At 39.9% G+C, this 144,179-nt stretch overlaps 6 protein-coding genes across 13 annotated transcripts in view; 5 read left to right on the forward strand and 1 right to left on the reverse strand.

Moving 5' to 3' along the window:
- Positions 1 to 3,711: 3,711 nt before the first annotated feature.
- cplane1 (ciliogenesis and planar polarity effector 1) lies at positions 3,712 to 22,025 on the forward strand. The gene is made up of 49 exons (XM_068335589.1): positions 3,712 to 3,801; positions 4,125 to 4,438; positions 4,526 to 4,661; positions 4,744 to 4,878; positions 5,131 to 5,363; positions 5,493 to 5,596; positions 5,691 to 5,832; positions 5,950 to 6,053; positions 6,414 to 6,596; positions 6,856 to 7,105; positions 7,223 to 7,423; positions 7,645 to 8,432; positions 8,555 to 8,745; positions 8,940 to 9,020; positions 9,097 to 9,258; positions 9,800 to 9,967; positions 10,047 to 10,415; positions 10,500 to 10,717; positions 10,806 to 10,961; positions 11,271 to 11,418; positions 11,510 to 11,619; positions 11,735 to 11,884; positions 11,996 to 12,107; positions 12,435 to 12,747; positions 12,847 to 13,956; positions 14,106 to 14,242; positions 14,326 to 14,411; positions 14,485 to 14,549; positions 14,735 to 15,005; positions 15,103 to 15,477; positions 15,575 to 16,090; positions 16,184 to 16,359; positions 16,437 to 16,524; positions 16,614 to 16,692; positions 17,032 to 17,172; positions 17,377 to 17,439; positions 17,532 to 17,605; positions 17,710 to 17,944; positions 18,029 to 18,276; positions 19,093 to 19,198; positions 19,343 to 19,528; positions 19,743 to 19,785; positions 19,901 to 20,032; positions 20,124 to 20,301; positions 20,378 to 20,433; positions 20,523 to 20,684; positions 20,791 to 20,927; positions 21,026 to 21,273; positions 21,523 to 22,025. Exons 2-49 carry the CDS (start codon positions 4,358 to 4,360, stop codon positions 21,676 to 21,678), a joined length of 9,603 nt encoding a protein of 3,200 aa, XP_068191690.1. The 5' UTR covers positions 3,712 to 3,801; positions 4,125 to 4,357; the 3' UTR covers positions 21,679 to 22,025.
- Positions 22,026 to 23,364: 1,339 nt separating this feature from the next.
- On the forward strand, positions 23,365 to 57,140 carry LOC137608722 (WD repeat-containing protein 70). 2 transcript variants are annotated; one of them, XM_068335269.1, is made up of 18 exons: positions 23,365 to 23,439; positions 24,685 to 24,744; positions 24,848 to 24,931; positions 25,009 to 25,114; positions 25,296 to 25,497; positions 26,371 to 26,430; positions 26,923 to 27,056; positions 28,362 to 28,515; positions 31,727 to 31,803; positions 37,886 to 38,060; positions 45,055 to 45,154; positions 45,627 to 45,711; positions 45,827 to 45,965; positions 50,578 to 50,678; positions 50,764 to 50,843; positions 52,197 to 52,313; positions 55,423 to 55,585; positions 56,262 to 57,140. In XM_068335269.1, the coding sequence occupies exons 1-18, from the start codon at positions 23,415 to 23,417 to the stop codon at positions 56,347 to 56,349; spliced, it is 1,950 nt and encodes a 649-aa protein (XP_068191370.1). In that variant the 5' UTR covers positions 23,365 to 23,414; the 3' UTR covers positions 56,350 to 57,140. The 2 variants fall into 2 exon arrangements, with proteins under 2 accessions (XP_068191370.1, XP_068191369.1); XM_068335268.1 differs by having other exon boundaries at positions 25,293 to 25,497; positions 56,262 to 57,139.
- Positions 57,141 to 60,626: 3,486 nt separating this feature from the next.
- Positions 60,627 to 65,894, reverse strand: gdnfa (glial cell derived neurotrophic factor a). Its single transcript, XM_068335266.1, has 3 exons — positions 65,258 to 65,894; positions 64,132 to 64,362; positions 60,627 to 61,499 (listed from the first exon to the last, which is right to left on the reverse strand). Exons 2-3 carry the CDS (start codon positions 64,334 to 64,336, stop codon positions 60,958 to 60,960), a joined length of 747 nt encoding a protein of 248 aa, XP_068191367.1. The 5' UTR covers positions 64,337 to 64,362; positions 65,258 to 65,894; the 3' UTR covers positions 60,627 to 60,957.
- A 16,140-nt stretch (positions 65,895 to 82,034) lies between these two features.
- Positions 82,035 to 95,942, forward strand: opn4xa (opsin 4xa). The gene is made up of 10 exons (XM_068334437.1): positions 82,035 to 82,229; positions 87,946 to 88,081; positions 91,393 to 91,526; positions 91,651 to 91,854; positions 91,961 to 92,132; positions 92,618 to 92,779; positions 93,140 to 93,247; positions 93,331 to 93,505; positions 93,687 to 93,803; positions 93,945 to 95,942. Exons 2-10 carry the CDS (start codon positions 87,948 to 87,950, stop codon positions 94,032 to 94,034), a joined length of 1,296 nt encoding a protein of 431 aa, XP_068190538.1. The 5' UTR covers positions 82,035 to 82,229; positions 87,946 to 87,947; the 3' UTR covers positions 94,035 to 95,942.
- Positions 95,943 to 102,839: 6,897 nt separating this feature from the next.
- Positions 102,840 to 133,200, forward strand: pdlim5b (PDZ and LIM domain 5b). 7 transcript variants are annotated; one of them, XM_068334914.1, is made up of 14 exons: positions 102,840 to 103,164; positions 103,586 to 103,745; positions 106,879 to 106,984; positions 115,711 to 115,862; positions 123,079 to 123,112; positions 123,451 to 123,974; positions 126,141 to 126,295; positions 127,060 to 127,087; positions 129,214 to 129,377; positions 131,022 to 131,193; positions 131,317 to 131,497; positions 131,839 to 131,959; positions 132,047 to 132,162; positions 132,258 to 133,200. In XM_068334914.1, the coding sequence occupies exons 3-14, from the start codon at positions 106,886 to 106,888 to the stop codon at positions 132,345 to 132,347; spliced, it is 1,836 nt and encodes a 611-aa protein (XP_068191015.1). In that variant the 5' UTR covers positions 102,840 to 103,164; positions 103,586 to 103,745; positions 106,879 to 106,885; the 3' UTR covers positions 132,348 to 133,200. The 7 variants fall into 7 exon arrangements, with proteins under 7 accessions (XP_068191015.1, XP_068191018.1, XP_068191014.1 ...); XM_068334917.1 differs by lacking the exons at positions 103,586 to 103,745; positions 123,451 to 123,974 and adding exons at positions 124,845 to 124,864; positions 125,923 to 125,949; XM_068334913.1 differs by lacking the exon at positions 103,586 to 103,745 and having other exon boundaries at positions 102,840 to 103,218.
- An 808-nt stretch (positions 133,201 to 134,008) lies between these two features.
- bmpr1bb (bone morphogenetic protein receptor, type IBb) overlaps positions 134,009 to 144,179 on the forward strand; it is a 45,871-nt gene continuing 35,700 nt past the window's right edge. Inside the window, exons 1-3 of the mRNA XM_068334920.1 lie at positions 134,009 to 134,141; positions 137,314 to 137,383; positions 139,665 to 139,810. The gene's annotated coding sequence lies outside the window, so the exon portion shown is untranslated. The remainder of the gene's footprint in view (positions 134,142 to 137,313; positions 137,384 to 139,664; positions 139,811 to 144,179) is intronic.

Below are 144,179 nucleotides of genomic sequence, written 5' to 3' on the forward strand. Positions count from 1 at the left end.
TAGATATTCTCAATTAGCTTTTGTCGTTGTTCATTTGAGGAATACACCTGAAATATTATACATTATCCAACACAACGATAGCACAAAATGTCTTCGAAGAAATTGCTATGACGTGAATCAGTACCTAGTTATAATGAAAACAACAAAGATCAAGGATGACTTATGTTGCGTTGTCACTGTGCTCTCTACAGATATGTCAGGAGCTGAAACAGCCCTTGACATGTATGACTGGCATTATAGCGTGAATCCTGTCCCTCAGGTTTGAAAGTGATCAGGTTAATTACCTGTCACTGTATTTCATTTTCATGACAGTGTTATTATTAGTAACACCTGGGCTTCCCCTACAAGTCGAAATATTTTTGGTGAAATAGATCACAATTCTACTACGAGTACTATTTGTTTAATGATTTATGCATCTGAATTCACCTCTATGGGAATAAGTAGGAATTTAGAGAATCATGGCTTAGTAAAAAAGTAAATAGACTCATAATGTGCACAACAAGTTCTTGGTTAGGACAGTTTTATTGCCTGTAGTCTTGTCATCAGGGTTGTTAAGACTCCAGGCAGTCATTATGCCCAGATTAGAAATATTCTGAGAAATAACTCTCTGAAACTACAATTTATCATTTTACTCATGACAAATTACCGCTGGAAAGACAGAGACTGATCTGTTTGGCCCCGTTTCCAATTTTTAGGCAAAGCTAATCAAACATAAAGATAATTATTTATACATGTTTTTGATGAACTGCAACTAATCACTAATATAATGTAAAGTTATTGCTCCTTTTTGTCTATTATCTTATCCTATTCCAGATTTTTAGTACCTCTGTATTTCTTTGTGTGTTCTGCATGAAGCTGACTTCAAAAATGACAGATTGAATAGGACTATTGATCTTCTAATTAAGCCCTGAACAGGATAGAAAACAAGGTCACTTCTGCAAATATTTTTTTAGAGCCTGTTGTCTGAAGTAAACCTGGAATCTATAATCTCAGATTGTTGGCACGCAACAGAGGGGAAATATGCCAACCAAAAAAATTCAGCTTTTTCAACAATTTTCATCCCACAACGTTACACTCAGCACTCTCCATGGCAAACGTGATGATGAAAACCAGCAAACGTAGTGATGCACTGTTGCTGTGAGACAGATTATTGAATTGTTTCTTTACAGCTTCCTGGGTGTCACTTTTCAGAATGAATGAGGTCTACAGATGGCAAATGAGGTTGCCATGCCAACTAATATCCTACATTGAACACTGAATATGTAGATGTGTTATATTCCTTTAGTTAATCACATGTCGATGTCACTGCTGTACCGTTAAATAGAAATCAAAAGACTAATATTAGCTTGTGCTGCAGGATCATTATGCAAACATCATATGAAACTTCCCTCATCAAAGACAGTCTCTGGACTCACATGTAATGATTGTTCAGTTTGCATGTGGGTTATGCAGACATCCCATCCTAACCACTCTTTGTGTGCAGGCATGCTATTAAGAGAGGAAGCAACATTTAAATATGTACTAATTATAGACTAATTACAGAGTAGGCCTCCCATCCATTTTTTTTTTTTTTGCGTTTTGATGCAGAGACAGTGTTGAGTGACATCTCTCATAATGAACATGTTTGTGTGTTATGATCAGTCATGAAAAATCTAAATTTAAATTAAAATATTTTTGGTAAAGGTTTATGATCATTTAATTGATTTTTAATTCGATAATGGGGAGAGACACAACTTGATGTATTGATTTGGTTTCAAGATGTAAAAATAAATAAAGTGTTCTTTTTTATTGTCATCGGCTTTTGCTTTGGATCCTCATGGAATATATTCCTGTTATGCCATCTTTGACTCTAGAAATTATTTAAGAAATTATTCAAACGTGAAAATGATTATTTCTCCGACAATAATAGTATTGTGTATTTAACCTTTTGAAAAAAGCAAATGAGTTACAGTTGAATGGGTAATCTGAATTTTTGAATGTTCTGTACAAGAATCCAACTAAATCCATCCAGAATGTTGTCCTGTCACGATCATGTCATTATATCCTTATGTGATGTCAAGTACTCCTTCTTTATACTCTTCTCATCAGATAGGAATGAACCTTGAAGTGACAGTAATAAAGAGCTCCATCTGCTCATGGCAGGCACAGCCGAATGTACAAATTAAGGGTTGGCAAAATTGACCATAGGAGTGAGTTGTGTGTGAATGATTGTTTGTTTCTATGTGGCTCCGCGGTACACTGGCGTCATGCCCGGAGTGTCCCCCGCCTCACGCCCTGAGACTGCCAGGATAGGCACTGGCTACCCCGCGACCTGCGTCAGCGGATTAAGCGGGTTGGAAGATGAATGAATGAAAAAAAATTCTCCTCTTTTACCTATTGGCAATGGCTGCTGTCATCTCCTTTATGATGAAAAGGAAAATGTTCAAGGGTAATTAAATACCAGGTACCAGGGGCAAACCTAACAAGAAAGTCAGTCACTGCAACATCATGCGACTTACGCTGACCTACTTTCAGGGTAGGTCAGGATACCCTGAAAGTAGTACCTGACTAGTGCATAGACTAGTGCATTTGGAGAAGGCCTGTGTGAGTTAGACCATAGATCAAAGCTAGTTCACAGGTAGATCAAAGCAATACCTTTGATCTATGGTCTTCCTCACACTGGCCTTCTTCCTCGTCTTCCTATTCTATCCGGTTCGTGAGTGTACAAAAGTTGAAATTTGACCTTGACCTAGTTTTCTCAAGGTCAAGGTCATCCTCTCACTTTCATCCCCTCTGCTGCCCGAGTAATGTGCTTTTTGTTTCATCTTTCTATCTGCAACGGTTGGTGGACAAACGAACGAATGAACGAACGAACAGACAACACTGACAATCGCAATCCATTACTGCTTTGAATTTGGATGTCATAACTCTCTGTAACAAGCCAATAAGAGACCATATTGCCAAAGAGTTCAAACGCCCCCGAGCATGTTAATTGTGAAGAAGGCCTCTTAGTGAACTCGAACATTCAGATAATTCACAGGACGTTCACGCTCCTCAGACAAAACTGACCTTGTAGAAAGATATCTGCAATAACCCACAGACAAAGTACAGAAAGCCTATTATGTCATCGTTTATCAGCCACAGTGATCTCTTCTTTTCTAGTAAGATCTGGCTTCCACATGAACTCAGAATCACTTAGCAGTGATGGTCATGCATTCTCAGTGGCATGTTGTAGTCTGTCATTGCCACCTGCTGGAAAAGTATGTCTCTGCAGAAATGTACGGGGGGAAAATGAAAGGAGAGGCTGAAATCTTACAATTGCACCATATGTATATCAGAGGTTGAAATCTCTTCATAAGACCACAAGCATCTACGTTCTTCTCAAGAAGATAAAGATTTTGATTTTTACAAAGACACTCGGCTATTAAGTTAAATTTTAGATAACAGGAAATCGCCAAAGTTTTTCAAGTACAAAAATAATAATTAAAAATAAATAAAATTTAAAAAGATTTATCGGTGCATTACATCAGAGAATTTGCAGATGTAAGTGGATCTTCAACTAAATATTTTTGTAGCACTAGATGTTTTTTAAAACTGTTTAGATCTTTTGTTATTTTAGAAAAAACAAAGTCTACTTTCGGACGTCTGACGAAGAAGACGAAGAAGGAGAGAAAAAAGACGAAGAAGAAAGAATCTACGCGTTCCTACGGCAACGCTTTGAAGCTTCCCCAAGAGGATCATGGGAAACAAATTTGGATTTTTGAAACGGGGGGCTTTTCGAAACTCAGAGTTTAGCGCAGCGTAACTAACACCTCTCTGCGGGTATGTGAGTATAAGATTTCACTTCGAGCAATATAACCCGACTGATAATTTTAGGCTTTATTTGGTGTGAACGTTTCGATCAGTATGCTTCCAGAGATATGAGCTAGGTGGCTAATGCTACCTAACGGTATTGTCATTTGTCAGAGACACGTTTTATAGTTGATATTGGATTCAGCCATTAAAGCGGTCCCTTTCCGCTGTCGGTGTGTGACTTTTTAAAAAAAATATGATATCATGATTTCTTTGCATTTCTGATGTGACATCATGATTTCTTTGTATTTCTGACCAGCCGTGTAGCTAATGGCATTGTTTACATTATCCAGCTCACCCACACTCTTGTCATCTTACTTGTTTGGATCCTGCGATCTCGATGAACTCTACAAAAGCGGAAAAACCCACCCATCCATCCATTTTCTCTACCCGCTCTTTCGGCTGTCGTGGGTCGCGGGGTGCTGGAGCCTATCCCAGCTGATTGGGGTCGTGAAGCAGGGTACAGTCCGGGTGCGACGCCATGCACCGTAGAGCAACATAGAGACAAACAACCACACATGCACTCATGGAACTGAATTTGGAGGTTGTTTTGTCATCCAGCATCAAACGAAAGAAACCATGGCCTCGGTTCTGTTGGCTTGGGAAGGTGAAGACCATCTAGTGTCAAGATAAAAACAACAGTAAATCTTTATGTCATAGTATGATTGTGAATCCATGTCGTGTCACCCTTCAGGAGAAAGAATCTGTGTTCCTGCTGGATGACAAACGAATCAGTGAGATCAACATGGTGTCTGGTCGCACCAAGAAGAGGACTCCTAAACTCCATCCTTTGCTCAACAGTGTGGTGACAATGACTTCATCTAACAATGGTGAGTTGACTTGGAAACGTAACGAACAATACTTGTTATTTGTCATTTCTGTGGATTCATATAGTCTCTTGCTATTTTTCAGGTATGTGGCTTTGTGGGCTGCTGTTGTCAGGAGAGCTGTTCCTGTGGAACAGGGATAAAGACCTGCTGAAGACTGCTGCAGCAGCCCCAGAAGTGGCTCGTGTGATTATAGCTGGTCAAGACAATCACAGTTCAGGTGTATATTTATCATGGAGTGGGAAGCGACCTAACTTAAAATATTTGAATATATTGTGAACTTCCCAATTTGGGATCATTAAAGTAGGTGATTGAGGGCGGGTGTTTCACAGGTTTTTTTTTCACTCTGTATATTTAAATGAATTCACACATTGTGTGTCCTATTTCTACTTGTTACATTTAAGTGAAACGTTAATTCTTTAATCCATGGGTATATGCACTTAAATGTTTGCATATATTTGTGTTTTCAAAGGGAATAACGGGCGACTCTCACTCCAAGTTTCTGGGGATGGGATGCGTGTTCTACTGGTGGCCATAACAGGTCAAGTGTTCCTGTGGGAGTGTATGGATTCCAGAGATTTGATGAGCATACGAAATGGCACAGTCAAGGGACAATGGGTGCACATACAGCCCCTTGAGAACTCCATTCTGCCATCACCGGAAGACAAAGAAGCATCCCAACATACAATCTTTGTCAAGACAGAGGTATCTCTTATCAATATAATGCAAATATGACTGATTGTATTATGTTTTAATGAAATAACAAACTTGTGCTCAATATCATATCTTCTCTGGACCTCATATCATCTTCTATGTTTGTTCAAAATCCCTTAGGTTCTGGGCGATGCCTGCTTGTCAGCCTTTGTTTTCACATCCAGGAAGAAGTTAATTGTCACTTGCCTTAAAATACAGTGGGAGGAAGATATTGTCGGAACAGAGTGAGTAAGAGAGTTCATGTAAGAGAAACATCTGTCAGTGGATATTGTAGTTGTTTAAAGTGTACATTCTTTTTTTCACTTGTGTGAACTACAGAATAAAGTGGGCCACCAAGACATATCCTATGTCTAATCTCACCCTACCCTGCCAACCAGTAAAGTCCAGAGGGGCCTTGGTGCCAGCGTTTTCCCCAGATGGCAGATTGCTAGCTATTGTCCTGAACCAGAGACAGCCGAAGGTGAGCATTTGTTCTCAGTTTCTTTTACTTTTTCCACAGCTTCTTTGATTTTGCTTGGTCAATCAATTTGCATAAATATAAAAAAATAGACTTGTATTTCCTTTTTATTGGTTGCAGGCTACACAAGTCCTCTTTCTGAGCACACAAAATTTTATTTCAGTATCAAGGGGCCTTGGAGGATGTGGAAGCAAAAAACTGGAAATTCCTCCTAAGTACATAAGGTACCATATGCTTAGATGAAGATGGGAAACAGGAGACCAACATTGTTTAGTAGTCAAGCCTTTGAGGGACTTAAACTTTATCAACATCTGTTTGATCAGACTGTCTAAATATTGCTGGTGAATGTCTATAACTGAATCTTTGCTCCTTTAAATAAATATAGTAGTATTGATACTGGGAGTGAGTTCAACATGTATAAACGTACCAGAGGAGAATGATCACCTCCCAAAAACGATTGTATAAACAAACATATTAAAAATCATTGGAAATCATTGTTACTGAAGGGTGTGATGCACCCCTTAAATACAGTTACTTCATTCTTTAAAATTTTTGTTGTACAGATGATGTATCTTCTCTTTTAGATCATACTGGGTGGCCAGTGTGAGCTGGTCACCAGGAGGTCTTTTCCTGGCCTGTGTTCTGAAAAGAGGCTCCCTTCTTATGGTTTCTCGTCTTGGAGGACTCCTTAGTCTAACAAGCTGTGGTTGTAGTGTAGAATTTGGTCCTGCACACTTCCTGCCTCTTCACCCTCTCGTTACTTACCGGTAGGAACCTAAGGCATTTTGTTCTTCTTCACCGTTTGCTCTTGTTGCAAGTTATTGATTTGTTTTGGCTGATGATCTTAATCCTCATTTATCCCTGTCATCTGTTATCAGTTTTTCTATAGATGGTTTGAGTTTCCATTGCCTGCCTACTTTCTGTCGTCTGCTGACTCACTGATGTATTATTCCACTAATCATTTCAACACCGATGTGAAGTTTATTGTAACATTTTTTGTTTTTACCTACACTTTTTTCCCTGCAGACTGGCTACATCTGCAGGAAAAATGGAGGCTTCTCTGTCCAGCTCTAGCTTGTCTGTGAGGGATGTACTTAGGCAGCGTTATTCTGTGACCTGGCATCCACGCCTGTTGTATCTCATTGTCTCTGATGGTTACATGGCCACAGTGATGAGGGTACTACACGGGCCTTCCCCTGCAATGTTGCTGACAGTACTTCTAAAAGACATACGTAAAGATCTAGAGAAGGCCAGTCAGAAACTGGATCATTCACAGGTGATAAAGGACCTCAAGAAGTTTGGAGAGGGCCATTTCCCCACTTGAGATTTTTTTTTGGTATGATCTGTAGTGCTATTCTTCACAATGACTTTTCCTTGTATTCATAATTTTCAGGTTGATGTGAGGACATGGCTGGAGTCTGTATCTTGTCTGAATCTCGACAGCAGCTTTGAAGTGTGTAACCCTGTTGGTGCACATGAGCCCAAAACAACAGACTCTGTTCTATCTGCAAACACAGACATATCTGCTTTACCGGTTTTCCTTCAGGACCAGGAGACATTGGGTGGTACCAAGGACCTTCTTGAAAAAGTGCAGGTTGGTAAAATAGCATCAGAGTCTGAGTTGCTTTTATTACATCACATTTATATAGAGGTAAAAGGCAAATAAAATGACCTCATATCTGGTTACTTACAGTGAAAAATATCTACTGACCATAGGCGATGCACTTATACTGATTAAGATGCCTTACCTATTCAATTTATTGCTTGATTCATTAATGTGAGTAGTTTTTAACCTGCTGTTTTGTGGTTTCCTAGAGTTTCTTTGAGGATGAGTCAGACTTTGATGGAGCTCCTTCTGGTCCTCATTTGGAGGATAATGGTCGACTGGAGTTTGCTTCAATGTTCGACACACTTCACGCTCAGGACACACAGACTGACAGTGGACTTGTTACCAGCCCAGATATTGAAATGGACTTTGATGAAACAGAGAGGAAGACTTCTTCTCTTCGTCATCATGAACTTGCAAAAATCCGGAGGAAACTTTTATCTGCCTGGGCTTTTGGCATGTCTTTAGGGAATGTTGTGGAAAATAGAACTGTCCTCCTGAGGCATACCCTGTCTTGTGTAGTGCGACTTGTTGCTTTACTCCACTTCATCCCCAGCTCCACAATCCACACAAGGAAAAAGACAATCCCTGTATCTTCTAGCCTCCTCCACCTCCTCAAAGCCGTCCTCTCTTTTCTTCCTTGGGATGGTTCTCACTCGGATGGACAACGCTGCCTGGGGCTGGTGGTAGACTTCAGTAAACGACTGATTAGTCTCCTTTTGACCCCTCATCCTCAGTCCCAACAGACTGGTCAATGTTGGGTATCTTCTCACAATCTGTCTACAGCCCTGCATATCCTGCAGCTGATCTCTGATTCTCTCGATCACACCTATACTCTGCAGCAGAAAAACATCTGGGCCTCCTCAGAGAAGGAATCCCAGCCACCACAAGTCTGGCTCTCAGATGGACACCATGTGCCGTTGTTACAAGAAGAAAAAGAAGTGAAATTGAATTTTTTATCCCAGGCAAGACCTGATCCCCAGCGACCATCGAGCAGGTGCTGAATATCCCTCTCTTTTTATGTCTATCTATAGTAGTTGTCCATTAAATGCCGTTAGTTAGTAATATTTAAAGCTCAAGTTTAAAGGTTAAACAGGCATTGGTGATTTTTTTTGACAGATTGCTGGGTGTGTGGCAGTGGATTTACAAGATTACTCAGCAGTGTATGGAGGAACTGAAAAACTTTAAAGACAGTGATTCCTGGGAGGAGGAACAGCAACAGCTGTCTGACATCATGTTCCAGATCCAAACAGCTCTGCAGGCTACAGGAGAAAGGCTAGAGGAGGGTCCTGCACTATTGAATTACACAGGTCTGTAAGGAAATGGGCCCTTCATCTAGCCAGTTACAGGAAATAAACAGAAATGTTTTAATCTTAACAAACCAAAAACATAAATAAATAAACCATGGTTTTCATTAAAGAAAGCCCTGAGACTTACATCTGGATATGTCTTAATACTATACAATAATAAATTGTTATTAATAAATTCAGCCCTCTACCCTCAGGTGAACATCTTTTCCTGTGTGGCTCTTACCCAAAAAGTGCTGATACGTGGCGATCTCAAATTTGTGAGGAGAGTAACAAAAGTGAGAACCTCTGCTTGTGATTTTAAGTCTGACTGCATGATCATGGTAAAATGGTAATCACCTCTCTTTCCGTTAGGCTGTGATCGCAGCGTCTTCAAGCAAACACAGCTTTGTCTTGCGCTGCTATACAGTCTTTTGTCGCAATACCGTCTGAGAGAAGCCCAAGAGATGGGGGACCATATGGCCTGTCTGATTCTAGACAGAGCTGGACACCAGAAGAATACTATCTCCATAACAGGTCTGCTATGGTCAATACCTTCTCTGTACTCCTATGGCTTTTAGAAACAAACCAGTATAAGAAATAAAGCTGTACCTTATATTCGTATTGGAATAGAGCAGATCTGTCCACACCTCACAACTCATTATTCTAGTATATATTCATTTATTTATTTATTCATAACATGAATAATGCACATTAATTAACATCACTGATTTTCAACAGTTAGATTAATCATCAGCGTAGAAATAAAATTGCACAGAAAATTGTTTCAGCAAAATAGTGATGCATCCATGTGTGATTGGCTGAGAATGTGAGACTTATAAAGTACAACACGTACAATGCAAGCAGTTAGTACAGAACTTTGTTAGAGAACAATTAACATATTCTGTTAGACATTGGCATCGTAACGCTAATCACATTAAATTGCAGATGATAAATTAACTGACAAACATAGAGTGAAATCCAAACAAAGTCTAAGCTGATCACAATGATCATACAACTGTTTACCTCATTCTGAATGTAAGGTGATAATTCTTAGCTGTGTCTTCATGTTCTGCAGCAGACGCTCTTCCATGCCCATGGCTACCACTGGACCTTCACAGTGACGCAGCTTTTGCAGTGGTTCAAACTCTGGGGAGATTCATGGCCTCATATTTCACCAATCAACCCCTGTTCATCCTGCCTGCTCACCATGTAGCCATTCTACCTCCACTCCATCTACCTCAGGGTGCGTTTACATAATTGGCACACATCATTAAAAAAATGTCTTCATTTATTTTGCCATTTGGTAAAACATGTTTTTTCAGCCTGTAGTGTTGGGCGCTTGGTTCCACTGAGCCAGGAGGAAGTTTCGAGAGCAGTGCGGCAGCAGCAGCTGTCAGAAGTTTGGACAGTCGACTACGCCCAGGACCTCCTCCTGCTGGGGGGTTTGCTTCCAGAGACAGCGTGGCTGGCCTACCATCTTGGGGCTTGGAAAACAGCAGCCTCGCTGAGCCTGGCCTATATGAACTACTGCTCTTACTATTTTAACTTCTCTTCTCTCAGGAGGAAAGAATTTCACCTCCCAAAAGCTTTAGAACCAGAGAGCATCTTTCAGGTTGAGTTGGAGCGTCTTTTTAGCAGCAAGTCTGACTCTCAGGAATGCAGGGATAAACATGGTGGCTTGAGTTTTACAGGTAGGTGACAACTGACCTCTGCAGTATGTCTGTACAGAACCCTTGAATTTTAATCCATACTTGTCATTAAATCCTTTGCACCAGAGCCTCTGGAAGGAGATGACTGCAGCATTTTGCAGGTTTCCATACAGGAGATCTTAAAGGCTGCAGTTATGGCTGGAGTGGATGTTATTTCTTCACCGTTGTCCTCCTTGTTGGAAACTGCCAAACAGCTGTGTTCTGGCCTGACTACCTTGGTACCCAATGGCGTGTATCTTCCTTCCCCACCTCTTTATTGCCCTCAGCCCTCCCCTAACACACAGGTACATACCATAGTTAATCTGTCTCTCCATACACTATGTACAGTGCACATGCAAATTTGATTTGTTGTTGTGTGGTTTCCTCGTGTAGGACCCAGTGGAGCAGTTTGGAGAAGTTTCATCACGTCACAAAGTGTCTGGAGTTCTACAAAGTTTACTCTTACTACTGAGAGCTGCTTGTTGTAGTCGTCCTGCTGCCCAGTGGTACATAAACCGCCTGCGCCGTGCCAGACACATTCTATACAAGGTACTTTTTTTAGAATTGAAGGGTTTAACATTTTTGAGGGAGTAAATCTTTTGTTGTTTACAATTTTATGCATTATAAAAACAAGAGTATGTGGCAAAGAAACACAATGACAACCATGTTATTTTGAAGAATTACTTAATTTTTTTACATTTAACTACACCTTCATTGGGCTGTCATGCACGTTGGCATTTAAAGATGAAATTGTCGATGGAATGATAATTGTGTACCCTATGTGGTGTGGAATGAGAACGGTTTCATATGAAGTGCCATGGTAGGCTAGCTAGAGTAAATATATGGTTTTGTTTTCAGATCAAGAAGACGTACCCTTACCCATCCGCTCAGACAGAAGAAAAGGCTTTCCCAGAGGGTCTGATCAAGTTCATTTCGTGCAGTGGATTCTTCAAACAGGGGCCCAATAAAGATGGCCGCCTTGATCCGGACACTATTCAAACCATTAGTAATATGCTACTCACAATAAAATACAAATTCCATATTTTATAATATATTGGGTATCATTACATTTAATATTATTTATATTTTCTAACAAGTCTGTTTCAGAGAGCTGTGTGGTTTGTGCTGGATGCTTCATGTGAGAGACCAGCTCTCCATTTCCTGCAGGAAATATCAGGCAGCCAAACAACGCAGCAGAAATGAGCAGGTAATCCCTTTGTGTTTGACTGATATCATGATTCAGTATAACTATCCTTATACCCTAAAATATACCTTTATACCCAGATACCTTACAAATGTTTGTGTGTATTTGTGTTCCTCAGACCGCTGCTGATCCAAAGGTGATATCTGCCTGTGTTGAGGCTCTCTGTTGGGTCCGTCGTTGCCTGCCTTTCTCTCACTTCCTCAATGCTGAGGAGATCCTTCAGGACATTCTGCTCAGCCTCGTCTGTGAACTCCCTCCTTTCACTCTGGTGAGTTTTTATTTCATTGTCTTACAAAGAATTATTCTGTAACAAAAGTTCCTTGAGTGATGGCTTTTCTTATTCTTATTTCTTATGCTTTTTCTCTTCTTTTCATCTTAGGTGGCAGATTTGTTGGTGCAAGCTTTCCCAGAGGAGGAGGAAACTGTAAGAGTTCCTCTGAGAGAAAAGTATAACTCATTGCTGCAGAGACTGAGGCAATGCAATGCCATTGGTATGGACACCTCAACACCGAACCTCAATTTCTTATATTTGCTTTAGACTTTTTGGTACATTTAATTCGGAATACATTATTTATATTACTTGTAAAATTGGATTTTTTTTCCCAAAAAGTCAAATGTGATAGCAAGATAACATTTGTTGTTGTTTTTGTTTAGGACTGCTTACATCATAGATTCACTGTATGCACTGATTCTACTTCATCAGAAATTTTGTTCGATTTTTTTTTAGGTGAATACATAAACATTGATCATTGAGAGGAAATATTTTACTTATCAACCCTCACTTAAAAAAACTCCTCCATGATCTGTCTTTTTTTCAGAGGTGGGAAAAGAGGGAAAAAATGAGCTGATGATGATTGTAATCCAAGATAAACGGCGTCAGAGAAGAAAACATCTTGGACGTTTGCAGAGACATTTGGCCCCACCTGAGCTCCATCTGTGGGAGACTGAGGAGAAAGAGGAGGACAGAGGAAGCAAACACGGAACAGCCGTTTTAAGGAAACTTTCACTGGATACAAGTCACAGCAGCAGCAACTCAACTGACTGTGGGTTCCCCCCAATCTGCAGCGAAGGAGATGCAGCCGATACAACTGAGACTATGTCTCCTGAAAAACATAGCAGAGCTAAGGCCAGGTAACCAACATGAGATAGCAGTGCAACCATTACATTTAGATGTCCTGTATTAATATCGTAGCTTAATCTGTGATCTGTGATCTTTGATTTTCCTTAAAGGGGCAAGAAAACAAAAATGTTAAAAGAGCATGGAAAGAAGTCTGCTGTTAAGACTGACAGCATCAATCATAATGAAAGTCAGTCAGGAAACGCCAAGGGGCCCTGCCTACCTGTTGTTGGCACCTGGGAGTTTGAGCTGGACGATGACGAGTATCTAAATTTCTTGGAGCTTTTTCTCAGCTATGTGTTGGAAAAAGATGCTGCACATGGCAGAGATTCAGGATTTGAACTCCCTCTCTTGAAGAACTTCTCCTCCAAGTTAAAGAAGAGAGAGTTGCAATCCCTCAGCTTTGATGTGCTCACCACTATTCATCGCAGACAAAGAGATGCAAACTATCCTGTGAGAAAACACTTGGGAAAAGATCCTCCAGTGTTCAAAGCTGGCTGCTGCTTCAAGCCCATGAAACTAGTTGTGACACCAGAGCCGCAAGCTTCGTCTGTCTGGAGTGAAGCCCTCGGATCAAGGACTAGTCATTCTGTCTCTTCACTTCCAGGACTGAGGATTGGAAAGCAGAAGGGCTTGTTTGGCCTCCGACAGCAGAGCATTGTGTCTTCAGGCCAAAGAATAAATGGAGACCACTTTGATTCTGAAAGCCGTCTTATTCTTAATGCCTCTTCCATGGGGCAGTTATCAGAGAGCTTGAAGTTTGGTTCCTCAACTTCTGTGCAAGCTACACTTGAACGGCAGCAGGGTCTGGATCCTACGTTTGAGGCTCAGTTTCCAAAGCTGGGCAGGCTACTGGAGTGGATGGTGCGCTGGGCTGATCGGAAGGTGCTGTTAGGGCATCACGGCAAAAAGAAGAAAGACACAGGAGGAGTATTTGAAGGAACAGCCACTGAAGGAGTAGTGATTCGGGTCAAAGCCTTTACGCCAACCATCCTTACTTCGCTCACTTTGCTGCAGAACAGGTACAATGCTCTGCTTGAGACTGATCACCACAGAGACCACATCCAATTTCCAGCAATACAATATATTGTAGCCCCTGTGCTACAATCTGAGGTCGATCAAAAGCTGGAAAATGAGAGCAGTGTATCTTCAAGCAACTCTGGATCAGCCAACGAACCCAATGCTGGTCTCGATCTCAATCTACAGCAAGAAGAGGTGTCCTTGTGAGTGCCCCATGTTTGTATTTATAATATACTAGTAATTAATTAGTAATTAATAATATATAGTAATTAATTATATGTATGGACAATGATATGAACAGTTATAGCAACGATAAAGCTCTCCTCTGTATTTACATATTGTTTCTCTGCAGTAGTTCTTTTACAGAAGAACCAGAGGAAGAGAGAGTTCTTCCCAATGAACAGAATCAGCAAAGTTTTGATGCTCAGCAAACACATATTTCCCAACGACCATCTGTTGCTGACTTCATTATTGCACTTGAAAAAGAAGGTATAATGTATTTATTAGATTACCAAAGTTGCTTTATATTATGCACTTGTGGCAGAATATTTATTGATATATTTGATTTTTAGACAAAAACAGTGTCACTGACGACTCAGAAGTCTCGTCCTTGGTTTCGAATGAGAATTACTCTGAGAAAATCTGCACACCTGAAACGGTAACTATTACCTCCGATTACTTTTACATATCAGCATTTTCGGAATTCAAAATATCATTTATGTCATTTGCAGAGTTTAAAAGTTGAAGACCTGGACATCTCAGAAAATGCAGAAGACATATCCAACTCCACCTTAATGTGAGTCCTTAATGAAGTATTGTGTCATGGGATGTTAGCCATAGTTGATTTTAGACATATAAACATCGATAAAAATATTGTGATTTATTTCTGTATGGTCATGAAACCTCAATATCAGATTAAATTGCCTGTTTTTTATTTTTTAAAATGTTTTATCTATATATATATTTTTTTTTTCATGAAAGCGACATTCATACTCAAAGCCCACAAGCACCCCCACTCCAGGAACCCCGAGGTGTACCTGCTGTCCAGGAAGAGGCAGAGGTCCATGCAGAGCTTTCTGGTTCAGTAGGATTACATCACCCAAACACTCCCATGGACTCTTCCAGCCTTCAGCCACAAAATTCTGAGGTTGATGCACCTGCTGCAAATTTCACTGCCCCCCATCAGCCGTTACCCAATTTGACTCCCCCAATGAGACAGCGTCTAGGAGAAGACTTGTACAGACTGGTTCAGGTAGGAAGAGACTGACCAAGTGAAGAGGTTTGGACTCAAACAAATTAAATTTGTAGTATAAATTGACTTTGAACTAAGTGTTTTTGCATTTTTACAGAATATCAACTATATGAGCCTGATGGAGGTTTTGGGAGCTTCATTTTCTAACCTGCACCTTGCTCAGCAAAGCTCTTCTTTGGCCCAGTCTAACATTAATTACTCACAACCAAATGTGCCATCATCATCCGCTTCCAATTCCACCCCTCAACCACATGTCTTACCTGTGCAAACTAATATTTCCGTGACACCTCAGAATCAAGCATGCGTGCCAGGTTTAGAACCCACCAATGCTCAGTCCATTCCGGTCCCTGCAGCTGCGTTTACAGACCAGCCTTCCAGACAAAGCCCAGAGAGATCCCCTCCAACTAACAACCAACGTCACATCACAAGAACTCCGTCCTGTAATGTTAACAGTGCAAGTGTAAATTATCAGGTATGAAGTGTTCTGCTAAAGCATTGTTTTCCATCAATGCAAACAATGCTTAAATCACAGTGAAACTAATCTGAACATTGTCTCTTTTATTGTTCAGAAAATGCAGCCACTCTCTGTCCAAGCGGTGTCATCAGAAGGCCAGATTAGGGGGAGCGGGAGCTTAATCCCACCCTCACAGGGGCTTCTGGCTACCACTGACGCCATTAACAATGCTGCTGTGATATTACCTCATGATAATACACATAGAGATCCTGCTTCCCTACCCTTTGGCTTGAAGTTGCTTCGCTGTCCCCCATCGGCCCACCACACCTCAACCCCGCGTTATCCTACAGTCCACAAGAGCAAAACAGATGATGAGTCCGTCTTCTCAAAGAAGGTTCAACCCAAAACTCAGACTTCAGGAGGATTTAGGGGACAAGAGTTACCACTGCTTCCTTCTGTCTCATCAATTCAAGGCCTCCGTCAGCAGCACTTTCAGCCTGCACCACAAACACACATCACTTTCCCCAAGTTACCCTTACCATCTTCCTCCAGGCCTCCTATGTTCATTGCAGCTCCGAGGGGAGAAGTTCAATATTTGAAGCTCCTACATATAAAATCAGGACCAAAAATGGCAAGAAATGCTTCCTTAATTTCAGATTTTATAGAGTAGCTATTGTTAAAACTCGCATTGAGACTTATGTGCATATACCCATCTTTGGCACAGATATTGCCCACAGCAGTTCCTTCAGCTCAGACAACTAATCTCATCTCCATGGAGGGGTTGACAAGTTCAGTGAGGCAGAATGCTGAGGAGGCTCAGGTGCAGTTGCTTGGATTAGCTTCACCTATTGAAAGAACCAGGAAAGCCATTGGCTCACCCAGCTCTCACTCCAGCAGGAGGTAATCACATATTACCGGGTGTCTTTTATTAAAGCTGATCATTTTACTCATGATACTCTATAATTTGTTCTTTGCAGGGAGAAACAGAAGGAGAAGAAGGCAGAGAAAGAAAGGAAAACAGAGGTCACATTCAGGCCAGATGACTCTATCATCTTTGCAAAAACGGTAAAATGATTGCTGATGAGACATTTTTGTGTTACTGTCAGGTTTAATTGTAATTCCACTCTTAATTTGCAATTTCAATTCACCTGCAGCCATCAAATGAGAATGTGTACGAGGAGGCCTTAGCTGCAGATGAAAACAGTTCTGGCCAGGATGCTGCTGTTCCATTTGGTTAGTGTCAAAAACATGTTCAATTACACCTGCCTGTTTAATCACTAAACTGCTGTAATCTCACTGGAATATGAAGGTTTTCAAACAGCCTCTCATTGAGGGCTATGGTTAATTAATGTAAACTGGTGAGGAAAGAATAGAAGAACTGCCAGGTGTCGATGTTGTCTGCTAAAGTTCTTTACATCATGTTTTTATAAGGTATGGAGGTGTGCAGTTTATACTACTACTTCCTTAAATTAGAATTTAGAAAAGCTTAACAGAAAAGTTTCCCAAATTTTCCCATACTGAAAACATTTGAATTCCATTGATTTGTTATTCTTTTTTCTAAATGACTTATAGTTCCAGAATCCTTCGACTCTTTGCTGACTGGTCAGAGATTATTGGACAAGGCCATGTCCACTTCAGCTGAGCTCCATGCTTTTGCTTCCACAAATAAAAGACCCCCAGAATGCAATGATGCTTTCACCAACACAGACCCTGGTGAGGTTGGATAGAATTTATACAATAGTAATAATGTGACAGATGTGCATATTTACATTTTTTAGCTTGTGTTTCTAATTGCTTGAAAAAAATTTTTTAACAATTTTTTTAACGTGAGTCCATTTTATGGGATTCACTGCAGTTTCTTGCGCATGGTTTCATGATGGCTAAAAAATGATCTCATGTTGATTACTTTTGTTACAGTTTCTCCTCGTCCACTTGTTGATAAAGCAGTTTCTACCTCTGTGACCATCAGCATCCCAAAATGTAAGGTAGTTTTAATTGTTTTGTTTTTTTAATTTGTTGTGGATCTAATGAGGAGTTTAACAATCTCTGTTTTTGTATGTTTTTTTATGCAGCACAAGGAAACCTGCAATTTTCACTGGAGGTCCCTGTAAAAGATACACAGACACAGAGGTCAGAGAAGAATCTGGTAAGAGGCCAGAGTTTAGTTGGAACCAGCTTGCAATTATTTTAATTATGTGATGCTTTAATTAACAAATTCAAAATAAAAATTCACTTATCAATGCCTGTCAGGATCTGGATTGCCGCCAGTTCATAAGTGTCTTGGATCTGGAAGATAAAAACTACCATCAGGATTTGCCAGTTTGTCTCAGCCCAAGAGCACCAGACATTCCTTTAAGCCAATCTTCTGCGCCAACGTCTGCAGAGCTTCATGTTCTCGCAACTTCTGTCATTTGTGCCGCTGCTGCTGATGTGAAACCCATCAACTTGATTCCAGAAGATCCTGTGCAACCCACCACTCATGCAGGTGATTATATGTCTGCATAGATCAACAATACTGATCAACTGTGATGTGAATATCTGTTAACTTTTGCTGTAAATATCCTCGAAGAGTTATCGTCACTCAACCACACCGAGCCCAGCCTGGATCCAGACCGAACCTCTACACAAGACACAGAGAACCTGTTTGATCCTAAAGTCCGTGGTGCCATAAAGACACAGAGCTTTGGACGTCACCATGCCTCATCCACACCTCCCACAGTCTGGTTCTCCACTCGTCTGTCAGAGCTGGATGTTCAACTGGCTTCTCTTCAGAACATAGCAGATTTTCTTGAGACAGACCTTTGCGACTCCAGGATGGTATGAAAACATGCTATTTTTATGCCTTCATACAGTCAATAATCATGACTAGACGCATTGTGTTATTGATTGTCTAGCCATACTTCCATTCTTGCAACTTCCATTGTTGCATTGTCATGTGATTGTTATAGCTCAGAAAGGTCTGAGTGGAGTTTCTTGAAATTTGGAAAAAATGTCCAATTTAGCTCAAGAATGAACAAATTTATTTCTTGTGGTCGCAGGCAAGATTCTTGTGACATGACAAAACATGACTGAAAAATTCAAATGTTAGTTATTACAAAGTTTGACACAAATATCTAATAGGCTGAAGGTTCAAAAGGTCTAATGAGCAAAAGGTGCAATGTCATCTTTACAGTTGCATCATAATGTTACACCATAACTTTTATAATCCCCTTGGTGAAATAGTTTTTCCACCCCAGCCTATTTTTACCCACATATGTATATGGCACAGGCCCTGAAACACACACTCACACGCAAGGGGCCTGTAGGCATTTTAAAAAATGGTGAGAAGTAGAACATAAAGGTTCAGCTCGAGCACTGCCGAGGTTCCTTTGATCAAGGCACCGTGTCCCTACAGGGACAGTATTTCACATTTGGTCAGATACTGAACTAGTAACACAACCTGTCATGACCTTGAGATGTCATTGTCATTGTAGCTCTATCGGTCACAGCATTTATTATATGGAGGTAAACCGCAACTTGTGAATGGAGGCATAGAACTGGCAGCACCTCTAGTTGTATGTATCATGATTATATTATTAATAGTCTCAAATACTGAGAGATATGTAACATGTCATCCCTTCCTTGTCTCTGTAGCTGGTGAACACCATTGAAAAGCTGACACCAGTTTCGGCAGCAGATGTTAAGACATGCAGTAACCATGCAGAAAAAAGAACTGTCAGACTATCTGTTCCTAAGGAAGGCAAGGCATAAATTGTCAATACTTTAATACCATTCATTACAGTGTATGTCCTTGAACCAGAAATAATAAAGCAAATATGCAGGTTTAAGACAATAACATCTAAAAATTGTCAAAACAACCTTTTGCATTCTCTGCCTCTGACAGCATGGACGCCACGCCTGGACATTTCATCTGAACCAATTCCCTTTGAGACAGATGAAGAAAAGCAGGAAGAAGCAGCAGCAGCAGTTCATGATGGGCCCATAATCACTCCAGAATGGAACCCGTTTATTCTTTCTTCCACCTCTCACTGTCACAAAGCTGGTCCTTCCTACATTCACATCCCTACAAGTAAATGAGCAAGTCATATAGTTAAATTATTATAGTTAAACTATATTAGAGTCTAATTGATTTTTTATGGGACAAAAAATTCATTTTTAGTAAATGAACAGGCATTAGGCTAGGACAATGCAGGTTTGCACATTTTCTAGGTGTCCTACAGTTAAGACACCATAGAAGTCAAATGAGCTGATGTCCTCTTCTAATGTTTATATTTCTCCCACAGAAACAAGAGATCAACTGGCTGAAACATCTGAAACATCTTTTGTGTAAGAAATGAAACAAGTTCCAATAAGTCTTTCAACCATGTTATGTGCTTCTTTCAGAGGGCTTACGGAATTATTTCTTTCTTTCACACTCTTCTCTCTATCTGTCCGTCTGAAGAATGCCAGATGAGAACCCGAGTCAGACTGAGCTATCTGATACAGCAGAACTCTTAGATGAGTTAGCGCAGGAAGGGTATTTATGCCAAGCTGACCTGGATTTGTCCAATTCACAAACAGCACATTGTAGCAGGTATGGTACTCCCTAAAATTCTGTGCTGTTTGAATGATGATTCAAACATTGCATTTATTTTTGAGCTGAAAAATAATTCTACTCCCTGCAGGATAGACCAACAGGAAAGTAGCTGGACGTCGGGGAGACGACCTCGTACAGAGGAAGAGAGGAGAGAGCTGAGGATCTGGATGAGAAGAAAACAGAGGGAAAGTCTGGCAGTTTATCAGAAGCACCGAGGGAGCCTGAGGGAAAGGGAGCACAAACCTTATTCTCCCTGTCAAACAGCAGTAAGAAATGTTTCCAGGAATGACTGCTGTGTGTGTTTAATTATTACATTCACATTATGTACCTCTGCTCCTCCAGAAACCAACAATGAAGAATACAACAACCATTTGGAGAACTAGACAAGACAAAGAAAAGTTTGTACCTCTTTACATTGTATGTGGGCATGAGACGTTCATGTCTGCAACTGGTAACTTCTTTTTTCCTTTTTATTCTGATTTACTAGGCTCAGACTTCTGGAGCAATACAGTCAAAGGGTCCATGATGCCTGTTCTTTAGCTATTGACCTTCCCACCGATCCTGCATCTACAACTTTTTCACAACCTGGATCACCAGTGTTGTCACCTGCACAATCCATCTCTTCTCCACAACCCGGTGCCACTCACAGGTATCTCCTCATCTGACCAGGACCATATTTTATTAAAGAATATTTTTACTTAAATTTAGAGTGTATATAAGTTTTGTTTTTAAATTTTATTATTTTTTCTTTTCAGGGCTCACAGTCTTTCTACCATTGATAAAAGAAATCCTAAATCAGGACAAGACCTTCTCCACCTTTATCCAAGGACTCCTGAGAAGCACATGGAGCTTTCAGAGGCCCACGACAGGAGGCTGGGTCTACATAGACCAGGTATCAGAATGATATTAAACTACACTGATGCAGATTTTTTGTCACGCTATTGTAAAAGACATTCATAAAACTTGTGTCAATATGTGAATGTGTATCAGCGACCTCTCTGCCAAGGGACCGTCTGTCTCAGCTCACCAGACGTGGAATGCTCACTTACACGAAGAGCGACAGTAATCAGAGAGTGGAGCAGCATGCAGGATCCCAAAGAAAGATTGGGTCAAAGAAAGTACCTTCTGGATTGACTGCTGCAAGGAAAGGGATCCTAAGGGAGCACACCAGGATTGAAAATGTTTTGGAGCCCCCCTCAAGACTAAACCGGTTGCTAGGCCCAGAAGACTCCACCAGGGTAAAAAATTATAGTTTTGACTATATCTTAGCCTATATTTGAGAGGAATATTGCTCCCATAGATGAAAAGTGATTTCTGTCAAGTTATTTGACAGAAGTTAAACAACTTGACAGAAGTTATTTAACTTTCATTCATTTCTGTCAAGTTAAATAATTCTGCTTGAATTTAATCTTTTCATGTCATTCTTAAATAAAGATATGGTTTGATAGATTCTGGATTTTTATATCATTTATTTCCTGTGCATTCAGTTTATAGTTGGGCTATTGAATGAAGCAGATGATGGTGCCGGAGCTGATGTGTCAGACTTTGACTGGCTGGATAACCTTTCTGAGGCTGGCAGCAGCACCCTCAGCAACATAGACTGGGATGCCATCGAGAGGATGGCGGACGAAGAAGAACCTTGAGTTAAAGTGTCGAAAGAAGAAGTTAAAAAAAACTGTCATACTGACACAATGGTATTTTGCTGGAGAACAGTGTCCAAGATTTGTTCTTTGTTCTACTTCAATTCTGAACGGTTGTCACAAAGTTTCATTATTCATTTATGGGACTACATAATATTTTTCAACTAATCAACTACACTCTGAGAGAAAATGTCATTTACATATGTCTACATTCTTAATAGATTTGACCTACAATAAATTGTGATACATTCAATTTTATTTGTGATTTATATCTACAGTGATGCTTTTCTTCTTTTAATCTTGTTTTTTGCCATTTGTGTGTATATTTCTAAAGTTTTATATATTTTAAATCATTTTTGTACAGACATGAATGTTTAAAGAAATAAAAAACTTGTCCACAGCTTTTTCTCTGCTTCATGGCAAGCGTGTTTTAATATTTGACATGTTTTGAAAATATGACGTTGACTGAAACAATATAATTTGGTAATAAATTAATGTCTTTTGTGTAAGTGTCACGTAAAACTGATGTTGAAGACCTTCAACATCAGTTTGAAGGTCTTCAAATCTGAGTGACCCCAGAAATGCCCCTGCCCCTGTCCTGTCAATTTTCTTTTTTAATTTGTGGATTATGTGAAACACAACCATGAAAAGTCTGTTCTTCCATTGAGTTGAACAAAATAAGTATGTAGTGTTTCCAGCCCTGATAAGGCCTTCCCACTGAGCTATGGTCCCCCGTATTTGTCTTAACATGAGATAGAGTTTACTCGTTGCTGACAATGAACTCGTGTAGTTATCACCAGGTTAACTGCTTTTGCTGGACAGTGATTCCTTATAGTTGCAAGCCTTAAAACTCTGACTCACCATCTGAGATTATTTTTATTTGGGAAATAATGGTTATCTCAGAACCATCTCACTAAATTTAGTGAATACTTGAAGAAGCATGATGGAAGTGAGTCTTGGATTGTTTTAGCATACCACTAACAATAAAGTATAAATTCTGACAAATGAAGTCAGAATTTGGATGTGAAAGTTAAAATTCAATGAATATAGTGAAAATCTCGTGAATAATCTCCCAGGACCTGTCCTGTCCTGGGACCGCAACACCGCATCGCTGGCCAAAAAAGCCGAACACATCTCTTGTGTTTCGTCTTATACTTCGTGCTGTACTGTCTGATGTACTGTCTGTGTTGTACTGCCTGTTTACCCTGGGTCAGAGAGGACTGCAATTTCACCTGTGCTGTATGTCGTGCATATACAGTATGGTACACTTGACAATAAAGCTGACTTTGACTTTTAACTTTGAATAAAGACAGAATTCTGAGAATGCCATAATTCTGGGTTCTGGAATACATTTAATGATAATGCTTAAATTGTGAGAATACTGTAATATGTCAAACTTTTAGGGTTTAAGGTAAAGATTGACTGATAAAATCTGCCCCGGCTCATAAATACAATATGTAGACTGCTACGATTTAATCCCTTTCCCAAACCCCCATACTTTTTTCAGGATTATTTTCGTTTTCATGCATAACATTAAACTTCTGAACATGCTGACGCTGTACTCCACATTAACAGCACCTATTCCAGACCCGGGTTTTCCAACGCTGAAACCAAACAACGCGAGAATAGCGGACGTAACGGATCTTCCTGTATAAACACCCCCCCCCCCCAAAAAAAAGAAAAACACAGAAGAAGAAATAAAACTTCCGGAGGTCAAAGGCAAGCTTTGTATTGAAAACATGGATGCCAACAAAGTTAACCAAGGTAGTATCGTTCTCATCTTCTAGCTGCTACAAGTTGATTTTTTTTAACTATAATTATTTAATGACTTGCCTGTCTCTCTCTCTGTCTCGTCTGTACGTCTATATGTCTAGACGGGGTTTTATTTCCACTTCCTCTGAGTTAGCTGCCTAAAGCTAGTATGCTAAAAGAAACATGTTGTTATTACTAGCTTATATGTTGACTTGTGTTCTTCGCGATAACATCCAAGTTAAAAACCGCAGTGAGCGTTAAAAGCTTAAGATATTCTAAATGATAGATTATTATGTTTGTTCAGTTGATTAGTCTCCTCCAGTCTGAAATGTTATTGTTAGCCAACAGAAAGTTCAAACGTGTTTTATTGTAAGGCCATCTACTATGACATTAACGTATATTCCACGCAATGAAATATATAATGCATGCGTTTCGTACTGATTTAATAGCACTTACAGGTATTTAAAACATCCTGTTTCCTTTGTGTACCTTATACGTCGCTTATTTAAAGCTTATGAATATGGCATTACTACGATTTGCAGTTGCAGTAAAAGCCTGTAATCAGGGAGCAAATTCTCAAAACAAAACAAAAACAGGGGCGATGTTTTTTTGTTTTTTGTTTTGTTAACCATGAATAAATAACCAATCCACAGACCTAGTTCTTTTTTGGTTAAAGGTTGGCCCTATGAATTTAAATTTTGTGCAACTGAACATTCATATTTAATACAAACTTAAAAAGACATGAAACACTTTATTTTCTGTGACATCCACAATGTGGAAGATGGCCTAATTACCAGTAGCATTTAAGGCCACGAATAAGGGCTGATCACACTAACACAGCAAGAGGATTTAACCTCATGTGAATGTAACATTAACACCCCATAGATTAACATTTCACACGTCACGTCAAAATAACTCAGCAAATATAAGACCGTGAACAGTCTGCTCTGTCGGACTTCATGTGGCCTTTTCCGCTTTACTGTTGCCGTGTCGTCTGCAGCGTTTTGTCCTTCTTTGTCCTTCTTTTACCCACATCTCTGTGATCTTTTAAGCAGGGAATACGAGCATTTACCTCAGCAGAGGTAGAGATCTAAAAACCGAGGGGGCATGATCCCTTCAGTGCCCCCGAACAAATCATACCCTGCCTATAGTTGAATCTGCTTTACTTATGAAGGAAAATGAAATATAATCACATGAAAAGAAAGCTGTCACAATTTTCACTTTAAACTAAAAATAAACATTGTGGCACTCTTGCAGCGTTGGTCAAAATGAGTGGTGATGGAGACATGGCATCTGTCATGGGATTCTCTGGCTTTGGTATGTATTGTTTAATAATTTGGAACTAAGTACATTTCTGACTTAACAAAGTGACATATCTCTGACAGTTACTGTGGAAGTAATTTTTCCTTGTTTCCTCCAGGTAAGAAAGCCCGCACATTTGACCTAGATGCTATTTTTGAACAGACCCGTCGAACCGCTATTGAGAGGAGCCAGCATGTATTAGGTGGGTATTTCAACAATTGTAGATGCTATACTATCTCCAGTGTACATGTGAATTTACTGTTAATATTGGTTCCCTAGAGGAGCGGCAGAAGGCTGAGATGGAGGAGGAAGGAGAGAGCTCAAAATCAGTCAAGTCATCAATCAACACTCAGAGAGACAAAGGTGCTGCTGCTGCCTCTTCTAGGTAACAAACTGTTCTCATATTCAGTTGTTTGAATTAAGTATTTTAGAGCTAGGTCTGGCTGTCGTTGCTTTAGAGGTTAATTTATTGTCTTCTATTACTGTGGATTGTATCATAAGTTTTTATTTTGACTGCCTGTTTATTTTTTGGTTGTCGGTTTTTTTTTTGCTCTTTTTCTTAGCAGTGACAGTGAAAATGACTCGGACTCAGAACTAATTGGGCCTCCACTGCCTCCTCAAAACATTACGCAGGATGACATTGATGGTGATGGGCGTGTGAGACTTCCACCAAACAGTACAGGTCAACATGATGAAGAAGATGATGAAGAGGATTCAAAAGATGATGATGATGACGACGACGACGACGACGACGACGACGATGATGATGTATGTCCCTCTTAATAGCAGGCATTACACATTACAAAAAACAGTAGTTTCGATTGTCAGACTTATCAAACTTCCCATGTGCTCTTAAAATCTTGTTTCAAGAGCACATTCTAGAAAATAGGCTGCTTCACATGTGTGTCTCTTCTGGTTATAGCACTTCATGTGCCTTTGGCCTCAACAACGAGAGGTGGTGCATGATGCACCAGTTGAACCCACACTAATGCAGTTTAAAGCAAGCAAACAAGAAATCCAGTGTTGAACTAGCCTTAAGATGTTATTACAGTACAGGACACATCGAAGACATGCCAATTTGTTTAGCATTACAAGTGAGAAATGTTCATGAGTTCAAGTCTGTTTATAATTGTTTTGATTTTATCTACAGATAAAAATATCTGTAGCAATAATTACCTGTCTTTTTAAAACATTGCATTTCATATTGCTCTAAAAAGGCTTATGAATGCGGCCTCTTGAGTACCTTATTCAATTCTCCAGTAGATGGCAGTGCATGAAAATATATATAACTATTTATACTGTACATCAAAAGAGGAGGTCAGATCTGAGCTTTTCTGGTCACGGACCTCTAACTTATGTTGTCTCAGGTGTGTTAAAGAGATGTAACGCTATTTTTTAATTCACATTAAGATTTTTTTCTCTCCCTCCCATAGGGAACTAAGTGTATCATAAATTTAGTTCAGATCCTAAACATTTGCATCCAATATCATAACCACTCCCAGAAATTTTAGTGTTGTAGCCTCTAAATTGCTAAAGTTTCATGTTTAGTTTATATCTTGGAGTGAATAACTTCTTCAAATTAGACTCCTAATCCAGCCTTATTCAGTTTTTCCTTACTTTCATTTGAATTTTCCAACACAGAATCCAGTCAAGAAGATCCCAGACTCTCATGAAATCACTCTGCAGCATGGCACCAAGACAGTAAGGAATTCTCTATGCACTTTGATTTTTCTTGTCGATTATTCAGCTCTATGGAAATATATTTCATGTCTATCTGTGACGAGAATAATGTTTTAGTCATTATACAAGTAAGTATCGTGTGATCAACACGATACTTACTTTATACTTTATTTATGTTATGAATTTATTAAAACAACTGACAGAGGATTAGTCCTTGGATTTTGGAACATTTTAGCAACAAGAGCAGCACCGTGTCTGTCTCCTCTGATATTTGCTAACATTGAGAAGAGCACATTTTTGTCTTCCATGTAAAATGTATCTGCTAACCAGTTTCAGATCTGATTAAAAAATAAGACCTAGTTATTTTAATTACACAAGAATAAATTTTAAATATCTGGCCTTGTTTATTCTTTGAGCTTTTAGAGATTTACCAACCTCTACAGCTGCTTCTCCTTTGCGCCTTTCCGCTCAATAGATTCTGTTTAGATTTAAATAAGGTGTTTGTCTTTGCAGGTATCAGCTCTTGGCCTAGACCCCTCTGGAGCCCGTCTGGTGAGTGGTGGGTATGATTATGATGTCCGCTTCTGGGATTTTGCCGGTATGGATCAGGCCTTGAATCCCTTCAGATCCCTCCAGCCTTGTGAGTGGTGAGTTAACTCTAATGAACTCGGTTAATTAGTTTCATGGAAACATCCAGTACACAAACTGGAAGTATGTGTGGCGTTACAGGTACACAAACATACACCATTTGTAGAGCTTCATTGAGCCTCATGTTAACTCTGTGACATCCTCTCTTATCATTCAAAATGAGGCTTTCAGAAGCGGATGGTTGAGACGTGAGCATGTTTGGGCTTTGTTGCGTGTTTATTCTGGGTTTCACAGAGGCCATTATCAAAGATCCAGTTCCCTTTTGGTTTTGGGAACCAGTCGGCTGAGCTGGAGCAGGCCTCTGCTTATTAACAGAAATTCATGCTACATTAAATTTGACCACAGTGTGATCCAGTAGCCTGTTTTCTTTATATTGAGCTTTGTATAGCTAGCTGTTCTGTACTGCTCTCCTGACCCAAAAAGGCAAGTTATGAACTCATTCAAATTAAAACATTAAGAAAATGAGCTTTTTCTTCTATGTTGTGAGCCTTTAAAGATGTCAAAGCCTCCCAGTTATGGTGTTCTTGCTTTTTCATTTCTGCAATTAAACTTCTATATATGTATAAATACAGTATGTGTGCACCCAGCATTGTTAGTGCTTTTTTATATTGACCTGAACTGCTTATCCAACTCAGGTTAATTGCTCTAGATATTTCTATTCCTTCAGATGTCTGCACTTTTTTGAATTATCAAATTAAATATGCCAAATTTTAAATTAAGAACATAAGGCTCACATATCCAGCCTGAAAACATTACATCTGGATTTGAGGTACTTTTTTATGACGCATACCTTATCCTATGTCTTGTGTTACATTTCTTTAATACCACATTATTAGTTGTGTTTGTTATATTTGACTGTTGCTCGTTAAATTTCAAAGAGTGTGTTATCATTCTTTCCATTTCTCTGTTTAACTGTGTCCATTGCAAGTCATAGATCAAAGAACCTAATTATCAGATGCACATCAGATGTTGTGCTGTTTTGTTTCTATAGCTACATGTATCTATTATTTGTTTTTGTCCCTGAACCCTTCCAATGATTAAAACCTTGTATAACTGTTTTTATTGGCGCAGAAGTCTTGTAGACTTGCAGATGACTTGCAAACAGGAAACTTGTCAGCACCAGAGAAGTGCAAACTTAATGTATCTACTCTAATCGAATGTGCTCTTCAATTCTTGTGTGTGTGTGTGTGTGTGTGTGTGTGTGTGTGTGTGTGTGTGTGTGTGTGTGTGTGTGTGTGTGTGTGTGTGTGTGTGTGTGTGTGTGTGTGTGTGTGTGTGTGTGTGTGTGTGTGTGAGCCCCTCAGCCATCAAATCAAATCCCTACAGTACAGTATAACAGGAGATGTCATCCTGGTAGTTTCTGGCAATGCACAGGCCAAGGTGTTGGACCGTGATGGCTTCAACGTCATGGAGTGTATAAAAGGAGACCAGTACATCGTGGATATGGTAAACACAAAGGTAAAGATCTCACCTGTAATTCAGAATTATTGCAACTTTGATTGCAGTTTATTGCTTTGGCTGTGATTATGAGCAGTGATAATGGAGTAGGATTAAAGTTCCGGCATTAGTATAAACATGGGTCTAATTATTAGACTTGTACTAACATTATAAATGTGCTCCACAACTAGAGTGGTGGTTGTTTGAGATGAGACATTGGTCGTTTACTTTTTAATTTCATGGTTTCCTTCTGTTTTCTGTTCGTAATAAGTTTGGAAACCCTGGATACTTAACGCCTATCTGATCTTCAAACAACATGTGTTTCTTGCCTGTCTGATCTTGAATGGTTTCAGATTTTGAAATGTCATTGTTTACGGATTTAATTTCTAACTTGCACATTCAGCTGTTACGGAGCAACATTCTCAATTACTTGAAGGTCAATTTTGAACACTTGATGAGTTGAAATCCAATTTTTCGTCTTTCATCTTTCCCTTTCGTCTGTGCTAACTCCTGAAGGAAATGTCCACAACTTGTGCTGCTAAGTTGTCCATTTTGACAACAAGCTAGCCCCTAACTGCTTTTCTTTACTATTTAGCACTAAACAAGCAGGGTATCATGGGTTTGGGACTTTCTGTGGCTTCTGTGGCCAAACATTATATACTGAGGGCGGCGAGAACAAACCACTTGAAGAAGAGACACTCTATCTCAATGGAACCCCATTGCCTAAATATCAGATGAATTCAAACAAACAATAATGAAACACACTAATACATGCACCCACGTCTATAGAAACAGCAGCATGCCCAAGTGTGCTAGTCAGAATGTGGAGGAATCCTCTCAATATTTAGTGGCAGCAGGCTGTATCCATGAGCTGGCCTGTTGTATGTGAGGATAATGGACTGTGCTTAGTGGCCCACCAGAGGTTTGTCTCAGGGGGAGAGGAACTCCGCATGCCGTGAGGTCTTTTGTGGTCCATCTCTTGCTTGTACCTGCATCTACAAAGGGGGATCCTAATTAAGAGACCATGTTTGGGTTTTGTTTTGTTTAAGGAAGCTGTATTGGTGGTCACCAACCATCTGTAGCAGCTGCAGCACATTTAGACATGGTTTATACCACCCATATGAATCACTTGAACAAGTGAAGGCCCATTTGTTGCAAGTAGTGTTTTCCTGGATGTCCTACATTCTTGGCCTGCACAGTCCCATCTGGAGCAGATGCAAGAGTTTGGTTCAAAGAAAATGTGTCTTGGCCAACTGACAATGTCCCAGTCAATTAGCCATGTCTTATGTGATAATTAATTCCTTGCTTCTGCTCTGGCTCTGTTGACATACAATGGCTTGCCTCCTACTTTAGTCCTACCATGTTTGGAGAGATTTGCTACACACGAATCTGTATTTATTCTTGCAGAAAGATGGCAAGATTAATGTGCTTTAAGAATATTTATTTTTGTAATAAAATTGAACAAAATTGTGACAAATCATGAGCAATTTTGGCATTACTGTATTGCAAAGTCTTCAAACCTCTTATTTTGTAAAACGTGCCACAAAATTTGAGGTGGGAGAGATAGTGGATATTCCTAAGAATCCTGATTGCTTAACAAAAAGAAGTAACACTAAACTGAACGATCTTTGGCTTTATTAGAACATTTTTGTAGAAACTATTAAATGGTAAATTCAGAGTAATAAATGTGTTATAAATATTCCTGGAACAAACCTAACTGCAAAAAAAAAAAAAATGAAGTGGGAGTATTTTTAAGCTATTAATTCTACTTTAAATCAGTAATTCCAGATGAGCAGTTTCCTGAAGGTTATGCAGCCATCAGCCAAAACTGGATCTAAGTTAATCCATTATTCCACAAGTAGATCAACTACTAAATTAATTTATAGATTATTTCTGCTTTCCTAAAATTAATTCTTTGAAAACAGAAACCTGCTGAACCTACACTAAATGCATTGGACATAAAAACAAGCTGTATTTGCCAGTACTGGCACTAGTAAGTCTTTTCTTGCTATTAGGGGGGCTTCTATTGTTGGCAGGATTTAACATTTACATGCTCTATACTTTTATGAATAGTAGTATGAATATCAGACTACTTCTCTTCAGTTTGTTTTCATTAAAACTTGAGGAAGAAGGAAGTTAGTGCCTCACAAAGCTCGTCTGATGAGTTGCACCATTTGTTTTGATGTAATTGACCGATATAGGGAAGCAGCCAGTCATGTCCTATTTGAACTTTAACCTCGTCCTGTCATGGTTTACCTCGAAACTTAAGAATCAATTTGTAATGAGTCTTTTTTAGTCACTAAAAAACAAGACGTACCTTTTTTATTGATCATTACACTGGTATGTTCGGAGTTTTGACAGTGAACAAGGAGGCCACTTTTCCTGATGGACACATACCGATGTCATTTGGTAAACTCTGCTTCATGCGAAGCTCCACTTTCTTGAGCATCCTATCAAATAGTGGTATGTCATGTTTGAAGCTTCTTTGCAGCATACTTAAGTGTTCCTCTCAGACCTGGTAGTGAGGGAGGCCTCTCCTGCTTTGAAGTCATTTGTCAAAAGTAATTCCCCTCAGGACTCTTCAAGCATTGGGAATGTCTCAAGGTTAGTCTTCTAGGAGATCACCGCTTGAGGCTATGACCCACCCTGTTGCACTGCTTTGCTGGCTTAGGGTAAAGGCCTACACTGAAGAAGGTCAGAAGTCATGGTTACTAAATTATCCTTTCTTTGGGAACCTGAAGTAGAGCCCTTCAAAGGGATGCAGATCAGGCAACATCATTTATGTCTTATGGGAACATGCGTCATTTCTCTGGATTAAGGCTTTATACTTGTGTGAGTCAGCAACACTGAATATGCTTTGTCACAAAAACACAACGGTGTTCCTTATATAATCAACTGGGGACCTTTAGCACGGTGGTTTTATCTGGAGACTCAACAAGATGGCAAAATACATCTTTGTTAATTCATCTGCGTTACTTTCTGCTGGCAAAACTTCACCTCTTAACAACTACAGTTGCTACAGCTGGTTTCTAAATATTACTTGAGTTTGTTGGGCAAGAGGCAGCCATGAATGTGTCCATGTTGCAAACCTGGTCAACAGTAAACCACATGAGTCACAGATGTTTGGTCCACCTCCGAGCGACTGGAAGTTAGCCACAGGATCTGGCCGGCAACAATTTAGTGCCTGTTAAAAGAGTGCAGTTTGTTAAGTTTTACTTTCTGCTCTTTGCAGGGCCACACAGCGATGCTAAATAGCGGCTGCTGGCATCCCAAGGTTAAAGAAGAGTTCATGACCTGCTCCAATGATGGGTGAGTGCTGTGAGCTCTGACTTAAAGGACTGATTATCAGAAGGATATTCATGTTCATTACTGTCGTAGCTACATATTGGATTGTGTATTACCAATAAATAATGAAAAGTCCATTAAGCGATAATAACTAATGAACTCTGCTCATTTTTATTAAGTTCTTTATTCCATGTGATTCATCAGTATGAATCGATGATCTTTGTAGGGTGTCAACCAAAAAAAAAAGGTTTGATGTACTGTGATCCTTTTCAGATGTGGTATTTCATTGTAACATTCATGGGATTCACTTTTGGAATTTCTTGATTGCTCGATCAATATTTATTTCCAAATATCCTCACAGATTATATCCCAGGAAAGAGCAGTTTATTGGCTCTTGTCACATTTTTTACTTCATGTAGCATGCAGTGATTTGAGATTTAACCATGATTTAGATAACAAAACATCAAACATATGTACGTATATCCTTTCTCCTTTAGAAATGGAGTATTCTCTGTCTTTCACTTACTTCAAAGTATCAGCAGTCCTGCGTGATGGGAAAGTTGCAGCCCTTTTGCCCTGCGTAGGTGTGGATGAATATTTGTGAGTGAATACGTGTGATCATGAGTGAGAACGCAGTGATGAGTCTAAGTGAGTGTGACAGGCAGCATTGCAGAAACCCAGGGCTATCATCATTAAGTGGAACAAGGGCCTGGCTTTGCGGGCAAGCCATGACCCAGTGTTTACCAGTGTTATTGCTCTCCCAGATGTGGAGGCCGGTTTATTTAGGTCTCATAGAGGCTCTGGAAATCCTCCCCTGGCACGTTAGCACTAGGTGTTGCCCCTGACTTTCAGGAGAACTAAAGAGAGGAGCTCAAAGGGAAGCATTCAAAGGCAGAGCAGCTGTGTGTGAGGAAGGGTCTCAGCATTACAGCAGCTCTGCAACCTGAGTGGTGGAAAGAGAGGGAGGGGGCTGCCTCGACTGGCTACAGGTGAAACATGTTTGCCTGTCCGACCTCATGTCAGATTGTTCCTATTGTCTAACTCAGTGCTTCTCAATACAAAAGGTATGTGGTGATTAAATGTGCACTTGACTTTCTTGACTGAGCTCAAACCTCCTGCTCCATCAGCCAGTCCTCACAACTGCCAGTGTAAACAGAACGTAGCTGCAAGGACGTAAACAGATGCCAAAAATAGATATCACATTATTTTAGTCATTGTTTTTGTTCTTGGGTCTCCATTTCAGAATTGAGCTTTTACGATCTTAGCTTGCAATTTGATTTATTCATATTTTGTATTTTTGAGAGCCATCGATATGAGAGTTTAGTGGATTTATCTCAACAAATGTAGCTTCGTGTTTCCAGCTCATTCCAGTTCTGAACACATGACGGCTTTTGCAAACTCACCACAACTTCCAAGCTTTCATTTTCTTTAACATTTTTTTAAAACTGCTGACTTAATTCCTTTCAAAATTACCTTTTGTAGAAAAACTAAACAAAAGAAGTTTGATTTATGTGTTTGCTTGATTTGCTGACATGCCAGCGTACTGCACTCTGCTATGGTGGTTTGTGGTGCCTCCTCCCTCTTAGCTCTGTTGGTAATAGTTCAGATTCTTCCACCCACCACTTCATGATGTCTACACATCAGTCCCATCCTTTGAACATCTGTGGAGTCTGCAGCAGAGCCCCATGGGAATGAACCAGCAGTTGGCCGGTAACACCAGTGGGGTGTCAACTATATCTACTTAAAATCAGACCTACATCTAGCTAGCTTTGTCTTCCTGTCCTAGTTTATGTAGTGTTCATTCAAATAGGTTATTAAGCATGATCACTGGACCGCCCAGCCTTTTAATTAAAGGCCCCTCTTCCTATTGAATCTCATTCAGGAGAACTACTTCCCAGCACTCTGAATGATTTCATTTACAGACTTTTTCCTCTTTGAGAAGAGGTGGATTGGACACAAACCTCTACTGAAGCCTAATAATGCAGAAGCAGGGTTGTAATGATTGTTCTTGCACACTGAAGGCTGACTAGAGGCCTCAGCAGAACTGACTGACTCAAGTTCAGGCAGTGAAAAAACATTTATGCTTGGCCTGGTGTGAACATGTCAACATTTCACATTCTTCTGTCATTGTGTTTGAGAGTTGTTGCGATTGTAAAAACGGCGAAATCTTTTCCAACATTATTAATGCTTGGTCCGAGGCGGCCAAATGTGTGTTATGCGCTGAGCCACTTTAACTGGTTCTCTGCTGAAAGACTGAACACCTGTTTGAAAACTGCAGATTTATTTCCGGGAGACTGAAGGCAATATGTGCTGGGTCTGCTCCCGGTGGAAGTATTTCTTTGGCAGGATTGGAGTAAACTAAAAATATGTCTGGGACATCATTTAGATGCAATGAACAATATTTTTATTCCACAGTTGTGGAATAAATTTCTGATTGATTCTGTTAAGAATTAACTTCATTGCACACTGCAGAAATGTTCAACTGCAATTGAGAGTGTGGGAAATTATACGTGTTTGTTTTTGAGGATATGATGAGGTTAATTCTTGTTTTTACTCATTGTAGCTTAATGGCGCTCCAGGAGAAGGATCAGAAATTCATCTTATGCTCTTTTTTGGATTGAAATTTTAACTTGTGGAACAGAGGGAAGGACAAGTGGTGACTTTCTGATTGGGACCACATGTTACTTCTGTTGGGTCTAAAGACATAGTTGTGCGTGTGTGCACACAAATACACAGGATTTGAGGAATGCTTCCAGGAGAATTGAATACTTGGGATTCTCTTTGTGCAGGCCTGCTATCGTGGCTGCAGCTGGATTTGGATGCGTGGTTGTATTCAAGACGACCCAGAGAGCAACATGGCAGGTCCTCTCACTGCTGGAGAGAAATCTATTTGTCTTTGTCATGCCCTCCAACCAAAAGGTTCAAACAGGGCTGATCTTGTGATGTGCAGCTTTAATAAGTCCGCGAAGGGGAATGTATTGTAATTGTCAGTGTTTGTGTGTTCATCCGTTTGTCTGTCCGTCCGTCCTGTCCGTCCGTCCTTTAGTCCGTCCGTCCTTTGAGAAAACTAGGTCAAGGTCACATTTTAACTTGTACACTCAGGAACCGGATAAGGTAGAAAGATGAGGGAGAAGGCCAGTGTGAGTAAGACCATAGATCAAAGCTAGTGCTTCGATCTACCTATGCTTTGATTTACCCTGACCTATAAAAGTAGGTCAGGGTAAAATTTTGAATTCAGAGACTGCAACATCCCGCAACCTACCCTAACCTACCCTGAAAGTAGATCAGAGTAAAAGTTTGAATTCAGGGGTGTCACGGGATGTTGCAGTCTCTGCCTTGGATCTAGTTTATGATGTTTTCTCTTTGCCAGGTAGTGGCCAGTGCTTAATGTGAGTGTGTTTTCTAGCTTTGCAGTATTTGCTATCTGTGATGAATCAATGGCTGCTGTGATCTACATAACTCAACAGGGATGCAGAGCTAACGCACCAGGTTCATCCACAGTCCAGATTATCTCTCACTGCCTGCCGTCTTACACTTCAAGTGTTGCGTATCCCGCTGACGAATGCACATACCATACCTTTAAGGAGCGCATTTATTCTTCTTCTTGGGTATGCAGTCATGGTTGACTTTTTGACTGGCAGGAACAGCCAGTTGTGTAGTGTTTCTTTTCTTACTATACTGAGTATGTGAATGCTTCCCCAAGGGGACATGATGGGGAGGCTCCTTATTGACCAGATTTCTTGATTAAATCCCAAGACCTGTCTTAAGGTCTTTTAGCTTGAGCCAAGCAATTTGTACTTGCAGTGTATGGTCACGCCCATCCTGTATTTATACACTGATTTTCAGATTTTGTATGAGCCGCTATCCAAGATAGAGCATCTTCGCTTTGAATCCATCTTTCTGATTGAAGATAAGTCTGGGAGGAAACTGACCGTTGAGCAACACAGCCAATAAACAATCATATAGTAGACATGTTTCTTTGTTAGCCCCCTTGTCTTCCTTATCTCATCTGTGAAAGTGATCCCATCACTCCACTGGGCCTGTAACCTGACACAGATAAAATCTGGGGCCAGGGGAACTGTCACTCTTCAGGTGCTGTGTGAACGACTGCGTTACCTTGTAAAGTGCACATGCATGAATGAGGATGTATGGGTCTCATTTTATTGCATTCACCTGTCTGGCTCTGAAGCGTTTGAATGATAAAAAGGGGACCTTAGTTTGAAGGGACCATTTACACATCAATGCAGTTATTACCTGAATCTTTCTTTTCATAACATACTTGAATATTTTGACATTTCCCTCTGTTCCTTTGCTCTTACTTTCCTAAAATAATCATGTGTTGAGAACCTGGTATTTGCCTCTGGAATGGGGTGCATCAGTTTAAATTGTGTGACATTGCAGCGTCAGAGCACCAGATATTAGAGCAGAAAGTTTTCAGTTTCCTGCCCTGCTCTGTGTCTCGCTCCTGACAGGTGAGAGTATGCACTCATGGTTTTGCTCGACACTGGTGGGCTCCAGCCTCTTTGCTCTATCGCCCCGACAGCCAGCGTTGCCATGTTTTGGAAAGATGCCTTACGATAAATAGCATTCCAGCTTTTGTGTGCTACGCTAAAGGTTACGTAGTCTTTATTGGCTTGACTGACGCCAACAGCCCTCTGTAAACAAAATAGAGATGTGTGCGTGAGACGGCAGGTGGACCAATTTGTCATCCAGCCCACGGCCATCACTCTTTTTCTTTGGCTTTGACACACACATATCTGCTCATGTAAACACTTACTGTACAACGCATCGAATGTCACGTCGATCTGAGAAACCTCTTTGTATCTTTTTTCCCCTTCGTTAACAGCTTATGCATCAAACAGAGTTTTATTTGACCCTTGCCAGTTCTCACCCAAACCATATGTCTTCCGTTGGCATTTGTATCACATTGTTAGACTTATCTAAACACAGTTGAGTGTGACTTCATACCTGGCCTTGGAGGAACCCTTGGTGGATGTTAGTCGTAGCTCTGTCTGTGTATTTATACTCCTCTGCTGACCTTACGACCCAAAGGTCAGGATGCTCACTAAAACTATCAGCAGGTCACAGACAGATTGGACACGCTCTGTCTGGCTTAAGTGTTTGTGTGGGTGTGTGAGGGGTTGTCTACACAAGTCAGGTAGTTCAGCGAATGCTTGTGACGTTTGAAGGCTTCTGAGGTCGATGGGGTGTTAGTGAGCTTCTCGTTTTATCCTGTCCACCATTAGTTTTGGTTTCTCATTCACAGTTTTAATAGATATCTTCTTTCATGTTTAACCTTCTTTATTGTGGTCACAGATGTCCTGAAAATATGTTGACCTTTTGGTTATTCTATAAAAGGCTAGGATGTATATGCTGGGTTGACATAAGTTCTGTGCAGCATCCCTCTCTTGGACATCCTTTAGACAGCAGGTCATGTCGCTGGGGTCAAAGGGGAAATGTTACGCCTTTTTTAACCTAAACATTGTGTTCTCAAATCATAATCCACTCTACTTTGAAATTTAAAGTATGTACACATTTAGTTTAAATACTCTTCTTGTTCCAAAGGTATTTTTGAATATCTTGATAATCTTTGATCAATTACTTAAGTTGTTATTATACTTTTTGATATAAACAATTTGTGCTGTCTTGTTGATTGATGGAAGTTGATACTGCTTCATTTTTTTCTTATAAAATAATTTTTTTATAAATTTTTTAAAATAAAAATACACACATACACACACAAGCATTCATACACACATTTTTGATTAATTTAATGTATGCTGTTTTTGATGATATTTTCTATAATTTTATTAGTCAGCATGAATTTAAGGTTTTTAATTTAAACAACTGAATTCCATTCTTAATCCAGTAATGTGAAAAGGGTTTTATTTAGTTGTCAAACTAATCTGCTGTGTTCTGCTGTTTGCCAGCAAATCATATGTTAATGAGAATTTCTGGAGCAAACTGTCTCTTTGTGCGACTGATTTATTGCATCGGCGGATGGTGTCGATGGCCATATCTGAACATATGTTTTGAGGAATAAATAGTTTTTGAGTGATTCACGACAGCTGGGTGAGGATAAATTACTTTGTGTGTCTGTTCACAGCACTGTTCGCACATGGGACGTGAAGTCGGAGAAGAAGCACAAGTCTGTGTTCAAACCACGCTCCTTTCAGGGGAAGAAGGTCATCCCCACGTGTTGCACCTACAGCCGTGACGGGAAGCTCATTGCAGCAGGCTGCCAGGATGGCACCATCCAAATCTGGGACAGAAACCTCAGTGTATGTCTTCAAACACACACATACTAAACACCACCATGCACAGTAGGTGTAAACATAGGTTGTCTGCTTTGTTATGGGTTCGAGTGCAGTCGATTCATGACATTAGGGTCATCTGGTCACAGGGCAAAGAGGTGAGAGTTCAATAAGTCACTAACCAACACTGACTGCAATTTCTGCAGCCATGTTAGAGGCTCTGTAATGAAGTACAATGGTGCTTTGAGCTAAATGCTAGCATCAACAAGGCACTAGCATGGCTCAAAATAGCCGATTACGTAACTGAAGTTACTGACATGCGGTGATTGAGTTGAATTACATAAAAGTCATTTGGGGGCCTAATTCCCCACTGTGAAAGTTCCACTATTAGTTAATGAGGCAATTAAGCGATCAAAGTGTTCATTCCATCCTTCAGGATTCACAGTTGAAGTAATAGTTGATCTTGGCTCTCGAATAGCATTTCTTTCCTTTGAGTTATTTGATAAATCGTCACCGTAGATAAAAATGGCTTCCTTTCAAGGCTGAAGAATGTATTTCGTTCATTTTTCGTAAAACACATTTTCTGGGCTGTTAAATGTTTTATCACTAGTGATGGTTACACCTTCAAGATAACGTGTGACAAATAAGAACAGCATGTCACCTAAGTAAAAACCAACTATTCTCTATGTTTTCATCTGCAACTTTCTAGCCCTGCAGCTACTGGCTGGCATTAGCAAGATAGCTGTATTAACCATACAGCTAGTTGTCCCTCTGGACTGGTAGCGCACAGCATGGGCAGGGTGTTGGTGTTCACTGGACTTAATAGTTTGTCTAGGTTGACACACACACTTTTTTTACACTGCATGTTCAAAAACACACAGCTGAACTCTAGAGCAGCGCGATGAAGCTATATGAACATAGCTTTGAAAAAGGTCCATCTCTGTGTGATGATGGTACAGAAGAGATTCACAGCGGCTGCAACAAGGATGAGGAGAGAAGAGAAGGAGATCCATCAATAGAAGCATAGAAACACTGTAAATTGGAACTACATTCATTATCTGTCTTAGTAGATTGAGTATTTATTTCAAATAAACCAGAGTATGATTGTTGGAACAAAAGAAAGAAAAATGAAGTTGGTTTGCGTGACATTTCTTTTGTTTCTGTTGAAATTAATGACGTGTGTTTTACCTCACTGTAAAAGACAACAACGCAATGAATCTTGTCTTTGTTTGGTAAGAGAGAAACTCTTTACCCCCCTGAACAGATGGTATGAGGCAAAGAGACGAGAAGAGGTGCACGTCTGTCTGAGATGTGGCTTAGGGGACCAGTAACAGTATTTTCAAGAATCACATTTTAGGAATAATTCCACTTTGGTTTTATATTACATCATTGCAAGTTCTCTCACAGGCATGGTTAGCTTTGTCCACGGTGTGAGAAATACTTTGTAGTTGCTAACTTGGGAGTCCTACAATGCTAAAAAAAAAAAGACATTTTAAGACAAGACATAAATTTGATGGAGGATTGCACACAGAATTTGCAAGATGCTTTGGAGGACAACCAGCCTCCAGAACAAGACATGTAGTTGTTTCTCTGCCCTGAATGTTTTGGCAGGTTTCCACTCTAATTCTTTTTGTTCCACTTCATATCCTTTCATATGACTGATCCCAACATGTAGACGGGGTTGAATGACTCTGTTATTTAGTATGAGAACAGTGACATGACAATTAAGTTGCAGCTAGTGAGTTGGAACGCTTTGATTGGACAGAAGGTCTCATCCTGACTAGTCAGATGGTAAGTAGGCTACAAGATAATTACTCCAACGATCAGCTTCATAATCAAATGACATAAAAAACACGTCACAAAAGCATTTGTGCTTCCATGTGTTCACGTTGTAGAGACTTCCATTTTTCCTCCACTGACCCATCATCCCACTGCTTCGGCTACTCAAAGCAGCAGGCTGTGTGTGATTGAGTTGAAGCTCTCCAAATTTATTACCCCTCTTTTTCCAAGCTAAATATTTACCCTGCATCCCAAGGCAGCTTACAATAGTCGTGTCTGTTGCCTGACCACTGGAGCCTATCCTGTCTGAATGGCTCAAGAATTTAGCTGGTGCCCTCTTGCCCTAATCAGCAACCTGTGCTGCTGATTCGAATTGAGCCATAAGCCAAAAAAGGAGTTGACCTCCTGATGCTTTTATTGGTCCTCCCTCCCTCCACTCAAAAGAGTCTCCTCTTCTATCAGCACTATTACTCATGGCCAGAATATGCGGGCAGATCAATCACGATCAATCAAGTACCTGACCTTGATCTAGAGCTCAGTCTGACAAGAAGCTATTGAGGTTGACACATTGTGCTCTTGAACCCTGACATGAGTTGATTGATCCTATGATGGGGGAGTCAGGAAGGTCCCTTTTAGTGGACTTCCACAGAGAGTGATTGCACGCTCATTCTCTGACCACAGAGGTTAGTACCAGAATTACAAAGCTGCGTGCGAATGGCTGCCAGGTAATGCTCGCTCTGAAAGTCGGTGCATTGAAGGTGCGGGCCTTTGTTCAGAAGCATTAAAGCAGAGACCTGGAGAATGTAATGATGTCATTCATAGACTTAAATGTTTCAGACTTCAAAGTGGGACCCCAGACGAGGTGGTTTTGATAAACTCCCCCCAGCGCAGGGGTCTTATCAGGAGCGAACTTTAACTTTTTTCTTTTATGCATTTGACTACTTTGTAACTCAGTTCAAATGGGCTTCATTTTTCATCTTTTGTAATTCTTGCCTCCAGCTCATTGTGTTCATCGGACTATATGCTCACGTTTCACTGCCCAGCACCCTGTTTTTACTCCGGTCAGGCATTTTATCATCACCTACTTACACTGACTACGGCTGCTTGCCAGTATATCATGTACAGGTTACTAGTTTCCAGTTACACTCAACACAGTAATGCAGTGTCGCTCTAACACAATCAACGAGATTGAGGTGGATTACAACATACAGTCATGGTTTCTTTAAGTCAAGTGTGTGTAGGATCTGATAACCTGGTTTCCAAGGCTGTTCAAAGACAGTTGACAGTACATATAAATACTATAAATACATATACTGTGTGTATAGGTACATATATATATATATATATATATATATATATATATATATATATATATATATATATACATACACACACACAGTATATACTGTATATATAAACAGGATCTCTATTCTGTAGCTTCCCCGACGACTTCCTCGTGTCACATAGTGTGATCATCCCTCCTCTTCACACACCGTGAAAAACAGGATGTGCTTTTTATCAAGTGAATCCTACCAAGACTGTTGTGCATAGTTTGTGGCTGAGACACAGAGGAGTACAGTTACTTTAATAGAGGACATTTTCAAATTATGTGGACAATGAGTCCAATGTGATCCTCCAAACATGCAGACGCATTCTTCACCATCGCCGCTTGTTCATTTCCCTGAAAGATCAGAGCAGCTGTTTAGGACATGATCGGTTTGGCCACCTGACCCGCAGAAAACAGCAGAGGTCAGAATGAGACGTTACGACTGCCTGCACAGTGGGCATCATCAAGTATTTCAGGTGTGTGGTTGTAAAAATATGGAGGTTGGGGAAAGGCAGAGGGTTGCAGTATTTATATGACGACACCCACATACTGTGGTTAGGAACAGTTGCCCCTCTGGTAGATTGTGATCATAGTCTTCTGGGGATGAAACTTGATGCTGTGTTCTTTCAGATATTGATCTTTGGCCTTTGAATAGAAGCAAAGGTATTTGTACACACATATACTCAAAATATGCTGAATAAAACTCTTTTTAAGGCACAGAGAAGAGCACAGTTTACAGGGCATGTCAGGAGGTGTGAGAGAAGTTTAAACAGTGTTAGAGCATCAGATTTCACAAACCGGCTGTGTAGATTATCACAGGAAGCAAACACCATGGCATCTACCGCCGGCAGCCAACATCAGGATGGTAAATAATCACCCAACCTTTCGCAACAGCAGTAAATGATCTAGAAATAGCCGGAGTGAGTGTATGTTTGCAATACACAACCAGAATAACTGCGAGCAGACGATTCAAGAGACTTAAATCAGTGAAAAAAAAAAAACTTAAAGATGAATAGTTTTCTAATAGAGATCGTTACCCTTATCCCAGCTTTTTTTATGGTAGAATGAGACGACATTTTCGTGATACATTATATGAAACACAAACCCAACTTTCCGACACTGGAAATTAACAGTATAAGATAAAAGAGTTCATACAACATGTGCAAGCCACAGATGGTGTTAATCTTAGAAGGAAAAGTCACATGAAAATAAGTGAAAGAAGAAACTGTGTGGATTGTTTCATCACAGGCTGAACAAGAGCTCATAACATTTTTGTAGTCGCTGACAAGTCAAACCTGTAGCTCTGGTGAAAAACGTGCTTTTGATATCATGTTTTGGGTTTAAAAAATTCAGATTTCATCACCTCCTCTCTGCTGTACATTCATAGTGTAATATGGATGTGCTTCGTTCAACAGTTCATAAGACAAGAGGATGGCAGAATATTGTCCATTAGAGCAGCTCGTCACTCACAACCTTTTAATATCTTGCCTCCGAGGCACAGATGCAGTCAGAATTATATTTGTGGAATTTTATTTTTTGGACAGACTTCTATTTGTTGTGTGCATGTGATGCAGTTGTGCAATAGGCGCTCTGATCACATGATCAAAGTGGGGCTTGAAATGTCTTAGTTTTAAGTCAGTCAAATAAAATGTTCAGAGCTCAATCACCATGCCTGATTCTGTAGATCATTATGTTTTTGAATGTGTTTAATCCTGCACGTTATGCTTTGGCTGCTGATTTGCAGGCCAGAGATAGCCTGCAGCTAAACTGTTCCACAACGGCTGCGAGATTAGAATACGTCCTTTTTTATAGTGAGTTGACCTTTTGACATTTATTTCTCAAGCAAGTCAATTCCAATGCAGCGAATAAACGAATGAGTGGATAATCTAAGCCAACAAATGAGGAGAATGGATTTGAGTCAAAGGTAATTCTTGAGTAAAATGATTATGGGAGTCAGAAAATTATCCCTGGAGAGCCCATGGAGACTGAATGACCGAGTTATCTACAGTTCAAGGTAACAGCGTTATCTGTCTTGTCCAAGTTAATAACTTCCCTCTTTTCACTTTGGAAGGAAAGTAAGGCCCCATTTCCTTCTTATGTCATTGGTCACATCACTCATTCACCTCACACTCCACTCTCTGGTGCTCCTTTTGCCAGCAATTCCCTATCTTATCTGTGTTCCACACTCTGTGCTCACTTCAAATTCCTTATCCAGCTTTCAAAAGCCTGTATTGCTGCAATTCTTTTCACTGATTTATTTGCATTTCGTTTAGAATTAATGAAAATGCAGTGGTATAAACCAAGGTTATGTTTGTTTGAGTGTTTGCAAAATAACTTCCCAGACTGTTGCTTCACCGCCATCGTTTAATGATCGATCCCTGTAACCTGGCGGCACTAAGACCAGGTGAAGCCAAGACTCGGGGTGTTAATGCGAGAAGAAGCAGAAAGAAAACAAATTAGAAGGCACTATTGTCAATGATGGAACAGTTGATTATTTTTTTACGGACAGATGGCAGCAATAATATGAATTCCTTGTGTTTGGATCTTGAGCTGTTGGTGGGACAAAATGTGGAGTTTGAGGAAACCACTCTGGACGTTTTATAGACTAATTCTATCAATCGTGTTTTTGTGTGTTCTTTTTTTTTTAATGCTTCTATTTTTCTTAAGCATTTAAACCTTTCAAAATCTACATCTTTACTCTGCGAACTTAGATTCCTTTGCCTCTTGTTTTTGTAATCGGCCTGTTCTCACATTCATACACAGACCCGCTACTCAAATGTCATTTACCCTTCTTGGTTTCGAGCAATACTTGCTGATCATCACAGCCAAGTTGAGTAAGATCACACTCTCATATACATGGTGGTGAAATTTTTAGAGGAGGGAATTAAAGGAATGATTAGCCTGAAAGAGCCATTGATAGTGTGTCAAGTGCCTCTTTCTCCACGGCAAGCTGCTGTGTCTTGTGTTGCATGTGAGCAGTCTCTGCTTCTGAATTACATATAGTCATATTTAGGGATGCAACTAAGGAGTTAATATTTTCACCCATACATGACAATTTTCTCCACCCTTTAGTCCCCTCATTCAATCATCCAAACTCAATTGCTAACCATAATTTAAATGATAGGCAACAATTTTTAAAATCTGGTGGATCTGGATTTATTATTTACATCCACACCAAATTGTGCATGTCAATAGCTATCAAACACATGGATTTCTTTTACAATCAGATTAATAATATTGTCAGACGGTAATATTTTAATCTGAGTTGTTTTATATGCCTTCTATTAAATGGTAGCATCCAGCTAGAGCTAAGATGACATCAGCATTAGATGTCTTACATTATATTTTGTCTGACTTGATAAAAATTTAAAACCACCAAAGACACCTTACATCTTTCACAGAGAGTAGGAGATTTAACCTAGTATCATGACTTTCATGTCTAATTGTAATTTATCTAATTTTTATTGTCTTACTAATTTATATCTAACCCACATTTTTAGAATAAGACTACAGTAAATAGTTTTTTGTGGTGTTAAAGTTTAAACTGTGCTTTTGTCGCTTGTGTTGCTGAAAAGCACATTTGTCAGTGTAGTCCATTTTTTTGTCTATGTTCTTATCTGTGATTCACATCCACAGTATCTAAATAAATTTTGTACCTAGTATAATTATTATATTTATTTGTAGATTTTACTTCAACAGAACTTGCCTGACATGAAATGTTATTAAATTTTCATTGGACCTGTTCCATGTTTTTGTCAGAGCAATGGGTCCACACTCGTTCCTTGTTGTTTGTATTAAACGTGAATTTGAGTCTGAACATTAACAATTATTAATGTGCATGAATGCTAAATCATAAACTACACCACAGCCAGCATAAATCCACATGGTCAATGAATTTTCATTTCTTTTTCTTAGGTCCATACGCAGTTCCACTGTCGACAAGCACACATTCCAGGATCAGACACCTCCTGCCTTTCCTTTTCCTATGATGCCGTGACTCTTGCTTCTCGGGGAGGTAAGGAAATTATCTCGGTCCTACAGTGTCCTCCAGACCCCACAGTCAGCAGCTGCACACACAGAGATTATATTTATCGACAGACTAGCTCAAAACCTCCACTTCCTAGGTTCCTTGGTTCCATGCCTCATTTAAAGCAATGGAGGGTGTCTGTTTTACTCCAGAAACAGGGAGCCCCACCAGCAACACGCAAGACTCACAAGAGTTCTATAGATAGAAACACACAACTGCCCCTTGGTATGTGATTTAATCAGAATACAAACAGGAATAACTCTGTGTAAGAGTTCTTCACTCAACATGCTATTGTAATGTAAATGAAAAATAACTCTTGCAGACTTGTTTTATGGTCTAGAAAGGAGAGTATTTACCTTTCTCTCTCAAAGTAAACAACTTCAATGACGGTTCCTCTGCGGTGACTTTAAAGTAAATCTCACAATTTACAGTTTATCTGATGTCTCCATCTATTTTCTAGGTGATGACACGCTGAAGATGTGGGATATACGCAACTTCAGGAAGCCCGTCAATGTGGCCACTGGATTGACAAACTACTTTACAATGTAAAAATCTGAAGTGGCATCTTAATTGTGTTTGGCTACTGTGAATTAAATAATAGTCTTTATTTATTTAAATTGTGAACCGATGATAACGTTTGCATCTTTTATTCCACATGAGGACTGACTGCTGCTTCAGCCCGGATGACAAGCTTCTTTTAACTGGAACCTCGGTGAAGAAAGACGAGGGAAATGGGAAGTTGGTTTTCTTCGACCGGGCTTCCTTCCAGAGGGTCCATGAAGTAGAAGTCACTGGTGCAGTAAGTTCTGCTTCAAACTCCACTACTGGGCTTACTGCAAGGAGTTTATCAGCATCCTGATATGAAATGTTGGTTTGAAACCAAAGTTAGGATCATTTGAAAAGACACTAAGTTCACAGTGAAACACAATGAAGCTAATGTGTCTTTTCTCCTCTACATAATAATTGCCTGGGCTACAAAAATGCAGTTGACTGTTTTTTACTTGTTTGTTTAGAAGCACAATAGCAGCAGTCTAACTCTTCATTATGACGACTAAGCAGATTTGATTCCCCAATATGAAATAAACATATTATTTTCATTTCCAATTTAGCCCATCTCAGGATTATTTCAACTGACCTAAACCAGTCTGGTTTTTATTTAACTGGTATTTTTTTGTTTGTTTCATAAGTAACTATGAGGTGGTCGAGAATTTAGAGACGGATGCAGAATCAGCTGCACGTTACTCACAATTAAGACGTTATTAGAAACTCTAAGCTAAAAAAAATATTCAAAATATAATTTTAATTAATATGTTCATGCAGAAAGAGGAAAAACTTTATGTCCAGACACATGAGTCTGAAGCCAGTCGTGTCTTAGTGGTGCATCATGATTCTTCTGCTGTGTTAGAGGGAAAATACAGAGGAAAAAGGGAATAGTGATGAAGGGGAGGGAAGGCAAAGGAAGAAAGTTAAAAAAAAAAAATTGTCAAAAGAAAAGAGACAAGTTAAGGGAAAGTGGAGCAATGTGACCTTTTCTCACTGAGTCATTTCCACAAAGCTTTGGCAGGACAGTTTATGATGCTTTTAAATGCACAGCCTGTTTTTGAAATAAATTATGAGCATGGTCCATTCACATGCGCAAATTATACCATAAAACACAGTAGCAGACTATGCACTTTATACTAATCCTGCTTTCTCAGAAATCCATTCGTTGAAGGCAAGCAGCCATAAGTTCTGGAATGAAGGGCAGAGGTGCCGTCTTTGGTAAAAGAAAAAAACCCAAACACTTTTTTTGTTGCGTCCTGCTCCTCCTTGTTTTCCTCTGGCTCTCTTTTTCATGCTGTGTGTATTTGTAGCTATAAGAGGGATGTATGAACTAGGCTAAGTTGTGGCAATTTGACATGTTTGAGAGCAGGTCGTTCAGAACTAGAGTGGGGTCCTGTCAGCCAGCTGCTGTTAGCCTGCAAACCTTGGCACAGCATGGAACCTGCCAACACACTCCACAGTACAATTGTGCTGACAGAGAAGAGGTCGGGACTGGTCTTAACTTGGGTGACCTGAATTTAATTTATGGTGTGTTAATATTTTAAATTCCTTAATATTCAAGCCACATTGTCTTCGTTCTCTGTTGTGTAGATTTTATTCTTGCTGGTGGAGCTAAGTATGTTATCTAGTTAATGTCTACCATTCGCCTCAAGCAGTGGTCATCAGTTGGAGGGTTGACCCACCTCACTGTGTTGATGATGTCACCAGAGGCAGCATCGAAGGAAGACGGATCAAAACTTAGCCACCTTCCTCGTCCTCTGTTCATGTTTGTCTTCTTTTTAGACTTTTTAACTGAAGGTGGGGGTCGACATTAGAAACACGATTTTAGAAAATCTGTAGTTAATGCGAGCCAAATCTGTGACAGTGGGGCCCTGCAGAAATTAATTATGTAGTTGAATATTGAGTTATTTTTGAACTTCAGTTTTTAACAGTGGTCATTAATTCTGGTCCCTGTCGTTTATTTACAAATGGCATTAACTAATGTAATAAAGGAAAATTGCTACAACATTTTGGTTTTTTTCCATTTTCCATTTATAAATAGAAATAGAGCGGTTTAGATATATTAATGTATTTTAAAGGTAAGGGTTCAGGTTGCCAGATTTCCTCACCTTGATGTTTTTAGTGTCCTAATTTTTGCATTAAATCTTTTGATTATGTTGCTGGATGTTGACATTTAATAGTTTTATAAATTTTACCTCTGTGCTCATCCTCCTTTCTCAGACCATTACTCAACCAATATGACTTTGGCCCTCTCTGTGTTGCATCGGTAGCTCTGCCCAATTTCTTTTTAAAACATTAATGCATTTAAATCTAGCATCGCAGCAGATCAGTTATTTCTGGTTGACGTGCACTCAGTGAACCTGATGAATGTGCTATTTACTATGTTTACATCAGCCGTCTGCTTCTTGGATGGCCCGAGAATTTAAGTGCAGACTTTATAAAGTGGCGTACCAGGCAGGCAGTGAAAGGATGGGCCACCAATCATTTCTAACTAAACAGTCTACATAACCCCAGACCTGGGTTCTGGGGTGCACTGGGGAGGCTGTTTTAAGATCTCTGGTAAATACGGTCAGACCCTTTAGCTTATCTTAGCCCATCAAAAGGGCCACGATCCAGGTAAGACCCTGCTGCTCTCACACCTCAGAGCCTTTGGCTGGATATCAAATGGGGACTAAATGAAACCTGCAGATCTGTGTTCTCACTGTAAATGTGTGCATGTGTTGACTGTGTCACAGTTGTGTAATTGGAATTCATTTGCACAAGTCTAAAGAGTTCCAATGAGGAAAAAAAAAAGTATTTAGAGAATTAGTCGTGGTCATTTTCTCTCACTACACCGTCTCATGCTTGATGGCTCGTAAAAGGTATTCAAGGAGCTGTTTGAAAGAACGGTCAGCCTTTTATCCTCAGTAAAAGAGTAGCCAAACTTGAAAGTTAGAAGGGAGGCCTTCACTCTTTTCTTTTCTCGTGAATCTTGCCAAGTAAATCCTGCAAGTTGTAAAAGCCAATTGTCCCAGTTAGACAGCTCGTACTAATTACAGACTCTTCGGACATGTGCCCGCTCGGTGTGTAGTTGAAGTGCTAAGTCTTGAGTTCTCCATTTCCTACTGATGCATTCAGCCGGACTGTTTAGCCAAGCTTGTTACAAGCATTTTGGATCCACTGACCGTCGACAAAACGAGAAACACAGCTGTGACTCTTGTGTCCTGTTAGGGCTGCATATTTCATAATCGGCATACAAATTGGGCGAATCGCTGATGTCTTTTTTTATCCCTAATCAGTGATTGCTATTTCAGTCTCATGGGACGTAGACGGTTGTTACTGAAGGCATAACTGAGAAGTTTTCTCCTTCATGATGTGATGTAATTTTGGTGGACGCGGAGCATAAACAGGGGTTTCCAGAGTGTAAACATGCTGGTCTAAAAATCAGTGCAGCGGTCCAACTTTAGGACTGGACAGAATTGTGCTTCTGTTTTTGGCTTCCCAGTGGATCCACAGCTGGGAGATGCTCTGTTTGAGGCTGCGTTGGTGTTTCTGTTTCGCTGTTGACAGAGCAATATATTTACCTGGCTGTGCTTTCACTTACTGTATATTCTGTTTTTTTGCTTCCTGATTTTGGTCCTTCGTTGTTAGGATGTTGTGCATATGGGGGAAGATTCCTGAAGCTTTTACAGTACCTGTGAAGCGTAACAGCTGTCATCCCCACGGTCCCTCACATGTCGAGACTGTCTGTATTGCTTTAGCAACCTTGACAGGACGATTTATAACCCGTTACACACTCGCAGTCAAGCACAGCTACAGGAGGTGGACTTCACTTGCTCACAATGCACACAAGTGGATACGGACAGAAAATAGTTAGAAATCAGAATTATTTGTCTAAGGGTTAAACAGTGCATTACTGCTCCATATGAATGACGATAGCAAGCTCCATGTTAAACACATCCTTTTAAAGCATTTTGTAGACCTTACAATCGATTCCATCCGGCTCTTGATCTGGTTGAGCAGATTAACCCTCGTCTGTTGCAAGAGCTCAACACCACTGAGCTGGAACAGCAGCAGTGTAGATCAGTGTGTACGAGATTTGTGTAAATTTTAGTATGATGTGAATGATTTTAATTCACTTCTGTCAAAAAGCCTTAATTCTAATTTGTGACATCCTTAATGGGTGCTTGTGTGTGTGTTCGAGGCTCCTTTGCCTGGGATCCTGGAGAGAAGCTGAACAGCTGGGCGCTAAGCAGCTTTTATCATCACAGAATCTGGACGTCTCACTCGTAGTACTACTCACCCACCCCACCCCCGATAGTTTTGTGTGCCAAAGACACAAAACAACAAAATTTTGTACGGCATTTGGCAAAGCACATCCGCGTCAACTGTACAGAGACGTCTGTTAATGATGAGACTCCAGAGATTGTGGGAGGGATCTTCACTGTAGCTCGCACATCACAGAACGCACAGAGACGCTCCGTCACTGTCCAATAACTGTGTACGTATTCCTCTCTCTGCTCCTCGTTTGCTCTTTCACACACAGACACACACACACACATTTATCTCTGGATAAATGTGGTCACATTTGCCTATTGGCACTGGGCCATCTGTCACACACAGACTGAAGGATCCAGTCCTCATCTCAACAACCAAATATAGTCAACTAGAGCAGCGTTGCACACAGGGACTGATCCTCGCTGCACCACAACTGACCTGGGTCACAAAATCAAAATAGTCAAGACAATAAAATAACATGCCACAATAGAGACACACGTTCACAGCCTGTTGTGAGCTACAGGGGGAAGCACAACATGCTTTGTCAACATCTGCCAAAAAATACAAAAAACTATTTAACTATCTTGATTTCATCTGTTTGTGTGCTCCAGAGTGCTGTCCGCTGCTTGTGGCATCCAAAGCTGAATCAGATCATGGTGGGAACTGGGAACGGACTGGTCAAGGTCTACTATGACCCTGTGAAGAGTCACAGGTTTGTTTGGTTTGATTGAAATAGTGAGTTCTGTAGAATAAGAAATGTGTGACATCATTTGTAAACCCCGCTGGCTCTTTTCCAGGGGGGCGATGCTGTGCGTGGTGAAGAGCAAACGAAAAGAGAAACACGCAGAGACGCTAACACAAGATTACATCATCACACGTAAGTGGAAGACTGAACATGCTCCCCATCCGTTTCATCCAAAAGACAAATTGATTTTGCCACTTAATGAACTTTGAACTTGATTTCCCCGCTCCCTGGCCTCGCTGTGAATTGCAGGCAATTTCCCCCATCGCCTTTTTTATCATTAAACAATTACAGAGGAAATTACGTTGCTTTTCTTGAAGCCCTTCGGCGGTTTAATCCACCCTGAGGTACGAGCCCATCTGGGCTCGCTGCTCTTCAGATGATAAGGCAATATGCAAGAGGTCATCTCCCAAGTGCATGATGTGGCGACTGGAGCGTAGTCTAATCATCATCCTCAGACGTAAAGTTCGAAACTGCTAAAATCTGTTTGAATGGTACCTCACATTCACACACACACACACGCACACGATTGTTCAAACACTATCCCTTGTGGCGGGGTTTACAAGAAATGAGTGTTCAAGGCTTTTCCAGGCCCATTAGCTGATGGAGTAGGGTGTGGATGAGTGGATGGACAGTCTCGGGGCACTGTGCCACGCGGCGACCATGCGGTCTATAGTCACGCCGGATCACGCTCGGGACATCCACCTCTCCCACCACTGATGGCGTGATCAGCTTCCAACACATCTCTCCTGATTGGCCGCCAAGACTGAATTTAGATGCCGCTTATTGTTTGGGCTGCGGCAGCCTTTTCCGATGCATCATGTGATGTCATTGCCATGCCAACAGGGTGTGAAGCAGGCAGGCTTTTGACTGCCACGAGCGCTGAGTGACGCACTTGATGCCCTGGCACTGGAAAATTAGAGGGGACAGGAAGCAAGTGATGGCCCATTGAGAAAAGCGAGGGAATCTGTTAACAGTAACCTTTTTGCTTAATGTAGCATGGAGGAGAAGAATTAACACTGAACAGCGACAGGGCTCCTAAATGGAAAATCACTTTATCTAGTCCTTTACTAAAGTGTCTCTTTGTAACCTCTGTGGATAAGAGCAGAGCACACACTCACAGCGCACGCTCATTCACAGTCGCACGTTCACTCACACGGGTTTAAGAGCCCTGGTGCCTTTATTGTGATAGTGTTCACAAAAGTGTGAAGAGCAGCGTCGTGATTGTCTCAATGTAAACAAGGGGGTATAATGAATATGTTGGTGCTCACTTTGCCAAAAATAGTACGGGGATCACGAGGAGAGACGCTGCCAGTGATCAGCAGGTGCTTGTGTTTTTGCTCAAAGGCGAGGTGTAGTAATATGAAGAAAATGTAATAACGTATGAAAACACTCCATTTAGTGATGCGGTATAGCATGAAGGAAACACACTGTGTTTTGTGATCGTGCAGTTTGAGTTTCATCCTTGTTTAACTTGTGTGTCTGCAGCTCATGCATTACCAATGTTCAGAGAGGCCCGGCAGCGGAGCACACGGAAACAGCTGGAGAAGGACAGACTGGACCCGAAGAAATCCCACAAACCCGAGCCTCCCGTGTCGGGACCAGGTGAAGTGTTTGTTTGCATGCTGCTTTTTTTTTTTACCTCCACAAAAAAAGCGACAATTACAGTTCCAACTATTGTACAACGTCAGTGTCCACAAAGCAAAATGTAAACCGTGTCTTGAGAAGTCATTTCTACATGAGCGTAATTATGAGGTACAGCTACAGAACTGGAGAAGTTATTATTAGTTGTTTTCACATTGTTGATGTGAAAGCATCAACAAAGACAGATTGTATCCTGCTGTTGCCTCACAGTTTTTAACTGCTGCTACATGAAGACACCTTTTGTCTTTTTCTGCTCGCTCCGTCTATGTTTTATTCTTCAACAAACGCCATGCTTACGAATGTTCATGGATGCACTTAGACCTCCTTCTTATAAGCAGAGCTGACATACAACATTTCTTTGCTTCACTCTATCCCAGCAGACTCAGTGCTGTGTTTGTTTCGCAATCATTTATTTCTTAAGTATTATGGACTTGAAAACAATTTAATGAATCACCAGTGTACGTATTTATACTCATTTAAACATGGTAAAGGTTTTTCAACAGTAGTTATTAAAAGTCTGATTAAATAATTCATTGCCCCCTATTTACTTAATAATTAGTTGACTAATTAAAATTTAATGTCTGTTGTACATGTTAAATGTAAAAAGTACTTATCAACAGCAACAAGAACAATAATAGTAATAATAATTATACATAATAATTGTAGAGAGCCAACCATTTTGCATGGCTCATTATGAAAACATGTAGCATCATAAATGTTGAGGGAGACAACAAACAATTTGTGAATTAAAATGTGAGTTGATGTTCAGATGTTTTATTAGTGTGTGTTTTTTTTTAAATTACAGGTTGTCTTTGCTTTGTTTATCCTCTAAGTAGGATAACGTTGCACAAGTGTAAGGTAATGTTCAGCGGTTGGCTCGATGCTTACAATCAGTGAAAAGATATGTCTCTAATCCCCCAAACAACCTCACTGCCTAAATGCAGAGGGAACTCCATGTGTATCGGAATGTTAGTGTTTGGGTGTGCGCGCATGCTTGCGTGGATTTTATCCTTGATCTTTAAAGGCAAACATAATAATGCCCGTCTCTGCAAAGCAAGACTCCATCCTCCACCACCCCCTCCCCTCCCACCCCAAACACCAGGGACGGAGTAGAGCAAACAGCAAACATTGTAAAATTTCTATTGTCTGGAACAAGAATGCACTTATTTACAAAAAACATTTTTACCCAAACCAAATATGACAATTATTTGAAAAATAGTTTGAGAAAAATTGAGCACCATCTTCCCGCACATGCGCTATGTCAAGAGCATTCTTAGCTTTTTATAAAAACTGAGTACATGTAAAAAAAATAAAATTAATAATAATTATATATATACATATATACATATATATATATATATATATTCTCATCTTGTGATAGTGTGTCATTATTAGATAGATAACAAATAATACAGTTTACTGTTAAAGACTGGCGTGTATATTGACATAAACATTGTAAGAACTTTGGTGTAAAAGGTGAAATCAGTGGAAAACTGGTGTTAAATAGATGACAAATGTTGGCAAGGAAAGAATAGATTCGAATGGAATATAATGCCAAATTTCCAAGAAGGAAAGAGTCATTCATACGTTATCCTACAGTGGCTGCTGAGCTTGATAGCAGCGTTATAATGCCTCTTCCAGTCCAATTTACCAACAGACACTCAGACAGAAAGAAGTTACAGCTGTAAAACAATCTATTTTTCCTTTTTCCTGAGCCCACTGCCAGCTGCTGTTACTGTCTGGAGAGGAGGATAAACATTTTGCCATCAGCTGGGACTGAAAAACTACTGTCATGTTTTTAAGCAGGATAACTCACTAGGATTTGATTGGATTGTGATGAACACAGGTGGATTTCAACAGGGAGAACAAGTTACTTGATTTCCCCTGGTCTCCGCAAAGAAAAGCACAAACGATTGGAGCAACAATCACTTGTCTCAATATGTCATTGTATTCATTGAGCGGCTGTGAGAAGAGATTTGTCTTGATCAACCAATCAGAGACAGAATAGGGTGGGGTCATGGTATTGCCATAGTAGCATTGAGATTTGCTTGGTGGAAGCCTGCAATCATAGAGTTATGTGTACTGTAGTTTGTGAGTTTCATTGCTTCACTACCAGTAGGGGGCGTTAAAGTCTCTGTGGAGACAGCTTTAATTAAAGTGCTTTGCTTGTTGATTACAGATCACACAATTTATTACCAACATTCGTTACCTGTGAGGGTTCTTCATACAGGCAGTCCTCAAAAGTGCAAACACAACTAGTTCCGAGAGTTGTTCGTAAGCTGAATTGTTCATAAATCTTTATTTATTAAATTAAAATTTATATGTCCTTACTACTCTAAATACAAAACTGCTATTCCCCCAGTCTTACCAGAAACCATTATATGGCATAATAACAACAGCATAGCATCAGTTAATGCTTCCAGGCAGAAACATGACCTGACTGACATTTGTTCTCACATCATTTGACTCCTACAGGGGGACAACCCCTGTAGGAGTCAGTAGTTTAAAAAAAAAATGAAATAACAGGCATGTTGTGACAGAGTTTTCTTACAGGTAGTCTATAGTCTACTTTTCTGGCTCTAACTTTCAACTTCAGCTGAATTGTCTTCAGTCTCGATGCTCAAGATTGTCCTAATGCACATAAATACATTATGTGTTTGTTCCCTGCTTAGAAGTTTGCAAAGATTTAAATAAGAGAAGGATGAAAGAGGAAAGCTGAAATGGCAACATGAAGCCAGACATCAGTTCTGATATTTGCTGATTTATTTTGACATGACGTGTGAAATCTTAATCTATGGGGAGTTAATGTTATGCTGCTTGGCGTGGATTGCGGCAAAAAGGGGAACAACGGTAGTCGGACATGGCGGTTCGCAGTTGTTCGAATCTATGAATTTTCGTTTGTATCTTGGGGACTACCTGTATATAATGTCATAGTGTGATCATGCAATATGTTTTCACACCTGGATTTTTTCATATTAAAACAACGTCCCACTTTAAAAAGTTGTTTGATATAAATTCTCTGTATGGAAGTCTGACCTGTATCTAATCCCATCATTGTGTGTCCTGGCAGGTCGTGGAGGAAGAGTAGCGGCTCATGGCGGCACCCTGTCTTCATTCATCGTCAAGAACATCGCCTTAGACAAAACGGACGACAGTAACCCCCGACAGGCCATCCTACGTCACGCCAAGGAGGCTTCAGAGAACCCTTACTGGGTTGCCCCGGCATACAAAGTGTAAGAAAAGCTCCTGCCTACAAGTGTAATAATATGAATCATTTACACACTCGCTGTGCGTCGCGCTGCTCATCTTTCACTTCTGGGTTTCATTATCAGAGGGTGTAAGATGAGCACCAGGGGCGTAGCTTGGTGCTGTTGTCCTGGGTCTCGGGTTTCTTCCTACTGGTGTGAAGCATAAATGTTTAAAGGGTTGTACATTTTTACAGGCACTTGACACTGTAGGAAGGAGAGTAATGGACAGCTTTAGATCACTATCAGACTCAGCCAGCTTTGTAAGCATGGGTCACGGCTGTTAAACCAAATGTAACTCTATCACACACTGCCACAATGAATCTTATTTTTAAACATAATATTCTGGTGATAAACATTAAGGTAGATACATCTGATAGTGTGTAATGCTGTCCTGATTGTAGAACTATTTGTAAATAGCTACTAGCATTGCTCTGTTTGCTGGAAGTTACATTAAACATCAAGATAATTCTCCTGGGGAGGATCCAGTGAAGGCCAGAGTTATAGCCTTATGCACCATCTGCAGCCTGAACTTCCTCAAACTTCTGTGGATCTGTACAGAAGAGGTTTTATTTATTTATTTATAGTCAAACGTTTTAATACTAATCATAGTTTCTTCACAGCTCTGTCATCTGGTTCTTATTAAAATCAATACCTCCTTCAGGACCCAACCGGAGCCATTGTTTGCAGAGGAATCAGAGGAGGACGAGGAAGCTGACAAGGAACCAGAATGGAAGAAACGCAAGATCTGAGGGTCAGCTTTAGGTCGGATGTACAGCAGCACGAGGTCGCAAGGATCAATCCCAGAACACCATGCTGGTTGTCAGGAACTACACGCAGCAGCATCAATTACACAACTCTATTGTAGAGCCTGTTGTCTCCCCCCTGGGCTAATTTTTTTAGGTTACATGCATGTGCAGTATGCATCTGTGTTTTTGGGTAGCACAAAAACTTCTCACTGCCAAGAATAACGTAAATTTTTTTGACTGGTTCATGTTCTCCTCATTGCAGTTCATCAACCACAGGAAAACCTTGGCTTTTTATGTCTATTTGGATTATATGGACCTTATTTTCATCGTTTCTATTGTCCTCTCCTCCCACAATTTCAGAGTTCGCTAATGCCTTGTAAATTGGCTCCAGATTTTGCGGTTTGGTTCTGTTTGTCAACTATGAAGAACATCTTTCTAGTTTCTAAGAAATAAATTGAGAGGATGTACAGATATTGCAACCATTTTCATTTTTTCCCCCTCATGGGTTTTAGGTTTTGAACGCTATTTTTGAGATGTGAATTTTCCATCTGCTATTGTAAAGTTTTGCTTTTCATACTGTTTTTCAACCTGAAACCTGTTTTTACCTGCTCATTAAAAGATGTCTGCCAAAATCGTTTTATGAGGCGCTGGCTCAAACATGCAGGTACACTGAGCACCCAGTCTGAGCCAAGGCTGAGGCTTGACTCATGGCTTCAAATTAAGTTCTTACAGGCTACTTGATTCACAGCTGTTAACTCAGTAAACATAACTACAGCACTGGTGCACTGGTGAACAATTAAAGATGATTAATTTATTTCAATTAAAATTTATTTTCAAATCAATTTGCAAGCATTTGCAAGTTAATATGTTCTCAAGTAATTACTGTCAAAATGAATGATGTGCTCCTGCACCTGAAAAATACGAAGTACAGATCTGTTTGTGTTCCTCCTACATCTCCCTGAAATGTGGCATCTGCTTCTGCAACAAATTAATTCTAACCTACCGATCCAGACAGCCCTCACCCTCCTCATCCGTTATTTCTACACACACTGAGTTATGGCGGAAAAAACTATTGAGCAATTTTAAATTCCAAAACAATCAATGTATCAAGCATAAAAATCAAATCTCTTAGTGTTCTAGCAAACTTTCCCCAACCCTAAGCTGAACAGGAGAATAGAAATACCAGATCTGGAATGGCACACAGACCAAACCTGCGTTTGAGCGCGGCTCAAGTACAGGGAGGTCGGCTCTGTTCAGAAAGTTTAACGTCAAGCTGTTGTTGTGAAGAAAAGTTGTCAGCCAGCAGCAGGTCATGAGGAGCGACTGCTGCTTGACTCAAGGGGGGCCGTCAATTCGCTGCAGTGTGAAGAACCAGCTGGCATTTGTACAGAGGAGCTGTGTGTAGTGCTGATGTGCTGTCTGTTTTGTGATGCCCAAAGCATTAAGTTTGGACTTGTTAAAAAAACTGGTCATTGACAATAAATTTGTTGTGATCATATAAGTAGCAGCCACAAAGAAAACATGAGACATGAAGACCCTGGACTTGTCAGGTTCAACCTTCAGCAACCGTCAGTTGCAGACATGATGTCAGATAAGAACACATTTAACATGTTGGTCCCAGTCACATGACTTTTGGTTAAGACCAATATTGACTCTTCTCTCTTTCCTTGCTTTCTACCAACTCCTGAGGGATATAACTTTCCCCATTTTTACCAAACTGACTTCTACCACTGAGCAATGTGGCTGTTTATCCACCAACGTTACAATGCAGAGAGATAGTGCTGTTTGTCAATCAGTCAACATTTATCTGTCCAAAGAATAACTCCAAAGCCATTCAATGTGTTTTATGAGACATCAAACATTCAAGAATTAAGTCTTTTTTATGTTTTTGGCATTTTTCCTCATATTGGGGGATTATATATTTTGAAGACAGGAATGCTGTCTCATAAATCTTCTATAACTTGTGCAGATTAATTAATTTACTGGAGTGGTGCCTTTTGTTATATTTTAAAAAGGATTTGTGTTGCTGTGGCAACAGTCTACATTTTAAGGGGGTTATTTGTTGAATGACATCTGTAAACTGTAACCTGGAATGATGTGAAATGTACCTTTATTCAAAAAGAAACTTTAGACTTGGACCGGAACCAAAACTGAAAACAGCTCAGTGCGCCGCTGCCTGAATTTATCTTCTCAGCGAGTCAGAGGCATTCTTCAACACCTTGATTTACATTCAGAGGTGATTTACGACAATAGCTTTTGTTTGCTGTTGAACCTCAGGTTACTGATCAGGAACATGGAGCATGTTTGGATGCCATACTGTAAAATACTCTCAAAGGAGCCCTACTATACCCCCCCCCCCAAGGGGACATAAACGCATTTCCTGTCCTGGTGTGTTACTGTACAAGCACAATACCAAGAACTACGCTCATTTTATAGAAACAAGTTTAATTCTGTAAAAAGTTATAAAATGAATATTGTACAAAAATAAAGTTTGCAGAGAGCTTTGGTTCTGTAACAACAAACAAGTGAGACAACATGACAAATTTATCACAGAGGTGTTAACACAATAAGGAGTGACAACAAATGCGATTCTTACATAACACTGAGGATACTTTTGCATTTTAACCTTTTGCTTGTTAACTTTTGCATCAAAAGCAGAGGACTAAATGCCAAAGAACAGATGAGCAAACAGTCATGAAGATGAGAGGGCTTGTGGTCACAGTTTACACACATTAACGTATGCATTAAAGAGTAGCGAGGTGCTCTGAGGTTTCTGGGAAGTCTGCTAACGGCACATTCTCATCTGGAAAGCTTTATGCATGAATCGGCTGTTAAAGAAGAAGATGATCCAATTGATGAGGTATGCTGTGATAAAAGCTGTATATTTTTTTTCCTCTGTGTAGTATTTGGCCTAAATTCAGCTTGATGCCGTGGATTTGTTCTGTGTGCAGGCGGATTATACTGTAAAGCTGGCTTGCTTGCCGCTGGGTGGGCACAGATACCTTGGTCCCTAATCCGTGTTAACAACAAGACCTACCCCAGGGCTCTCTTTGTTCCATTTAAAACCATCCCCTTGCAGGGTCTCAATGGGTGTAGCCACATGCTTTTAAAGAGATTCTTGTCTTCCTGGATGTATACTTCCAAATTGATTGGGGATAAACTTGGTTGAACAGGTTATTACATGTAAAAAGCAAGTTGAACCTATGCACGGTCTTCCCCCTGTAAGTCCCAAACATATTCTTTTGTGTATGTCTAGTCTTTAGATTTTTACATTGGCTAGTGATGACAGCACTACAGTAGCTTGATGCTCCTGAAACTGCCTTCACCGATATGCCGTTGCCAAGGGGGGATATTTGGTTAAGACTCATTTTAGAGGATCGCTTTCAAATCCCCTTTCAGGGAGCGAGACCTGTCTGTCAGGGTCCAGACAGAAACACAGGCAGGTCCATGAACTTTAAAGCTTACTGGGACAGGAACCCCTGCAAAGCCTTTGCTTGGATTTTTCTTTTTTTTTTTTGCACAAGGCCAGACAGAGGTTAGGAGTAACACGCTAAGAGAGCAGAGAGCATTCTGGAAGCTTTTGTACTCAAAGGATGGATCCTCAAAGGCACCAACAGATCTGCAGAGACCGCTACTCTAAGGCTGATTTGAGATTTTAATTATAGAAGTATAAAAAGTATAAAGATTTCATTTCTACCGAGGTATCAAGAGGTCAGAGTAGCCCCTCTTGATTTAGCATTATCACATATAGTGGTCTGAAAAATATGTACCGCAGTCAAAATTAACCAAAAAAGCTAATGGCAAATCTGGTATTGGTCCCCTCCTCTGTGCCGCTTAAAGCCTCACACAACTTGATTGCTAAAGATATTCTGTTGGATTCATGAACTGAAAAACGTTGGAATCTACGTGGAGCGAATAAGTCTGTTCAGGATACATGGGAAAGTGTGACGTACTTTGGCACCAACCAGGACAAACAAAGATTTTAAATAAATAAGAAAAAAAATACAATTTCTTTGATAAAATGGATTGAAATAAATAACAATAAGTTAATTCTATCTTAATAAATATATCTCTTTTATGTGTGTGTGTGTGTATACTGTACATATATATATATACATATATACACATATACACAGACACGTATCTATGTGTTTGTGTGTGTGTGTGTGTGTGTGTGTGTGTGTGTGTGTGTGTGTGTGTGTGTGTGTGTGTGTGTGTGTGTGTGTGTGTGTGTGTGTGTGTGTGTGTGTGTGTGTGTGTGTATACGTATATATCAAATCTGTATTGATTTATATTGTTTTTCTGCAAACTGGTTCACACCTCATACATTTCTGCACGCATCTAAAACACTGAATACTGTTCAGACTCAGCGCAGGAACTCAAATGTATAGATGACTGTTTAACGGTTGTTCCAATGTCTCTCAGGTGGCTTTTATATACTCACCTGTCTCCATTGAGGTCTACAGACAGAAATTACAGACAATTCACTCCCTCTTTGACCTCAAATGCCCTTTTCCAACTGTGATACCACTTTATGTCGCAAAGGCCCGTCAGGGTGATCCTCACTTCACCAATGCTGGTCTGTGAGTGCGTCACATCCATGTGATGTCCTCAAACGCAGCCACATTTCCTGGCAGAATGCTTCTTCAATGTGTGATACATTACATTGTCATCCAAAAATGACAAGTCGTCATCAAAAGCGATTGGTCGACAGCAGGTGCGGGAGGGTGTGTCCTTGTCCAGCTTCTTGTTATGTGTAAGGTTGTTGAGGATCTTGTCATAGTTGGTCTCTGCTTCCACGCAGGGGCCGCTGCAGTACCGAAAAATCAGCTCCTCTTTAGTCTGGTAGCCCAGCCCCAAGTCCGTCACGTTGAGGTGGACCTCCTTCAGCAGGCAGCCTCGAGTCTGCACCGATAGTCTCTCCTTCCCCTTCTCGCCTCGTCCGCCTTTACCACCTCGACTTCGACCCCGCCCCCGCCTCCTGTCGCCACGTCCTCTGGCGCCTCCCGTGTTTGCTGCTCCCCTCTGTCTCTGCTCCCTGCGTCCCCTGGAACCCCCCCTGGGATCTGATGATCTCCTGAGTCTGCCAATAGTAGCCTCGATAAAATCCATGACATCATCAAACTGATCAGGATAGGGACCTGTGACATCATCTGGAAAATACAGAAGGAGCAGAATCACTTATAAAGACACCAGCAAGGACAGAAAGAAGGGTTGCAAATATCTCCACAATACTTAACATGGTACTCAGTGATTCTAAGATTTTATGAACAGATAAAACCAAATGTTAAATATTACTGTGGAAAAAACAAATTCCACAGAAAATGCACAGTATATGAAAATATTTCAGAAAAATATAATACTGTACTGTAAAATTGAATATGATTACATCTCAATGAGAAATTTTGCATTGTGTGCAAAATCACATCAGGTTAGATACATCAAATTATAAAATGGAAAACAAAACAGTATTCTTGCTGAGAGATTTACAACGTTCACATATTGTTCGTATGATTGAATGAAGCTTCAGCCAGATAGCTTAATCAAAGGCTAATAGTCTAAGAAAAACTGCCTAAACTAATATGTCATGCCACGTTTGTTTAATCTGGTCAAAAAGTGATTTACTGGCTCTGAGCGGTAACTTCAAGGAGTCTCCTCTGCTTGCATGGAAACTACCTGGACTGCTTCCCATGCTTGCGCTAAGTTAGGCTATAGTGATGCTAGTTAATTTCCTCACATTCAGTGTGTGCATAGCCATATCTTCAGCAATCCAATAATTAAATCAAAGAGCAAATACGCTCACGAGTTGAAGAAGCTAAATGCACAACTACAAAATCAATAACAATCACACTGAGATGCCATTTATGTAGAAAAGAATGATATATGTTAACCAGTATTTGGCTGAACATTGCAATTCTATTTTTAGATGGAGGTACTTATATTCACCTGTAATGATGGGAGGAAGGTAGACTGGATTTGTATAACATACAACCTTTGTTAACCCCTCAACTCCTGAGAACCTGAAAGAGTCTGGGTCGTTTAAGTTAACCTGGTTTGCTTTCGCACACCAGCTGCCTCTGTGAATACAGTAGACACAGACTAATTACTCCATCAAGAGAGGAGTGGTTTTTCAGTGACTTCAAACTTTCATTGGTGTGATTTTAGAGGGCCGAGACTTCAAAGAACAAATAAATATGCTCTGAGTCATTTAGAAGCGTCAGATTGAGGCCTGATCAAAACTCAAAAACATGCACCAGCTACCATCTGCAGTGAGGGGTGATGAGGACTGACTGAAAGTCTTGGACCCTTCCTGCATTACAGGTTGTTTCTATTATAGAATAACGTCGCTCTTCCAAAGCCTGCAGGTCTGGCAGCAGAGCCGTCTATGAAAATCAAGCAGACTTATTGTGCTGTAATAAATCAATTGGTGCAACTCTAATTGCATTGCCTGTGTGTGTGCGCGTTTGGATCTGTGTCATCATGCTGTAAGAGGTTGAAGGAGTCGGCGCTGTGGGGTGCAATGTCTGGCAGGTGTTGGACCGTATTGCAGTGTCACCTATCTCTGCTCTTCTACCTGTTGCTCTGGCAGCTCTCAGGCCACCTGATCCGTCTGAGCTCCACAGCTGATTGGGCTGCCGCTGGTATATCAGGTGAGCCCCGGCCAATCTGTTTAGACACACCTGCCCTTTGATTTAGACGCCTCCTATTGTATGTCAGCTGCTAGGCAGGGTGGCTGCCGTGCGCCTGCTGACAGATTTTACTGGCAGCAGGTGATTCATGTTGCAAATTGTGCCACTTTGCAGAGTCAATACGAAATAATCATTGTGGTTTGATACAGAAACATCATGATTTGCTGTATATAAAATTGGCTCTCTGTTTTGGCGATACAATATCAGGCTCTTGGTGCAGCTGCTGCCTGCAGTTTTTTAGTCTTAAAAGGAAAAACGCATTTTTCTTTGTAATTACACACAAAAGTCCCCTCTTGGAGCTACAGCCCTGTTTATACTATTAGTGCATAGTTAATGGTCTTAGGTTACAAAGCAGATAAGTAATGTCACTACGATCCAAACAGAAGATGAGGTGGCAGGACAAACATTTGTTTGAATGTTCCATTCCTTATCGAGTTCTTGGCTGCGTCTGCATCTGTGTGAAGATGATGCTGTGTCAGATGGATCCAAACAAAATAAATTCCTACCCACTGTCACTGCTACGATGAACATAAACACTCTCACTGGATGCTTCAGACTGTCTGCCTTGGTCCAACCCATGACCTGAAATATCCAGCAAACCCCTTCACATTTAATTCTTTGATAATAGTAATAATTTTAAAAACAGGGCCATGATTTGTGATTTGTGAGGTGAATGTAAACAAAAGGAGAAAGAGAAATGTGCGCGTGACCTCTGGGTCTTTTTTTTTTATGCAACTGGTTTGTTTTGACATCGTTGTGATCTAAACCACAGCAGCAATAAACACAAATTAAGATCTTCCATCTGATAGTCAACATGTCTGGAAGTCTTATCAACATCGGACTCTCCACTGTTGGCTCAACCCACTTCAGATGTGATGAGTCAAGAAATGCTAAATGACTCGGTCAGCAAACCAATTTTCTGACTGTCATCTGGATTTCCACTCTGGCCCATTTTGTTCTGTAGACACGTTATTTAAAGGAGATGTTACAAAGCACTGTATCTAAAGTGAAACTCCCAATTACCTAGCAATCAAAAGCCCATCACAGTGATTGTACATCAATAAAAACAGTTGTCTAAACATGCCATGTGCCTTACAGCGATGCTCCATTGAAATCTCCTGCAGGTTGTGGTCTTCCTGTTGGAACGCTGACTCTTCGTCCTCCACAGACAGGGACAAGGAATCACTGAGGCTGCTGGAGAAATAAGTCCTCTTGGCTGGCTGAATGTTTGGGTAGAGAGGCCGTGTAGCAACAGAACTCAGGAGCAACAAACACGTGGCCAAAACATCCCATAACTTCATTTTAGACTCAGTTCCTCTGAAGAAAGCTGCAGAAGTAAGAGACAAGATATTTGAAATATGGAGAAAACACAACAACAACAACAAAAACAACAACAAACTGAAATAGTATTAATGTGAACACTGAGTCCAGTCAGAATGTAGGCCAACTCTCGTTTGTAATGAAGTCAGTGAAGTGTTTGAAACACTGTGACTCAGCCCGTATTAATAATTATGTCATCATCTCAGAGGGGTTTGATTTTCACTTTGTCTCGGTGTGGTTCACTGTAAACACGGCTGCAAGAGTAAAACTATCACAAAAAAACCCCAAAACAATCTGAGTTACTGCAGTGGGAATACCATGTACCATGTCATATTATTCACAAAATATAGAAATTAAATGCAGAAATAATCCTAGAAAACGCAAAAAATGTGAAAAAAACCGAAAGAAACCAATTTAAACTCCTCTAATTAATTATTTTATAATGAGTTTCCAAAGGGATTGTGGGACGACTTTTGCGTGAATTCTGTGAATTCAGGCGAGCTCGTCCTAATTGTAATGAAAGTTGGAGGGCGCGCCTCGCGGAAAAATGCGTTGATTAACGAGCGCACTGAAGCATGTTGGCAACAATGTAGTCGGAATAATAGTTTGAGCCGGACAGATGGCGATCCCCAAAGCTTACGTGACGATCCCGTCTAATGGTATGTTGGGTGTGCAATAAACCTAAAGCAGGGACAAACACAGGACGTGAGCGCAGGTGGAAAAAATGCAAAAAAAAAAAGCTGCATTCTTCATTTTGATTTGCTACTCCAACAAAATGTGCCAATGTGAGAGTGGTATGACCTTTACGCACAAACAATCTGAGGATGGATACGAGGCGCACTGGTGATCAGAGGATATGGAATTATATTAGAATTATTTTCCATAATAAATACTTGACTTACCTTAAATACTGCCCATGCAGACCCGAAACTCGCTGGCTTCTAATGTTTAAATCCAAACAGGAGCCGCGATTCATTTAATGCCCCCAGGTTGAATTAGTTGCTCGCAAGAATCGCCACAGAATCCAAATTATCCTTATACCCAGATCAAAATTGGTTTGTGTCCAGATAGAAAGAGGATGAAATACTGCACCGGGTGTGTGTTTTTATATCCAACACACCAATTAATCGACGAGTCTCTCCACACTTTTAATTAGAGTCCAAAAGGTGTTGAAGAGAGTGGACCGAGTGCGCCTTCGGGGGGTACAGTTGCAGTCGTTGATTAATTGGATGCTACGTTTCCAGGTTGGAAATCCGAGAGAGTTCCACCATCTCCCACTGAGGCGATTCCAATGAAGACATCAACGGCCCCTGTGCAAGAGTGAGGTGCTAAAGGCGCACGATATCTGTTTCCAGGAGTGCGAGAAGCCCTGGTCTGGCTCCTGTTAAACCAGCAAAAATGTCGTTATATCCACCGCTGCGTTAAATGATCATAATCGCCAACATCTGACACTATCTTGACAGGGTAAGCAGGATAAATCGGGGTGTTTGTTCTCCATTTTCTGCTGGACAGATAGAGCCTATGTCGGTCGAAGAGTTTCCACACGCGTCGTCCTCATAGTGGACTGAAGCACACCGCACCGGGCGCGGAGTGCGCTTTGGAGAGATTTATAGTTAAGTGCGCTCTGACGTTTGGGGCACTTGGAGTCCGCCTCTCTTTATACCCCTGCAAGAGCAAACAGTGAGTAACAGGGGTCCACATGTCTCTCCAAACCACCCTTGGAGCCCCGTTCGGTTTTCAAATATTTTGGGGATTATGTCACACATCCTGATGTCCCCGGGATTAGATTTCAGTATGTGGAATGCGATTTGGAGATGTTCTGTTGCGATGCATGCTTCTAACCTGATCTTCGAGCTCTGCGCTACGGTGTCAAATTGCGTCTGATGGATGCACACATCTCAAGTTTTAGAGCCCACTTCACTTGGTATTTACAGGAACGTATTTGTAAATACGTGAGGCGAGCATTTAGAGCGCATTGGACACTTTGATAGTCCTACTATACGTAGGCATTTGAAATGAACGCCACTCTAAATGCATTAAATCTATCTGTGACGCTTTGCTGCAGCGAGTCATTAAATGAGTGGTTTATTGTAGGTGAGCCTGAGGCAGCACCACAACAGACCACAAAGGCAGGATTTTGAACCTGCTAAGATGTTAAAGTGCACCTGAGAAGGCATTTCCAACATCCTTCATGATTTACAAGCTCCGATCATCTTTCATCTCCTGCAAAAAAAAAAAATCCTCACGTTACCCATGGCTTTAAGAGTCATTTTAGATCTACACACCAGAGGAGACCGACTCCTGCTAACAACTGAACACTGGCTTTTCCAAGAGGCTTTCTGGTTTTAATTTTAACACGTGAAATGCAGATAAACATGGCTGTTAAATAAAAGGTTAGAAATCCCAGCATTGACACTTTAAATCCGCACTGACTTTAAATGTTATTCAGAGGTATTAAAGCTCAAATGTGTTTGCTCATGGGGTGAAACGTCTTGTCAATACATGCTTTCTTTCAAATATTTATGTGCGCCCAGCCCACTCTGAAAATATCTGCATGTTGCTGAGCCAAGCACTCATTGTATGGATTCCTTTGGTCATGTTCTCACATGGCTTCATTGTGTTACCTCACAGCTGCTCTGTGTTATGAGACAATTCTTGGAAATGGTATAATTTGTTCTTGTTTGTAAGTTTACAGCCAATTTTCCAGGTTCTACATTTTATTAACATGTAACTTGTTCACCTTGAGTGAACGCTTTTTAGGTGATGCAGGAATGCTTCAAATTAGAACTCATGATTCTCTCTGCCTTCAATGAAAGAATATTTTGTGTGTCACAATGACTCATGTTAAATCTAGTTCTGCTGCACCCGAGTCACTCTGCATCACAACAATTGACATGAAAATACAACTACTGTAATAAAAAAAAAGTTCCTTTTTCCTCTGGTTCAACAGGAGTATTAAACTGTTCAGAAAAGGGCACTATGCTATTTCTTCCCTGCCAGTGCATGCTGGGATAGCCTCCAGGCTCTGATTTACTCTGAGCATGAATAAACAAGTAAGAGAATGAATGAAAGGAAACCATACTTAAATAAACAAACTCAAATTGCGTGAATGCGGTGTGAAATGGCGATATTATAATGAATGACTGTGTCTGTGTTGTCAGAAATTTGTGGTACCTCAAGGTTATTTAAAGTTCATCGAGTGAATTTCAGTAAAGTCAGAGAGGAATCTAATTTAGTATCTTTTTGCGACCAATCACAAAGCAATAATATTGATTTTTTTTTTCAAAAATGACTAAAACAAAGTGTCCTGCTGGTTTGTTTTGTGCTCCCACGTGGATATTCTATAGGTTTTGTCACTGAACAGATGGAGGACCCACAAACAAAGGAGGTGGTGACACAAGTGGTGATAAAATAATTTGATAGAGGATGAAGAAAAAGTTTAACACAAGCACCTAAACGTGAGGGATATGATACACATGTAACTGATGTTTGTAAAAATATGTGTGGTGCTGCAGTGTAACAGAATAACACAAATCGAGTTGAAATTGTATGCATTAGAACATTTCCTTTTTGTATCAAGTCACCAGATGAGCTGTAATACATTAGTTTTCAGATAAATTGGGAAAACACTGAAAGCCTGTTAAAATTAATCAAATGAGAATGAATATTTTGGGCTTTTTTTCATCAATTTTGGACAATTAGTTGATGAGTGGATGTACACGGATTCCTTCAACAACAAAGACACTTTAAAGAATTTTGAATTCACCATATGTTGTGTATTTTATTTGATTTAAATTGACAACAAAATGGAGATTATAAAATTTAATTCACCTCACTGATGGTCGCCAGATTTCCTGTGTTAATCTGATGTGAAAACATCGTGACAAAATAATTTAGTGTCTATATTTTATTTGAGCAGTTTCCTCATGACAAGTTAAATGTGTACTTAAGAGCATTGGCAGGTCAGATAGAAGTCATAGCGTGAACAAAATGAAATATTTGTGAATAGTATTTTGTTAGATAATGTTGATTGACAGTAATTATTGGGTAATGCCATCAGGTTGGAGTAAGAGCTATTGGTTGGCTTGTCCAGGTGTATTTTGAGTGCTGATGGTCTCAGGTGCTGTAGCTGTGACTGGTCGTCGCCTGTTTCTGAGGTGCAGCTTGCAGAATTGCCGCTTTGGATTCTGGGTTGTAGCATGTGGCTGACCAGGGCGTGGGCAGCCTGTCCGTGTTTCCATAGACACGTTATTGTGAAATTAGTGGGCGTTCACCATCCTGGTGGACTACTCTGGTGGACTGCCCTGCCTCCATGATCCTGGGGATGTTGCCCCAGCTGTGACACGCGAGCAGATGATATTTTCTGCCCAGTCTTTATGCCTTTATGCTGGAGGGCTTATCTTAACAAGGCAGCAGTCATTTGAGACTCACTGGATAAAGGCGTCGCTCTACAAACCGTGTTTTCAGATTACTTGCCTCAGATGTACACAAAACCTGTCCTACATTGAGACGTGCACCTAACTTTAAAGGAAAGGACTTCTTAAAGAGGACCAAAAAAATTAATGTTGCACTTTTAAAACCCTTGAATGTATTTTCTTATTTGTGTTGCCACCCATCAGTTTTCTCTTTGATTTATTGTCTTATGAACACGATAACTTACTCGTGATTCATTTTCTGTTTATTTAGTGTTACAGGTATTTGCACCCAGGCTAGACGTTTCCAAGCTCTCCAAGGCAGCACACACACACGCACACGCACACGCACGCACACACACACACACACACACACACACACACACACACACACACACACACACACACACACACACACACACACACACACACTCACACTGACCTGAAGATTTACTTTGCCTGTTAAGCATATTTACCTCCACCAGGTAGGTTTAGAGATACGTTTGGTTTCTCTGTTGGCAGGCTTACAGAAAACTACCTGAGAGGATTTTATGAAACTTGCTGAGAGGGTTGGTCATGTGGGAGGCAAGAACCCAATACCTTTTGGATGAAGAGAGGAACTCAAGACTTAATTTATATTTTTTCTTTTCACTTTTCACTTCATGATGAGAAACTACATGACAGATTTTGATTGAACTTGTTTTAGGTCTAAAAGGGGGTCAGGATACTGACATGTTGGTGGAGGGGAGGATCCGTATCATTTCAGTTGCATTTCTTGAGAAAAATCTAAAAAACTGACTCAGAGGTCTGCATATACTCACTCCCAACATTGTTATTGTTTCAACATTTTTACCTAGCATGAAATATATTTGATGAATGCCCAAATAAATGTAGCGTATGTCACATCGGAGACCCTGTTTACGTGACACTGCATTCGATACGTCAGGCTAGGACAGCGCCTGGTTCACTGATATGTCAGACAGAGTCGGTATTGTTTATTGGTATCTGCATCAGAGTCACTGAAGGATTCCTCTGTGACGCTCCTCTGTCTCATTCAGGCAGAGCTGTGAAGATAATGGTCCCCCAAAATAGAGCCTTGTCACAGAGTTCCTTTATGTGGAGTGCTGTTAAGTCTATGGGGTGCCATTAACCCCCCCAGGCTAAAGACATGAGGGACTAAAGACTAATTTAAGATGAGTAAGATGATTGAATCACCACCACAAGGATGTGAGGATGAGACCAGTCACTCATGCAGAAGAGACCTCATTCATTATTTGTTCCACTGACGAAAGGAGCACCTCGGTTTTTGATGGCGATGCCTCCCAAAAGAATTTCGAAAATACAAAAAAGCCAACAGTCTTCAGAATTTAAATGAACACATAACAGTCTAACAAACTAAATCAGTGCAGTTTGATTATGAATTGTAATATATATGTATACAGTACATAAAAACACAATACCAACTGAATATCTCACAGATTCATTACCACACTTGATTTACTGAATGTGTCCCTGCTATGTTGCTACATCTCAAACCCACTAGCGCAGGGCATTTGGCCCACCAGACGCTGGCCTCTCCCTCTACCTTCTTTATGGAGTTGTGTAAAGAAGTGCCAGTTGTCTGCAAGGGTGAGCTCAGCTGTCAGCGGGTAGAGAGCCCCCGGATCACCCTTGGCACAGAGTCGGGCAGACAGAGAGCAGGTAATCAGGGCGGATACCACAGGATTGGCATAGCTTTAAGCTGATCCATTAAGGCATTTTACTATTCAGATATGGCGTGCTGCCAAATGCACCAGCCATTGTGGCAGCCAGTGCAGCATTTCCATCTATTTCATTCAGCGCTCAAACATTTCTTATGAGTATTGTCATCATTCAATCCTACATTGTGTGTGTATGTGTGTGTGTGTGTGTGTGTGTGTGTGTGTGTGTCTGTGTGTGTGTGTCTGTGTGTGTGTGTGCGTGTGTGTGTGTGTGTGTGTGTGTGTGTGTGTGTGTGTGTGTAAATGATCACTTGGTACTATCAGAGTGCTGGCAGGACTATGACACTGTTATTAATAGAAGTGAGGAAGTAAGGAAGGTTAAATCTCTCAGACACCGATGCTAAATGTGTAGAGAGGAGTCATTTAGAAGCCCACATGTCCTTTCAGACCCATTTACCTTATATTCACATTATGTGCATTACTATATAGTGTGTCTGCCCCTGTCATAGTAAATATGATCCACTTTGAAAAGTTGGAACATTATTCGGATCAAGGGCTGTATGAACAGCTTATTATTGGCTAAGGATAAATTAAGGTGGAATCTATTGAATTCCTACCAACAGACCAGTAACTTGATTGGGCCCTGAAAGAAATTATGAATATGTTTGTGTAAAAGTTTGTGCATTGCTTCCTGATTTTTACTTATATCATTCACAAATAATATAAAATAATTTTCCTCAGGGTCCAGAGCTGGACAGGTGGGATATATAAATGTCAACGTTCTGAGATGCAGTTCATCTTACCTTTCCTGAGGAATTATAAGTAATGTGTTCAGTGGTGGGCTTTATGTCCAAATATTCACACAAAGCTATCTCTATAGACACTACACTAATAAGAGTTGGTTACCTCTTCATTTAGGCCTCCATCCAGTTTTCCCTGGACCAGCTGTAACCCTGGTAGCTGGTATCTACACTACCTGCTGTGACTTTGAACCCTGACTTTGGGCAGCTGTCAGTGGTGCCCCCCCTCATTGAAGAAGGGACATGTGGGAAAGAAATGCTCCTCCCTAAGGTGGCATAGTGTCAGGCGCTCTGCTGTCTTTACAGTTTTTAGTATTCAAAGAACGCTCCTACTGTGTTACTAAACAAACAGGGCTGACTGTATCCTCATCACAGCCACTGTGTGAAGATGAAAAGCTCCCTTTGGGAAGGGATGTGAGGACGTAGCTTGTTGTCAATTTGTTTTACGTATCTGGATCAGTTAGCAAATTCGACCTGAGCTATTTTGTAACCTCCGGCTTTGGCGATTGCTCTGCTGAACGTTTGGGCGCTTGAATCCGGGTCTTGACTTTCACAAAGCTTCTCTGTCCCCTAAGTAACGAGTCACATTAATTAGAGAAGGAAGTGTTGAGGATGTCTTTGGGAAAAGGAGCAGCAGTGGCTGGAGAGTCGTGGCATGGAGGGTCAGATCCTGTTTCTGCTCTGGTTCCCTGCTCTAATCCAGCCTGGTATGTGTTGAGATCAGAGCTGGTCCCTTTCACTACAGTCATCCGGCGACTGTGCAGTGGAACTTGCTAAGTCCATATTTCGTCAACTGCTCCGAATTTGTAACAGAAAATTCTGGATGTCTCGTCCGCCATTGGCTCAGGCTGGGAACCAAGATCACACACGGACACTTGAAATAAAGTGACCCAACAGAAACAGTTCCACTATCCATTATCAGGTTCTAACCACAAGCAAAGATGACACTAAACAGCTGCATGCTCCCCTTGATATATTTATGTCAGTCACTTATATAAATACAGTGTGACACACATACGCATTCACACTCGTACTCATGTAAATGTGCGCATTCACACAGTCACAATCGCACAAAATGAAAACAAATGTGGACAGGCACACACATGCATTGAGGCAGATGCACACACGCGTACAAACACACATACTGTATATCATTCCCCCTGTCATTAATACCCACAGGATATTATGTCTCTCTCTCTCAGCAGGCTGAACAGTTGATCGGAGCAGCATGACCACATGTCACTTTGATGTAAATCAGGGCAGTCACCTTGAAAATCGCTTCAATTGTAAATATGAGAGGAAACTTAATGATAAACTGACTCAGTTTTACTCTCACAGGGTCAGATGAAAGATCGGTTCACCCCCGTGTTCAGTGGGAACATACATTAGTCTCAGATGTGTTTAGAATGAAGGCTGACATCGATGGTAGCTGCTAGTCTAAACAAGCACAGACACCAAGAACCTTTACAAAACTGTAGATTTAACAGGAAAAAGCGGCGACTGAAGGAAGAGAAGGAATTGTTGATGTAAGTTTGCCCAAGAAATTTCTGTGTGATCATAATTTATCTGTTTTTCATCTTAGGTGATTCCCACAATGGTCCAGTGTGTGGACTGCCCCACATGGAAGAACAGAACCATTGATTTGTTTTACACCAGTGTCCACAAGGCACCCCCCCCCCCCAGTGTAACCTAATGTATCTGCAGTCCACCTGGTGAAAAGGCTGCTGATAACAACTTGTTTGGAGCTTGTTGTGCAATTCTACATCCTTCTTTTTTGCATGTTTAAGTAGTCTATCCATCCATCCATCCATTACATCTTAAATACACCACATGATTTAGAAACCCCCCCCCCCCACTGCTAACTGGGTTAAGGTTAGCCCAGTGCCACTTTAATGTAAACCACCAAATGGTTCAACTATTTCTCTTCAGGCTGGAGGAATGATATCACATCTTACAATAATGTTCGTAACAAATGTCATGCAAACTTACACACCACTGCTGTAGCTGGCTACACACAAACATACACCTCTGTGTGTGGAGCACGGCTCTCACACTGCTCGGGTTAGAAGTTCAGATTTTAACCGGGGGCCACCTGTGTCAAAATATATAAACTCCTGGTCGTGCCAGGCGGTCTGAATCCATTAACTGTGGATGTGGATGAAAGAGCAGTGAACTTTCCCAGCCCCTGGAATATGACATTATTATGCTAATCAGAATGCGGTGTTTCCCAGCATGTTTATTAAGTCACTATTTAATTATCTGACAACTGCAACACACTGCTGACCAGGAGCATTAGCACACCGTCAGTCACCAATCACTTGATGAACTCCGGTCAGTTGCTCTTCTATTGAAAAGAGAGGTGAGTCAAATGTTCTGTCAACCTTGAACTTTGTTCTGTAAGAGGCCTCAACCAGTGGCTTACAATAACAGACAGGACAGAGCTTACAAAGAGACAACTGGACGTAATACTACCATAATGTAATAAGACCACCAGGGACAGAGGTGGTGGGAAAGTTACATTGCAGTGCTACTTTAGTTCCAAGGTCATATAAATTAGTGATAGCAATTTGCTGTTTTACTGGATCCATGGATGCTAGAATAGAATGTCAACAAGCATTTTTACTGCAGATTTAATCCCTTTTAATGGCTCAATAAAAAATATTTACCTTCTAGCCTGAAATTCATTTTAAGACACAGGGTGTTACAGGGATTATTGACAAAACTTCAGTGAGCGAGTTGGTGATAAAGAGCAGACAATTAGGAGAAAGGATGTTGGAATAATCAAACGTTATCGTCATTATCAGAATGGAGGTCAGGCTTGTTTGGCAATGACCCAATGTTTCGCTCCAAGGACGCAGCGTGGCCGTGAGTCATTCAGGGCGGAGGGTAAACTCCGTGGTGGTGTTGGTGAGTCTAACTGATATCCAGGGACACACACTTGGGTTCAAAGGTCAAGCTTCAGGTGTCAGGTGAATTGTTTTCGTCATTACATTTTATCTTTAAAGTTTAAATGAAAACACTGTCAACCATTTCTCTTACATTTCATATTATATTTCATGGAGGTGGTATTTGTGAGCAGAGCAAAAGACAATAGTGCCCCCTTCAATCAAATGAGAACAGGTTTTATTCTACAGGTCTGGTTTTTCTGCAGCTCCTAGTGGCTGTTCAGATCCCAACATCTGCTGGTTAAACCATTTTGCCGCTGGCTGAGGGAAAACCCTGCTATCAATCACAAAGTCTAACCCGGGGCTCTGATGACACATCAGTTCTTTTCAACAGCAGGTCTGAGAGACGAACAACAAAGTATGAACTTTATCATTAGTGTAACAAGATAATTTGGAGCCCTATCATACAGCACACTCCCTTTCTAAGACACTTTATCAGCTAAAGCCCATGTCCGAAAACACAGCTGCTGTCGATCCGATTTGTGACAGGTGATTTCAACGCAGGTTTGGACGATGACTCGGCTCATGTTACTAACAATTGGCATGCACAAGTTTGTGTGTAGAATCGCCAACAACACCACTGACGGAGTCTGACAGCTGAAAACACTATGGATGAAAGACAGCGTGGCCAAAAAAAAGATATATCGTAGTATGGCAGTCTGACAGGTGATAGACAGCTAGACGGGCAGACAGACAGGTGGACAGAGTGATAGACTAAATGTACTAGATAGCAAAGTGGATGCAACAGTCGTGTGGAATGCATAGAATCAGAAGTAAATAGAAATCTGATCTTGTCTGTCAAGTTTACCAAAACATCTTTTGTGGTGAATCTTAGGTCAGCACAGGGGTCAATTATCTAAGTCTCCGTGAGGATAAATACACTTATACATTTCTTTAGAATTGTTTTTCTACTCTGTAAAAAATACCTTTTTCTCCGGGGGAACAAGGGTACAGAGTGGAACGCTGTGGAAAGAGATGGCTATTATATTTCCAATGCATTCGTACCTGTCGCACGTTTAAGACAGAGAGGTGTCAAACGCGAAACGTGATCAGGATATCGGACAAAGGGAGAAGCTTCTGTGGAGGATCATTTCAGAAGGAGAAAGACCTGCCCCCCCCCACAGCAGATGGGAGCTTTATCGTTATGGCTGGAGGGGTAGAGGGCCAAAGCGATGCTATAGCCCACAAAAAAGGGTTGGAGACACGACCGCGGACGTGACACATGTCCCACCGCAGAGAAGGATTTCACTCATCTCGCCTTTGGTGTGTCATCATGTTACCATTCCTGTCAGGAGCCTCCTCCCTGTCCGCCCACGCCATATTGTTCTGTGCTCTGAGTGGACAAGGGAATAAAAGAAAATAGATAATGAAAAAGAGAGGAGGCAAGGAGTGGGAGTGAGCCACATCTTGGGGGCTATTGTTGGTGCTGTGTTTTTTTTATTTTTTTAACACCACTAAAGTGAGGGGTAAAGCTGATCAAAGAACTGAGGATGATTGCTCTGGTGGGCTCTGAGGATCATAGCTGGTGGGAGTGAATAGAGCGTTGGGCTCTGATGTATCGTTCAGGTGGAGAAAAGTAACACTGCAGACCAAGAAGTGTATCAACGGTGATATCATTCTACATCTGGTGGATCTTGAAAAGAAACACCTGTGGGCCGTTCAGTGAATGCAACACCTGGCCTGTGTTTTCATATCGACCGATGTCTGTCACCAAATGTCTCAATCAAGGTAGCTGCACATAAAGTGTCCCAAGAAAACTGCAAGATGTTTCATAGCTTTTATATCTTCATACAATGTAAAAAGAAAGAGAGAGGAAGGGGAAGAGTGTGTGTCAGGATGTAAGGTGTAGTGCCCAGAGTGCCCAGTCATAACACACCCTAGATGTACTTAAGCCCAAAATACGCAATATATAAAGCACGTTTTACTGTATGGAGTCTATTTACACTGAGGAAAAGACAAGCTTACACTTGCGCTGTGTAGAAAATTGCACATCTCTGGAAATAAACAAATCAAACAACCAGGGTGAAACAAAAGTGAGACAAGGCGAGCTGACCAGATAACACAACAAATACTTGATCATTTAAATATGTTCGTTTTACACAGAGGTGCATATGGTTCAACTTTAACTGTAGTCTTGATTTTTCTGAAGTATTTATAAAATACACAAACTCTTTGACAAACAGGGATGCAACTGTAATGCCTAGAAATTTGAGCCTCTTGGATCTCAATAATTTATAGAGTCCCCAAAAACCTCAAAGTCAAATACCTTTCTAATAGAGGTGTTTTTCTAAAATGTATCATCCACACACACACCACACATACATGCATTTTCAAGTGTGTGTGTACAAAAGTAAACCTTTTAGTGTCTTTTTAGGGAGACTGTGCTAGAGAACTGTATGTCTCTCTGCTAGAGGTGCTGCAAGATCAAGAACAGTCTACCCTCAGGTGGTAAAGCTAAGCCTTGAGAGGGTGAGAGGTCACAGACACTGGAGTGGTCACACACGTGTCAGAACATTATTTACAACTAGAGAGGCCCACCTCAGACCACCTACAACTGCTGCTCCACTACACAGGATGTACAGTCACAGTAGGTGATGTGCTTCCTGATCCACTAGGTGGTAGTAAAGCTTCACGTAAGCCATCCCTTCACCCTGACAGGAATAGCTCCTGCCATCTATCAAGAATGAATTCTGATCTTGTAAAATAAGAAAACCACACAGGGATAAAAGGACTAACAGGCATTAGTTTGTTGTGGAAATTAAAGGATGTAAGTATGGTTAGGCACAGCTTCACTTGAATAAGTGTCCATGCATGTGAGTGAGGAACTACAGTATGTCCTTGATTTGAAATGGTTCCATAACCTTTGGGTTCTTGTTCAAGGTCGAATAGAAGTTCAGGGTGGCTGACAGTATTGGAATGAGAAGTACTTGTCTGCAGCGATGACGTACACTTACTAAATTTATTATTGCAATATTCAAAATAGAACAAAACTCTACATGCATTAAGAGCACATCATCTCTCATTGCAGACCATAAATCTTTCGCTACCTGATCTGGATCCAGTGATCAAACACAATTATACTCCTCCGTGCGTGCCGATTCCAAGTTTGGTGAAAAGACATGCTGTGAACAGATGCAAGCAGCAGTCACATGCAGGATAGATGACATCCAACTTATTTATATGCCAGCAACAGGGTGGCCTTTAAAACACATATGGATTAAGATTTGTTGAATAAATGAAATTTATTACATTCATAAGCCTTATGCCAATCAAAACTAATAAAATCCATATACTATACTGGAAGCCACAAGTTTTCGGTCAGCAGGTCTGTAATAATATATCATTGAAGTATTATGGCACAAAGATAATTGCTCCTATCAAATCCAAATATAATTACAGTTAGGAAATACTCAGGATCCCTCAGATAGGCCTTATTCCCCATATATTGATATTGAAGTTGTAATCTTCTAGAAAATAAATATAAAACACAATGTGCCAACTGAATTCAATAAAGAAAAATACAAAAACCAAAAAAACAAAAGTCATGCCTCACGAAATTAATAGATTTTTGTAAATACATGCTCATTCTGAATGTTTTGCAAGTAGCAAGTCTAAACATGTTGAGAAAGGAGCAGCAAAAGATTGTGAATGTGCAAAAAGGTTTTCAAAGAAACACACAAATGGATTATTTCACAGGTAATAGTTTCATCACATACACATCCATGAAAGGGCTCAAGCAGAAACAAGGATGAGGCTCTTCTAATTGTTCTTCCTTATTATTATTATTATTATTATAATTATGAACCCAAACCCAACAGTAAACGCTTGTGACCTCCGAGTAGAAAGGTGTCATTTATCCTGATGGGTCCTCATCAGCTTCAGGAAATTATAGCCGTTGTGTCCTCAAAGTTAAAGAAATGTACAGCCACCATCTGTCATGGCATGAGAGATGATAAAGACCATCGCATGGGCAATTTGCACCTTCAAAGTGCTCAATTAAAGCCGCATTCTGCTGTCCTACAACAGCATTGATCCAAAGTCCTGGTACAAGACTGACCCGCCTGCAGTCGAGATGTGTCATTTGTTCAAAATGTGTGGATCATTATGAAGTGCCAAAAACAACAGAGACCTTGGATGTTTGAGCAACTGAAGTCAAGAATGGGACAGAGTTTCTCTTTCAAAATAGTGAATGTCAATAGAAAAGGTGATGTAGCACAAAGGCAAATTTGACCCTGTCTCAACTTTTTGGAAACATTACTGGAATCAAAATGAGATTGAGTGTATATTTATGAAAAACAATAAATTTAATTTGTTTGAACTTTAAAAATTTTGTCTTTGTATAGCTTTAGCTTGCATTGAGATGCTAAAGGAAATGCAAATCACTGGATTGCTTTGACTGAAAGATATTTTGGATTTGGATTTTTCCATAAGTGGAAAAATAATTATTTCCCTAAGAGAATTAAAAGAAAAGAAAAAGAATTAGCTCATATTTAAGTGGATTCACGTACAGGTTGTTAAGAAGAACAAGGACGCCCCCCCTGCATAGCTGTGACCACTGCCATGCAAATATATTGCAGAGCAGCTGGGTCTCTTGTTCTGGACAAATCCGAATGAAACAATACCACAGCGATAGAAAACAGGAAGGGGAACAGGATATGGAGCAAATACGTCAAAATGAGGAAGCAGCAAGGTGTGCCAGAAATCTTTAAAATCTATGAAAGAAAAAAGGTTGCATGGCATAAGTGTAGGGAGAGATACCCCTAGTGTTTGATGTGTTGACTTATTACTGGAGCACCATCTCAGATGCGCCTTCACCCCACAGTTTCAACATGTATTACCTCTGGGTTTAGCATTTTTAACATATAACAAATAGCTAACATAGATATATTCCAAATTACATCCCAACATAATTGTTTTTCCTACCAACAGACAAAGATTTTGTGATGGCAAATATCCAGCATATTGTTATCTTTAAAACAAAGATGACTAAACAGTAATTTAGTTGTTATTTGGTGGGACACAGCATGGGAACTCATGGGTTTGTCCCACTCACGTGCGTGGGGTTGGCTCAAGTCAGGTGAGATGAGATCGAGCTGTGCAAAGACAATGGAACAAGGGCAACCCTTAATAATACTGAGAGATCAGATGTCACATGTGATGTCAAGTGATATCAGAATAATTTCTCAGTCCTTGTTTACAACCTGTAGCTATATATATATGGAGTCTCACAGACCTCACACATACACTCAGGAGTTCAACATAATTAGGGAATTCCTTTTGAATATTCCAAGTAAATGCACATTTGATGCATTTCATTACAGAACTGTCAGCATAAGACAAAGATAATCTCTTTAAAGGTAAAATGCTTGGCAATATAATGCTGCAGGGTTGCTTTGCGGCCTCAGAGCCATGACATTAACTCAGCCCTCTACTGGAGAATTCTAAAGGCGAATGTCAAGTCTTCAGTCTGTGAATCAAAGTTCAGGCACAACTGGGTTATGCAGTGAGACAAAAATCCCAAGCATGAAAGTAAATCTTCTCCGAATGGCTCTGAAGGATTTCTTTTTTTGAAGTGTCCTAGTCAAAGTTCAGCTATTGAGTTTTATTTTAACCTTAAAGGAGCAGCTCATGGTTACAAACCCTCCGAACGCAGTTCTTACAGAAGAGTTGGACATTAATCCACTGCAGTGATGTCAGAGGCTATCAGCTATTAGAGGTGCTTGGATACATTTGCAGCACAAAGGTATCTATAGCCATCTTTCTATTATGATTTCACACTGGAGATTTGGATTTAGGATATTCTGGTTAACATATTTGACAAAATGATAACTGAAAACTTGCATTTTGTGTTTACTCAAGATGCCTATCTGCAAAATTTTATTTGAGATATACACACAAAATAGAAGAAATTTGGAGTGAGAGAATTAATCTAATTGTTTTCCAATTCCATGTATGATCAATCAAATCAATGTCTCCACGACATTCCCTTAAATGCTTTCTCAGATGCATTATTTTGTGCAAGCAGCCGCATTGAACCCTCTTTTTTTATGGTTGTCACTTCTTGTTCTTAGAGCCCATTTAGGACATTTAAGGAAGAATTTTCAATAACAAGCCATTCTGATGAAAAGTATTGTACGAGACGCTCCCACCGTTTTAACACCTCAGAGGGAGTGACAAAGGTGACAAACCATTCTGACAGTAATTACATGTTTGTTGAAGTAGGTCAGAGAAAAAGGAAGACACAAACAGCGATGTCCTTCACTTTTCCTGCTTGGCAAAAAATCTATTATCACAATTAAATAAGAGAAAGCGAGGGATCCTAAAAAGAGAACCTGATTAAAAAAATGAGCACATTCTTTACTCTTGATCAGCCAACAGGACTATCATCCTGCTTAGCTATGTTGCACCTTTTGACATTTAAAACCTCTTACCGGTGATGTTCACACCCACTAAATTATTTACAACAGCGGAGACATACAGCTCTGCCTTGTGACATAGTATTTAATAATCTGTATTAGGATTTCCTAATCTAATACTTTCTTATAGCAACTGTAATAACATGTTTCCTCAGTGCACAATGGAATTGAATATATCCTAGTAGAGGCCTGTAAAATAACACAATTCTATACAAAGGATTTTTTTTTTGTTACAATGATGTAATGCAATCCCTGACCTGATCCAAAGTAAAGGCTTTCATTGGAAATTTTTGATTTTTTTTGCCGGATGGATTCTGCAGTTAATGAAAGCTCTCTTTGTCTGGGTTACATACAGAAAACAGTTTAGCTTTGTATCCGTGATGCTCAATGCCCCACGGTGTGTCAGCTGGCCATCAATATGTGGTTTGACCCAGAAAATAATGACTATGGAAACAAATATATGAAAAATACAAAACAAATCAGACAGGGAATGATCTCTGTGTTTTTCCTCTATCTGGATTCATTGTAGTGAAGCTAACTGGTTGACAGTAGTGTGTGCTGACAGGTCTGATGGCTGCAGTGACCCACATGTGTGAAGGTTTATCCTCCACTTGATAGATAACATCCAGACTAAATCTTTGCTGGGGAGAAAGTTGCATCTACTACCCTGCTTTGAACTCACACAAAGCTACGACTGAAGCAATTTAAACTTGAAAAACCAAAATCTAAAGGGCAAGGAAGAGGTGCTACAGTTGTCTACTCAGTTGTGCATGAGAAGTTCAACACCAGGGGCTTTTATCCAAGTGCTTTTCTCAAGACACACTTTGGATTGAGGTAAACAAGTCTGATGCCATTTAAAATGTGTGGTGCTTCACAAAACCACACAAGACTTTCCAGTTCAATTCTCAAAGCACCGCAGCAGAAAATCAGGCTGTGAAACTTTTTCACCTATTATGTTGTCGGCTATGACATCTTAGCTCTCATGCAATTGTGCCTCTGACTATCATGAGCAGATGTAAATCCATGCTTAGGGAAACCACCTAACAGAATCCACAACTGATCTTGACAAATTGGGGGATTAAAGGACATAGGTATTTTCAAAACATGTTTGTAATGATGCACATTTTCTTTTAAAAGTATTTATAAGAGTTTAGATTTTAATCTCTGAAGTCTTTATATGATCTGACCAGGCTCTTATCACCTTTCCACCAATACACAGACTGCACCACACACACATTCTCATGCACACCACACACTGGCTTGATCGATTCATTGTGCTACATGAGAGCTGTGTGTGATGAGCAGCCAGCAGGGGGACGGGTTACTGTGTTGCAGCCTGCTTTCTATCCGTTTCTCTGTATATTCTCATGGTCTGCTGGTAGCAGCTGCTTATTTTTTTTGTTCCACTCTTTGAGAGAATCTCTGGGGATTAAGAAGAAGTAGTGATCAATCTGAGACATTTAAACTTGAACTGTGGTGGATTTTTCTTCTTTTTTATTTGAAATGCTGTTACAGCTTCATTATCTCTGATCCTCTTTACCAGCCCACTACGGACACAGAGGTGCACCAGGGAAGGAAAGGGGTTTCACTCTTTGTATAAGGTAAAGTAACTCTTTGTTATTATCTTTGTTAACTCTTGGTTTGTTTGTTGTTGTTTTTTTTAAAAAAAGCTTGAATACATTTTACAGGTTATGCTGGTAAATTATGATGAATCGAATGAAAAGTTTTGAGAGACGGGAACAATTTGTTTTGTAGTGTAATAATTCTATCAAGGGGTAGTTCTGAATGATGCATTTTAAGAAAACTCATTGCGACCCCCCATTTTTTTAAAGATTGACTGTTGTACGAGTTTAAAGTAAATCTCTAATCTCTCACTAATGTGAGATTCCTTTATAAATCTTATTCTTATCTCTTAATCATCCATAAATTCTACTCTGATAATATTATATACATTGTTGATAGTATTATGCATTTTAGCCCAAACGGCGCATGTGCATATTGTAGGAGGTGTAAAAAGGGGGCTTAACAGCCTGGTTCTTTTACCCTGTTTCTCACCATTATCACGTCTTGACCAATATTCATGTCTTTAATTAGACCTGACTGTGGAGGATGATTTACATTAAAAACTGACTGTTCCTCTAAAGGAAGATTTTTTAACACACTTGTTGATTTAAATATCCTTGAAAAATGCTGTCAAGTGTATTACTTTTTCCACTACTTTTGGTGTATTCTAATAAGGTTTTAGGGAAGTTTTTACTTGCTTTTTAATATCCATATTATTATTTAACAAATAAATGTAGCTGACATCATGATGTCACTCCTTGACAGAGCGTATTCATTGTCACGTAATTATTTCCAGAAATAGGAACTTCATCAACAATTTCTTAATGAACACGCATTTGATGCTCCCATCCCAGTTATGAAATGGTATTAAAAGGAGGTCAAGAATAGATTTCACCTTCGGTGTTAAAGGATTTATGCTTAATAAGACAAGGGCATGATTCGTGGAATCGTAGCCTTTCATATGAGAAGATGCTTTCATGCCTGAAAGAGGAAGTAAGACATGACTGAGGTTTCCTTGGATGCACAACATTTGACTGAGCACAGCAAGAGACTGCATGGACTGGAAAAACCACATGTCTGTGTGCACTTAACCAAACGTGCCATCTTACAGGGGCTTACGGTAATACAGTATATTAATTTTTTACATCATAACGAAAAATGCTGTACAAAAAATGAACAGAATTTATTGTAATTTGCATGGTCACTCCCCTCTAACACCGTCTGCCGTCTCTGTCCACAATATGTGTATTGTTGTCTTCAGATGATTCTTTATTCTTTAGACAAAGCAAACTGCCCGGTACAGGTGGTTGTGAAGGGATTGTTTGGTTTCACACTACTATGTGGACTCCTCACTGCATAAACTGTATGTTACCATTCTTAGCAAACAAACCACTTGTGTCTTTGACTGTAACAACCAATAACGGTGCTTTGAGTCATCTGGCAACACGTGACCTTAATGACTGTCACTGTATTATGACCTCAGAAGAGATTAAATATATTTGCTCCGCTAAAGTCAGTTAGATCTGATAAAGCCTCACAGATGAATAGAAGTCCAGTTGCTTCAGATTCAGCCTTCAATGATTTCTATGACATGAATGAGTGATAATTTACACCATCACATACTGTATGTACAGGGCTCCAGATAACATATTTTGTTAAATCCTGCAGAGGAACTAGTTGAGTCCAGAACAAATACAAAACAGAAATGAGTTAGAATAAGACATTAAAGCTTTAAAACAAAGGACATGGACATTCAAAGCACGTGTGACACCAGTGTAACCTTGGGTCCTCTCGGGTTAAAATCACATTTTATAATATTTCAAATGGAAAACAACTTTATCAAATACTACCATTAGAATCACTTCCAGAAACATACACAACTATATCAGTGCTAATGCATAATACTAACCCTAGCCTGGGTAAAGTGGGCAGTTCCTGCTCTTCCTCTCTCATTATTCCCCTTTCCAGCTTCTTGCTTTATTGTCCTCTAAGGAAATAATCTTCGAAAAATACAGATATTTACAAACTGAGTTTTAACTTAACCAATATGAAATTGGAAGGATGAAAGTTATCTTAGCTAATAAGATAATAATTTACTGATGTGAAAAATTCAGCATCAGTGTTATTTGTCAGCTGATGGCTGGGGAAAACAGCATGGAACTACGAGCATTTCACAAGTAGACTTCATTAGCATGTGTCACGATTCAGTGGATTAAGCTGTCCGTTGGGCTAACTGGGATTACCAGGGAATCACATGTTGACCCAAGATCTGGGCAAAGTGATTCACTCAACCAACCCACCCACACAAATCATGATGCTGGTGATCAGAAGAGACCACCGAACAACAACAAAGGATTTCATTTCATGACTTTCATTAGACATACACCTCAGAAAGACACTTGAGGTTCACACCTCAGTGATCTCAGTGGTGGGTGGAGACATGACTGCAGTAAAGTCCCACAGTATTACAGCTGAAAAGAAATGTTTACGGCCATAAATGCTCCCCAGTCTTGTTTCTCCTTCACTGCTGTCTTTATTACAGATCCTTCATCCTTTCTTTGCTTGCTTATCTTCATCACTGCACCTCCTTATTGCGTCTTTTACCACTTCATTCCATGCCTCTTTCTCTCCTCCTGATTTAGTTTCCCTTGCTATTTTAGATTCCTTCTGCATATATGGTGCCTTCACAAAAGTGTAGGTTTCCTGCCATGTGCACTAATACCAAACCATCATGGATGATGACTTTTGAAATGTTCGCCATTTCTAAGCCGTACATGTTCAACTGTCATTGGTGACGTAGCGATGTGTACCTGAGCCAAACAGCCCATGGAATCTTTGAATGATATTATGACTGTAGATCATTAGAACCCCCAAATTATTTGCAACTTTACATTGAGAAACATTATTTTTGAATTGCTTCACATTTCCCAATGGCAGACTTTCACAGAATTGTAAACCCTTCATCACCGTTACTTCAGAAAGCCTCAGCATTTCTGAGTCATTTAGATTGTTGGCCATTATGCCCAGTCATGTTACTTACCTCACTCAGTCACTCAGCTTTTATTTGTAAAGCGCTTAATCATACCAACAGACATTTCAAAGCGCTTTTACAGACAGAGAAACCCAACAGCACCATATAACCTGTTGCCTGTTAACCTCAATAAACCAGATGATTTCTTGTAGCATTTCACAACTTTTTTTTGTCACTTTCTCAGTTTTTCTAAAATCCATTGATGGCATCAAATTCAAAATGTATATACTGTATAAATTTCAAAAAACAATGATATTTCCATTTTCAACATTTGGTGCATTGTCTTTGCACCATTTTCAATTTAATACATCTATATGGCAAATTGGTACATTCTGTTTCTGTTTCTTTGTATTTTATCTACATGTCAGCTTTTTTGGAAATAAGGTTGAATAATCTTGGAGAAAAGCCTGAAGTTGAGTTAGTTTTACCTACTTTTTTGATCAGTATAAATGTGTGTCATCTGAATACCATTGGAAAATGAAAGAATGTTTCCTAATGAATTTACCAAGTGAGCAGATGTTTTAATATATGTATACAATATGTGTTGAGACTTTCCACAAATCCAGTTTGTTTTATTAAGAAATATCTTTTAAAGGATAAATTTATACATGACAATGATTCAGTTGAGAGAATTCATAATTTAGTTGTTCTGAAGCAAATTATTCACGCGATTCTTACAGATATTTCAGAGCATCGTCTTGAATGGGTGAGCAGAGAGCGTTTGGTTCCTCCTAAATCTTTTGACAATGCAGATCAAAGGCAGGCAAAGGCTGCCAAATGCTGTTAGTATTGCGTGAAACAATTTGCACTCTTCATCCCATCGCATTAGCAAACCACAGAAATCCTCTTATAATAAACGCTGCGGCTGAGCGTTAACCGCATGGTGTTCAAAATCCACCCTGTCACTTTCATTATAGAAATAGTTGGATTTAATCACAACCTGCACAGAAATCAATTTTGACATTGAAAATTATGACATGTCATCTTGTCTTATGCACTGAAACCCATTAATAAATGTTATGTTGTCAAGTTCTTGATAAAATCTGTGGAGACAGTAAAAGGAGATCCTCTCGGACAATAGAGATTAAGTGTTTTCTGAGGAGTGACAAAAATACAGATACATTATTAATGTTGTTACAGGAGTAGCTTTACAGCTAACATGCACAAGTAGATGCAGATATATGTGCGTATGTGTCTAAACTAGGTAAATTAAAAAACTGTGACATCATGCAAGAGAAAAAGTGTAAAAATAATGAGAATACACCGTTTATGTTAATATTAAGTGGAGTCCATGAATGAAAAAGCCTGATAGCTGCTATCAAGAAGGAATTCCTATATTATGGAGGGATTGGTTTGTAACAGAAGGAACACTGTACTGTTTCCTTCTTCTACAGCCGTTGCATTTGCGTGGTCCAGTCCAGCTTTCTGTCAAGTATCTGGAGATGATCTCCACCTTATTACCTGGGAGCACCAGTCTACAAATTCTCCAATTGTCTCCTGCATCCCCTTTCATATCCTCTGCAAACACAGCCAACAACAGCTGAGTCATCAGAAAATTTCTGAAGAAAGCATGTCGTGTTGGAAATCTGACATGCACACAGTGAACAGGACCTGGGACAGAATGGTTCCCTGTGGTGTTCCTGTGCTGGGGAAAGACAACTTTTCCACGGATGCAAACTCAACACCTCTGTCTGCTCAACCACCACTTTGTAGACCTTTAATGTTGCATCAGAATAACAGCTGTCAGTACACTCAGAAGTGAAATCACAAATTCTTCACTTGTATCTGTTATTATTTAACTTTGATTTAGTTAAGAGCACTGGTGTATTTTACACAAGGCTGTGCATTCTGCCAACAAATGACACAATCCATGAAATCACATCACACAATCTAGGAACATCATATTTTTCACCAACGGTCTATGCATACCTGATCTTTATGCATGAAGTGCACACATTTTCACTTAATATCACTATATTCTAATTATACCCATATCAGTTATCTCTAAGGTATGGCACCCTGGTGTGTAAACAAGCTTGAGAAGGGTAAAGATCAGCTAGTAAAAAGGAATTCTGATCTAAATGCCAACAACACGGTCCTGTTAACAATTATGCAAGGGTGTTAGTCATCATTTACTAATTCATGCTTCAAAAAGTATGGGATGTATGAGAATGACTTCAGTATGTTACCACAAACGTCAAGATGGGGGCACAAGAGGAAAAGTCATAAGATCAGTCTTTCAGATTCATCGTGTGATTTAGTGTCTAGACATCCTCCGTCCGTCCATCCATCCATCCAACCATCCATCCATCCATCCATCAATCCATCCATCCATCCATCCATCCATCCATCCATCCATCCATCTGTTGATCCATCCATCTACATCATAGAAATTCATTAAAATTTCAAATTCATTCACCTCCAAAGTTAAGTTGGGAGGAAATGTATTCCACAGATTTCTTTTTGGAAAATATACTGTATATGGATGTGGTCAAAACATGAAACATGAACTCCGCTGGCACACATCTAAAGCATAAAAACAACAAAAAACATGAAAAATAGTAGTCTGGCTACTCACTTAGCAGTCTTTGTAGGGAGTGATGACAAGCTGCCCATCAAGATGAAGCACATATGCTGACGTGTGTGTGTGTGTGTGTGTGTGTGTGTGTGTGTGTGTGTGTGTGTGTGTGTGTGTGTATGTGTGTGTGTATTTACTGTCACAGGAATGGACGTGGAACATGGGATTTTTCGGCAGGTGGATGTCCAGGACCATGCCCACTACATTGTGGCCTTCTTTGTGCTGGTGATCGGAGCAGTGGGCGTCACTGGGAACGCCTTGGTCATGTATGCCTTTTTCTGGTAAGCAGGGAGTTGTTGACAAAGAATGTGTTTGTCTGTCATTGTCAAAGTATAGAGAATAATTTCTACCACCTCATTTCACCTCACACTTTGAGAAGGACTGCGAAAGACTTGAGATTAAAATAAGATTAAAAAAAACACCCCATGATAGTGCGCAGGAATTTGATCGTCATGAGGTTTGTTGCATGCTCAACTGTTGCTGCCTGCAGGACACAAAATTGGATTTAGTTATTCTGAGAAATGACCCCATTGCCCATTTATTTACACATAATCGGTATTGCTGTAATTAACATATTTTTATGAACATCTAAATGTAGTTGAGAATTTTTCCGATCAGAAACCAGAAAGGTAATTAACAGAAAAAAAATAAAAACATTATTTAAAACATGGACAAGACTGGCCATTTATCATGAACAGATTTCCAAGAAAAAAAGATCCATTGTTGCTCTGGAATGAGAAATAAAATACTGTGACAGTAGGAGCACAGGGTTATGGTTACGGTTGAAATACAGAAGCTGTTTGCTTGCCTGGTCTTGGTTTAATGTTTGATCATTGTATACAATTCATAAAATTCAATGTCATTTCAATTTTGATAAAAGAGTAATACATACACAAAGTACTAGTGCCTCAGCACTGTTCTTAAATGGAGTAATTGTGTGAATTTAGGAACTATAATGGTTTCTTTTTAACACTAAATATAATGTTTGAGACCCACGATGCGCTGGCAATGTGTCTGGAAAATTTGCCTGCCTCATGCCTGTAAGGCTGCTGGAATAGGCTCCAGCAACCCCCGTGAAACGTGTAAGCAGAAAAGCTGTACGGAAAATGAATGAGTGAATGTTTGAGACATCTGACTTTTAAGCTTCTTTTAAATTTAAATTGACAGTTACTGTATATATAAGAGTTTCTTGTTAACCAAGAATAACAAGACTAACTGAAACACAAGCCGTTGATATAAAAAAAAAAATACAGAAAACTTCAAAGCTTCAAAACAAAAACGCTGCAGGGTTTTTGGTGTTACAGAGATTTACAGCGCTGGATATGGGAAAAAAGGGAGGTCCTGTATTGAGAACCATAAATGTCACAAGCATAGACAGTGTTCTTCACAGCAGCCTGCAGGCATTCAATATCAGGAAGCAGCTCAGTGATTTTCTAACTGTACTGGATAAATCAATGCATTAATTCAATAATTCAGGACTGAAGCTCAGGGTAATTCCATCCACTGCAATATCTGCCAATATACCCGATAAAAACAATGCAACTAAACGCTCAACTTGATAAATAGGAAAGTGTATCTGCAGCTTGCCCTATATAACTTAGTTTCTCAGTTTTAAAATTCATGTCATTATGATCTTTGAGAATCATTTAACTTTTGGACTAGTACAGCGTATTTTTGGCAAAAATCACTGCCATATTTGGTAATGTCCACTTTTCTATCTGCTCTCAAGGCAGTTTGTAATTTGCTTCAAGCCCAGTCATTTCAACTGGTTTCTTGAAAATACAAGAAGTATTTTTTGTTAATTCTGCAAAGCAAACTTATCACTTATTAATAGACCTAAAGGGAAAGATGAAACCATTTCATCAAATTAACTGTAACCCTGCAATAAAAATCAAATATATATTCAACATACAGTAGTATGTAGGGGAAATATTTTTTTGAGTATTATATGCCTGGATAGTATTCCACTGAATACAGTTAAGAGTGTTGGATATAATCCTAGGTCTGACATGCTTTCTGCATTAAGGCCTGCCCTCCAGTGATGCGCAGCAATCTCAAATGTTGCATCACTCGATTTCTCCTCCAGTCACACTTGTTCAGTACGCAATCACTCACCTACTTGTATACACAGAATTACACTCTACCCTCTCTGTTGGAGACACATTACCTCTTTTCACAGGAGCTGAGCAATCAAGGAAAACAAAGCCAAACATTTATGACATTGTTTGAAGAATTTAGTTTTTGGGTTCACATTGTTTTCAGTTCAATTTAACAAATATTCATTCCAGATTTACGTTCCTATGCTCACGATACCCTTTATGATGCAGTAACTCAATATATACTGTATATATAATAGCTGTAGTGATCCCTGAAGGGAAAAGCCGAAAGAAGAAGAATAAGAATTTTTTTGATTTTTGCAAAAACACTTTAATCACATTCAAACATTTTACAATTTTTCATTAGATGAAAATACTAAAGTGTTTCAAACAAACTAAAAACCAATAAATAAAAGGAAAATACAATTTAAAAATTAGTGCATTACATCAGGAAGTTTGCAAAAGTGAGTTGATCATCAACTAAACTGCATAGGACATTTTTGTGACACCAAATGTTCCTCAGATGTTATTTACCGGTAGGTTTTTTGTCATTTTATAAAAACCAAATTCTAGTTTTAAGCGACATCTGATGTTACAGCAAAAAACGGTAGCTGCTTCTTGAACAGTATCGTTTTCAATTCTCCTCTTCCTGGTCACGTAAATTGCGAGTTTTGCCTCTCCAGAGATAAAATTTAAAAGCTGCCACCTTCTTTGTTTGGATTTATTGTACCCAGCACCGGTGATGAATTTCCTGATACTAAAATTTTCACTGAACAGATTAAAAACATTCGGCATTGGAGCATTGGAGCCGATGGCACCATGTAAAAGTCTCCACTGGAGGTCGGGTGTTTTTTTCTTGAGGGGAGGTTTGTACAGAAGTCTCCACTGTGGGTCAGGTCCATTTCCCGTCATCCTGTTGGACCAGGTGGTGGGTGCTCTGTCACACAGGCTTTTCTTGTTGATTACTTTTACACATTTTTTATACAGTACTTTTTGTTGGCCGTGTGCAGGCTGATTTGTCGTTCATCTCCGAGTAGAGGACCCTCCAGTTCTCCAAACAGGGGACTGATGTGGACCTCAGGGAAAGGATCTTTGCTGTCCGGCACAGTCCCTGTACTATAGTCCAGGAGAACTGTGGGCCTCTGAGGACTGATGGTTTCAAGCTCATTAATATTAATCTTGCCTGCACACGCAAAGATGCATCATGGGTTTTCACAATTTGAGCTTGTGTAAATAGCAACACATTACCTTTTTCCTCTTTGTGCATGTGTGTGTGTGTGTGTGTGTGTGTGTGTATGTGTGTATATACAGTATATATATATATATATATATATATATGTATATATATATATATATATATATGTATGTGTGTGTGTGTGTGTATATACATGTATATGCTATGTTTTGTAAAATTATGTGACTTTCAACAACAACATATTGTCTTGTTTTATACTGATACTGAGCAAAGCTCCTAAATGAATCATTGTGTGTTTCAGTAACAAGAAGTTACGGACTCCCCCCAACTTTTTCATTGTGAACCTGGCGGTTAGTGATTTCCTGATGGCAATAACACAATCGCCCATCTTCTTTGTGAACTCCCTTTACAAGAAGTGGATTTTTGGGGAAATAGGTATTTTTCTTTCACTTTCTATGGAGTAATAAAAAAAAAGTGTGTCCTGTATACAAATAACTTCAATTTCTTATTTTCCAACAAATCTTATTGAAATATGATTTTCTTGTTTCTTTTTCCACAGGCTGTAAAATGTATGCCTTTTGTGGAGCTTTATTTGGCATCACATCCATGATAAACCTCCTAGCTATCACCATAGACCGCTACATCGTCATCACCAAACCTCTGCAGGCCATACGGTGGAACTCTAAGAAACGGACCTGCCTTGTTATATCCCTGGTCTGGCTGTATTCTCTAGCATGGAGTCTCGCACCACTTTTGGGGTGGAGTAAGTGACGTCAACGTTTGACACTTAAAATATAATCTTACATTATTAGATGCTGAATTCCCACATTCCCGTTCCCACCTGTCTGTGTCTCTTTTTCTCTGTCAAGGCTCTTACATACCAGAAGGTCTAATGACGTCATGCACATGGGACTACGTGACATCGACTCCTGCCAATAAAAGTTATACTTTGATGTTATGCTGCTTTGTTTTCTTCATACCTCTGGGAATTATATCGTACTGTTATCTCTGCATGTTTCTCGCAATCCGCAATGCAAGCAGGTGAATAATTTACCATCTGTAATGCTACAATCTTTATGTTAACACATAAGGAAGTTATGTGTTCACCCTTGTCCATTTGTTGGTTGGTTGATGTATGAAACACAAACTACTGAACGGAGTTTGTTGAAACCTGGAGTAAGGATAGGTCTTGTGCCAGAACAGACCCGATTAATCTGTTGGTTATTGATGGAAATATACTGTACATTCTAATGAGAATCTTTCTACTATTCTCTGCACACATTACTATAAAGATCAATCTCCAACCTTCAATCATAAATCAAGCAACTATCTTAATTTCAACTCCAGAAGTGAAAAAAAAAACTTTAAATAAAGAACTCTATAATTTTTTTGTATCTTTTCGTCTGTATTTGGGCCGAAATTCCTGTTGCAGCAATTTTCAACATGAAAAATAAACTATTTTGATTTTTTTGATTCGCCCAATTTAAATTCAGTGAATCTTAATGTTATTTTTTTTGCCCTAACAGAAATGTGGAAAAGTTGGGTTCTCAGGTGAGGAAGTCAACCCTGGCACAGCAGCAGTCAATCAAGACTGAATGGAAGCTGGCCAAGATTGCTTTTGTGGTCATCATAGTATTTGTGCTTTCCTGGTCACCCTATGCATGTGTCACCCTCATCGCCTGGGCTGGGTAAATATATAGTGTGACATGGGCCCTTTATCAGCTGATAATTTTTGCCTTTTTTGCCTAACTTTGTTGCATGTAGATACCTTGCTAGACTCTGAGACTTGTTAATTTTATTTACTCAGTGCTAATGTTTTAGCCATTAATCCAGATTACACTGTTTGTAGAATATCACACAGTACTGAATATGGCATGACGAAAAGCTACGCAATAAGGTTTAACTTGTAAACCGTATACTCAGCTGGCTGCAAATCAAATGGGCAAACTCAAAGTAAAACATGATATATAAGAAGTTCAAATACTGTACGTGGCAATAACACATGTGATTTAAGGTTCTATTGTCTGCAAACAATTTATACTTTTCAGATATGCAAGCAGCCTCAATCCCTATTCCAAAGCAGTTCCTGCTGTTATTGCCAAGGCATCAGCCATCTATAATCCTTTTATTTATGCCATCATTCACGTGAAATACAGGTTAGTGCAGTCATTCAAATAGTAAGTAATGAAAGCTTGAAAAGATTATTGCTATTTTACAGACACGTCAATGTTTTCCACAGGGTCACTCTTGCGGAAAAGGTCCCCTGTCTCTACTTTCTATCCCAGGGACCGAAGAGGGAGTGTGTATCACTGTCACACAGCAATTCCTCACTCAAGGAACCAGTGCTGAGTAGGCAGTTATCATCATTCACCAGCAAGTTTGACCGAGATTGCTCCATGTCTACAATGGACACCGTGAGTTTGGCTTTTAGAGTTATTATCTGTATTCATACCAAACATTAAAGGGTAGCTGTGGAAATATGGAAAGAACGCTAGACTCATTAGCTTGAGGGGATGCTTATTTCTAATAGGACTGCTAAATTGACCTATACTATAGCTATACAGGGTCATGTTAATTTCTTACTTTGATTTACAGTTACAGTTGGACTCTATTAGCTATTGTCTGAAATCCAATTATTCCCCTGAAGCTGTGAGGGACAAAGAACTTGACTCACTGACTAAGCAAGCAGAAGACAGACAAAGTCAAACACAGGTAAGGTAGGCACTGATTGTTATGTTAGTTGAATCTAGATTCAAATAAAGCCATTATCTCTTGAACGTCACCCAAATACATTCAGAAAAACGCTAATATCATGCCTAATCCTTTTGCATTTGTATCTAAATTTCGTTTTAGTCCCCCATCCCAGAGCGAGGCTCACTGAGCAGATGTGACCACACCTTATCGACAGAGTCCTTGAAAACAAAAATCCCCCTGGTCGAGTGAAGGTGAAGGGGTTGACAATCTTGAAGGTTTAAATAAAGAGAAGAAACAGGAAGAAGAACAAGCGGAAGACTGAACATAAACAGAGTGGAACAGAAAGGACAGGAGAAGATTGAGGAGAAAGACTCATAGGCTTCTCATGCAGACACTATATTGTAATGATAATATTGTACAGGTGCAATCCCAGCCCCTCGAACCAACTCAAAGACAGATCTTCTGGAACGTGACTATTGTAAGGACCAAGAAAATACAAAAACTATTGTTCACCAAACAGCCTCTAGACTGTTCTGCCCAACTATATGAGTCAAGCACAGTACTCCCTTCCCAACATGAAGAAGCTAAGGCCAGTATGTCCATTCATTTAAGTGGTTATGTGTTAGTGGAAGGCCGACAAATTTGTTTTGTTTAAATTGTATTTTAAACCAACAGCATGTAATAATCTATAGTGTGTGTACTGTAGATGAAAATCTAATATGATTCAGGCAGGAGGGGCACTTCCAAGACAAGGAGTTCAATTATGGTCAGAGTGGGTGCATAAGCGTATTGGGAAAGAGGCAAACTTGCTTAAATAACTTCAGAATACGTTGAGCTGTCAATCTCACTGACTGCTTTTGTCGTAGCAAGCCCTTCCTTCTCAATGTGATATGAACCAAAGGTCCTTGCTCACATTGCAAAATCAGTACTTTGCCTAAAAGGAAAATAAAACAGCATTCTCCGCCTGAATCACTTTCTCAGCCAGTGACAGCATTGAAAGACGCTACTCTCCATCGGTACCTGAATAAAAGTGCCTGCATGGTGTTAATGAATTTAATCAAATTCTCACAAAATATGATTTATAATATTTATATTGACAAAAATGTAAATGTTTGGTGACTCACAGTTCATCACAGGTTCAACACACAGAATGACATTTCAGGGGAAGCTGCAAAACTTTGTTGGTTTTCCTCCTCCTAAGACATCCTTTTCTTTTTCCACACATATCACAACTGTGGCTACTCTGATAGTTGAAAAAGCTCCAAATAACTGTTTTCTAGTCAGCCACTGAATTAATATTTTTGAATTGGTCGAATGCTTTCTGCTTTTCGAATACCTCCGGTCTAAGCTGTCTTTGCAATGCCAAGAATATTTTTTAACTTTCATCTGTACTGAAGGAGATAGGAGACAAGCACAGTGATTAGTGGTTAGGCTGCTTTGGGCCCTGGACCATCGGCTTGTTGCTCTCACTTCTTGATTAATTTTTTTTTACTATTCAGTATGAAAGCCCACATTTTAGCTGACTGTCTCACAACCACAATACAGTCTGTTGGCTTGTTTACTTTTTACAGTTAATGATTTTATTGACTGGTGTGAGAGCTCTTCATTAAATATAGATGTCATGAAAATGAAGAAATGATAAGCTGTTTTTACCCATGGCCAGAATGTTGACATTGCACAGTACATAATATTAATATCTGGGCACAATTATAGATGACAAACTTATATTTGAAGCCAACACAGATTAAGTTTGTGCTCAGACTCAGCAGCAGTTGTATATATACTGGAAGTAATAGCGATATTTTTTTAAATAAAAAGTTATATTTATGTTTCATCTTGTCTGTTTTAACATTTGCTTTTATCTGCTGGTGTGAGACCAGTGAGATCAGTCTTCTGAATACAAATTGGTGCCATCTGGCCGTAGGTTAATGGTCTCATGAGGTATGAGACCTCCTTCATCCCAGTGACAATTGGCCTCATTAACAGTTTGCTGAGATATGTTCCTCCAAATGTTCTGAATCTGCAACTGTATGTTTGTGTGCCATGTGTTATGAGCTGTTTTGTTTTTCTAACTGTTTTCTGCTAGCCGTAAAACAATTTGCTTCCCCATGGGATAATAAAGTTGACATTACCTTACCCCAAATAGAACATGAAATGAAGCACAACAGAACTCAATTTTAAAAGTTGTGTGGACCATTGAAGTAATTTGTAAGACTATTTGTAAGATTAGAGAAAAGTAAGTGTCTAAATTAAAATTTTTTAGTTCAGAAATCTTGTCATTCATCGGAACCTTTTGCACGACTGTACATATTTTTAAAAATATATATTCAGCTTTCGTGAACTTTTTTTTACACGTTTCACAGATCTAGTTAAAGAATTTAGCATTGTGTTTTCTAAATTACAAGAAATTGTTAACTTATTAAACTTGTATTTAAGAGTTGTCTTGCACTACAACTTTTGTGAACCAAAGCAATTTTTCAAAAAGCTATTCAACTGGTTAATCTGTTTACATTAAAAGCACTTGGAAGTAGTTTATTTTGTTGCTCTCTAGGACCCCAAATTTAAAATGCTTCATAGTGCTGTGAGACTTGGACTTAATATCCCAATGCACATTAACACCTGACCAATCTAAGTTTAAAAACCAAAACAGGAAAAAATAGGTCATGCTGTAACTAAACTAAAATTTTGTGTGCATAAAGCTTGAGAACAAGCGAAGAATTTAAATTTTTATTCTTTGCGGCTGTGACTACTTTTTTATAATGGTGTGACATGAATCATGCGAGAAATCATGTGATTGTTTGAACATTTATGGACCCTTTTGTAAAAAATTAGAATACCATGGAAACATTTATTTATTTCCATAATTCCGTTCAAAAAGTCGAACTTTAATAGATTGTAGATACAGGGCCCACAAGTTACATGATTTCAAATATTTTACATAATTTGGACTTCCAAATCATAAAACCCATGATGACAAGAATTCAAAACATTAGAATATTGCGTAGAAATCACCACCTAACTCTCAGTTTTTGCAGGAAAAAAATAAATAAATTACAATCACATCAAATCAATCAAAATATGGTACCTTCAAATTGGTGTGTCAATCTTAACTACTTGGTTGGTAATCTCTTTGCCTTAATCACTGCATTTATGCACTGTGGCATTACAGCAATCAGCGTGTGGCATTTCCTAGGAGTCATGGAAGCCCAGATTTCCTTGATGCTTGATGTCAGCTCTTTTTTGTTTTTGGATCTGGTGCCCCTCATTTTCCCGTTAATCAAACCTCATATATCCTCAATGGGTTACATGTCTGCCAAACTGGCTGGCCAGTCAAGCACTGTGACGTGGGCATCAAACCAGGTTTTGGTGCTCCTGATGATACAAAAATCTGCATCTCCATACAAATCCTCAGCAGCAGTAAGGCATTTCTCTAGGGACATTCTGGTATACTATTGCAGTGACCTTGGATTTAAGAAAGCTGAGTTTACCAACACTTGAATCGATTTCACCCCAAATCTTGACTGACTGTGGATAATTCACACTTGACCTCAAGCAGCTTGAGCTCTGTTCCTTAACCATCTTCCTCCAAACTCTTGGACCTTGATTCCTGAATGAAAGGCATATTTGACTTTCACTGGAAAGAGGATCGCATTGAACCACTGGTCAACACTCCAGTCCTTCTTGTCCTTGGCCCAGTTAAGATGCTTCCTATGTTGACTCAGGCTCAGAAGTGGCTTGACCTGAGGAATCTACCAGTTGTGGCCCTTCTCCCAGATGTATCTGAATGTGGTGACTTTTGAAGCTGTGACTCTCCCCTCATGCCACTCTTTCTGGATCTCTTCAGATATTGAATCTCCTCTGTTTGGTAATCCGTTGAAGCCCACAGTCAACACTTTTGCTGGTGCATCTTCTCTTGCCACATTCCACTAGACTTTTCATTTATATGCTTCGACACTCTTGTGAACAGCCAGCCTCCTTAGCTATGCACTTTTGTGGGCTCTGAATCTATAGGCTATGAAAGGTTAACTGTGGAATGCACTGATGCTATCCTTAGTCAAACTTGCATAAATACATCCCATAATACTGTGAGCAGCTCCAACCGCTACAACCAATGTAGCGTTCAGGACTGAGATGTTTATAACTTCTCTCAAGTAGGACAAAAACCTGCGTCAGCCCCACTCCTTTTATTGTCACTTGCACAGAAGAACCCCACGACCACACCTTTTATACACGTCACACATCTATGTCACAGAACAAAACCGACTGAAATGACCATCATTTATGACACCACAGCTAGAGAAACGAAATACAGACATACGCTAATACACTACTAGATGTTGCATCACCTCAATCAGGTATAAAACAGGCTATTTTCCAGCAGGAACACAAGTCTCTTTGTGTATCTCCACTACAATCACACAGCTGCGCAAGTGCACCACATTATTTACATACATCGCAGAAATGCAAGACTTTTTTTTTTCATTTTTAGTGTATTTGTCATTTGATTTCATCATAATTTATTTGATATAAATGAAATTAAATTACAAGAACATTAAATATGAAAACTTAGAGAAATGAAATGCTTGTACTTATCAAAACAACTCTTCAAACGGCTTATTTAAACACGAAATCCATTCTCCTTTCTTTCCTCTAGAACACTCCGTTAGAACAGGTTAGCTAGTTCTGGTTAGCTAGATCAGGTTAACTGTCACGGTTCGGCGTGGCAGTGCTGGTGTGTGGCAGGGCGACGGGCCAGGCTAGTGTACTCATCCACACACCAATGACGTGAAACTCAGCTACTGGTGATGATGAGGCTTTTTAAGCCAGGTTGGAAGAGAACTCGGTGTTAATTCGCTTTTCAAGTTTGGTTTGTCATGATGTTCTGATTCTTGCCTGTCTGGAGAATGTTTGAGTTTTGGATTAAATCGTAGATAAAACCTCTGCATAGTGTTCTGCATTTGGGTCTATATTCTGCCCATCGTGACAGAACGAACCAACAAAAACTGGACCCAGCGGACACCGACCCTCTTGCTGCCCTGACCAGCAGCAAATCCTGAGGCCAGCTAGCAGGCCTTAGCATCACAAACACGTGATCTGATTGGCTATCGAATCTGTCTATTAATTATATGTTCCCGTTCACTCACAGTGCAGGGAGACCTGCATTCTAGATTCTGAAGGTCCTGGGCAGATTTCATTCAACCTGGCAACACAAGCTAGCTGAATTCTGATTGGATAAAACCCCTCTAACCTAAAAATAGAACACTGACCCAGTGTTGGCCTATGTCATATTATATCCAAATTTATAATTGTATATTTATACATATATTTGAATATATTTATTTAAGGAAAATTCATTCAAATATAATTAACTTTCATCATAAATATTATCAAAATCTCTGGTTATGTTAGACCAGGAGAGCTGGCCTTGCTGGGCCTGACCGTGCCACCACTGGTGGAATGGAATTATGGAAATAAATAAACTTTTCCATTGTATTCTAATGTTTTGGAAAGGGTCTGTGTATTTTCAGACAGAGTAATCCACAGAGTGCTGAAAAAGTACTATCTTTTGGCAAAGCTAATCTTCTGTTTTAGGACCTTGGTAACCCTTCAGTAATACAGTTTCTCCAATTATTTGACAATGTACCAAAATGGAGGTCACTTGAAAGGAATTGGAACTGAGAAACAAAAGGCTTACAATTGCTTTGGAGTTCTTCTGGTAGCCCTAGTTTGAGTTGAAGGACTGAGCATTTGAAAAAATGACAAAGCATGTTGAAAAAAATGCAAACATTTGCATTATTCACAGCTATATGTTGAGTCAGCTAGTGTAAAATGCGATGATGTGAAAAACACACCATTGAAAAAGTTGTTGAAATGTGTATTGTATGCATTTGTGTGACAATGTACTCTGATTGTATTAAAATGTAAGTAATCTTTATGTTTCCTGTTTGCCTACGTTGTTTCTTAACATCATGTGATAAATTTAGATGAAACACTAGGAAATCAGCATTTATTTTGCAAATTTCTAATCAAAACTCAGGTTTAGTGCAATTTTCAGAAAAAAACAGGACATGATCTGATTCAGATTGAAAGCATCGAGCGTCTTCCACCTCCAAAAATATGCAGGTCGAATTGGTCGCAACAAATTATTACAATTATTACAAGAATTCGAAGTTCATAGAATCTAGTATTTATATAAGCTTTATGGAACCAGCATTAAACATATATGACAGACTTAAAGTAAAATGTATATTATACTGGAAAAGGGATGGATGACCTTGAACAGATTTTCTGAGCCGGATTTAAAAGCAGGACACACAATACATTCGCTTCGCCCATCTAAGCCAGCAGGTCGACCAAATCCCATTAATAATAAGGATCAATCATACGTACAATTCATGCAGTGGGATTTGCTGCACTCTATTATGCATCCTTTTTCATTTTTGCTTGTAAGCTCAGGCAGTCACATGGTGTATCTGCCTTGAAAGTTGAAGTCATTTATGTAGTGTTCTCCTTTCAAACTCAAACGCCCGTAATGCCCCCTTTAAAATAACCATTGAGCTGTAATGGCAGGATTTCCTGACCAGTATGCATATCGAGTTATGTAACAATACTTTGAAGGTATGTACTGTAATGTTTTGTATAGGACTGGTACACTTCAGTGGCTCAGTAGCCTTGCTAAGAGGGATTTGTCTTCTGGGCTATTCATCAATTTATACCCAGATGACATGGCAGACATGTAGTTAAATGAAAGCCCACGTAGACCAATGTAGCAAAATAAAAACAATTAATGATAGTATTAAAACCAGGCTATGAGTATTACAAGGCTCGAAAGTAAGTGTGTTACATTCACTTTTCTCTTTGAAATGGATACCTGGAAAAATAATTCATCATTACTACATAGTGAGTTACAACAGAACATATCTCTAATCTTCGAAAAAACAGTAAATAAACAGGAATCCGTATACTCCATAGTGTTGAAAGACACTTTAAAAATTTCTTTGAGCCTTTGTTATCCCAACTGCTGGAAAAGTGCAAAAAACTGTGCAGCCCTGCAGGGCAAAACTAAACTTCCTTCCTGCATACAGTCTGAAAGCTGAGCAGGAAAGACCATGTCTGCCGTGTAAACACAGCTAAAATGAATACCATTCATTCTAATTTTGATTAGACAATCAAGCCTTAGTAGCGCATGGGAAATAATAGCTTTCTTTGATTATGCATGTATGGGAACACACAGTTCTGAACGAGAAAAGTACAGTATAATCTAAGTAAAAAGTGTTTAAATTTGCAGACCTACACATAAAATAAAAAAAAATATTTTAAACACATAGAGGCACATATGGTGTATACATATGCTTGAGGTGTGTTAACAAACTCGATGTTAAGTATTAAGTATTATGCTGATAAATTTATTGACACACTTACAAATACAGTAGTTTAATGTACGTAGAAGCATAAGCATGTAGCATGAAGCCCAGTATGCACCTGTATGATTTGGAAACTAAAAGCTTCCTGTCACTGTTTTCTGAAAATACATTATGCAAGATACATCTTGTTTAACCAGCCAAATTTGTGAACAAAACATTTCATATTCATAAATTTTAAGGATGATTTTTGTAACTGACTTACATTAATTGGCTTTTGTCTCCTAAATAAGCATGCTATTTCATCTTTGCATCACTATTTTTGCCAGTCTCCTGAACTGCCTGGCAAACAAGCTAAAACTACAACTATTCATTTTATTTATTAATATTTCAGAAGATTACAAAAAATAATTCTTACAACTTTTTACACTCCAATGTCATCGACTTCCTTAGTGCCCGTTTCCTCTGTAAAAACTTCAGCCTTAGGCTATATGAAAGCAATTTGGAAGAAATACTGCAAAGAACCTGCAAACTCGCGAAATATGCAGGATTAACACACTCCCACTGCCCCTCAGCTATGAACTGTGCAGTGGCTTTAAATCAGCAGTGAAGCATTTAGTACACCACTGTGAAGTATGTACTTTCCATGCTAACCACTAGAGGGCATAATAATACCATGCCACTAAAATCTAACGAAAAAACAGCATGGCCACAGTGAAGTACATAATAATTACAACAACAACAACAACAACAACAACAACAATAATAATAATAATAATAATACACCTGCCAACTTTGCAAATAGCTGAACGTGAATAATCAAGCACATGCAAATGTGAAAATAATCAAAAGAAGATGATCGATATATAGGAGATGATTGTTTGGGTTTAATATCACCCGTATGCTTCTACAAGAAATTACTTCAATGCAACTTGTCTATCCTGTATGCATACAGAAGAGGTCTTTATGTAAAGAATGAAAACATTGTCCACTGATGCAACAAGGAAAGACCTGTCATGTGTTTCAAAGTATGCCTGTCAGACTATCAGCAGCTTTTATCTGCTTCACACATTCCATTGGGCTATATGCACTTTATGAGAAAAGTTTCTGGTCCCAAATATATCAAATGAATATTTATAACTTCTGCAATTTGATTAAGATTTCATTTTATTCTGAGCACATATTATACAGTTTATTTTAAATTTAATGATCACAGACAGCATTTTAGACCTGCTGTGTTGAAGTGGAAAGGTGGTACAAATATGATGTGTTCAAGGCCATAATTTGATAAATGGATTTATTTAAGAGATTACACACAGAGATTGAGGTACAGTATATAAAGATGTCACAAGTGACACATACCAAGAATTAAAAGACTATAGAAAGTTAATAAAGGTGGTACGATGCAAAAATTGTGTAGAAATTGTGTAGAAAAAAAAACATTAAAAAAGCTAAGATACTGGAATTGATAAAAGATTCTTTCTTCAACAATTTTGAAAAGATTGCATTATTATTGCTGTAATTATTCAAAATAAAAAGTTATTGATATTAGATATTGAACATTCAGCATCGCCGTAACAAGACGACCTCGAAGGGCGGGGCAAACCGGCTATTGTTTGACGTCACACCTATTACGTAGTCATTCGTGGTACCCTGGAATGCTTACCAGCATTCGGGTAAGGAACTTAGTGATTCGGATCTTGAGCAACGGGTTGTGCCCAGACCTCAGTGATTCAGCGTGTATTTTCCGCTCCGGGGGCGTCCGGTTCCTTACCGGTGGGTCTCACCGACACCGGCGCTCACCTGCTCCGCCCGCCGGTGCAACAACAAGCCCGTACCTGCTGATGACGAGCCGGCTCCAGTTCCCAACCCGCTCGCTCTGAACCCTCCTACCGGCAGCCAGATGGGGCTGGCTTACTTTAAATGCGGAAGTTTCAGGTTGACTCATTCCAGTTCGACAGTGAGAAACCACGGACTAAAGCCACGCTTCTTTTGAGCACCGCACCGGTCTCCTCAAGGTGAGCCCCGGCGCGGGATCGTTCAACTACCGAGACGCGCCGATCGCGTTACAGGTGTTGTTTTACAGTCTTATGCGTCTGTTAATATAAACGCATCAAACTTTGAACGAAAGTTCCCTGTTTGTTTCACATTGTGTTTTTTTTATACTGTATATATGGATGCTCAGGCAGAAATCCATCAGTAACATGTCAGACATATTCTGTCACACCCACAGCGGAAACCTAATTTATAGTTCAGTTTCGGTAAGAAAGACAATGTCAGTTTTCACTTTATCACCGTCAAGATAAAACTCTAAAGAAGTGATCGACGTGTCATTACATTAGATGCTTTAGAATCACTGCGGTATGTTTGAAAGGAAGAAATAATTTAATGAAAGCTCAGTGTAGAATTGCGTTGACTTGCGTCACTATGTGTCACCAGCTTGTGTAATGATGTCACCACAAACCTCCGCTGAACCCTGGTGAAATAAGGATGACGTCTGAAATCCAGTTGGCAGATAAGACAGTGTTCACCAAAACCCAGAGACATTTCTGTCTCAAGAAGTAAAGAAGAAGTGACAGAAACATGATCTGACTCAGAGGTTTGGACTGAGAATGGCACTTATATTTAACTCCACTGATTTGTTCTTGATTTTTAATAAAGAAATAAGCTGTACTTCTATAATAGGACTCTTTTTCTTATGCAGTCAGGATCAGGAAGTTTTCTGAAAAACAAAAAGAAATATCCCCACACAACCCCGCATGTTAGTAAGTTCCACCCATTTACTTCATGTTTATTAGCATTTAATTATATTTGTTGGTTTGAACAAGTAAAATCCCGCTAAAATAAATCACAGTAATGTGCTGAAAGTATTGTGTTTGGTGTGAAAGTGCTGAAATAATTGTAACAACAAAGATATCACGATAAGAACGTCGAAGATAATGTTGGAAATAATTGGAATCATGCTACAATGAACTAAAACAAGGTTGATGGGTGTTGCTGTTGAAATGCTTGTTGAGAGCCAGAACAATTTTCCTCTGTCTGGGGAAAACTAAAAGGTGTGTCTGCTCATGTCTATGCATGATATCATTAGAGATCACAAAACAAGCAGTGGCTTGAGATGTGCCCTGTGTTTGTTCACTCCATATTAGGAAAAGAAATGTTACTGATGTGCGGGTCTGCTGGGACTTGAGCTTGAGTTTCAGCTTTGGCATTTAAAGTACCTTTTACTGGGATGTCTCAGTTTGTTTTAACATTGGGAAATGTAACCTAGCTGTAAAATACTGGGTATTCCACAAAAGTTGATCCTCAAGCCGTAATCTTTGTCTCTGAGATTTTTGTTTGTCACTACAGCAAATAAAGATGCCATTTCCTAATTTTTTTTTGCTGCATTCATGACCTTGCACATACGGCATTGTTGGTGTAAACGCTGTAACTGCAAACCCCTTTTAAGCATTAAAGTGTGTTCCTTATCGTTTTCAAAGTAGTTGTTTAGGCGAGTGTGCTCCAAAAAAAATTTCATGGTTTATGTTTCAGTGCTGGTGCCATTTGCTGGGATAGGCCTTGTAATTTTCTCTGAAAAATAACTCCTCGGCTCACCTCAATGTTAAGTCACCTTGAAGACGGAGACAGCTGTCTTCAGTTGGCTGCTGTCTTATTATAGACTTGAATATTCTGGATGTGTGTGTGTTTTCAGTATGCGTTCGGCCATGCTAGTTTGAGCGTAAAAGTGTGTATAAATAGAAGAGCTACGTGCTTCATCCTTTCCAGGTCTTTGTTATCACTTTCACACAGGACTTTTATGTCTTTTGCGCAACTCCTTTGCCATCTTTTGTGATTTCTCTATGTCCATCTTCAAAAATCGTCCTCCCCTCCAGGCTTGTATTGTAGGTGAGACCACATTTTGGCCAGCCCCCTGATTTGATATATGCCTATACACCTGAGCAGGTCATTGATGCCCCTGAGGGCAGCATGACTTACAACCTGATAATGACATACTTCTGGGATGACAATCCATTCTTATTCATCAAATTATCACAGGAAATCTGTGGTTTTTTTTTAACTTGACAAATTCACAATGTTCGGTCTTATTGCAAAAGTGACTTCTTCTTCAAAGCCTGATAACTAGAGCAGATATTCAAAAACCTCTCATCTGTTCTGTATGTAAAACCTTAAACACTTCCCCCTGGACACCTGTTTCTTTTCCTATCTCTTCCAAATCTTTTAACAGATAATTGCTGGACCTCTAGGAACCGTTCTGTCTCTGCTTTCTTTGGTTCTACATTGTTGTCTTCAGATAACTGATGAGAAGAACCGCATATATGTGGGTTTTTAGATTAGCCTTTGATGTCATGCATTCATGCCAGCATTCGGCCTTCCTGTCGGGTTGGGCAAAGCTGATTCTTCTCTGACCTTTTTCAGAGACCCTCAAGCACAAACACAGATGACCAGAAAAAGAAGCACATTCTGCAAATTGATCTGCCGGCTTGCTCAGTGTAACTTATTATATGCTATAAATGCAATCAGTTTTAGCGTGTGACTGCATGTAATCTCCCTACAAATAAATACCATGCAGCTTTAGTTTTTTTCAAGGAATGCATGACAGGCGAGGATTAAACCTGTAAAACTCAGTTAGGTGTGTCATATTATCCTCTTTGCTCCGTCTGACTTTTGGAACTGTCCACTTAATTTGAATGGATCCATGTAAATTCAGGATGTATTTTGCATATCCATTGATGATGTAACAGAATTTAGTCATGGTTTGAAAGTCGGAGAAAAGGAAAGCTCCAATGAAACACTTGATCTCCATTGCATAAAACTCCTTGTCTATCGGTTAGTAGGCTGGTATTCAGTTTATATTGTGCTTTTTTTAAACAACAGTTTATTGTGCTTCAATCTGGTTATCCTGTCAGAACATATTTATCACAAGCAGTGAGTTTGTCAAAGGGACACTGGAGAGACGGGTCCAAAGTGCAGCTCCAGAGTCACTGATCTGAGATTTGTTCCCGGTAAACAAAGGATTGTCTGAGTTTACTGTGGCTCATTGCCAGCCCCGTTTCCAATTTGTTGGAGGATGTGCATCTGTATGATGTAATATATGTTTTTTCCCAATAGGTTTTTCCCAAGAAGAGAAGTAGAAGAATTCAAAAACAAATCATTGTGTTGCGACTTCCTGTTGCATCACAAATCCTGAATTGCACATTTAATTATAGGTTATCCTCAATTTCTTTTGTTTGCAAATCCAGTGTGTCTGTTTGCTAGAACATATTATGATAAAATTATTGCCAACTCTTTATTAGCCCTCAGACCTGCTTTAAAGCTATTAAAGGACAAGGCACACCGCAAGGAAACTTTTAATAGACAGTTGTGCTTGGATTCAAATAGTTAAAACTGTTCTTTTACAATGTTTCAGAACGGATTTGTTTCTTAACTCACACGAATGGCATACTTTTTTTTTTTTTGGTGAGGACTCATCAGAGGAAATACTTTTTGAGTCAGCATAATTAGCAGTTTCCACTGCTCTAACTTGAAAATGGTAATCTTTTATAAATGCTAGCTGTTGGCCGTCCCCCCCAGTCGTAAGCAAACCTCCGCTTGTTTATGTCCTCCTTTTCCTGTTATTTTGCACTTTTCTCCCTTAAGCCTCTCTTGTGTTTGTGGTATTTGATCTGTCTCCTATTGGATTATGTCCTCAGCATGAGGTCCATGGGTAATATCTGTTCTTCTGTCTCCAGGTAAATCATGAGCATTAGCTACAGCGTCTCATTGGCTGGTCCTGCACCCTGGGGCTTCAGACTACAGGGAGGGAAGGACTTCTGCCTACCCCTCACTATCTCTCGTGTGAGTGGAAAACACACACACATACACACACATAGTCCCCGGATGGCGCTTCCGCAGCATGCCACTCGTGCTAACCCTGCTATTTGCTTTGTCACTGATGACTGAATGTGTGTCATTCTTCTCCACTGAGACACTCTTTGCTGGATTTAGACTCCCTCTTCAACAGTTCACGGCCCATGTCACGCTGACTCCGGTCAAGGGTATTGTCAAAATAATGTTACATAACTGAACCATAACCGCAATAACCACCAATTTTAAACAAGCTCTCTTCAGATTCTCTGACAGCCTTTCAGGACATACTTGCAGACTTAAGGCAATAGCTGTTAACAGCTGCTGTCATGGGGTTCAATCCCATGAAGCTTAGTGTGAAGCATTCTGGTCTTTCTACCTGGTTTTAGACCTGATATGCTTCTGCCGATCCTTTAGATGGGTTCAAAACTGCTTCTTGAGGCTTTGAAAAACAGGCCTGTGTTTGACCTGGGTGCAGCCTCAGGCTATCTTTAACAGAAATATGTATAGTCTCACTGTTTACATTCATGATTTATGGATCGTTTTTATTGTTACTGTTTAAAAAAGCAGTTTGTATAGCTTAGCTTCTTACCAAAAAGGATTTATAATGGGAAGCTTGTGCTCTTCCACTCTTTGGAGACAGCTGTATCTGTTAACCAAGCGGGGAGCAGAGTTATTCAATATCTGCTGATTTTTTGTTATGTAATTTGGATCCCAGAGTCATGACCGAGGTCAGTCACCGATGTTTACATGTTGTTGGCTGGGTAAATTACAGATTTTTAGAAGTTGTGTATGAGTAGGAGAACTGTCTTTTCTCAAGTCTGTCATTGTTACTCTGAATAATGAGAAGGCCAGCATAGCTGTTCAGAGTATTTTTATGGCTCAGCCACTCTGATGATAATAATAATGGAGTGCATGATGTTGTGTTGTCACAGTGTCATGTATCTGTCAGTAGCTATGTCTGGAAAAACAGTAGAGTGGAGTTTGACATTTACACTCTTTTCTCCTGATTAGATATTAGATAGCTTTCATATGCAAGAATGTATGGAAGAGAAAACACCTTTCCAGTGAAGGAGAGGGAAAAAAAACAGTCTAAATATCCCATTTTACTCTCTTGCCCTTTCAAATTTGGCTTTGGTTGGTGAAAAAAAACACCCCCTAGACTGTCCAAAATCCCATTTTTAAAGAGCTCAAAAGTTTTTTCACTCTGAGTTCTCAAGCGCTTGGAAATACAAAAGTACACTGACCCCATTTTTTATCCTTAATATCTCTTTAGGAATGAATATGTATTGATCCTCATGAGAGCCAAGGAGGATTTTTCACTTTAAATAGTCCAATAAGCACACTTTATAAACCTGTCAGGACATATTACAAGCAGATGTGCACCTGACCCCTGACTACAGTATGATAATTGAAAGAAGCTGCCATAGTAGAGAATTTCGAGTAAATTGATACAAGCGAGTTTGGAATAGTGTCAAAACAGGCAGACTTACTTTGACTCTGTTTTAAAACCGGACGTGGAGGTCATGTGTCATTTTGATTATGTCGATGGACCATGAAAGGGATAAATATCTCTTGTGTCCGCCAGTCCTATTTTGAGTCATCAGTGTTCGGGATCACGCCACACCGCTGCAGTGGTGAGCAACGTGACTCCCACAGCCTCTCATTCCATCACGTTATTGTTTGGTGTCATTCCTGTGACATATTTTCATCCCAGCACATGACCAGCGAATGGTTCCATGAATGGATCAGATTTCTTGTCATTGCCCAGGTGCCAGAAATGAGTGCCCTCTTTGTCTGTTTAGATTCCAAAAACCATGATGTCATATAAGTCAGTATTAAGAACACTGGACATGTTTTGTTATGTGGTGCAACTATGAATCTTTTTCTGTGCATACATTTTCCGAAAAGTGAAGGGGGAAGTCTGTGCAGTAAATACGTCCAGCTGCCAACAGTTTAACCAGGATTTCAGCTTCATTTGATGAATGAAAATTGCACAGACCATAGGCCTATTTTAAGGTTCATTAGAGACTCACAATGCTACATAGTCTAATTTTGCACTAACAGATATGCATCTGTGGCTATCATCTTAGATTTATTTAGCTTAAATGGATGTACTTACCATGGAATAATGATGTAATTACTTTACTCAGACTTACTATATAACCAATCCAAAGATTACATGCAGCACAGGGGTGGATGCTCACAAGACATTTGCGGCATGTAATCCTCTTCCCTTTTTTGTGGCGGGTGGGGGGTTGGGGGGTTGATGCTTTGTCTTTGAAATAAAAGAGTGTCAGCGTATGAGGTGGAGAACACAAGTTATGTATATTGTTTGAAATTGAGTTGGGTATGCAAATTATTGTGTCCAAACTGGTTTACTTACATTGCATTTTGTTGTATAGTGCGCAGGATTAAAGAATTGGGAGAGAATCAAAACATTAGAATATATATTTATTTGTTCAAAATGTACATTTTGTTTTGGAGAGTAAATTTGTGTCAATGCAGCTGGATTGTTAAAAGTGAGCTTTCCCAGCCCCACGATGAACGTCTCCTAAAGGAAGGGGCCTCTTTTGTGCCTTTAGCGTTCTGGTGTTCTTTTTCCTGTTTCATCAGGCTCTTTCTCTTTCTTTTCTTTCAATTGTAATTCTATTGTGCTTGCATCAATGAAGCTATGGAAACGGAGGAAAGTGTCCACTTTAAAGGCTTTACTCAGGATTGAATTACATAATTTCACAGTAAATTCTTTGGACTAACATTTCTCTAAAATGGTGTACCTGCCACCCGTCTGGTGACTGTTGTTGACCAACAGTCACTGGATGGGTTAGAAAAGCTGAGCACAGCAACATTTTCCTTTCTTTCCCACTGAGTACGCTTATCTTTGGTGATTATTGCTTTTTGTGTCACATGATTACTTGAGTAAACATTATGCAAGCTAAATTTAGATCTTTGTTTGCAGTAAGCTTTGAATTTCAGAAGCCCTAAAAGAGCCCCAAATTAGATAACTGGTGCATTTTATTAGCTAGTATATATTTATTATGTGAATAATGGACTCTTGATACTTAAGAAATGGTTTATTCAAAAGAAAATGATCTTTACTTTGAGGATTTCAACTGAGAAACCAGTGAGTCAGCTGCTGCTCATTTTGCAGGTATTGTGAAGTGAAGTCATATTCCAACATCAGTTACGACACACAGTCTGATCTGACTGTAAAGATATGCTTTACTCATCGCTCAGTCTTCTTGTTTCTCACCATGCTGTTATACTTTAAAGACTGGCCAAAGCTGGGTTGTATTTCCTCTCTGCACACTTTATTTTTACACAGTAAAGTTAGATTAGTAGAGCGTCAGAAAGGATTACAGTACTTCCAGTGACCTGCAGCTATGCACGAATTTTTAAAAAACTTCCCCACAAACATAACATGTGGAAATCTAATGTCAAAGTAAAGCTTTAAATCGCAAAAAGGATAAATGTAACAAATGTTGCTAGAGTAGCTTTGTAAAATCTTTCAGTGTGAAATCTGCCACTTGTTTATTTGTCAATGTTCAACACAGAACACAATATTCAACACAGAATAATGTGGGTTATTTTAGACCGTAACTTGGTTCAGTTTAGTCTTGAAAAAAATCAAGTGAAACCCTGCACGCACGCACGCACGCACGCACGCACGCACGCACACACACACACACACACAAACACACACACACACACACACACAGCTGTGTAATGCTATACAGTTTGTCCTGCCAAGCTGACAAAGTGTGTTTGTTTCTCTATCTCTTGTTTAAATCTCTGCAGCATTTTTGCAGATACAATTTTCTTTATCCCACATTTTACATCTTTGTGTATATTAATGGTATACCTCATATACCTCATAAGCTATGATTCTATGCAGGGCCCTAAACTGACTTTTCCTACATTCTTAGTAATTAATCTATTATCTCCAATCTGCTTTTTTTTTTCTTTCCCCAATACGATCTCCCTGGAGTGCGTCTGCAGTTGTTTAGTATTGCATCTGCTTTCAATTGCTCTAATCCTATAATGCAGGGCTTTAAAAAATAACCAAGATGTCACTTGATTGTGATTTGAGTAACAGTTGGTCTCTGCTTTATGAAACACAAGTTTATCACCATCTTCAGTTTCAAGTTTAAAAGACAGAATTACTACTGATATTCACCGATATAACAACTTTTTAAAGTGATTTACAATAATGTAATGTAAAATTTAAAGTGTTGGGGATGTTATGTCAAGTGAAAAACATCCATGTGTTGAAGGCTTAGGAGAGCGGAGACTGTTTATTATGCTAATTGCGGGTTAACTTGTGGTACTTGTGGTGTTTTTGTGTCAATCTGGTCATTAATAGATCATGCAGCCAACACATATTACTGTCCAAACAGTAGGGAAAACGTAACAATCATGTATTTTGGCTGCATTTAAACCCTGGTGGAGAGTTTAAATGAATTGAGGATTGAAGTGGAAAGCAGCCCTCGCTCTTGGCTCTCATCCCACCATGGATAAAAGCCTTTTCATATCATCTGCCTCAGCAGTGCTAATCAGCCTCGGTTCGGTTTTGTATCTGACCTGGCTAAATAGCATTCAGTATTCAGAGTCTGGATAGTACTGCTTTGTGTTGTTTTGTTTGCGTCGTCATGGTGATTTAACTAGGCGCTCGTATGCAGGTCTGCTCGGAATCCTGCGCTTTCCAGAAGTGTGTTTGATGTAGTCAGAGAGTGGGTCAGACCATGACAACTGCGGGTCTACCTCTGTTCAAGTGCCCGTAATTGGGATGTTTGGCTTGGAAGAAAACAAGCTATTGGCTATGTGGTCCCCCCTCCCAACTGCTGCACTTCTCATTTCTCCTCTTTTTTGAATTTTGAATAGTTTGTTCAAGGTGTTGCAAATGTTAAAAAAAAAGCAACGTACGTCATGGATTCTATGAGAGCTGGCCCAGCAGGATTCACTTCTCTGGCCCGTCATATGTTCTCCTGACAGTTTCAGAGATTCTGCAGGGTAAACAGTTTCTGTTTGAACAGACTCACAGCTTGAATGCCTGCTGAAACCACAGTCCTGCCTGCTGAAAAGGGAATATGGTTCTGTGTGAAGATGAGGTTCACATATAAGAGCAGAGAGTTTAAATTCATCGCTCTGGTTGTGGACACAAGAGTTCTCTGGGGAAAAATGGGTTTGATGAAACTCACATCATCACTAAGACATTAGAGGCATTAGTCTAAGGCAACTTCTTATCTCCATGTTGTTTTCTTAGATTTCTTCATCTTCCATCCATTAAATTCATTTCACAGTCTGCCTTACACAAACACAACAGTTCTCACCACAAGGCATGTCTGGAAACATGACCTCTCATGGTCACCCCCCCCCCCCTCCTTAACCCATAATATCACTGAAGACAGGAAGTTACAGCATGGAAGATAATTAATACCTCTGTGAGTTGAGGTACTATCAGTGTCAAATATTTATGGAAACACTGTAAATCATTATGTCACTGCAGAATAAATCTGTTAAAATTCCAGGGGATGTTGAATTGATAGTTTTATCATTCTTATTTTATGTTTTTTTTAAAATTGTTTTTCTTGGTTCTGCTTTATTTCACTTTTTTATTTAATAAAAGTTTTTCAGCTTTTTTATTATTTTATCAGGTACAAATGGCAGACTTTGTGTTGACAGGTGATCCAGGGTCAAGTTTCCTCAAGCTAGACATTATGAAAAATTTGAACAAAGACAAACAACAAGGACATTTCTGAAATATTTTGATTTAAATCGATGGAGTTTTGGCTCTTTAAGGTGTGAACCTTCAAAAATAGTTTCCTTATTTTGCTTTTTTTTTTTTTGTGTATGCACTCTTTAAAAAAATCATTCTGTTATTATTCTTCCTGAGTTGAGGCCCATGGTAGTCTTGTGTTCTTGAATATAATTTTCTCATCTTTCATTATTTTATTATTTATTTACAGCACATATTCATTTAGTATGGAATAACTTGATTACTGAATAAATATCTAGACTGAACCTTTTTTGGGGTTTGATTATGGCTTCATAAGAAAGCTTAAGGCACATGGAAGCAAGTGACTGTTTGTTTTTGAGGCTTTTGCTATGCTAATCAGAAGCATAATGCAATTTGAAAGTAGAGCTTTAGTAGAAAGTAGAACGCTAGTAGAGCTTTCGGTTTAAAAAAAACCCCACAACTCTCGGACTTGACCTTAGATGACTTTTTTTTAATTTGATGTAGCCAAGGTTTATGACAGACATAGTTTTGCCATGTTGATAAAGTGCACAAACACAGGGTGTGTGGTATGATTGATGGTACTTGGTGAAAATAATTTGCTTTCTCTGGACAGATTTGAAACAGCACAGCCATAGTTCCAGTTCATTACTTATCTGCTCTCTGTCAAGAGTGCTTCAGACCTCTCTTGATTTATATTTATAGCTGCGGATGCCAAGGATTGTTACTATAAGCATGCATTCATTTTGTTTCCATGTGAGAAAGACTGCGTTAGACTGAACAGCATTATAAAAAATGTTGTGTTTCCTCAGGATGTTAGACTCTTGTCTTCTCCTGCCTCAAAGTAGTTTGAGGAATTACCATATATAGAGCTGTATACTATTGTCTTTTCTCACATCCTTACAAGGAGAAAACTTCAGACCTCGCTCCCTCTCTTCCTCTTAAAAAAAAAACAAAAACGCACACTCACAAAGGAATGCAGCGACAGACACACAGGGAAATGGAAGGAGGAATCCACATCCCAGCAGGGAGATATCTAAATTTTCTTAAGCACTCTTTTTTTCTCCAAAAAAAAAAACTCTGCAAAACTTGTCATAGATGCCGGTGATGTCTGAAGAGTGCTTATGCTGTCTTTGTTGACCTCTCTATTGAAGAGCAATGAGCTCTTTTACTAAAGGAGAATCAGTCAGGATAGACTTGGTTAATGCCAGCAGGTGTTTCTGAGTCAGTGCCAGACACTGAGCAACAAGTGAGTCAGTCCAAGTTGTGTTCATGTGTGTGTAACTAGTTCCCTACCCTTTTATGAGTAACTCTGAGCATGTGGCTGCTCCATAGGTTTCCATGGCATTGGTATGCATACATCAGGCTCAGCTATGTGCTCCACACTTCCTGTCGCTGATCTACTTGATAATTAGACGAGGAAAGCGCAGCACAAGTGAAACTGTCGGTCACCGCCACTGTCACTTCCTCCCTCCCTCCTGCTCGTTTTTTTTTGTTTTGTTTGAGGGTCAACACAATCGACACATTCTTTATGTTTCATTGGGTTCTTTTCATAGCGGGAGGGTTGAGTTGGAGTTACCGAACCTGAACGCATTCCTTAGCTACAGGGAGAGGAGAACATCTTGTTTTGTATTGATCTGTCTAAATCAGGCCTGATTCATGTAAACCACTGCTCTTTAAGTCTGAATGACTGAATAAGACTGAGATTAAAAAAACTACTCTCATAGAAATGTGTTGTATGTTTAGTGACACATTTAAACATTTTCAACTGATAAGAGCTGACAGATAAAAATCGCTTTACGCCCATCATACTAAACATTCTGTTATACCTTCAGTCTCTTAACACATTCATGGACCTCAGCTACATCGCAACTTTCCATACTTGTTTGTGCTTTGCGTGTGTTTTGTACACGCCGCTGAGAGAAGACATGAACATATGATCATAACAAAGTCATCACAAGTACACCGCGGTGTTTCTTTGGACTCATGATTGCACCCATCATGGCTGAACAGGTGTGTTCTGAATGTGCGGAGTGATCGATGAGGCGTGCACAACCTGGTCAGTCATCACAGCTGTTAGAAAGTCACCGCAACCTCATGGTTTGGTTGTGTAACTTTTAAGTGCAGGTCTCAGCACGGCGGAGAGGGACAGGAGATCAGATAAAGATACCCCAACCCTTCCAACAGTTTGAGATCTTTAACATTTTCTGCTTTAATCCTCAACCCTTTCTTTGTATACCAAGACTCTATACATGTGAAGCTGTTAGGCTTCTTTTTAGGGTTGCTTGACACTGATTGGGAAGCTGATTAAGTTGGAGCGGAATACATTGAGACTGTAAAGGAAAAGCTGTGGAGCAGATCTACACAACCATCAGTCAAACAATAACAAAGCTCACAGGAAAGGAAACCCTGTAGTTGTTTAAACCTTTTAATTTCACTTTAGAGACATTAAAAACGCAACGGCTCTGGCCTTTGTCAAAAATGTGGATAGAGAACAGGACACTACAGCAGTGGTGCTATTTAAATATATAGCATCTAAAATTGTGTAACGAGAGTCTGAGTTCATACTTAAGCCATCATTGTGTAAACAGCTTTTCTGATTGAGTATAGGTAGAATGATCTGCTGGGAAGAAGACCCATGAGAATGTTGTCATGATGAATAAGATGCTTTCTTATCTAACCAAAATGACATAAGCCAGGAAATGGGAAAAAAGAACTCAATATTGTGCAATCAGTGCATCACTGCCTTCATCGTACTTAAATACAGACATAAAAGATTTTAAACATCAACACAGCGTACTCTTTAGTAAAGCAGAAGAGACAATGTGGGTGTAACCAAATTCTTTTTGAATGCTCTAAAATATGTCCCTGATGAGGTTTATTTTTTAATTTTTTTGTTTTGTGTGTGTGTGTGTGTGTGTGTGTGTGTGTGTGTGTGTGTGTGTGTGTGTGTGTGTGTGTGTGTGTGTGTGTAAAATTGTAGCTCACGGATGGAGGGAAAGCAGCCAAAGCCAGGATGAGTGTTGGAGACATCATTCTGTCCATTAATGGCATTTCCACCGACAGCATGAATCACCTGGAGGCCCAAAACAAGATTAAGGCCTGCTCAGGCCATCTCAGTCTCACTTTGCAGAGGTAACACACACACACACACACACACACACACACACACACACACACACACACACACACACACACACACACACACACACACACTGCACATACAGGCGTCTTGTGTTTGCCTTCCAGTTTGTATCAAGGCCTGTTAGAAGACTTTGTCCAGAGTGTTGCCACATGAATATGAAACTGCTTTTCATTTTGTTAGTCGGTTCAGTTTGTCTCAGCACATGATAAATATAGGTAGTAGGAAGCTGGATAACCATATTGGGTTTATTTTATTTTTCATAATTTGAAACAGATAAATTCCTGTTGTGCTCATTTCACACTAGACCTCATACTGAGCAGCTGCCTCCACAGAGCAGCGATGGCAAAGAAGTAATTCCTCACTATCCATATCTTTTAAATGGAACCACATGTACGTCTGTTTATTCCAAACCCTGTACAATTCACAAATTGAGTATTTAGTCCATTTTGAAAAAGTCATGAACTGTTAGAAATGTACAGAGAAGTTGTTTAACAAAGCTGGTGCAGTTTTTAGGTGATTTATGATGCTAAATGCCTGAACTTCAACTGTGAAAAACAAATTCATCTGAATGCTTTGCTCGATGCCGTTGTTCCTTTGCATGCACTGCTGTGTCCCTTGTAATTAATGACATTGATTTAGTAGTGATTCTCTTGTGGTTTTAAAAGGATAATGGTGCAATTTAGAAAGCAGCATCACGTTTTCAACCATATTACATGCATATAAAGCAAATCAATACAATTGATGCTTCATTTGCAGTTACTTCAACATGTAGACTTAAATACCTCTTTAGAATATAGCATTCCGTGTGTTAATGCTCAAAAAAGAGCGAAGAAGGTCTTAATGGATGGTTTCCAAGTGTGTGTGTGCGATGGGTTAGGGTTAGGGTGAAAATCAAACTCTGTTAAAGTCCTCAGATCAATTTGGAACATGTTGACTTCATCAACTGCTTGTTCATGAGACAAAAGGAAGACCCTGATTTTCTTTGGCCACTGCATCTCTATTACACTATTAGGACCAATTGAAAAGAAAGCTCTGTCCCTCAAAGCAGGCTTCATTGAAAAGAAAACAGGGATTTAATGGACGTCCAACAAGGCAAAGGTCCAGTCCAAACACATTTTTATAGTCTAAGACACTCAAAGGGACACCTTTTTTTTTTTTGGACAGAAATGGGTCAAACGTAACTTTTCACAAGCAGTGTTGAAAGTCTCTCACGCCGCTCGGACGGGATAGCCATTCATTTGATTTCACTTTGAAGAAGATGAAAAACGGACAAGAGTTTTTAAGCCACATGGTGAGTTTTCTCTTCAGCCAGTGCAAGTAAATGGGGGTGAAACACGCACACGTTGCAAGCAGTAAAATATGTTGACAGAAAAACTCATACCCTGCTTTGAATGTCCTGTCATTCCATCACCACATCAAAGCAGAAAGGAGCCTCTGAGCTTTAATCGTGGGAAAATTATCCTGAAATAGCCCCGTCCCACAGCTGCATGTAATCTACTGTGGGTAATGGATGCACAATGAAACATCAAACATTCTCCATATACATGTAAACTACAGCTTAACTTGGCGAAAACAAAAGTTTCCTCATTACAGATGAGTTACAATGTGTCTGCTTCATTTTCACTGCATATTTAGTCAACTGTTGGTACAATATTTACAATGCATGTCATAAAGTGTCACAAAAAAGAGTTACAGAATCCCTCCACTGCAGTAAATAGTGAAGATCCCCCCTTTTAACTTAAAATTGATAAAGAAATAAGTATATTATGTCATATTTTTTGTGATTTTCATGCTTCCTCGTGTCAATGCACTTCTGTAATAGCAGGAATTCCATCTGATTTCTGCAGGGTATTATTGTTCTTTTAAGTGAATGAATCTGAGATTTTATTTTTGAATCTCCTGATAATGTTAATCTTACATCTGCCTTTTTTTTCTGATACATTTGAAGTGTATTGCTTATCTGGCCATCGAGATGTCACTTCAATTCAGTCCCATCGCCGTGGAGGAGCCAAACAGCTGTCTCCATTTTAATAACCAGTTGAGCTCATTACACAACTTTTTACTACAAGATGATAGAAGTAGGAAACAGATGGATTTTAGCCCCACTCTCAACTTTACTTTATGCTTTTTACAATATGAGTGGACAGTTTTTTAGACCAGTCTCTATTCTAAAGCCTTTCTTTTGTGATGGGGCCATATTTCTTCACAGTGAAATAATTAATTGTTCCATTACTGGGGCTGTTTCCTGACTTTCTCAGCTCTACAGGCTGATCCCAGATCCCACACTGTATTTTTTTTACCTCAGTATTTTCCCCGACACCCTGTTCTGCTCTTTGGAGAAGTGAAGAAAATCAAATGGTTTTTTTTTCTTATTTTGTATTTTTTTAAAAGAAGAAGAAAAAAAAAAACGCATCGCAGCTTCTGGGCATGGTCGTTCTTTTGTGTTTATTTTTTGGCACTTTTGCACACAACTATGGGATGTGGTTGTGATTTATTGCCTGCTCTGCAAAATAGACGTAGACGGGACATAAACTCAAGTTGCGAAATCAAATGTGGATTATTTCAAGAGATGATTTGGCTTCCATAAAACACACGTGCATAAATTAGTTGGGATTTATTTATTGTAGGTGGGGTGTGTACACTGCCTGCCCCAGGATTTGCACCTGTGTGCCTGTAGCGACTATGACCAGCTGGTATTCAGTGAGTTTTATGGGTACTTTGTGTTCTCCTACCAGGGACAATCACTGTCTTTTTGCTGAGCAGCTAAAAGTCGGTTCCACCAGGCATCCATGGGACGTATCCTTAGGAAAGTATGATAATTGGTGTTTATTTATTGTCATTAAAATATGCAGCACGGAGCTATGAAACCCCGTTCCCCTGCAGGTTGAGGCTGGGTGCACCTGGTTCTAAAACCTTGAGGATAATACAGAGCGGCACCTCAAGCTCTGCTAACCATATTCTGATATTTGACTAAAAGAATTTCTGTGAGTGTTTGAGATGTTGGTTTTCTGTGTATCTACAGCACAAAGTGTTTTGTTTTTTTCAAGCACATTAACATTCTCCGGAGATACAGTGTGCAGACTTCAACTATTGACTGCATGAATTCCTTTTTAATACCTTCAGTATTAGCTTCAGAAACTGCAGCCTTGCTCTACCTGCAGTTTATGATGCAGATTTAATGCAGATTTGGCAGCTATCGGTTAAATCTACAAATATTCTCATATGTGGCCAAAGTACAGTCTGTAAATCTTGTGAAATGGATAAATAGCATGAAGCAGATGACAATCCAATGCAGCCCAGACTCCCTATTGACTCCTGGCTGCCATAGCCATATGTGGTGTGGTGGTTGGAAGAAAAATAAGAAATGTTGAGGGCTTAATTTTACATGTCTTGGAACTGCATTAAAAACATTCATTATAGAGGGTTGCAGTTTATTCTTTTGTGGATGCTCTGCCCACACAGCCAACCTCAAGGAGAGCTCCTCCATGCTCCAATTTGCTTTATTCATCATTCTGGTTTTGATGTGGGTTTGACTATTAAATTAATCCATCTTCCATAAGGGCTCAACTGATGCACAGGGTCACGGGGGGGGGCTATAGTCCGTCCCAGACTGTAGGTGGGGTACAGCCTGGACAACACCCTGGTTTCCAGTGCCTCATAGGGCCGCACATAAAGAGAGAAATATCATTTAAACCTAAATTTAGAGTCACCAACATGCCTACATTACATGTTTTTGGACCTGGGGAGGAAGGTGGGGAACCTGGTGGGAACCATTTCAGACATGAGAATAAACTCCTTAGATTAAACTCCTCGAGGAGGGATTTGAACACAGGATCTTGTTAATGTGACGCAACAGTGTGAAGAATTACACCGCCGCATTAGATACAATCAAATCCAAAACGGGATGTATTTAGTACATTTGTAACAATTTACTTGCTGAGGAAAAACACACGTGATAGGAACTTCACTTAGTCACATCATGAGCAACAAGATAAACTCAGTAGTGAAGTTTTAAGTCTTGAAGTACTTTTACAGTCACGTTTCTGCTACCATTTGTCAGAATGTAAAACCTAAGCTCTGATTCTTTCTAGAGAAAACGTATACTTGTGAACTGGACGCAAAAGTATGAAATTCCATCTTCCATGTCATTCATTCTCTGAAATATGAGGGAGCAATGAGGAGGGGGGGAACAGGAGAGGCCGGGTGCCAGACACAAGCTGTGAGTTTTGCCACTGAGCGGTTAGCCTGACTGCACAAGCAAACAGAAAGAGAAGTTATTTTCCTCAACCACAATTTCCATACATGGGGCGCAGTGGGTAGCGCTGTCGCTGCACAGCAAGGTGGTTCCGGGTTCGAGTCCCGGTCTGTGCAGAGTTTGTATGTTCTCCCCATGTCTGCGTGGGTTCTCTCCGGGTTCTCCGGCTTCCTCCCACCTCCAAAAACGTGCGCTTCAGGTTTATTAGCCGTTCCTAATTGCCTGTAACGTATGAGTGTGAGCAGGCATGGTTGTCTGTCTTTGTGTGGCTCCGCTGTGCACTGGTGTCGCGCCTGGAGTTTCCCCCGCCTCATTCCCTAAGACAACTGGGATAGGCTCCAGCTCCCTGTGATAAAACGGTTCGGAAAAATGAATGAATGAATTAACTATTTCCATACATCTCCATCAAAGTTTTTGTTTGGCTTTGCTATGTTTTCTTTCCATTTTGTTTTTATTCTTCTTTAAGCTGTGGGTTTAATCCTGGAAAACAAAATACACAGACAGTGTTTGCCAGGTCTCCCACAGAGCTTTAACATTTATCACACAAGTTAAATAAATAGAAGAGGGCAAACCTTGTTTAACAAGGTCTGGAACAACGTTACCTGCGTGTGGCTCTATTTTTGTTTTCATATCTGCACCAATCTTTGGCTCCTGACCTGGCAGTAAGCAGGTCTAAAGGACAAAGCAGAGGACATAAACATGTTACTATGGAATAAAATCTGGAGTTTCCTGCTCCAGAAATGATGTGGATGTGACCACTGACTCTCATTTAGTATTTTGTCCTCCAGGTTGAATGATGAATATTGTGAGTTTGTGTGCGCAGTAAGAAAGTTCTTCCTCCTATCCACTCCATCATTCAGTCAAACACCGTCTGTCCAACTGTTTGTGTTGTTCATCAGGCTGGAAATGTGTCAGCCTGCTCTCCCTTCAGGCTTAGTCCTTCAGTTAAATTCCTCATTCTGTTACTCTTGAGTTGTGTATGTGTGTGTGCTATAAATTTGAGCTATGAAACGAATCTTGTGCATATTATGGTTTGTGATTTGATAAACTGGCTTCCTGATTAGATCAGGAGGAACCAGACTAGTGCCAGACTGCTGTGTTCCAGGGAAACAGGCATAAAGCTACATCAACTGTGATGTTTTGAAGTACAAGGAAAGCAGATATAGTGAATTAAGTACAATCAAAAATAAATAATAAAAACAATAAAAATACCTTAACTTAGCTCAACATGTTCTTCAAACTGTGCAATAATGGCATCTATAAAAAGTACAAGTGGAGAAATGGTCTATTATAACACAGATACATTTTTCACGCTCATTAAACACTTATTCAATACTCCTAATTCTATTTTAATGTGAATGATATACGATAGGCTTTGGTAATTTCGTCTGTTCTTTGCGGCCTAAATTATCTTGAATCCTGTTACCTATTTCATGTAACATCTGTAGAATGATGGTTCGAACATCCACTCGCAAAACCAGAAACTGCGGTTCTGCTCCAAAGTGAAAAGCATGTAACCTCAAGATGCCACTTTTCATCAGAATCACGAGCTAATCGGCGTCATGATGCTATCCAGTTACACGAAGATTCACCGCATACATGTGGACTTGGCCAGTTAAAAACTAAATGCATCCTTCTGCGCTCACACCCACCTACCCACCCACCCAGGCGGAGAGCAGGACGACCCTAATGGGCTGAGATTGTGTTCACGGGACCACCCTAGCAAATGTTTATTCAGATTGCCCCGGGAAATGCCGGATGGAGAGTGAATCCACCCAGGGGCCTCTCTTTGGGCGGCTGATTGCTGATGTAGTGCCTTATTGTGGTCTGTGTGCTGTTTGATCTTTAGACCTTTAGCTGTTTTCTTTGGCCCTGCAGGCTGTTTCCTCTCAATAATACAAGCACATCGGAAAGCAAGCATTCTTGTGAGAGGAATCTCTAAATGCAGGTATGGGCACTGATGACACCAACATCTGCTTGGAGGGTGTGGCTCTTTAACAACCCAGTGCCAGGCTGGGTCAAACAGGAAGTACGTCAGCGTTCCTAGATTATTTTCCTAATATGGAGGAGATACGCCGTACAGCTGACACACACATGAGGAGTTAGTGATATTTTGTGCATTTCAGGACAAAATATAGTACGCGTTATTTCTCAAGGCGTTTGTGGTTGAGGTTTAATGCTTTAGTAATGGGCTGATTTTAAATGTCAAAGTTGAGTGTGTTATTTATTTTGGTGCTCAAGGCTTACAATTTTAAAGAATGAATCAAAAAGAGATGAAAGCTTTCATCATGTGCTGCTTTACATCAACGTACATCTAATAAAAAGAGACAAACAGACCACCTTCCCCTTTCAAAAGTGGTAAAACCGTGGCAGCTGCTCCGATAATGAGTGTCAATTAGACGGCGTGCTTAAACGCCAGGCTACACACACACACACACACACACACACACACACACACACACACACACACACACACACACACACACGCACTCAAGTACAGCGTGTTCACACATACTGGCGGTTGAGCAAGTGTTACTCTTAAAGCTTAACTTTGAATTAGTACATGTACTGTAATGACTGTTTCCTGATTTTTTTTTGTGACTATTTTTTTACTTCGTTATTTCGTGCTTCGTTATTCTGATGCAAAATAAAATTTTCAGACTTCGAGGTAGATTGGAAGCTTTTTGGTGCCTTCATCAAACTATTTAGGAATTTTTTGTTTTCAATGTGAAAAACCCCCCCAAAACAAAACAATTCTCATTTATCTGAAACAGAAAAAACTCGGAAGACCTTTGTTTGACAAAGAAAAAAATGATTAAAAAAATGATGCATATTTAGTTAGATTCTCAGAGGTTAATATTTGAAGTGCCGTAATGTATGGAAATTAAATGTCTGGAATAAAAGTATTAGGTGTGCAGTATTTTCATAATCCTCTCTCTCTCTCTTTACAGAGGCTCCAGCCTACCTACAGATGGAGTTCCTAAGGTATGAAGTCAAACATTCTTATTAGAATATGAAAAAGAAATTAATAAAGAGACATTTATTGCCCGAATAAATATCCAGAGGCCATCCTGCTCTTATTGCTCCCTTCTGAGATGATGTCAGTACACTGGTGTTTTGGCATGTCGTATCACCTTTAAGCTTGTTTGGCGCAGGCACGAGTGAAAAAAAACACCATTGACACAAATGTGACTGGTGTGGAGTGATATTTGGGAATGCTGATTCACATGCATGTTTTGAATAAGAATTGTGTTTTTCCCTGTATGTGCATGCTATGTGTTTGTGTGTGTGTATGTGTGTGTGTGTCCCCACCTTTTATCCAGGATGAACCTCAAGAAATCATTAAGCCGGTCCCAATCACTCACCCGCCATCAGCCACCACATACACCAAGCCACTGAGTCAGCCAAGTCCTGCTTACAACAAGACAGCCCGTCCTTTTGGGGGCGATAACGGTTTTGTCACAGCATCTTCCTCCCCGACTGCCCCCAAAGTCGCCACCATTCCCTCTGCATCATCCGCTTTCACGCCAGCTGCTCCTTCTCAACCGCCACAGCCTCCGTTTCCATTGAGGTCAAGTCCCGCTGGCCCAGACTTGGCTCCAGCCAGCTCAGCTCCCAGGCCCGGCTCCGGCCGCTCCACCTTAACCCCACCGTATGCCTCATCTTCCTCATCTAACTCTTCCTCCCCTGCCAGAGTGACAGCCCCATCCTCCCAACTTAATGTCCCACAGCCCTCCGTCTATAACACGCCGATCAAACTCTACTCCAACACCAACGCTTGTGAGGTGGCTATGGGACAGAGACGGGGTCTGTTGGAGAGTCAAGGGCTGTCAGAGCACTTCAATGGGTAGGTAACTTTCATCAGAGCCCACCAGCATCTGCATTACTCAGGTAGCAGGAACCTATCTCTTCTTTAATAATGGAATGTACTTTTTGCAAAATATTACAGAAAGATTTAGTAATGCAGGCTTTACATCTGGTCCATAAGGAGTTGTGATTTATACAGCGTACAGGTTAGCACACATTTTTTGCTTCTCAGACTACTTCAAATCTTTCCACATATTAATTTGGGGGGGATGTCTTGGGGGGCAAGCAGTCCTCTTCTGTTACCTTGAGGCCCATTTCACTTTAAAATGCACGACATTCGAAAGGCTAAGGCGACATTAACATCCCACCACTTCTGTGCCAACGTGATGTTATCGTGTGGCTATCTGCGATTGACACTGTGGTTTTCTTTAGCAAACTCATTTCTGACAGCTTTCTGCTCCTGAGGGTAGGGACAGGGCTGCGTTGGACAGAACTGGCATTCAAAGGTAGCGTTTGGCTTACGGTTAGATTAGAGTGAATTGCCGCTCTTTTTTTTTTTTTGCACCTCCTGTCAACTGAAAAAGTAGACGTGTTTTTATTGGCTTTAAGTGAGCAATCATCTGCACACCTCGATTCACCGGGGAGACACACAGCACCTGTATCCTGGTGGGCTTTCCAGGACGACTTCTTTGAAACCTTGGACTTCCAGGGGTGGAGTGTATTAGTCATGCCATGTTGTGTCTGTGTCCTGCTGTGCATGCTTTGTAGTGTCTGTAGTTTTATTGATGCACATTCTCTCAGAGGGGACTTGCCTTTAAAGGACATCTATTAGGGACTTTTTTTTCTGCTCCTTCTCCTATGTATGCTCCTTCTTGGCCTCAATCCTCATCCATTTGCCCTTTTTTTGCAGGGGGAAGAAGAGATGGACAAGTTAGTGCTGTGAATGATAATTTATTAGCTCAAGGAGCTCTCTAGCCGTGTGGAATGCAATTATAGCTTTAGCTTCTGTCAGATTTATGATTAGCAAAGGCATGCTTGCACCTCTTTGAGCTAACCATCACGTTTGTGCTCACCTACTTCAGCTAAAGCTCATTTCAAGGTCTGAACAAACTTCACCTCCTCTGTAAATAATCCATGTGTCTGCTGGACACCTCGACAGAGACTAGTTATTAATTCTCTCAGCAGCAGCGGGCTCTGTGCTTCCTAATAATGCACTTGCGCCCAGTGCTGGCAGACCTGTCAACACACTGGGCTGCTGAAGTCACCGATCTCTGCATCTGTGCAGCTCCCATCTGCTACTGTTGTCAGTATGTTTACTTAAGGCCTGGCCAATCACTGCCAAGTATATTCTACATGGGCTAAGAATAGCCAGTCTTTTATCATTCTCACCACAAGGTGGAGAATGATACACACACACACACACACACGCACACACACACACATATTTTTTTAATAGATATGTGTATATATATGTATATATAAATATATATGCACATGTTTGGAGGTTCTGAAATCAAACACAATTGTTTGGATCTGCACTTAAACCAACCTGTGCATGTAAACACTTCACATAAATATTATTGCTTTCCAGAGTGCCATTAGGTCACCCTAGAATAGACGGATCCATATTAAGCACATCACTTCCACCTTGTGGTGAGAAATGGTTCCTGGCATTTTCAACCACGAAAAGCTCACTGGAATAAATATTCAGCTGGTTTAATGTCTCATTTTAAGCACACTAAATCTAATTGTTTTGGGGTTTTTTTAATCACGATCTTTAGCCTGTAGATAGAAAAAGATGGACCTTTTAATAGATTTTTTTTAAAAATTCCACTCTATGATTTTTCCCTCTGACAGTCAGCCTCAGAGAAATCTTAAGTACAGGTCAAATCACTTTCTTGACAATGAGGTACAATAATCTGGAATAAGTGTGAAATTTGTCATTGTTTGTGCCTTTTTCGTCACTACCTTCTGATCGTTGCCTGCAGAACCCAACCTCCAGCTAGACCTAGGAGGTAACTGAAGTGAAACGGATGCATTTTTGATTGAAAATGGACTGCTCTTGCATAGTGCAGTAATGTGCTGTGGGGATTGCTTGTTGCTATAAACCTGGGACAGTGGGTTATATTTATCATTTTGTAATCTTTCATTCTAAACACACAGTTGAAGCTTGAAGCACTGTTTCCTGATTGTTGTGACTACATAGGAAACCAAACATGGAGCCTGAGAGTTATGGGTCCCCACCGAGCGACGCCAGCAAGAAGCGTCTGATCGAGGATACAGATGACTGGCACCCCCGAACCAGCAACTCCCAATCCCGCTCCTTCCGTATCCTGGCCCAGCTCACCGGCACTGAAAATGGTGCGTACTAACTACAGAATGAGCTCACATGTCCGTAAGATAAGGTGTCGAAGAAGACTTGGCTCTCTGACTTGACTTGTGTATGTGGAGAATTTAAACTGGCTGGAAACAAAAAGGAAGAATCCAAATCTCAGTTTGGTTTTGCTGCCATTCCATTTCAGACTCCAGATTGAACCAGTTTAAATCATAACACAACAAGATTTAGACAAAGGCTGCAAAATTTTTTGTAATTGTTTGTACCATTATTTATGTGGAATCTTTTATGTGACATTACTATGTCCCTGTTTTATGTGTGTCTGCAGATGATAAGAGTAATACATCAGTACAATACGATCAAATATATGACTGATATTGATGGTTGTCGGTTATATCAGTATTATATATATATATATATATATATATATATATATATATATACACATATAATCAGTAGTTTATAGAATTTGGGGGGAGTTTATAGCTCCCCCTGAACTCATTGGGGATGTAAGTATCTGTGTTCATGAATGTTTTACATACTTCAAAATTACATTATAGATTACAGTGAAGCTCTATTTTCAAACTATGTTGCTGAACTGGTTTGAAATTTAAGAGCTTCTTGACATTTAATGACTATCCAATCTGTTTTGCTATGATATCAGGGGCCAACAGATGAAGATGGAGCCGCACAAATTAAAACAGTTCTAACATTGTTACTACCAGAAGCGATTCATTTGACATTTTGCTTCATTTTCATATGTTTCTGTCTTTTTTCTTTATTTTCGCAGAGCAAGCTCAGGAAAACAGTGGAAAGAAGTAAGTAGTCGGTGGGTCTTGAGACAGTATAATCAAATGTTTTGTATGTGGGTACGTCTGCAGGAAACGATGAAGCATGTGTTTTAGCAATGGTGGTCTCATTGTCTCAATAATTCTTGCTCATTAAGGTTTCAAATTCAGAATGGGCCCTCAAAGTACTCATCTAAGCCTCAGAGTTGAGCCGTGATTTCCTGATCAGACGCTCCCACAGTATCATGCTTAATTAAGGTTTAATTTGGAGAAACCACCATGAGCGCTCTTGGGGGATGATGGTTGAGTGGAAACAACCAGAGACTTGGCACAGGCTGAGATTTCTACTGCTGCACTCCGTCTTGAGTCAGTTTGATCTGCAGTGAACACGGCGTGCCTTCCATACCACATTACCAACCAATCACCGTGTCAGTCACTGAAAACTGTGTGTAATTAAGTGGTATTTTAGGTAAGAGCAGGCTTGCCAAAAAGACATTTTCTGGTCTCTTTGTGTTAGTGAGATTTCGTTCAGGGTACACTTCCTAAAAAGAGAGAAAATTGTATACGGTTTGTAATTCAGTACGCATCTGCACAGGAAAAAAAAAGTTTTCCATTTATCTCCTGCTTTTTTCTTGTTGCTGTTATTATTTTTCCATCTTTTGTACTTTTATTTCCATCTTTTGTACTGTACTTTGTACTGTACTTTTGTCCTTCTTGTGTCATCTCTTGCTTATCTCAACCTTTAAACTATCCCTTTTCTCTTTTTTTCCTTTCTACTGTCTTGCTGGACTAATCAGAGCAAACAAGCTGGACCCAGAAGTTATAGGACACAAGTACAACAAGCTGAGAGATTGGCACCATGATGTTTCAGCGCGATTGCTGAACGTGTAATCTGCAAATTTATTATTTATTTAATGTTTTTGTTATGTTTCGTTATTATTAAAGTTAAACTGCTTCTTTTCTCGACCAAAGTTGATGTAAAAACAGTTCTTCAAAAAATTAAATCAAGATCTATTCAGAAATTTTTCACTTGTCTTGGTGACAGACTGCAAATCCTGGTGAAACACAAGCTCCTTTTAAAAGTGAATTAATTATATGCATTGCAAGTAAATATGAATATGTGCTAAGAAATGCAGCACTACATCACTGTGTGTTAAAGTGTACATGTGCACCTTTCTGCTGCAAAATCTTCATGTCTGAGCCTCCACTTTGTTCTGCACGCTGTCTGTGATCTTTTACTTCTTTTTTCCACACTAATCAAAATATACTCTTTTAATTTGTCTGCTGTTGACTTTCTCTCAATAAAATGTTTTTCTTTCAGCTGTTACTGGTTTCTTTAATTCCTTCTTTTATTCTTGTCTGGCAGAAAAAAGTAAATTTCCTGCAGGTGAAGGAAGAGTGAATTAGTGTTGCTTTAAGAGCGGACAATGTTCATCTGCTCGAATTACAATTCAATATGAATAAACTTAATCCAGTATCAAATAATCATCTGAGCAAATCCACAAGAATTAGTTGGTCTGATATATTTTCCATTACAACTTCTATAATAAATTGATGCGTCGGTAGGGTCATATAAACATATAGTTAATGAGCTAGATTTAAATAGTGCATGGTCTGTATTCAAATAATGGAGCTCAGGTGTTTCACAATTTGGATTTAAGTGAGGAAGACAGACCAACAAACAAAAAGCGTTTCTCCACATTTGAAAGCCAAAGGCTGATTGTGTTGCTGTCCTTAGTCATCACTCACATCATTCAAACTGAAACGCCCAGGAGGCAGAATGAGAGAAAGCACAACAATAAAAACCGTTTCGGGGGAGCAGTTTGAACCTTTTGGTGTAACCGGCTTTCCTCATCCGGCCTGTCAGGGCAGTAGCAGCGCCTACAGGAATGGTTGCTGAGCATACATAACTTTGTTCAGTTGATCCAATGTTCTGAGGTCTGCTACACCCATTTCTTTTTACATTTTTACCATTAACCATTTTTACCATTTTGTACTGAAAATCTATTTAAATCAGAGGAAGAAAATACGCCAAAATACAGTTGAGGCAGTTGTGTCTGTGTGTGTGTGTGCGTGCGTGCGTGCGAGCGTGTGTGCGTGCATGTGTGATGAGGTGAGTTATGCATTACTATATGAATTCTGCATCTGTGTCCTAGTGAGGAACTTGATAAAACCGACCCCGATGCGCACACCCTGCCTGCAGTGAAAACATATTCCAGAACTGCAGCATCACCCAGGAATGGCAACGCCATTCCTCCTTCCACTTTCAAAAGTCCAGCAGCCCAAAGCAAACCTTCCTACCAGCCTGGAGGTCCATCAGGTACCATTTTGTGTGTGTGTGTGTGACTGTGTGTGTGTGGGTGCGTGCGTGCGTGTGTGTGCGTGCGTGTGTAAGAATGTTGTGCAGTTGCTTCTTTTGACCAACAGGGGGCAGTCTCATTCTTTGAAAATCACTGCTGCTCAGCCATAACAATTACAGCAAGTTTAATACCAGGCCCTTAGCTATTTAGGATTATGGGGCTCTATAAAACCAGAGGTATTCCGTTAATGAGCTCAGATTATTGGCATTTCCCAAGATCCCCACAGTTAAATAGATTGTGAAAGTGAGAATTATGTATTTTATTTTGTGTGAAAGCTCTTTAAAACAAAAAAATACAGCAATCCCTGCCACTAGACCCTGAGCTGGCAGGGTAAATATTTGCTGAAAGGCATCAGTCAGGAGTCATTATCAGACACAAATATGCACTTATTAATGAACAGATGCCCTTTTTGCCCAAACCTATTTCCCTGAAGGCCCTTTAAGAAAGGACTGCTGAAAGTAGCCACTAGTTCAGCAACAGAGACCACTGGAGTTCTGTTGCTTGTGTTATTTATCAGATTTACACACACACTTGAGGTGTGAACAAGCACACATCTCACAGGGGCCCTGTAGAATTGGACCAAGCATGGGAAAGGTGTAGCGCGATCTCTTAATAGTACAATGGTACAAGGAATTTGGGAAATAAAATTTAATACATGGTCAAAATGAATTCTGAATTTAAAGGTATAGAACAGACAAAGGTTTGGATATTTCTCACAGTGACTTTGTTCATCTTATCTTCCTGAGACATCACTGACAGACTTTAAGTGTCTGTTTCATTTCCTGTTCTATTCAATGTGGCGCAGCTCCCAGTCTTTGCTCTTGCCACAGGGTTTATTAAGACTGACAGCTTGTCAGCATCCACCTCACTGCACAAGCTTTCCCACAGATGAGGTCACGTGGTGCTACTGAACAATACTTGGAGTCCTGCGGGGTTTTTTTTGCATCACTTAACTTCACTGTGAATCTTGTAGGCTATCAGGTTAATTGATAGTAGCTAAAACATGATGCCATTAAAAGTTACATCAATTCTCTCATCTGGTCAATAATATATAATCAGACTTGAGGGGCTGCATGAAAATATCCCTCATCACCTTTATGAAGTGACAGGGACACGATCCACACTACAACATCTTGTTTGATGAAACAACAGGCACAGAATTGCACAACTACTGAGATCACATGTTCTTGTATCTTTTTCATTTTGATTTTAAATCTATTATTTTAAACAGATAATGATATTTAATTTTGTACCAGAATGAAAATGCTTTTTGTTCTTTATACATTATGTGGTGAAGTTACAGTGGCTGTAACACCCAAACATATTAACTCTAAACTCTTTGGCATTAGTCTACAAAGTTAAAAACTCCCACCACGCTGCTAAACCTCCTCATTCCCAGAAAATTCCCAAGGGCACCTTTCTTTAATAGTGACCATGGCCTTGCTAAAACGGGTGAGGTAACAGGGATATTTTAGGCATTTTTATGTTTGATAATGTCACTGGAAATTGGTTAATGGCATTTAATATCTACAAACTAGCTGGGCCAGCCTTTTTTTTTTTTTTTCCATTTGCTTACTTAGGTAATATTTTCCCTGCTGGTTTAGGTTTTCCAAAGGGTGGAGCAGCTCCTTCTTTTGGTAAAGTTGTCACCCCCGCTCCGGACCGTCCCACCCCACAACCACATCCGGAGGACCTAAACTCTCTGGTGCAGCGGGCTGAGCACATCCCAGCCGGGACACGCACCCCTATATGCAACAAGTGCAACAATGTCATCAGGTAAACAACAACAACAAGAAACACAACTAGTAATGTGGAGAGTTAAACTTTACACATTAGGTTTTGGATACGCTTATTATGCTTGATTCAGTTCCCTTTTTCTTTTCTGCTTCTTCTTACCAGGGGCCCTTTTCTTGTGGCCATGGGCATGTCGTGGCACCCAGAGGAATTCACCTGTGATCACTGCCACTCCTCCCTGGCAGACCACGGCTTTGTAGAGGAGAGGGGCCAAGTGCACTGTGAAAACTGCTATGAGCAGTTCTTTGCTCCCACCTGTGCTCGCTGCCAGCAGAAAGTTCTGGGCGTGAGTTACAAATTTTGTTCTTGGTCTTTGTTTGCTTGCTTTTGTTCAAAAGATTTCTTTAGTAATACAAAGAACATCATCACCATTCATTGTTGTTCATCATCTAAAGAAACAAAGCAGAGGCTAGCTTCTTAATGGATTACAATAAATTTGATTTTAACCTGAAGACCTGTACAGAACTCAAATGTGAAGAACTCTGCAGTACATTAGCATGCGTTTGATAGATATGAGCCTATATTTAACGTACAGAAGCTGTCCTACTGTAATATATTGGACAATTTGAGAACTTTGCTATAATATTACTCAACATGGGGTTCCTTATATATTCTCTCCTTCTTTAGGAGGTCATGAATGCTCTGAAACAGACCTGGCATGTGTCCTGTTTCGTCTGTGTGGCCTGCCAACAGCCAATCAAAGGCAACATGTTTCACATGGAGGACGGACAGCCATACTGTGAACAAGGTAGTGTAAGAAATCCACAACAGAAAATGATCTCATGAAAACAAAGCAATCAGAAAATTTTTATTTATGAACTTACTGTTCACTCAGATTACTACAGAATGTTTGGGACCAACTGCCACGGCTGTGATTACCCCATCGAGGCCGGTGACAAGTTCCTCGAGGCTCTAGGTGTCACCTGGCATGACACCTGCTTTGTTTGTGCGGTACGTCCACAGACGGCAACGATTAGCTTGAGATCTAAAAAAAAAGAAATTGCTGAGAATGTGAATAACATCTGTGTGTGTTTGACTCTCCACAGGTCTGCTCCACTAATCTGGAAGGTCAGCCATTTTTCTCCAAAAAAGACAAGGCTTTGTGCAAGAAGCATGCCCACAGTGTCAACATCTGACCTCCTTTCATGACTGTGAATGAAAGGCAGGATGAGGCGAAGGCATCAGTTTGCAGCAATTTATATTTCACTGAAAGATTAATTGTACACCGTAAGCTTTACATTTGCTCTACTGTTCATTCATCCTATGCACGATTACCTTCCAGTGCATGGTTTGCCCTAAACTGGTTTCTTAATACACACGGTTATGCAGTGCTTGTTCTTGTTAAATGTGCTGGACATATGTTGAGCTCTCCATCAGGCAGTTTCACAGAATGGGATAGTTTACTGTAAAGACCTGCTGAACCCATCAGGGGTCACATTAAGACAATAAAAAAAGGCTCAACATTATGATTATTCAGTGTTTTGGGGGGAAAGTATTTATTTGCAACAAAAGATTGCTCTAAAAAATACTTAAGGGCATCTAGACTACAGAAGAAACTTGGGAAATATTAATATTAGTCTTTTATTTTATGATTATAATGTCATATCTATGTAACATTCCTAGTCAGCGAAGCAAAAACACTCCCAAGTGTTGAAAGGGTGTAAATTAGACACTGTTTTATTAGTAATTCATGAAAGTGGTCATTATGGCGATGACTCCATAATAGACCAAGTTGTGATGTTGTGTTACTGTATGTTTTGTAATAACTAATCATTTAGAAAAACCTAATAATGCTTTTAGTGAAATAATACTGTAATTCCTGAGTTGTTGCTTATAAATTGAATTATCTGTTCAATTAACACAAAAAAAGTATTGTTCTGTTCATATTTCTGATTGTCTTTGTCTCGCACAAATTTATTGGATACTGTGCTTAAACAAGCACCTTTCTGTCATTTCAAATAAAACCAAAAGCTCTTTTAATTTTTAGCATCTTCTTATCCTGTTTTTCATGGCTGACCGAACTTATGCATGCTACTTATATCTTCATTTAATGGACTTTTTAAAAAATGTGTTTGTCAATGCACAGAGACATTTGCAGCAAAGAACTGATGCTTCCTGTGTCATAAATCTGTGGTTGTGATAGTTATTATTCAGAGACAGGCAGTCAGGCGCCAGGTTGAGCTGCTCCACGCACTTTACCTGCAGAGAGAAGAAAATGTAGACATCATCAGGACCAAGGAGACAACACCCAACTTCTTCTTTTATTTTTTTTTTTTAACAATTCTGATTGGTAAACATCACTTAATTTATTAAAAAAAAAAAAAAAAAAAGTAAATGGGCATAATCAAATGAGGAAATAATGCTTTTTACTCTTTGGACAGTTCTGCTAGTTTTATCTTTTCAGTTTCTATGGTTACAGGATGAATTTCGGTGCATTTGTGTTAGTCTAATAAGATATTATATATGAAATTCGTTAGTTTTTAAATGCAATATTCTGAAAATGTAATATTCTCGTAATATTCTTGAAAGCTTTTAACAGACAAATGTAAAAATTAAAAGATTGTCTTTTCCCAAGGGCATAATAACGTTAATATATAATGAACACTTCATTGATAAATAACTTGTGACTTGATTGATTGGCTCAATGCGCCCCTTGTCGCGGGGAATCTCTCATGCTTGATATTTACAACGAACGGACATCAGGACGCACGTTCACCGTTGCGCGTCTTTACGCAGCGCGGTGTGCACTACTCCAAGACGTCGAAGGTGGGAGCTGTGATGAAGACTTCAGATTTTACCGGAGTGCGCTGGTAACACTGAAAAGTCTGCCTCAAGAAACAGCGAGACTCAGGTGAAGAAAAGTAACCAGAGAGTTCAAGCCGAGACGAATCGGGATCTGGAATTGCTGTCAAATCGAGGAGAAAAAGTCGGTAAGTACATTTATTTGATATTGATCTTAGCAGTGAAGTCCTGATGATCACACTGCTTCTGTTCATTCGGTGGAGTCCGGTGGTGATGTTACCGGTTACTGATGCCGTGATCGCTGCTCTCAGTGTGACGTCGGACCGGAGGGAGACGAGACGTGTTGCGTTAAAACGCTTTAAAGAATTACAACCAAAAAAAGTTCAAGCGATGAAGTTCTGTCAAAGAAAATCAAAATGAGACGAAGTTTTGCTGCCTTGTGATTGATATGTTATATAAAAACGACATTCGGCGGTGCTCAAAAACACAGCAGCATGTTCTACTCATGGGACTGAATGACCATCTATTACGTTCCTCGTTTGACTTTTCATTGTGATTTTTAGTTTAATCAGTGACCAAAAACAAAGTAAGTGCCATCAAACTGTCAGGAAACACTACTGATAGTTTTACGGTCACATAATCATACCTCTATAGTGTCAGCGTGAGTAGTAATCCTGCACCTCATGGACCGGCATAACCTCTGGATGTCAGGGTTCATCACTGTCTAGTCTAGAATTCCTGGATGGGTACAGGCCATGTTGTCCTGGTTGTGGTTTTCTTCCAGATTCCATTTTCTCCCTAAACTTAGTACCTTGTTACAGAGGCAGAAAAATCCGTTTTATGGGTTGGAAAATAAGTCCCCATTTTCTTTAACTTTAGCACAATTTTACTGTGAAACTACAAAAATCTTTTGTGTACTAAGACCCTGACTTTCCATCAGTATGGTAAGAAGAAACTGGCCAATTTTTCATTTTCAAATTAAACATGAGAGGGCTTCTGTCATCAGTGCTGTACAGCAGCCGTAGAAGAGATTTCAGACATGTTGAGTCATCTTCATGCTTCTGTTATTTTAAGCGTTTGATTGTCACTCCTATGACAAACTCCATCTGCTAAGGGATATTTCATACGATCTAAAGATATTTCATGTATTGCTATTTGATTTATAACTTCTGCTTCCAAGACCTGCAATGTTATCATGATATTTTATTATTCTTATAATTATTTGCTGATAAACATACAATTATCAATGTAAAGACATCTAAATACTTGCATGTACCATGTCAGCACACACTCTATGTCTTCACATCTGGAATTAGGGGTAATATTTGACCGCTGGATGCATGAAACACAGCCAGTCTGTGCTCTGCAGTGAATCACTGAGTGTCAGTGAACCAGCACTGCTGTCTGTGATATCACTGAGGTCTGGGTGTTTACATCAGCATCTCTGAGCACAGAGGGAGCCATGCACTACCTGCTGCGCCCGACACAGGTCTGCGGTCATGTGTTTTCAGCCCTCTGACTCTCCACAGGACAGAAAAGCTCATTGAGGCAGAGCTAGGTTGGGTAATATTAAGCACTTTGAGAGCGATGAAACCACCACCCGGTCTTTGCCCCCGGCTCTGCCCCTGGAAGAGATAACACATGTCATTTGGCTCAAAAGATAGGGATGACATGTCTAGTTTGGTCGCACGGCAAGGCAGCACTTTGTGGTCAACCACAGACACACACTTTGACTGTGTTTTAGCTTGTTGTACTGTCTGGCATTGATGGTTGATACCGTGTGTGTGTGTGTGTGTGTGTGTTTGTGTGTGTGTGTGTGTGTGTGTGTGTGTGTGTGAGTGCGTGAGAGAGAGAGAGAGAGCGCGAGAAATTTGCCAGCGTTCATCACGTAGTGGATTGATGCCATCACAAATGGAAAAGTGAAGGTCCTTGTACATTTAGAAATATTGCTGTGGGAAATCCATGAAGCTGAACACACACACAGCTGAACTATCACCAGAGAATTCTGAATAACAGTTTGCATGTTATTTTTTGAGTTGTAGGACTACTGAGCTCTTTCTAATCCTTGTAAATTGTAAATTCTATCCTCAGTGCTGACTGTATATAATGTGATTTGGTGAACACACACAGTCATTCACTCCATGATCCTCATTTAAACACAAATACTTGTGATGCAGGTAGATGCGGGGGGGCCTGAGCCCGTGCTTGTCCACGGGGCTAAACTTAGCAAGCTGTGACCCTCACCCCAGTTTCCTTCCTTATAATTGCAGGAAATGGGTCCGGCCAATGAGAGTGGAGATATTTGATGCATATTAACCAGCTCAATAGGAGCAGTATTTAAAGACTGGACAGGTAATGGAATGTGTGGGAGGGACAGCGGTTTTCTAAACTTTGCAGAGGCTGAAGGAGATTTCTGAAAGTTTAAGAAAAGTCGCACCAAAGTTTTGAGGTTATTTGTTCACTCTGTGGATTTAAGCAGTCTGTCATGTCAGAGTAAGTGATGGAAAAGCGATATGTCAAGAGACAAAGTGTCCAAATTCAGTTCCAGACAGACTTAACTCAACGTCTTTAATGTGTTTTACATCTGCCACAATTTTCATCATCTCCTTTGGTTTCCTTTCCTACATGCACACAGACACACATCAATAGAGAATTCAAGAAATTCCACTGACATTCCATCAATCATTCAGTCGTTGATTTCCAGCAGCGGCCCCACCAGGCTACCCTGAGCAGTGTGTTTCCCATGGCCACCCATGTACACCAAAGAAGTGTTACAGTCACACAGCCATAGCGCCTGTCACCTCTGATCATGCCTGCAATGCAGGCCTGTTCCTGAAAACCGCCCTGGAGGATAGAGGGATGAGCTGAATTCCTGTGGCTCAAACACAAAAGTTTGAAATGCAAAGTTGAGATAAAATATCCTGATCATTGAGAGTGTAATGCTCTACTACCATCAAATAGATAGTGACAACTTTCACTAGAAATAGTCTTATTCTTACTGGCGAGTACAACCACTTGCTCTTTTATGATGAGTACAGCATGGTTGTTTCATCAAAAGTCCCTGATGGGAGGCAAATGCCGGCCAGAACAATTACTCAAATCTTCCAACTGCCCCACTCTATGCCTGGAAGGTCAGCCACCATCTGAGAGACATCCTGTTATTAGAGAGAAAAAAATAGAGAAAGTGGTCCAGGATGAGTAGGGGGATGATTGAAGATCGAAGAAACAGAAGAGGAAAAGGGGTATTTTGCATGACTGGGTCAAAAGGGGAAATGACCTGATCTTGAAATTCAGCCTCAGTACTTTCAGGTCTAAATGGCAGACATATGAGCTCCTGTTAATAACTACTTCTTCTTTCAGAAAAAAGCAAGTGCTGGAGCTCGGCCTGGGTAAAGTGACAGGATGCTTTCTGATGTCCTATGTTTGGATGGTGAGTTGAGCTCTCAGGTGTTCTGTATTTGTTTGACCAAGTCAGTGGTTTTGATTTATGAAAGGAAATCCTCTAAAATAAATGAGCGTGTCCATTTTTTCTGCAATTTTTTAATTGCAAAATCGACAAATATCAATAAAGTTTTTAAGTAAAATCTCAAATGTAATGTCAAGCGGTTTCACTCAGTGCCCCTGGCCGATTGTATAGTTAAGAAAGTGAAATTCAAAGCTAAAAGCTGTATCGATCAGCATAGACTGAGCATTGATCCTCCTGCAGCAGAGGTAGTATTTAGCGGGGGGGGGGGGGGGGCAATCTTGTGTGTTTTTGTTTGTGTATTGTAGGATTGTAATGCTGTCTCGGCAGTAATTTGCCTCCAAAGTGGCAAGTTAATTGACTTTCTGCTAACCATGTGGATGCCTATGTAAAATAAACCATGCAGACTATAATAGAATCATGTTTTCTCCGTTAAAGTATCAGACCAGACACAGGCTCCGTCTGCTGACTGGAGCGCCGGAAATGAAAGAGATCAACATCTGATGGAGTGTAATAAATTTTAGAGAACTCATAAGAAATTTAACGCAGAGAAACATTTGAGAATGTGAACTTTTTATCACTCTAGCACATCAGTTCTGAAAAATGTACAACAAATCAAATTAAATTGTCAGAATTTTGGCTTTTTATATAAAGGATGTGATAATGGAACACTTTATTAAATATAACATCAGTATGTGAAACAGTATGTTACATAAATGTACTCCATTCCTATCCTATGGAAAATACGATCAACTTTCAGAATCACCCTAGAATTCCATCTTGTAGAAAATCAAAAAGGATAATTTAAAAAAAAATAAAGTAAGAAATAAACAGCATAACTACTTTTCATGGTTAACTTATGTTAAGAGTGTGTTCACAAAATATGATGGCACAAATATGACTACAGAGACAATGCAGTGATGAATAAGCACAATGATAGCTGCAACTTCCACCTCCATTGTCCAGTGGGAAATAAATGTTTCAGAGATTTACCCGTGTTAGTCATATGCATTCATCACACTACAGCGTAAAGAACTGTTGGTCTCACAATTTCACAGATGCAAGCAGTGCATTATTACTCTTGATCCTCCTTTTGATCAGCAAGCAGCCATGCAGCATCCTTTAATTAGCATTCCTTCAACATTAAGCAATGGACTTGCCGCTACAGGACCCATCGTAATCAGCAAAATATGCTGACACAGCTCCAACATAGAGGCGTTGTGTGTGTGCGCATGTAGGGAGAGAAGCTGCTCTGAGAGAACACAATAGCAGCCTGTATAGGCGAGTGAGGCTACTTCTGCGATGGCGACCAACCAGCCAGAAAGCAAAGAAGGCCGGAGCCGAGCGACAGTTTGAGTAGGAGAGTAACTCACACCCGTAGAGAATGTCAAGAATTTGTGTGTTAAAGTTCACACTGTATCACCATCACTGGATGGATCCCGGTGAATAAAAGACAGCTGTGTGTGTGAGTTTCACCCTCTCTCTCTGTGTACTTTAGCAAATATGTACATCTCCGAGAAATGGAAAAAAAATGAAACCGACTCTTCTCACTGCTTTTGAAGATCATTTGTGAAGTTATTTTTAAGCATATGTGCACAATCATTGTGACAAGCAGGTAGCAGGCAGGATGTCAGATTGTAATTACACCCTAAATTTGTGGTTTATTAAAGGAGAGAAAAGGTCATGGAGACCACCCAGGAACTCAATATAATTCACCTGCTTCATCCGAGAGGGAAAGTCCGGGATTCAGCAGTTTGTTGGTCCAGCAACCCCCCCCCCCCCACTGTGACTCGGTGCATTATTTTGCAGATATAATCTTGGCTCTAGGTTATTGGAGTATGTTTCATGACACCTGCTCACTTTTCTGAGATCTTTAAGTTCACATGTCTGTGTATCTGCATGAAGAATGGGTTCCGTGTTCCTCCACACTCAGAAGTTATCAGCATGATCTCCCCCGACAGGTTGATCTTTCAACAGAATAATTTAAGTGAAGCTTTGTTCTGAATTCTTTCATGTCTGCTCTACTACAGACCTTTGTGTGAACTGCCTCTGATTCTGCAGTTGAACCTCATGCAATCACATGTTAAATAGCAACTGACAGCGTGCGCTGCTCAGACTGCGAGAGGAGATGGAAGAACAGATGAAATCAATTTCTGTCTTGTTCATGTTATTCTCATGTTGCCCAATTCTGTGTTTCTGATGACAGATTGTAAAATAGGTTTCATATGTGCCCTTTTTTTCCCCATAGATTGCAGCGAGGGATTTCTGAGTCGTACCTGTGATGCCGTCTGCAGAGAAATGTGTCTACATCAGATGTTTGCATTTTAAACGCAGGCGTAGAATATGAGGGGGATCCTTCAGTGAAAAATTTGGCGTTTGCGGAGAAAGAATCAGGTGAGTCTGACCTTGAAGTGACCTCTCTCATAAATTCAACGCTAATCCTTAAATTGAAGACTCACGTCCTGGAACAAGTTGGAAAGAATGGAGTGCGCTGAACATTAAAAACAGCGTCACCCTACACCTAACAATAACAGATAATGACAGAGGCTACTGCCAAAGGTGCGTTGGTTTTGTTTATAAGGTGTTTTTGAGAAATCGGATGTTCCAGTGAGTGTACTTTCAGCTTCTACTGTAATATTTAGCTCACAATGTCATACTGCTTTATATGGAAACAAGCTCTTATGCACAACACTGCATCACATCACAGTTCCTGTCAGTTTCTGGCCTTGGTTACAGGATTAGAGAGCCGGTCAAAACAGGTGACAGGTGACAAACTCATGTCAGCACTTCATGAAAAGGACTTAAAGATCGGATTAACTAAATTACTATTGGAAACAAAAGGTGAGTCATGTTACTACTGGTTGCACGTTAGGATGCAGAAGTTATTCCCACCCCTATTTGCTTCATGGGACATACATCCATCATATCCCCCGGTGGATAATTTCAACTTGTGACAGCTGCTGCTTTTTGTTGAGGCAGTTTAGGTTGTCATGATCTTCCAGACTTTCCCTGGGGATATTTTGAATATTTTTTTTCTCTGTTTATTTTTGGCTGGTTCTTCTACAGGTTGGAGAGACAGAAAAAAAAGTGTTGTCTTTAGAGGTCTATCAGGCATATCGTGTTACTTTGAAAAGAGTAAACCTTTTATAGCTATAAATATGGCTACAGGAACTTGCATTCAGCCTTCAGCTATGTACTTCGTGGTTCAGAGGCCTGAGGTCATCACTGAAAGAAAAGGTGCAGACTTATTTAAGTCAATAATTTATTTCTGGACTCAACAGACTGTTAGGAAAAAACAACAACTCCAGCAGATTAACTGGTTGTTTGTGGCACTAAATTATATCATATCTGATTTTTCTTACATTGTCCGTATTGTTATGTTGGCATCTTGATTTTAGGGTTAGGTTTATGGTTGAAAAACTGCCTTCAAGCACATGGAGAGCCTTTTACTGCATTACTGTAGTTCAGAAAATAACATTGCTGCTCTGATCAGCCCTTAGTCCTACTTTAGTGCCGGTTCTGTCCAAGCTGAGGAGAGACCGGATCTCCTCATCTCTTCTTGCCTGATCTCTTTCGTGGCTGTGAGAACTTAACATGGAAGAGGAGGAGGAGGAAGAGGAGGAGGAGGAGGTGGAGGCCAGATTGGATTACTACAAAAAGAAAGAGAGAGAGAGTAGCGGACTGACTAATGTGCTACAGCCTGGATTGTTGTTGCAGGTGTTCAAGAGCAGACACAGCTGTTAATTACCACCGCGTCGCTGTGCACGTGGAGCTGCAGGCGCACGACTGACCAACGCACAAGTGCATGTTGTCATGTCAGGATATGTAGATTAGTATTTTAGGATTAGCTCAGTTTGTTTTAAAATCTCTCAGCCGTCAGCTATTTTGTTTGTGGGAGGCTTGATTTCCTTTGTCTGTACTGTTTGAATTACAGTATATGTGTGTGCACGTGATAGTGAAAACAGTTGGTGAAGACTATTAAATCCACAAAATGTTAGATTCATCAAATCACTTACAATTGTAAAGGTGAAAGCTGAAAAAGCCATGTAGGTTACCTTTAAATATACTACCCAAGTTGGTATGGGAAACTATAAAGCAGACTAACACAACCTTTTCATAAAAACAGTGAATTACAGAAAGTATTGACTGTCAGTCATTTCAATTTTAAGAGAAAAGGCTAAATCGATTAACATCTTTCGAGAAAGAAATCTCTTTACTGTTATTTTAGTAACATTACATTCATATGGCTTACATCACCAACAGCAATATTTTATTATTACAATCTGAATCTGTAGTAAACCACAACGGTGTGCTCCAAACAGTCCTTTATCAGAAGTGAGTCACTTTTTGGAGTTTGATGTTGCCTCCTTAACATTTTATGAGGTGTGTTTTTACCACAGCGCTCACACTTGTGTTAGTGAACAACTGCTCCTCTTTTCCTGCACCTTGTGATGAGGCTTTAAACAAGACAGCGTTTCTCTTGTCCTTTTGGTACAGAACAAATTTTCTGAATCATTGCACAGGCTTTTAGCACAAAATTTGTACGATAAGCAACCTTTTGTTTTGAGTGCCAACATCTTGTGGCTCAGGTTTTAGCTGGAAATGCTTGATTGATACACATACATTGACTCTTTTTTCTACAATTAAGTACTGTTTTCTCCTAATGCACATAAATTAGTCAAGATGATGGGTGTTCTCCAAATTTTACCACCTGTATTTATTTTAGTTTTGAAATGTACTACAAATTAAGCTGTAAGCGACCTTGGGTGGATCGTTCCATGGCGGTATATGTGGGTGGGAAAGAAAAACCTTGTATGTGAAAATGGCTGGAACTCTGAAAGTTTTCAAAGCGGGGCACAATATTTCATTATACATACCTGGACAACTGAGGGCATGGAAAAAAAAAAAGAAAGAAACACTCAGTGTGTGCACATCCACACACACACATGCATGCTCTCAACAGCTGGGCTGGTTGGAGAAATCATAAGAATAATGTTAGCTAAATAGAGCAGAGTCGACTTCCAACCAGCAGAGCCAACGCGTGTCAGCTTCAGAAGTATGCAGAACTCTGGTCATCAATCACAGACAGGAGGCCCTCCGTGTGTGTGTATGTTTGTGTATATGTGTGTGTGTGTGTGTGTGTGTGTGTGTGTGTGCGCGCGTGCGTGCGTGCGTGCGTGCGTGTGTGTGGACAAGCTGGTGGCGGCTGTGTTCCCAGATCAACCCACAGCGTCCTGAGTTTTTTTGGGACTCATCCAAGGTCTTCTAGCATCACATCAAACAAACATCAGCCAAAGAGTCAAAGCTAATGGACTCCTCTTGTCAGTGAGGTCTGTTGGCAGCTTTCATTTTGATCATCCTCGGTGCTGTTTTATGATGTTTCAGTCTCGGATCAGGAAAGATCTCTCTGGGAATATTCACATGGTGTTTTGCCCATGTATTGGTAAGGGTTTAACTGCAGGCAGTAAATTAGGCTAAACCCCCCCCCCCCAAAAAAAAAAAAACAGAGCAAAAGGAGACAAACAATCCTGAGGGGGCAGGCTGGAGTTGAACCCCTGTTATTGAGCCTTCACTGGGGTTCAGGAGGACAAGTAGGGATTGAGGGATATAAGATGGGGTTGGAGGAAGACTCCGACAAGTCATGAAGGTTTCTCCCATGAAATCTTGGCCACATTTCCATTGCGTAGTAAAAATTTGATTTTGACAAGGCCCACAACTCTCGTCCAGCTCTCCTTTCATCCTCTCATCACCTGTTTAAGACAAGATATTCTACACGTCCTCAATATGGTGACTGCAATTATACAAAGTCAGATGTTTGAGTGTGGCAGCCATTAATTTCTGCTGTGCAGATACTTTTCACATGACCTTTTGCCACCTGTTTGGAACTCATTTGCCAGTAGAAATGCAAAAAAGGAAAGATAGTATTCCTCTAAAATTCACCAATTTACAAATGGTATTGCAGAAACTCTGTGATTATTGCTAAGATATGACATGACTAGAATGAGTCCAACTTTTTTGCCAAGTTTAACTGCACCTTTCTGCATTGTGACTGATTTGTAGTAAAGAGACATGATAGAGGTATTTATTTAAATCTAAATCTCAGCAAGAAAAGGAATACAGTACAAGCTATATCCAGATTGTTGACACCAATGTTCAAATTTGATAAATTGGTGTTGGCACTGTTTGCCTTTTGAAGCATGAGTTAGACTCCCTTTGAGGAACGTGATCATACAGTCCTCAAGCCCTTTTTGGATCTACTGTTTCAGTTGATATGTTTCTATAGGAACCTAAGCAGCCCACAGACACAGATAATACTGTACGCAGTACAAATAGAGATCATCATCCTGATGTTCTCAACCCCCCGTGAGTTGAATGGATGCCTCACTGAGTCCAATCGTTTCTCCACCAACTGTCTGTCTATATTAGACACAGGGTGGTGGGACAGCTGTCTCTGTACTTCATCTTGGTCATTGTGTGCATGCACAAAAATGTATGTGTGTATTTGCAATAGATCAGGCATGAAGAATTAATGTTATATGCCTTGTTTAGCTATGTATGTCATCTCGCTGCTCAAGTCTCTGATCTTGACATCGGACCCACAAGAGGAATCATCACCGAGGAATTCTTCAGGTTTTGACTGCTGAGCTGTCCAGTGAGGGCACAGTTTTAAAAGAAGAAAACATTAAACACTTATGTGACACAAATACACCAACTCATTATCTAGAGAAATAAATAAATGTATATTGTCAGTAGCGCAATGATA

Source organism: Antennarius striatus, chromosome 15, assembly GCF_040054535.1.
Source record: "Antennarius striatus isolate MH-2024 chromosome 15, ASM4005453v1, whole genome shotgun sequence".
Taxonomy (NCBI): Eukaryota; Metazoa; Chordata; class Actinopteri; order Lophiiformes; family Antennariidae; genus Antennarius; species Antennarius striatus.

Bases quoted from the DNA above. Each gene is read 5' to 3' on its own strand.
- opn4xa (XM_068334437.1), top strand. From the start codon at position 87,948: ATGGACGTGGAACATGGGATTTTTCGGCAGGTGGATGTCCAGGACCAT. The intron at 88,082-91,392 runs GTAAGCAGGGAG...TGTGTGTTTCAG, and splicing joins GTCATGTATGCCTTTTTCTG to TAACAAGAAGTTACGGACTC. The intron at 91,527-91,650 runs GTATTTTTCTTT...CTTTTTCCACAG, and splicing joins GTGGATTTTTGGGGAAATAG to GCTGTAAAATGTATGCCTTT.
- pdlim5b (XM_068334913.1), top strand. From the start codon at position 106,886: ATGAGCATTAGCTACAGCGTCTCATTGGCTGGTCCTGCACCCTGGGGC. The intron at 123,975-126,140 runs GTAGGTAACTTT...GTGACTACATAG, and splicing joins CTGTCAGAGCACTTCAATGG to GAAACCAAACATGGAGCCTG. The intron at 131,194-131,316 runs GTAAACAACAAC...TCTTCTTACCAG, and splicing joins AAGTGCAACAATGTCATCAG to GGGCCCTTTTCTTGTGGCCA.
- cplane1 (XM_068335589.1), top strand. From the start codon at position 4,358: ATGGAACTGAATTTGGAGGTTGTTTTGTCATCCAGCATCAAACGAAAG. The intron at 5,833-5,949 runs GTGAGCATTTGT...TATTGGTTGCAG, and splicing joins TGAACCAGAGACAGCCGAAG to GCTACACAAGTCCTCTTTCT. The intron at 15,006-15,102 runs GTAGGAAGAGAC...GCATTTTTACAG, and splicing joins ACTTGTACAGACTGGTTCAG to AATATCAACTATATGAGCCT.
- LOC137608722 (XM_068335268.1), top strand. From the start codon at position 23,415: ATGGATGCCAACAAAGTTAACCAAG. The intron at 26,431-26,922 runs GTAAGGAATTCT...TTGTCTTTGCAG, and splicing joins TGCAGCATGGCACCAAGACA to GTATCAGCTCTTGGCCTAGA. The intron at 38,061-45,054 runs GTATGTCTTCAA...TCTTTTTCTTAG, and splicing joins TCTGGGACAGAAACCTCAGT to GTCCATACGCAGTTCCACTG.
- gdnfa (XM_068335266.1), bottom strand. From the start codon at position 64,336: ATGAAGTTATGGGATGTTTTGGCCACGTGTTTGTTGCTCCTGAGTTCT. The intron at 61,500-64,131 runs GTAAGGCACATG...TGTATTTTCCAG, and splicing joins GATTTCAATGGAGCATCGCT to ATGATGTCACAGGTCCCTAT.